At 44.4% G+C, this 141336-nt stretch overlaps 6 protein-coding genes and 2 long non-coding RNA genes across 27 annotated transcripts; 6 read left to right on the top strand and 2 right to left on the bottom strand.

Moving 5' to 3' along the window:
- Positions 1-33892: 33892 nt before the first annotated feature.
- Positions 33893-35400, top strand: LOC125151573 (uncharacterized). Its single transcript, XR_007146868.1, has 3 exons — positions 33893-34184; positions 34634-34663; positions 35225-35400. It is a non-coding gene; the product is annotated as an uncharacterized LOC125151573 (long non-coding RNA).
- A 501-nt stretch (positions 35401-35901) lies between these two features.
- Positions 35902-44288, top strand: LOC125151572 (zinc finger HIT domain-containing protein 3-like). Its single transcript, XM_047832805.1, has 4 exons — positions 35902-36002; positions 36128-36159; positions 39147-39225; positions 41609-44288. Exons 1-4 carry the CDS (start codon positions 35917-35919, stop codon positions 41649-41651), a joined length of 240 nt encoding a protein of 79 aa, XP_047688761.1. The 5' UTR covers positions 35902-35916; the 3' UTR covers positions 41652-44288.
- MYO19 (myosin XIX) lies at positions 41317-73090 on the bottom strand. 8 transcript variants are annotated; one of them, XM_047832782.1, is made up of 26 exons: positions 72952-73090; positions 72170-72308; positions 70801-70953; positions 66854-66992; positions 66248-66396; positions 64338-64451; positions 60119-60251; positions 59373-59442; positions 58716-58818; positions 57975-58071; positions 57757-57833; positions 55923-56070; positions 55390-55561; positions 53579-53652; positions 52773-52894; positions 52491-52604; positions 52055-52231; positions 51587-51739; positions 50433-50540; positions 49536-49606; positions 47672-47775; positions 45937-46103; positions 45677-45806; positions 43792-43877; positions 43031-43333; positions 41317-42101 (listed from the first exon to the last, which is right to left on the bottom strand). In XM_047832782.1, the coding sequence occupies exons 3-26, from the start codon at positions 70810-70812 to the stop codon at positions 41973-41975; spliced, it is 2952 nt and encodes a 983-aa protein (XP_047688738.1). In that variant the 5' UTR covers positions 70813-70953; positions 72170-72308; positions 72952-73090; the 3' UTR covers positions 41317-41972. The 8 variants fall into 8 exon arrangements, with proteins under 8 accessions (XP_047688738.1, XP_047688743.1, XP_047688741.1 ...); XM_047832787.1 differs by having other exon boundaries at positions 43031-43234; XM_047832785.1 differs by having other exon boundaries at positions 55980-56070.
- PIGW (phosphatidylinositol glycan anchor biosynthesis class W) lies at positions 47778-76911 on the top strand. Of its 5 annotated transcripts, XM_047832804.1 has the most exons (3): positions 47778-48169; positions 49277-49763; positions 75002-76911. In XM_047832804.1, the coding sequence occupies exon 3, from the start codon at positions 75016-75018 to the stop codon at positions 76519-76521; it is 1506 nt and encodes a 501-aa protein (XP_047688760.1). In that variant the 5' UTR covers positions 47778-48169; positions 49277-49763; positions 75002-75015; the 3' UTR covers positions 76522-76911. The 5 variants fall into 5 exon arrangements, with proteins under 5 accessions (XP_047688760.1, XP_047688759.1, XP_047688758.1 ...); XM_047832803.1 differs by lacking the exons at positions 47778-48169; positions 49277-49763 and adding an exon at positions 73113-73220; XM_047832802.1 differs by lacking the exons at positions 47778-48169; positions 49277-49763 and adding an exon at positions 73267-73502.
- Positions 76912-83180: 6269 nt separating this feature from the next.
- On the top strand, positions 83181-118535 carry GGNBP2 (gametogenetin binding protein 2). 8 transcript variants are annotated; one of them, XM_047832793.1, is made up of 15 exons: positions 83181-83297; positions 83900-84095; positions 93690-93770; positions 95020-95273; positions 98367-98465; positions 102251-102376; positions 102470-102583; positions 109858-110067; positions 111140-111314; positions 112999-113193; positions 114993-115140; positions 115434-115559; positions 115641-115789; positions 116320-116568; positions 117891-118535. In XM_047832793.1, exons 2-15 carry the CDS (start codon positions 84003-84005, stop codon positions 118092-118094), a joined length of 2223 nt encoding a protein of 740 aa, XP_047688749.1. In that variant the 5' UTR covers positions 83181-83297; positions 83900-84002; the 3' UTR covers positions 118095-118535. The 8 variants fall into 8 exon arrangements, with proteins under 8 accessions (XP_047688749.1, XP_047688752.1, XP_047688751.1 ...); XM_047832796.1 differs by having other exon boundaries at positions 83204-83379; positions 112999-113178; XM_047832795.1 differs by having other exon boundaries at positions 83205-83379; positions 109858-110061.
- A 1993-nt stretch (positions 118536-120528) lies between these two features.
- Positions 120529-129174, top strand: DHRS11 (dehydrogenase/reductase 11). The gene is given in 7 exon segments (XM_047833303.1): positions 120529-120803; positions 120806-120894; positions 123557-123766; positions 126783-126877; positions 127277-127406; positions 128027-128119; positions 128321-129174. Coding segments are annotated over 7 exon segments (1113 nt in total). The 5' UTR covers position 120529; the 3' UTR covers positions 128543-129174.
- LOC125151828 (uncharacterized) lies at positions 126257-129957 on the bottom strand. Of its 2 annotated transcripts, XR_007146957.1 has the most exons (4): positions 129525-129957; positions 129176-129303; positions 127813-128843; positions 126257-126571 (listed from the first exon to the last, which is right to left on the bottom strand). It is a non-coding gene; the product is annotated as an uncharacterized LOC125151828 (long non-coding RNA). The 2 variants fall into 2 exon arrangements; XR_007146956.1 differs by having other exon boundaries at positions 126257-128843.
- Positions 129934-134741, top strand: MRM1 (mitochondrial rRNA methyltransferase 1). The gene is made up of 5 exons (XM_047833302.1): positions 129934-130772; positions 130990-131083; positions 133286-133418; positions 133520-133639; positions 134072-134741. Exons 1-5 carry the CDS (start codon positions 130210-130212, stop codon positions 134140-134142), a joined length of 981 nt encoding a protein of 326 aa, XP_047689258.1. The 5' UTR covers positions 129934-130209; the 3' UTR covers positions 134143-134741.
- Positions 134742-141336: the final 6595 nt, after the last annotated feature.

The raw sequence follows: 141336 nt of genomic DNA, 5'->3' as shown, positions 1-141336 counted from the left end.
TCTCTCTCTTTCTCTCTCAAAACTAAACATTAAAAAAAACTTTTTTTAAAGAACAAAAACCTCCTGAAGGGCCAGGCCTTGGACAGTGTATGACCCTTTTTTAATATAGTAGTGCTCACAGTGAAGGGCACATAACAAGCTTTTAAAAACACATAAGGGACAGAAAACTAGCCAAAATGATGGAACGAGAGAATTCTCTTCAAAAGAAATTCCAGGAAGAAATGACAGTTAAAAATTGATCAAAACAGATATGAACAATATAACTGAACAAGAATTTAGAATAGTCATGAGATTAATCCCTGGTCTTGAAAAAAGCATAGAATACAGCAGTGAATCTATTGCTGCAGAGATCAAGGAACTAAAAAAATAGTCATGATGAATTAAAAACTGCTGCAAATGAGGTGCAAAATAAAGTAGAGGTGGTGACAGCGAGGAGTGAAGAGTCAGAGGGAAGATTAAGTGAAACAGAAGATAAAATATGGAAAAAAGATGAAGCTGAGAAAAAGAGAGATACAGAAAATTCTGGACCATGAGGGGAGAATTAGAGAACTAAGGGATTCAATGAAATGAAACAATATCCATATCATAGGAGTTTCAGAAGAATAAGAGAGAGAGAGAGAAAGGAGCTGAAGGTGTACTTGAACAAATCAAAGCTGAGAACTTCCCTAATCTTGGGAAGGAAACACACATTGAAATCCAGGAGGCACAGAGAACTCCCTTCAGACGTAACTTGAATCAATCTTCTGCACAACATATCATAGAGAACCTGGCAAAATACAAAGGGAATTCTGAAAGAAACTAGGGATCAACAGGCTTTAATATACAAGGGTAGATATATAAGTGTAGTAGCAAACTTATCTACTGAAACTTGGCAAGCCAGAAAGGAATGGCAAGAAATCTTCAATGTGATGAACAGAAAAAATATGCAGCCAAGAATCCTTTATCCAGCAACTCTGTCATCCAGAATAGGAGAGATAAAGGTTTCCCACACAAAAGCTGAAGGAATTAATCATTACTAAAAGCCCTACAAGAGATCCTAAGGGGGACTCAGAGTGGAATGTTGCAAAGACAATAAAGGACTAGAGACATCACTACAAGCATGAAACCTACAGATAATACAATTCTAAACCCATATTTTTCAATAACATTGAAGGGAAATTGACTAAATGCTCTAATAAAAAAACATAGGGTATCAGAATGGACACAGAAACCCCAAGACCCATCTATGTGATGTCTCTATATATTGCAATCCAGGCCTATAAGAGACTCATTTTAGACCTGAGGACACCATATTGAAAGTGAGAGGATGAAGAACCATCTATCATGCTGCTGGAAGACAAAAGAAAGCTGGAGTAGCCATACTTATAGCAGACAAGACTTTAAATTAAAGGCTGCAACAAGGATGAATATGGGCATTATATCATAATTATGGGGTCTATCCATCAAGAAGAGCTACCAATTATAAATGTTTGTGCACCAAATTTGGAACAACCCAAATATATAAAACAATCACAAACATAACCAATTTTTTTTTAATTTTTTGTAACGTTTATTTATTTTTGAGACAGAGAGAGGCAGAGCATGAACGGGGGAGGGTCAGAGAGAGGGAGACACAGAATCTGAAACAGGGTCCAGGCTCTGAGCTGTCAGCACAGAGCCCGAGGCAGGGCTTGAACTCACGAACTGGGAGACCATGACCTGAGCCGAAGCCGGACGCTTAACCGACTGAGCCACCCAGGCGCCCCAAACATAACCAATTTTATTGGTAAAAATGTGGTCATTGCAGGGAACTTCAATGCTCCACTTACAACAATGGACAAATCATCTAGACAGAGAATCAGTAAAGAAAAAATGGCCTTGAGCAATACACTGGACCAGATGGACTTGACTTTTCATCCTAGAGCAGCAGAATACACATTCTTCTTGAGTGCACATGAAACATACTCCAAGGTAGATGATATACTGGGTCACAAAACAGCTTTCAATAAACAAAAGAATCAAGATCATACCATGCACACTTTCAGATCACAATGCTATGAAACTTCAAATCAACCACAGGAAAAAGTTTGGAAAACCTCCAAATGCATGGAGGTTAAAGAACATCTTACTGAAGAACAAATCGGTCAACCAGGCAATTACAGAAGAAATTTTAAAATATATGGAAACAAGTGAAAATGAAAGCAAAACAATCCAAACCCTTTGGGATGCAGCAAAGACAGTCCTAAGAGGAAAAAACATATTGCAATCCAGGCCTATCTCCAGAAACAAGAAAAATCCCAAATACAAAATCTAACCACACACCTAAAGGAACTAGAAGCAGAAGAGCAAAAACACCCCAAACACAGCAGAAGAAGATAAATAGTAAAGATCAGAACAGAAATAAACAATATAGAATCTGGAAAAACCAGTGGAACATATCAATGAACCAAGGGGTTAGTTTTTTGAAAAAAATAAACAAAATTGATAACCCCCTAGCCAGACTCCTCAAAAAGAGAGGACCCAAATAGATAAAATCATGAATGAAAATTGATTTATCAGGGGCGCCTGGGTAGCACAGTCGGTTAAGCGTCCGACTTCAGCCAGGTCACGATCTCATGGTCCGTGAGTTTGAGCCCCGCGTCAGGCTCTGGGCTGATGGCTCAGAGCCTGGAGCCTGTTTCCGATTCTGTGTCTCCCTCTCTCTCTGCCCCTCCCCCGTTCATGCTCTGTCTCTGTCCCAAAAATAAATAAACGTTGAAAAAAATTATAAAAAGAAAATGGATTTATCACAGCCAATCTCTAGAAATGCAAGCAATTATCAGGGAATACTATGAAAAATTATATGCCAAAAACTGGAAACCTGGAAAAAATGGACAAATTCCTAGACACCCACACACTACCAAAACTCAAATGGGAAGAAATAGAAAATTTGAACAAACCCATAACTAGTGAAGATATTGAATCAGTTATCAAAAATCTCCCAACAAATAAGAATCTTGGACAAGATGGCTTCCCCGGGGAATTCTACCAGACATTTAAAGCAGAGTTCATTCTTATCCTTCTCAAGCTGTTCCAAAAAATAGAAATCAAGGAAAACTTCCAGACTCATTCTATGAAGCCAACATTACTTTGATCCCAAACAGAGACCCCACAAAAAAGGAGAGTTACAGGCCAATATCCCTGATGAACAAGGATGCAAAAATTCCCAACAAGATACTAGCAAATCAAATTCAACAGCATATAAAAAGAATTATTCACCATAGGATTCATTCCTGTGCTGAAGGGCTGGTTCAACATTCACAAATCAATCAATGTGATAAATCACATTAATAAAAGAAAGGATAAGAACCATATTATCCTCTCAATAGATGCAGAAAAAGCATTTGACAAAATACAGCATCCTTTCTTAAAAAAACCCTCAAGAAAGTTGGGATAGAAGGAATATCATAGAAAAGCTGTATATGAAAAGTCCACAGCTAATATCATTTTCAATGAGGAAAAACTGAAAGCTTTCCCCCTGAGACCAGGAACACTACAGGGATGTCCACTCTCACCACTGTTGTTTAACATAGTGTTGGAAGTCCTAGCATCAGCAATCAGACAAGATTAAATAAAATGCATCAAAACTAACGAAGTCAAAGTTTCACTTTCACAGATGACATGATACTCTACATGGAAAACCTAAAATACTCCACCAAAAGTCTGCTAGAACTGATACATGAATTCAGCAATGTCACAGGTACAAAATCAATGTACAGAAATCAGCTTCATTTTTATACACCAATAATAAAGCAACAGAAAGAGAAATAAAGAAACTGATCCCATTTACAATTTCACCAAGAATCATAAAATACCTAGGAATAAACTTAACCAAAGATGTAAAAGATCTGTATGCTGAAAACTATAGAAAGCTTATGAAGGAAATTGAAGACACAAAGAAATGGAAAAACATTCCATGCTCGTGGAGTGGAAGAATTAATACTGGTAAAATGTCAATTCTACCCAAAGAAATCTACACATTCAATGCAATACCAATCAAAATTGCACCAGCATTCTTCTCAAAGATAGAACAAAAACAATCCTAAAATTTGTATGGAAGCACAAAAGACCCTGAATAGCCAAAGTAATATTGAAGAAGAAAACAAAGTGGGAGGCATCACAATCCCAGACTTTAGCCTCTACTACAAAGTTGTAATCATCAATACAGTATGGTATTAGCACAAAAACAGACGCATAGACCAATGGAATAGAATAGAGAACTCAGAATTGGACCCACAAATGTATGGCCAACTAATCTTTGACAAAGTGGGAAAGAACATACAATGGAAAAAAGACAGTCTCTTTAGCAAATGGTGCTGGGAGAACTGGACAGCAACATGCAGAAGAATGAAACTAGACCACTTTCTTACACCATGCACAAAAATAAACTCAAAATGAATGAAAGACCTAAATGTGAAACAGGAAACCATCAAAACCTTAGAGGAGAAAGCAGGAAACAACCTCTTTGACCAGAGTGGTAGTTCATCACAAATCCTGAATGTTGGGTGCATGGCTGATAGATCAATTCCTCCTTGTGGGGACCCACGACCTAGTTATGGAAACAGAAAATTGAAAGGAAGGGCTATAAGGAAGGCCAAGGTTCTACATTGCAGAGATTAGGATAAAGCTGGGAATTAAGTGTCTCACCGTTTCTTCTTCAACCAGAAGTAAGGCCAGCTCCTTCTCAAACCCTGGCATACCTACACATGGACATTCTCCTGGGCAACTTCAAGTGCCCTATGCCTCTTATTGTCAACATAGTTCTGTAAGGTAAATAATGAGGCATCTTTGTCCTAACTGATGCCAGAAACTTGAGGATTTAGACAGATTCCCCAACTTAAAGGAAAGGATATTTCTCTGAGACTTTGGCTCTGACACCGAGGGAGAAACTACTTTGAAAAAAAGAAAAAGGTATTGAAATGGAAATGCAGAAGGCTAAAGTCCTTCATTATAGTTGAGAATGAAACAAAGATTAGAACGAAGTGTCTAGCACAATTTCCTGGCAAGTTCTTGTCTAAGATGTAAGAAATACTTGTGGTCAGAGACAAAATAAACCTTAAAAGGGAAACATCTTTAAAGCCTAGACTGCAGGAGGTCTGTATATTTCCTTCTGAAAGAGAGGGAAAGCTTCTGGCCTTAGCTGTTTTTCCTGCCCTTCCCATCAGGGGATAGAGGCAGCAGGGATTCAGGGGTTGGGGCCATGCTCCAGGCTGTTCCTCAAGTGTTTGGAAACTTTCCTGTGGCGCATTAGCTTTTGAATGGCCACTTTCTGCTGCTAGGTCCTAGAACATACCTCATATGCATTGATTGTGCACTCTTCATAATGAAGTCATCTAAATCAGCCAGGTGAGGAAGGAAACCTGTCTAACCATCACTACTCATACCAGCCAGCCAAGCATTAAGTGCTCTCTGACAGCAGGACAAATTTTCCTTTAAGTTGTCATAAACTAATGACCCTTGGTTAGCAGAGAACCAGAGTGAGAACTCACCATCAATCCCAGGGAGCTCACTTTGTGATTCACAGCCTCATTGCCCCAGCCTGGAACCCAAGTCCTAGTAAGCAAATAGGTATGACTCTATGGAGAGCCAAAGTTTTTATTTTATAGAGAATGGAATAAAGCTGAGAGCTAAATATCTCATCCAATTTGCCCTTGCCCTAGAAGTGAGGACAGCTTCCTCCCAACACCTTTGGCCCTACTGACACACAAATTTTCTGTGCTGGGAACTTTCCACTGATCTAATGTTGTCAATAAAGATCTGGAAGACAAGTTCCCAGGTCTCCTGTGGCCCACAGGTCTCCTGTGACTGCTGCCAACAGAACTCATCCAGAAACCACAATTGAAATCAGAGGGAACTGCTCTGAACCATTGGCCCTGGTTGTCCCATGGGAGATTCTAGTTTTACAGAGTAAAAGGATGGGGTGCCTGGGTGGCTCAGTCAGTAAATTATCTGATTTTGGCTCAGGTCATGATCTTGTGGTTCGCAAGTTCAAGCCCTGTATCGGCTTCTCTGAATTCAGCACAAAGTCTGCTTTGGATCCTCTGTTCCTCTCTCGGGGCTCCTCCCCTGTTTGTGCTCACTCGTGCCCTCTCTTTCTCTCTCTCTCTCTCATAATAAAATAAACTTTTTTTAAATGAGTAAAAGAATAGGAATAGATACAGAGTGTCAATGTCCCTTATGAGAGATGATAATGGGATAAATCTGAGGATGGAGTGACTAATACAATCTCTTGGCAACATGACTGTCTCAAGAATAAGAAATACTTATGGGCTATGGCAAAAGGACACCTCCATCATCTATAGTGGGAGCCCTCATGGCAAGATGCCTTTATTGTTACTTCAGAAAGAGAGGGAAAGCTTCTGGAGTTCACTGATTTCCCTCCCCCTATCAGTGGATAGAGGCAGCAGTGATTCAAGGGTAGTGATTCAAGTTTGTTCTCCAGGCTAATGCTCAAATGGTTGGAACTGGGCTGTGGTGCAGCACTTCTTGAATGGTCTCTTTTTGTGCCAAGCAGGGATTCTAGAATACTGCACATGGGGCAACCAATTGGTCTTCAGATTGAAAGCATCTTTAATGGCCAACTACAGAGACAAATTGGCTATCTGTTCTTGTATCAGCCAGCCAAACACCAAGTATTCACTGGAAGGCAATCTTTCCTTTGGGATATCAGAAGCTGATTGGTCTTGATTAGCACAGACCAAAGTCAGAGCTCATTAGGAATGGCTGGGCACTCACTATGTGAGTGACAGCATCGTTGCCTTTGCCTGGGACCCAAGACTTATCAATACAGCCAGGGAATTGGAATGGCTATACACAGGGCCAAAGCTTTTCATTTCATCAGAGAATGGGATAAAGTTGAGAATGAAATGCCTAGCTCCATGTTCCTCTTATCCCATAAGTGAGGATAGCTCCCTCCCAATATCTCTGACCCTAACTATACACAAGTATTCTTGCTGGGCACCTTGAATTGCCCTGTGCTTACCTTTGTGAGCATAGTACTGAAAGTCAATTTTTGAGGGAAATTGTGGACCTACATATCCCATAGTGATAACTTGGCCAGACTCCTGAGTTAAAATTAGATAAAATGGCTCTGAGACACTGTCCCTGAATGGGCAAAAGGGAGAATGTAGCTTGAAAAAAAGCAACAGGATGGAGAAGGATACACAGAAGGCCAAAGTTCTTTATTACAGAAGAGGATGTGATATATCAAAAACTGAAGCTACTAACACAATCTCCTGACAACATGGTTGTATTAGGAGTAAGAACAATGTGTGGACTAGGACAGATGAAAACCTCCTGCATTGCTCTTCAGAAAGAGATGGAAAGTTTCTGGTATTACCCCTCCCCCCATCCTTTGAGGCAGTGATGATTCACAGTTAGCAGGTTCTGGCTTGTGGCTGATCCTCAAGTATTTGGAAAGTGGCTCTGGTGTACTAGTCCTTGAACAGGCTTTCTGTACATAGCAGGTCCTGAAGAATACTGCAAATGGGTGAACTGCCTGTTCTTCGGAATGAAGGCATCTGTAGCAGCCAGTGGTTGGAGTTATGCTATTATCATGCCATGTCCAGCTTTTCAAGTACCAAGTCGTCAGTGATAGGTCAGTCTATCCTTTTGTATGTCAGAAAATGATTGCTCTCAGTTAGCATGGGAGCAGAGTGGGAGCTCTACACCAATCCCTGGTTTTTCACTGAGTTATTGAGAGGCCCACAGTGCCTGGTGGGAACCAAGATATAATTAGAAAAACATCAAGAGATGTGACGCCTGGGTGGCTTAGTTGGTAAAGAAACTCACTGTTGTAAGTTCAAGCCCCACATCGAATTTTGTACTCACAGCATTGTACTCACAGACAGATGGTCTTCCTTTTTATGCCTCACTCTCTCTCAAAAATAGATAAATGTTAAATATTAAAAAAGAAGAACAGCTAGAGAATGGGAAGGGACACATGGATGGCCAAAGTTCTTCATTTCCTATGAAAGTGGAATCAAACTGAGAATAAAGTAACTAGTATAATCTATATGAAGCTGACTGTCTTCAGCATAAGAAGCATCTCTGTACTAAGAAAGGGAAAAACACCACTTGTTCTAGCTGGGAGCCCAGTCCAGAGGAAGCCTTCATCTGAAATTCAAATGAGAAAAGGTAAAACTAAGAATGTATATAGATGTATACAGCTCAGTGTTTCCTTGTTCCAGAAGCAGGACTGGGTTTCTCCCAACTCTTCTGGGCCTGCCTGCATGGAAACATTCTCTCTTGGACACCTTCAAATGCCCTAGGTTTCTGATGTACATAGTTCTAACAGCAATGGTGAGAGGCCCCATATTCCAGAGTCCAATGACTAGCATAAACTCAAGAGTAAGAAACACTAATTGTTTTGGTTAACAGAAACATCCACCGACTATACCTGATGCACCTATTGCAAGAAATGTTCATCCAGAACTTTAGTAGGACAGGAATTCTTCTGACCATTGTTCTTTTTCCTGACCCTTCCATCAATTTTAGATGCAACATTCATTCAGTGTTTCAGGGTCAGTCTCTTTGCTGACCTTCAACTATTTAGAAACAGGCTCTGATGCAAGAGTCCTTGAATTAGCTATTTCTGCTCTGGTCCATCTCTTGGAGCAAAGTTCCTACGTGGGAGACTTCTGGTTTTCAGAATGAAGGCAGATCCATTAGCCAATTGAGGGACACAATCAAGGCAAACATCACCATGCCACCTGCAGCCTGCCAAGCACCACATTTCCAGTAAAAGGAGAGCAATTTTCCTTTGGTATATCAGAAATGAATTGCTTTTGGTTAGCACAGGTGGTGAAGGGGAGTTCTCCATTTATCCCTGAGTGCTTTTTTATGTGACAACCCCATTTCTCCTGAGTGTGAAGAAATTGTTAGAAAATCTGCAAGTGGATGGAAACATATGTTGGGCCAGGGTTCTTAATTTTAGGAGAGAATGTTATATAACTTAGAATGCGGTGCCTAGCTTCATTTCCTCTTGCTGCAGAACTGAGGCTGGCTCCATCCAACTCTTCTGTCTCTGCCTACATGCAAACATATGGTGCTGGGATCCTTCAAATGCCCTAAGTTTTTTGTAACCAACATAAGACTTAAAGGCAAGCCCTGTGGGCTGGCCCATCTTGCCCAACTTTTCTCTTAGTTGGGAGAACTTGGCCTGTCTCCCCAGTTGATATGAGAAGAAATTGCTCTTACATCCTGGCCCTGAATCCCCACAGTGAGTGCCTAGGTAGAAAAGGACAAGGGGATGGGAAGGAATACATCAATGGCCCAAGTTCTTCACTGCATATGAGGATATCATAAGACTGAGAAGTAAATGAGTAGCTAAGGTTATTCTTGCCATAGAAGTGAGACCAGCTCCCTTCAGGTCCTCTGGTCTTGGCCTATATGCAGAAATTCTGTGCTGGGCACCTTCCGTAACATATTTATGAAAAGCAAGTCTCATTGCTCAACCTATTCCTGGGTATGGTGAACTCAACAAGACTGTCCAGTAAAAAGATGAGGAAATCTCTCTGGGATGCTGGTCATGAATGTTTCACAAGGAATGTTTCACAAGGAAGACCTAGTTTGAAAAAGAGCAAATTAATGATGGAAATGGATACACGGAGCACCAAAGTTCTCCATATCAAATGAGAATGGGATAAATCTGAGAATAAAGTAACTAGGACACTCGTTTGGAAAGCTGGCTATCTTGAGAATAAGGAACACCTCTTGGCTGGGGCAAAGAAAACCTCTATTGGCTACCATGAGAACCAGATTTGCAAGAATTCTTTATTGGGACTTCAAAAAGGGATGAGAATCCTCTGGGACTGAGTGGATTTCTTACCCTGACCTACAGCAGATACCATCGCTAGTGGTTTTAGTGTAATGGGTTTTGACACTTATGTGTTTGGAATCAGGCTCTTTAGAAGTATTCTTTGGGCAACACACTGACCAGATCTGGGAACTAAATACCCATCTGGAAACCATTTGCTTTTCAGTAGGAAGTCATTTCAAGCAGCCAAGGGAGGGAAACAAACTGGGTATCCATCACTGTGCCTACCCAAACATGCCAAGCCCCACAAGCTCAGTAACAGCTCTTTATCTGGGAATAACAGAAACCTATTGCTCTAGGTTAGCATAGGAATGGAGTGGGAACTGTCCACCAGTCCCTAGGCACTTGCTGTGTGAGTGAAAACCTTATCACATTTCAATGTGCCTCACGACCTCATTAGAAAATCAATTAGGGGATAAGAATGGATACATGATGGGCAGCAGAGAATGTGATAAAACTGAGAAGAAAGTGACAAGCTCTGTTTCTTTTCTTTCCAGAAGTGAAGATGCTTCCTCCCAATTCCTCTGGCTTTGCCTACACACCAATATTTTGTCTGGCAAACTTCAAATGCCCTGTCTTTCATTGTCAAATATTTCTAAAAGGCAAGTCAGCATGGGACTTTTTGCCCAACCGATGCCAGAGTCAGGGTAACTTGGCCAGGCACCCCAATTTAAATGAAGGGACATTGTTTTTAGGTTTCACCTTGAATTCTCCACAGTGGGGACTTACTTAAAAAAGTGAGCAAAGGGGGGCGCCTGGGTGGCTCAGTCGGTTAAGCATCCAACTTCAGCTCAGGTCACGATCTCGCGGTTTGTGAGTTCGAGCCCCACGTCGGGCTCTGTGCTGACTGCTCAGAGCCTGGAGCCTGTTTCAGATTCTGTGTCTCCCTCTCTCTCTGCCCCTCCCCCGTTCATGCTCTGTCTCTGTCTCAAAAATAAATAAACTTTAAAAAAAACTTTTTAAAAAGTGAGCAAAGGGATGGGGATGGATACACAGAAAGTCAAAATCTTTATTTCTGATGAGAATGGGATAATTCTAGCAATAAGCAAATAGCACAACCTCCTGGCAAGTTCACTGTTTTCTGAATGAACAAAACGTATGTGTTGGGTAAATGGGAATCATCCGTCTGCTAAACCTGAGAGCCCTGTCTGCAAGATCTGTGCATTCTTACCTCAGATAGGGCAAGGAGTCTTTTTGCCCTCACCTTTTTGTCCAGCCCTTTCCTTCAATGGATAATGGGAGTGGTAATTCGGTGATGGTGGTGTTGGCTCTCAGCTAACACTTAAGTGTGTTGAACTGGACGCTGGTCTTGTAAACTCCAATCCATCATTTTCTTTGTTGAATAAGCTCAGGGATTGCAATGAGCTTGGGCAAAACTTCAGCTTCTAGGAATGCAGGCATTTCAGGTAGGTAAGGTCTTAGCAGGGTGACCATTCTCATGCCACCACAGCTTGCCAAGCACCATATGCTCAGTAAGAAGGTGACAGTGTATCCTCAGTGATATAAGAAACTGATTTGTCCAGGTTGGCACAAGAAGGGTGTAGGATCTTGCTGCCAATTGCTGGGAGATTGCTCGCTAGGTGACAGCTGCATTGCCCCTGACTCCTTACCGCTGATATATTTACTTTGCGCTAGAAATAAGGCATGCTGTTTTCAACACTGCCCTTTTGTCCACAGGAAAACCTCTTGTGCTGAACACTTTCCAATGCCCTATGGCTCCTGTTTCCAGTGGGCAAAAGTAGTGGTGATCGGAGGGAAAAGTCTCAATACAGGCTAATGCCCCAGTCTGTGGGACTGGGCTCTTATTTTTTCAGTTTTTGAGTTTTCTACCTTCACCTGCTGGGGAAATGGACTGGGCATGCAGAAACAGAGTCTCAGAAAGCAGGATGCTTAGGCAGTCAATGTTGGGGGCAGAGAGCACAGTAATAGTAACTGTACAAACATAAGACTTCAATGCCCCAAGTTTTTAGAAGGGCAACATTTTTCCCTTGATATCAGAAATTATTTGTTGTGGGGGTAGAAAATAACCTTCATGTATACAATACTCAATGGGAATTAATCAGACCTACCTGTGTGACTTTTTTTTCACTTCTGACTGTAGCCCTGAAGTCCACATCTCCATCAGCTTTTGCCACAGAAGTGAGACCAACTGTCTCCAGTATCACCTGCCCCAACCCACAAGCAACCAATCCTCTTGTGTGTAACACAATCAAGTCCCCAAAACCTCCTGTTCCCAAGTTAGATCTGGCAGACACTCCAGGGGCACCTGTTCCTCAAGCTATTCCAAATTTATGGGAGCTTGGCATGACTCCACAATTAAAATTGGAGAAAAGGCTGCCAGACTCTGGTATTGAATGTCTCACAGTGCACACACAGTTAGGGCAAGTGTAAGAGAATGAAAAAGATACACCCAGGGCTAAAGTTCTTCATTTCAGATGATAATATAATGAAGCTGTAGATAATGTTACGAGAGCAATTGCCTGGGCAAATTTGGTGTCCAAGGAGTAAGAAAGACATGTCGCCTAAAGGGAAGTGGAACATCCACTAGCTGTACCAGGGAGATGTATAGGCAAAAGTTATGCATCCCAACTTCAAGAAGGTCTGGAATGTGCCAAGCCATCACCAGTGCCCAAGTGCTGCCTCTCTGTGGAAAGACACAGTTGTGACTTACAAGGTAGGATCTTGACCCTAGCAAGTCTGCAGAATCGGGCTCTGGTATTTTAGTCTTTGAGTATTTTTGTGCCCTCAACTGCTCAGTGAATGGACTTTACATGCACGAACCCTGAGTGTCTCAGGATTTCCTGAAAGGTATGGACAGAGAGCAGGGCAATGGTCCCATGCCAAGAGAAATACAGTTTTTACTGGCAGGAGGGAAACCTTTACTTTTTGATATCAGAAATTAATTGTTATGTGATGACACACAGTGTGAGTGAAGGCTCCCCAGGAATTACTGGGTGCTGTCTGAGTGACAGCCCTGTAGCTCCTGAATTTGGCCTAGGCCCTTGCTCCAGAAACGAGATTAAATCCTTCCCAACATCATCTGCCCTTGTGAGCATGCAAACCTCCAGTACTGAACAGTTTCAAATGCCTTATGACTCCTTTTGCTAAGGTGGGTCTTGCAGAAGAGTTCCTTGGACTCCTGTTACCCAGCCTATCCCACATTACTGAGAACTAGTCACAATTCCTTGATTAAAATCATAAAATGCTCCCAGATTATGTCTGTGAATGCCCCATAATTAAATCCTCATTCATGAAAGAGCAAGGGAATCTGAAGGGATGCACTGAGGGCCAAATTTCTTCATCTGAAATGAAAATAGTATAAAGATTCAAATGAAGTCACTAGCACTTTTCCCTAGGCAAGGTTGGTGTCATCACTAACATCAGTGGGCCAGATCTAAGGGGAACATCCACTATCTACCCTTAGGAGCCCTGAGTGCAAAAGGCCTATCACTATTTTCCATTCTCTTCCCTCAGTGATAGAGTAGTGGTGATTTGGGAGTTCTTGTCTGGTTCCTGGTTGACACCCAAGGCTGTGGAAATGGGCTCTGGTCTTTTGGTTATTGAGTTTATTTTTTCTATCCTCACCTCTTCAAAGTATGGACTTTGCATGGACAAACTGTTAGTATCTCAGAATGTAGGAAGCTCAGGAATTCCAGGAGGTTTGTAGAGAGTAGGTAGCAACCATCTGGGCCAACACACTCCTGGCAAGCACTGAATTCTCAGTAACATGACAACCTTACTTCCCCAACATCCAAAAACTAATTGCTGTGTGATAGCATACCACCAGAATGGAGCACACCTAGAGTTTCTTGTCACTGTCTGAGGACAGACCAGTCACTCCTGATTCTGGCCCCTGATCTCAATCTCTTCTTGCTCCTTAAGTAATGCAGGCTCTTTCCAGAACCACCTGCAATGAAGTGCTTTTGGTTTCTATATTCCCTACTTTATTTAAAATCTAACCTGATTACAGCATGATACATTTCTTTGGATTGTATTAACATAGGGACACATCACTCTTTGTTTTTATGTCTTTGGCTATATGGACATTATAACACTTTTGACTAAAGCGGGAAGCCTTCCAGCTGTTGAGCTTTGAGTAATTCTGTGTGATCTCCAAACAGGTAACTGATATCTTTCACAAACACAGAAATATCTAAATTCAGTCTGTCATTCGTGGTTCGTGGATTTTGTCAAATTCTACTAAATAGCACCTTGGAATGATGAGATTGAATATTTTGAAACACTTCTGATTAGAATATGTCATAAAGAAACATTGAAACTTCATGATAACACATTCTGCTCTCATATTTTTTCTTTATTTATTCTAAATATTTTAGTAGAAAACATTTGATTTTATTCCACTACTGCTAAAATATAAGCATAAAGACAAAATAAAAACAAGCATTCTTGGGGGCGCCTGGGTGGCTCAGTCAGTTAAGCGTCCGACTTCAGCTCAGGTCATGATCTCGCGGTCCGTGAGTTCGAGCCCCACATTGGGCTCCGTGCTGACTGCTCGGAGCCTGGAGCCTGTTTCGGATTCTGTGTCTCCCTCTCTCTCTGACCCTCCCCTGTTCATGCTCTGTCTCTCTGTCTCAAAAATAAATAAAATAAAATAAAATAAAATAAAATAAAATAACAAGCATTCTTGGAATAAGTGAGTTGCTCAGAATAAATCATTAGGCATTTTTTTAAAGTGCTCTTTGGAATATGTTCAACGATGATGCCTCCACCTTTGCTTTTCTTTTTCAGGATTACCTTGGCTATTTGGGGTCTTTTGTGATTCTATAGAAATTTTAGGATTGTTTATTCTACCTCTGTGAAAGATGTTGGTGGTATTTTTGATAGGGATTGCATTAAACGGGTAGGTTGCTTTGGGTAGTACAGACATTTTAACAATGTTTGTACTGCCAATCCATGAGCATGGAATGTTTTCCCGTTTCTTTGGTCACTTACATTTCCTTCATAAGTTTTCAGAGTACAGATCTTAGACCTCTTTGGTTAGGTTGATTTCTAGGTATCTTATGGTTTTTGGTGCAATTATAAATGGGATCAAATCATTGACTTATTTTTCTGGGCTAGATGGGTGATGGGTATTGAGGAGGGCACTTGTTATAAGCACTGGGTGTTGTATGTAAGTGATAAATCGCTGATTTCTTATCCTGAAACCAATATTACTCTGAATGCTAACTAATGAGAATTTAAATAAAAATTTGGGAAAACAAATAGAAAAAAAATGAGCAGATAATTTGGTCTTGTTATTTTTACACCTCCATTTTGACCCTGCTATCCTGACTCAGACATTTTATCTTAGAGAACATTGATCATACACACGAAAAATTTTGTTCTGGTTCTGTGCTTAATAAACATTGAAATAAATATACTAATATAGAATGTTTGTGGATAAAGTGTTTTTCAGGGAAAAAACAATAAAACATTTTAATTACTTGATCAATTTTTTAAAACTATAGCTCAATGTATCAGTTCTAGTTTATCTGCATTTATTTTATACTTAATGAAATTTTTTCAGGACCAATTAATTTGTATGTAAATGACTTGTTCTATCCACACCATAGTGCATTAAGTATAGACTCGGCTTTTTTAAGTTTTTGAAAGGGAAAACATATACTAAGATATTAGAGCAGGGACACCAATGATGTTATCTCCTATGGTGGGCAATCCATAATCAGTTATAGACTAGCCATGTCCAGGTTTTATTTATATGTAAAAAAAAAAACATCTGTATCCTGTTTGTGCCACTATTCCTTTGACATGGTGCCAAATATAACACTAACCAAAGCAAGAACTTTACCATTGGATCACTGTGTGACTTTGGAGAAGATCTACGTCCTTCTGAAGGCCAGATCTCTGTATGCTTAGCAGCAAGGGCAGGTGTGGAAGCAGACTGTATGATTCTGAGATATAGTGCTTCTGCCTGATTGATATCCAAGCCCTCTTTACTGGGAACAGTAGGTGGTAGTGGGGTGGGGTTATTGCTTCAGACCTCCTTCTTGAGCAGAGTTTTTGCTACATTATCATGCCTCATAAGGCAGGGAGCACATTCATTCACTGTTGGGTTAGTGATGTCTTGCATATCCTGGTGGTGGACACAGATCTGATTTTTCTTCATTGCCTCCAAACATTTTCCTGTTTTATGAGGTTTTTATGCTTGTCTAAAGTAAACTGGTATCCTTTATACCTGCATAAAGTATATGGGTGCGGCTGAGCACTCCCCACTTGACACCCCATCCAGTGTTAGTGGAACCTAACATCACATCCTCTTGAGAACTTGCTTGTATAGTTATGTATCCAAACTCTCATTGTACAATGGGGTGACTAATCTGATCAAGAGAATAGGACTAGCCCAGGTCACAGGAGGTGGGAAGAGTCCAGTGGATAAGTCTCAGCTCTGCCTTTTTAGGCCATGGTTCAAACCCCTCCCATCATATTTGCTTTAGAAATGAGAGACTCTAATATTCTAGGAAGAATCATGCCTACTTGCTCTCCATTTGGGGTCATTTTACTATCCAAATTCCCACATATGCACTGGCACACACATACTGAAATCATGTGCAAGAAAGAGCGGACACTGAGAAGTGACAAGAAAGAAAAAAGAAAGAGGTTAGAGAGAGCTCTTCCATGGGGCAGCAGCACCCATTTTCATAGTTGCATGCTTAAAGGTCCGAAGATGGCCAAGAGATTCCTGAAGTTCATAGGTTTCTGCTAGACCCAGGCCATCCTTTGCCCAGTCTTCAGAGGAAAAGACTAGGGTATTGCAGTCCCAACTCTGTTGGCACCAAGATATGATGAGCTAACTCCCTTATTTTATACAATAGCTACAGAAGAAAAGGCTTCAGTGTTGTATAAGGTTGTGTTACCAGTGGGTCTCTCCAGAGTTCCATATAACCATAAAGTGTCAATTGGCCTTGACTCTTTATCAATGACTCACTATGTTCTGAGATATTAGAGCAATGCTTTATACTTGCTGGAAGCTTTTTAGAGCCTAGAGAGGCTTAGTGACTTGGGATGGTGAGGACTTGGGAAAGGGAAGGACATGTCAGAGCACTGTACACTAAGTCTGGAGTTTAAGTACAATACCAGTCCTTGTTGGACCCTGAGGGTCTTCATTTGGAAACGGGGGGTCAGGAAAAAACTGAGAGATTTCCCCCCCAAGGTCAGGAACACGACAGGGATGTCCACTCTCACCACTGTTATTCAACATGGTATTGGAAGGCCTAGGCTCAGCAATCACACAACACAAAGAAATAAAAGGCATCCAAATTGGCAAGAAGGAAGTCAAACTTTCACTCTTCACAGATGACATGACACTCTATGGAAAACTCAAAAGATTTCACAAAAAAACTGCTAGAGCTGATCCATGAATTCAGCAAAGTCTCAGGATATGAAATCAATGCACAGAAATCAGTGGAATTTCTATGCATCAATAATGAAGCAGCAGAAAGATAAATCAAGGAACTGATCCCATTTACAATTGCACATAAAACCATAAAATACCTAGGAATAAACCTAACCAAAGAGATGAAAAACATATACACTGAAAACTATAGAAAGCTCATGAAAAAAATTGAAGAAGACACAAAAAAATGGAAAAATATTCCACGCTCATGGATTGGAAGAACAAATTTTGTTAAAATGTTGATAGTACCCAAAACAATCTACATATTCAATGCAATCTGTATCAAAATAACACCAGCATTCTTCATGGAGCTAGAACAAACAATCCTAAAATTTATATGGAACCACAAAAGACCCCAAATAGCCAAAGCAATCCTGAAAAAGAAAACTAAAGCTGAGGCATCACAACTCTGGACTTCAAGATTTATTACAAAGCTAGATCATCAAGACAGTATGGTACTGTCACAAAAACAGACACACAGATCAATGGAACAGAATAGAGAACCCAGGAATAAACCCACAAACATATGGCCAACTAATCTTTGACAAAGCAGGAAAGACTATCCAATAGAATAGAGACAGCCTTTTCAGCTATTGGTGTTGGGAAAACTGGACAACAACATGCAGAAAAATGAACCTGGACCACTTTCTTACACCATACACAAAAAAAAAACCTCAAAATGGTTGAAAGACCTAAACAGAAGACAGGAATCCATCAAAATAATAGAGGAGAAAGCAAGAAAAAAACCTCTTTGACCTTGGCCGCAGCAACTTCTTACTCAACATGTCTACATAGGCAAGGGAAACAAAAGCAAAAATGAACTATTGGGACCGGGTCAAAATAAAAAGTTTCTGCACAGTGAAGGAAACAATCAGCAAAACTAAAAGTCAACCAATGGAATGGGAGAAGATATTTGCAAATTACATATCAGATAAAGGGTTAGAATCCAAAATCCACAAAGAACTTATCAAACTCAACACCCAAAAAACAAAAAATCCAGTGAATAAATAGGCAAAAGACATGAACAGACACTTCTCCAAAGAAGACATCCAGATGGCCAGCCAACACATGAAAAAATGCTCAACATCACTTATCATCAGGGAAATACAAATCAAAACTACAATGAGATATCACCTCACACCTGTCAGAATGGCTGAAATTAACTACTCGGGCAATGACAGATGTTGATGAGGATGTGGAGAAAAAGGAACCCTTTTGCACTGCTGTTGGGAATGCAAACTGGTGCAGTCACTCTGGAAAACACTGTGGATGTTCCTTAAAAAATTAAAAAATAGAACTACCTTACAACCCAGCAATTACACTATTGCACTATTAGGTATTTATCCAAAGGATAAAGGTATGCTGTTTTAAAGGGGCATATGCACCCCAAAGTTTATAGCAGTGCTATCAACAATAGCCTAAGTATGGAAAGAGCCCAAATGTCCATCAACTGATGAATGGATAAAGAAGATGTGGTATATATCTACAATGGCGTATTACTCAGCAATCAAAAAGAATGAAATCTTGCCATCTGAAACAACATGGATGGAACTAGAATGCATTATGCTAAGGGAAATTAGTCAGTCAGGAAATACAATTATCATATGACCTCACATATATAGAATTTAAGATACAAAACAGATAAGGGAAGGGAAGCAAAAACAATATAAAAACAGGAGGGGGACAAAACACAAGAGACTCTTAAATATAGAGAACAAACAGGGTTGCTGGAAGGGTTGTGGGTGGGGGGATAAGCTAAATGGGCAAGGAGCACTAAGGAGGACACTTGTTGATGGGGCGCCTGGGTGGGTCAGTCGGTTAAGTGTCTGACTTCAGCTCAGGTTATGATCTTGCAGTCCGTGGGTTCAAACCTCATATCAGGCTTTGTGCTGGTAGCTCAGAGCTTGGAGCCTGCTGTAGATTCTGTGTCTCCCTCTCTTTCTGCCCCTCCCCCACTCATTCTCTGTCTCTCTCCATCTCTCAAAAATGACTAAACGTTAAAAAATATTTTAAAAAGGACACTCATTGTGATGAGCACTAGGTCTATAAGTAGGGGATAAATCACTAGATTTTACCCCTGAAATCATTATTGCACTATATGCTAACTAACTGGGATGTAAATTAAAAAGCAAATTAAAAAAAAAGTCCTATTTAACAACCAAAAAACAAAAAAACAAAAAAAACAAAAGGAAATGAGTGTGCTGTGAGGATAGGCTGGGGAGTCACTGGAGGATATAAGAGGCCTCACTGAGGTGACATTTACTGGGGCCAGAATGACAAAAGAGAACCATCTGTACATGTCTGCAGTGTGTCAGGGAGAAGATATTTCTGGTTCAGAGAATAGTAGACAGAATTGAGTTTGCCCAGAAAACATTAGAAAGGTGAAAAAATGTAGTGGTGGGATCCTGGAAGGGGAGAGGCAGAGAGGAAGCAGAGGATAGACCAGATGTTGGGACTAGTAGACTGTTAGTTATCCATTCCTCTCTAACAGCATTATCCAAATACCTTGAATTGTAAAACTACAAATATTTAATAGCTCACAATTTTTGTGGGAGAGGAATCCAGGCACAGCATAGCTGGTGACACTGCTTCAAAGTCTCTATGAAGCCAGGGCTGTGATCTCAATTGAGACTTAATGGGGTGATACTTTACTCCCAAGTTCACTCACATGGGCAATGTCAGTTCAGTTTGAACTGAGAGCCTATTTCAATCTTTTGACCTGGTAACTTGTTTGTCTTTGTCCTATATAAAGTGTTCATATGGTATCCCCTAACTTAAGTGCTTGATTCCCAGGGGTAGAGGAGAGACAGAGGGAGGACATGAGGACAGAGAGTGAGGAGAGAGAGAGAGAGAGAGAGAGAGAGAGAGAGAAGAGAGAGAGAGAGAGAGAAGGGACAGAATGGGGGGGGGTAAAAGAGGAGTGGAGAGATGTAGAGAGAGATGGAGAAAGTGAAGAATTTGTGTCATGAAACCTTGAAACTGACCTCCCATCACTCTGTGTTCTGTTAGTTAGAAGCCAGTCACCAACAGCTTAGTGGCTCACTTAGTGGAGTGAAGTTTACTGACTGGACATGGATCACAGTCTGCATCCCCTGGGGAAGTCCAGGAGAGTGTGTTCAGCAGGATCACCCCAGAACTGAGAACGATGGCTACATTTTGGAAATGGCTGTAAGTGAGGAGCATCCAGCCTCACTCATCATTAGAAAAGTGAAAATAGGACAATGGATTTGGTGTAATTTCTCATCCACCAAACCAGTAAAAATATTTCACCAAACTCCCGAAACTAGAGGCCATGTTGTGCATTAGAGATAAAGGCAGTCATTTTTCAGTAGTGAGAGGGATCTCAGCTCTTTTACTGGAGCATGATTATTACTGTGATTTCAGCTGCCATCACCTTTGATTCCAGGGGGGAGGAGTCTGCTTCTAGAAACCAAAGACAGTGATTAGAGATCTGAACAAAGAATTCACGTAGACACGTGTCATCTCTGCTTTGACTCTAAGAGCCCTGAATGGGATACCTCCTTCTCAGATGGAGAGGATCTGTTTCCTCTGGTAGCAGGACATAATACAGCCATTTAAAATGATGGTGTCAGAGAGAGCGTCTCATACTGTTGTCAAAACCCTTTAATGGACCATGACCAAGTAAGTGGGCTGTTAAGATTTTTTTTCTTTGTTTAATTTAAATTTTAATTAGTTAACATATAGGTTTCAGAAGCAGAATTCAGTGATTCATCACTTCCATATAACACCTAGTGCTCATCACAAGTGCCCTCCTTAATCCCCATCACCCATCTAGCCCATCTCTCACACACCTCCTTCCATCAACCCTCAGTTTGTTCTCTATCATTAAAAGTCTCTCTTTCTTCTCTTCGCCACCTTCCCATATGTTAAATTCCACATATGAGTGAAATTGTATATTTGTCTTTCTCAGATGGACTCATTTCGCTTGGCATAATACATTCTAGTTCCATCCACATAGTTGCAAAATGGCAAAACGCCATTATTTTTGATGGCTGAGTAATATTCTCATCAAGATAAAAAGTATCTGCACAGTGAAGTAAACATCAACAAAATTAAAAGCATCCTACGGAATGGGAGAAGATACTTGCAAGTGACATATTTGATAAAGGGTTAGGATCCAAAATCTAGAAACGACTAATCAAAATCAACACCCCAAATTCAAACATCCCACTTATGAAATGGGTAGAAGGCATGAATAGACACTTTTCCAAAAAAAACAGACACATGAAAAGATGCTCAACATCACTCATCATTAGGGAATGCAAAGCAAAACCATGATGAGATACCACCTCACACCTGTTAGAATGACTAAAATTAACACAAGAAACAACAGTTGTTGCTGAAGATATGGAAAAAAAGGAACACTCTTGCACTGCTGGTCAGAATGCAAACTAGTGCAGGCACTCTGTTATGATTTTTTTAAAGGAAAATGTTGGAGAGCACTCCTCCTTCTATGGTTACTTGTTCTCATTTCTGTATACTATTTAGGGCACTGTCAGCAGGTGAAGTTTATTCCCTATTATGAGTATAGTAAAGAAATCTAACTGGACTTCACACCATCAGCCAAGCCCCTGCACTCTGACACTATGGCTGACCCTCAGCCTAACCCTGACCCTCAAATGACCTCCCCAGAGAGGGCATTGTGTCCTGCTGGTGGATCGGGCCCTTACTGTCTCGTGGGCCTTAACCCTAACCCTTCCCATGGATGTGGTCCTCCCAGGCCTACATTTCAAGCCTCAGAAAACAATGGATTTGGGATGCAAGACTGATTGAAGTTGATGTAACCAGGCACACAGTGGGAAACTGTGCCATTTGTCATAAGGATGGAGCCAGGAAGTACGATTTTGTGCAAAAACCTGACCCTAAGCCACACACCCTGCCTAGTTCCTGAGGCCAAAAACTAAGCTTCACCCTAACCCTTAGTGTTGCCCTCAGCTGAGCTCTCTGGGGAGGACTGGACACTGCTGGTGGATAGGCCCTCCTATCTCCCAGGCCCCAACCCTAACCCTAGCCAAGCTCTGTCCCTATCCAAGACACAGGAAGAAGGAAACAATGGATTTGGGACAAATGACTGATTCAAGATGGTTCAGCCAGATACATAAGAAGAAATGGTGCCAGTTGCAAAGATCAGGATGGAACCAGGGAGTATGATATTGAGTGAAAACCTAAACCTAACCCACGCCATTAGACTTCCCCTGAAGCAGACCCCAAGGCTGACCCTCACACTGAAAGTAACCATCAGCTGAGCCCTCTGTGTACATCTTTGCACTGTCAGCAGATAATCCTTTACCATTTTCCTCATCCTAACCATAATCCTAGCCATGGCCCTGGCCCTACATGGGCCTGAATGCTTGGTCTGAGGAAAAAACAGATGTGGAACACATGACTGACCCAAGATTGCTCAGCCAGGTTCATAAGAGGAAATGGTATCATTTTCAAAGACCACGATGGAACCAAAGAGTATGATTCTGGGTGAAAACCTTACCTTAAACCACAGCCTGGCCCTTCACCCAAACCAAACCCTTATGGACATCTGGACACTCCATCTCAACTGAGCCCTCTGTGTAGGTTTTTGCACTGCCAGAAGACAGGCCTTTACCATTTTCCACATCCTAACCCTAATCCTAGCCATTGCTCTGGCCCTGCTTGACCTGAGTGCTAGTTCTGAGGACACAACCAATTTGCAACACATGACTGATACAAGATGACTTGGCCAGGAACAAAGAAGAATACAATGCCATTTGCAAGGACCAGGATGCAGCCAAAGAGTAGGATTCTGAGAAAAATCCTAACTGTAGACCATATAATCAGCCTAGCCCTTGAACTGAAACCAAAGCCTGTTGTAAATCTTGACTTTTGCCTTCAACTCAGTCCTCCAGGGAGAGTTCTGCACTGCTGGTGGATTGACCCCCACAAACTGCTGGGCCCTAACCTGAATCATAGTCATTACTCTGTCCCTACCTGGGCCCAAATCCCAGGTATGACCAAACAATGAATTTGGGACACAAGACTGGTGCACAACTACTCAGCCATGAATAGAAAAGGCAGTTGTGTGTTTGCAATGACTAGGATGGAGCTTGAGCATAGATTGTGGGCAAACACTCCACCCTAACCCACACCATCACCCTTAGAGGCCTAGGAAATACAATCCATAAGCCTCACCCTCACCTAACACTTGCCCTCAACTCAACCCTTTGGGGAGTGCTCCACATTACTGGCAAAGAGGTCACTACCATCTTCTGTTCCCTAATGCTAACCCTAGCCATGGCTCTGTTCCTACCCAAGCCAGAATACCAGGACTAAGGAAACAATGGATATGGGACACATGACTGATTCAACATTGCTCAGCCAGGCCTATAATACAAAATGGTGACATTTGGAAGATGGTGGTGTAGGAGAACGCTGGGATCACTGCGTCCTGCTGATCACTTAGATTCCACCCACGCCAGCCTAAATAACCCAGAAAACCACCAGAAGACTAGCAGAATGGATTCTCCGGAGACAAGCATAGACAAGAAGCCCACGGAAGAGGGTAGGAAGGGCAGAGAGGCGGTATGTGCTACACAGACTGGCAGGAGGGAGCCAGGGCGTTGGAGGGGCAGCCCGCCCAGCAAGGCAGAGCCCCAGAGTCTGGTTTGCAAAAGCGGAGGGGCTGGACATAGTGTGTTCTGACTGCCAGCGGGACTTAACATCTGGAATGTTAAGTCAACAGCTCTGCTCAGAGAGTGGGAGGGCTAGAGGACAACAGGAGGGAGAGGTGTTGAGCCCCGGAGGACAGAGTTCGGCTTGGTGGGGAACAAAGGCACTGGGAAACCCCATCTACCTTGCCCATCCCCCAGCCAAAATCCCAAAGGGAACCAGTTTCTGTCACGGAACTTGCTTGCACTGCGCAAACACCCAATGCTGTGCTTCTGTGGATCCATCCCTCTGAAGGGTCTGCCTCCCTCCCAGTGCTGCAGGGCCCCTCCTGAAGCGGATCAACAAGGGCAAAGCGAGCTGAGGCTGCCCCTCGTGCCCCTGTGCACCTTGCGGATCCACCCCAGCTAATATGTCAGATCCCATCGACATATTGCAGTACCACAAGACTGGCAGTGTGCAAGTAGCCCAGACAGAGGCCACACCACTCCACAGCGAGTCCTGACCCTGGGAGAGGGGAAGATAAGGTACACACCAGTCTGACTGTGGCCCCAGCGGTGGACTAAGGGCAGACATCAGGTCTGACTGTGGCCCCTCCCACCAACATAAGTTACTCCAGAAAGCACAGAGGAAGAGCCCTGCAGTTCTGCACCACTCCAGGGACTATCCAAAATGACTAAACGGAAGAATTCTCAAAAGAAACTCCAAGAGTTTTGAACTGATCAAAAATGATTTAAACAATATAACAGAAAATGATTTTAAAATAATAGTCATAAAATTAATCGCTGGGATTGAAAAAAGTATAGAGGACAGCAGAGAACCTATTGCTACAGAGATCAAGGGACTAAGAAACAGTCAGAAGGAGCTTAAAAAAAAAATGCTATAAATGAGCTGCAAAATAAAATGGAGGCAACCACAGCTCGGATTGAAGAGGCAGAGGAGAGAATAGGTGAATTAGAAGATAAAATTATGGAAAAAGAGGAAGCTGAGAAGAGAGATAAAAAAAAATCCAGGAGTATGAGGGGAGAATTAGAGAACTAAGTGATGCGATAAAACGTAATAACATGCACATAATTGGGATTCCAGAGGAGGAAGAGAGAGAGAAAGGGGCTGAAGGTGTACTTGAAGAAATCATAGCTGAGAACTTCCCTGATCTGGGGAAGGAAAAAGGCATTGAAATCCAAGAGGCACAGAGAACTCCCTTCAGGTGTAACTTGAATCGATCGTCTGCATGACATATCATAGTGAAACTGGCAAAATACAAGGATAAAGAGAAAATTCGGAAAGCAGCTAGGGATAAACACGCTCTAACATATAAAGCGAGACCCCTAAGACTAGTGGCAGACCTATCTACTGAAACTTGGCAGGCCAGAAAGGAATGGCAGGAAATCTTCAATGTGATGAACAGAAAAAATATGCAGCCGAGAATCCTTTATCCAGCAAGTCTGTCATTTAGATAGGAGAGATAAAGGTTTTCCCAAACAAACAAACAAAAAACTGAAGGAATTCATCACCACTAAACCAGCCCTACAAGAGATCCTAAGGGGGATCCTGTGAGACAAATTACCAGAGACATCACTACAAGCATGAAACCTACAGACATCACAATGACTCTAAACCCATATCTTTCTTTTTTTATTTTAAAAAAAATTTTTTTTTCAACGTTTATTTATTTTTGGGACAGAGAGAGACAGAGCATGAACGGGGGGGGGGGGCAGAGAGAGAGGGAGACACAGAATCGGAAACAGGCTCCAGGCTCTGAGCCATCAGCCCAGAGCCTGACGCGGGGCTCGAACTCATGGACCGCGAGATCGTGACCTGGCTGAAGTCAGACGCTTAAACGACTGCACCACCCAGGCGCCCCTAAACCCATATCTTTCTAAAATAATACTGAATGTAAATGGACTAAATGCTCCAACCAAAAGACATAGGTTATCAGAATGGATAAAAAACCAAGACCCATCTATTTGCTGTCTACAAGAGACTCATTTTAGACCTCAGGACACCTTCAGGTTGAAAGTGAGGGGATGGAGAACTATCTATCATGCTACTGGAAGTCAAAAGAAAGCTGGAGTAGCCATGCTTATATCAGACAAACTAGACTTTAAATTAAAGGCTGTAACAAGAGATGAAGGAGGACATTATATAATAATTACAGGGTCTATCCATCAGGAAGAGCTAACAATTATAAATGTCTATGCACCAAATACGGAAATCCCCAAATATATAAAACAATTATTCACAAACATAAGCCACCTTATTGATAAGAATGTGGTAATTGCAGGGCACTTTAATACTCCACTTACAGTAATGGATAGATCATCTAGACACAGGATCAATAAAGAAACAAGGGCCCTGAATGATACATTGGAACAGATGGACTTGAAAGATATATTTAGAACTCTGCATCCCAAAGAAACAGAATATACTTTCTTCTCGAGTGCACATGGAATCTTCTCCAAGATAGATCACATACTGGGTCACAAAACAGCCCTTCATAAGTATACAAGAATTGATATCATACCATGCATACTTTCAGACCACAATGCTATGAAGCTTGAAATCAACCACAGGAAAAAGTCTGGAAAACCTCCAAGAGCATGGAGGTTAAAGAACACCTTACTAAATAATTAATGGGTCAACCAGGCAATTAGAGAAGAAATTAAAAAATATATGGAAATAAATGAAAATGAAAATACAACAATCCAAATGCTTTGGGATGCAGTGAAGGCAGTCCTGAGAGGAAAATACATTGCAATCCAGGCCCATCTCAAGACACAAGAAAAATCCCAAATACAAAATCTAACCACACACCTAAAGGAAATAGAAGCAGAACAGCAAAGACATCCCAAACCCAGCAGAAGAAGAGAAATAATAAAGATCAGAGCAGAAATAAACAATACAGAATCTAAAAAAACTGTAGAGCAGACCAACGAAACCAAGAATTGGTTTTTTGAAAAAATAAACAAAATTGATAAACCTCCAGCCAGGCTTCTCAAAAAGAAAATGGAGATGATCCAAACAGATAAAATCATGAATGAAAATGGAACTATTACAACCAATCCCTCAGAAATACAAGCAATTATCAGGGAATACTATGAAGAATTATATGCCAACAAACTGGACAACCTGGAAGAGTTCCTAAACACCCACCCACTTCCAAACCTCAAACAGGAAGAAATAGAAAACTTGAACAGACCCATAACCAGTGAAGAAATTGAATCAGTTATCAAAAATCTCCCAACAGGGGCGCCTGGGTGGCGCAGTCGGTTAAGCGTCCGACTTCAGCCAGGTCACGATCTCGCGGTCCGGGAGTTCGAGCCCCGCGTCAGGCTCTGGGCTGATGGCTCGGAGCCTGGAGCCTGTTTCCGGTTCTGTGTCTCCCTCTCTCTCTGCCCCTCCCCCGTTCATGCTCTGTCTCTCTCTGTCCCAAAAATAAATAAACGTTGAAAAAAAATTTAAAAAAAAAAAAAAAAAAAAAAATCTCCCAACAAATAAGAGTCCAGGACCACATGGCTTCCGAGGGGAATTCTACCAGACATTTAAAGCAGAGATAATACCTATCCTTCTCAAGCTATTCAAAAATAGAAAGAGAAGGAAAACTTCCAGACTCATTCTATGAAGCCAGTATTACTTTGATTCCTAAACCAGACAGAGACCCAGTAAAAAAAGAGAACTAGAGGCCAATATCCCTGATGAATATGGATGCAAAAATTCTCAGTAAGATACTAGCAAATCGAATTCAACAGCATATAAAAAGAATTATTCACCATGATCAAGTGGGATTCATTCCTGGGCTGCAGGGCTGGTTCAACATTCTCAAATCAATCAATGTGATACATCACATTAATAAAATAAAAGATAAGAACCATATGATCCTGTCAATCGATGCAGAAAGAGCATTTGACAAAATTCAGCATCCTTTCTTAATAAAAACCCTCGAGAAAGTCAGGATAGAAGGAACATACTTAAACATTATAAAAGCCATTTATGAAAAGCCCACAGCTAATAACATCCTCAAATGCGGAAAAACTAAGAGCTTTCTCCCTGAGATCAGGAACATGACAGAGATGTCCACTCTCACCGCTGTTGTTTAACATAGTGTTGGAAGTTCTAGCATCAGCAATCAGACAACAAAAGGAAATCAAAGGCATCCAAATTGGCAAAGATGAAGTTAAGCTTTCACTTTTGCAGATGACATGATATTATATATGGAAAATCCGATAGACTCCACCAAAAGTCTGCTAGAACTGATACATGAACTCAGCAAAGTCACAGGATACAAAATCAGTGTACAGATATCAGTTGCATTCTTATACACTAACAATGAAGCAACAGAAAGACAAATAAAGAAATTGATCCCATTCACAATTGCACCAAGAAGCATAAAATACCTAGGAATAAACCTAACCAAAGATGTAAAAGATCTGTATGCTGAAAACCATAGAAAGCTTATGAAGCAAACTGAAGAAGATATAAAGAAATGGAAAAACATTCCATGCTCATGGATTGGAAGAATAAATATTGTTAAAATGTCAATACTACCAAAGCTATCTGCACATTCAATGCAATCCCAATCAAAATTTCACCAGCAGTCTTCTCGAAGCTAGAACAAAGAATTTGTATGGAACCACAAAGGCCCCGAATAGCCAAAGTAATTTTGAAGAAGACCAAAGCAGGAGGCATCACAATCCCAGACTTAAGCCTCTACTACAAAGCTGTAATCATCAAGACAGCATGGTATTGGCACAAAAACAGACACATAGACCAATGGAATAGAATAGAAACCCCATAGCTAGACCCACAAAAGTATGGTCAGCTAATCTTTGACAAAGCAGGAAAGAATATCCAATGGAACAAAGACAGTCTCTTTAACACATGGTGCTGGGAGAAATGGACAGCAACATGCAGAAGGATGAAACTATACCACTTTCTCACACTATTCACAAAAACAAACTCAAAATGGATAAAGCACCTGAATGTGAGACAGGAAACCATCAAAACCCTAGAGGAGAAAGCAGGAACAAACCTCTCTGACCTCAGCCACAGCAATTTCTTACTTGACACATCCCCAAAGGCAAGGGAATTAAAAGCAAAAATGAACTATTGGGACCTCATGAAGATAAAAACTTCTGCACTGCAAAGGAAACAGTCACCAAAACTAAAAGGCAACCAATGGAATGGGAAAAGATATTTGCAAATGACATCTCAGACAAAGGGCTAATATCCAAAATCTATAAAGAGCTCACCAAACTCCACACCTGAAAAACAAATAATCCAGTGAAGAAATGGGCAGAAAACATGAATAGACACTTCTCTAAAGAAGACATCCAGATGGCCAACAGGCACATGAAAAGATGCTCAACGTCGCTCCTCATCAGGGAAATACAAATCAAAAACACACTCAAATACCACCTCACGCCAGTCAGAGTGGCTAAAATGAACAAATCAGGAGACTATAGATGCTGGTGAGGATGTGGAGAAACAGGAACCCTCTTGCACTGTTGGTGGGAATGCAAACTGGTGCAGCCGCTCTGGAAAACAGTGTGGAGGTTCCTCAAAAAATTAAAAATAGACCTACCCTATGACTCAGCAGTAGCACTGCTAGGAATTTACCCAAGGGATACAGGAGTGCTGATGCATAGGGGCACTTGTACCCCAATGTTTATAGCAGCACTCTCAACAATAGCCAAATTATGGGAAGAGCCTAAATGTCCATCAACTGACGAATGGATAAAGAAATTGTGGTTTATATACAGAATGGGGTACTACGTGGCAATGAGAAAGAATGAAATATGGCCTTTTGTAGCAACGTGGATGGAACTGGAGAGTGTTATGCTAAGTGAAATAAGTCATACAGAGAAAGACAGATACCATATGTTTTCACTCTTACGTGGATCCTGAGAAACTTAACGGAAGACCATGGGGGAGGAGAAGGGGGAAAAAAAAAGTCAAAGAGGGAGGGAGCCAAACCATAAGAGACTCTTAAAAACTGAGAACAAACTGAGGGTTGATGGGGGGTGGGAGGGAGGGGAGGGTGGGTGATGGGTATTGAGGAGGGCACCTTTTGGGATGATCACTGGGTGTTGCATGGAAACCAATTTGACAATAAATTTCATATTTAAAAAAACAAAATGTTGACATTTGCTAAGACTGTTATGGAATCAGAGAGTATGATTCTGAGTGAAAACCTAATGCTAAGCCACATCATCAGCCTACCTCTAAAGTCTACCCTAATTCTGATTGACACTCACTTTAAATGAGCCTTCCCTGTAGATTTTTCAACTGCCATCAGATAGGCCTCTAATGTTTTCCTCACCCTAACCATAACCCTAGCCATGGCCCTGACCCTACTTGGGCATAAATGCTAGTTCTGAGGACACAATGTATTTGGGACACATGACTGATGCAAGATTACTCAGCCAGAAACAGAAAAAGAAGTTGTGACATTTGCAATGACTGGGATAGAATTCAAGTGTAGGATTGTGGGCAAACACCTAATCATAACCCATTCTATCAGCCTAGTCCTGAACACAATCCATATGCCTATCCTAACACTTGCTCTCAACTCAACCCTTTGGTAGTGCTTCAAAGTACTGATGGACAGGCCACTACCATCCCCTGGTCCCACTGCAAATGGCACAATTTCTGGGGATTTGGGCCTAGGTAGGGTCAGAGTCATGACTAGAATTAGGGCTAGCACCTAGTCAGATGGTAGTTGTCAATCCACAGGCAGTGCGGAACCCTCCACAGAAGGTTGAGTTGAGGGCAATGGTCAGGGTGAAGGTCAGGCTTAAGTCTAACTGAATAGCATTTGGGCCGTTCTTCCATTGTCCCAGTGTTTTTTGAAGAATAGAGCCTGGCTTCCACTGAGATGACTGATCCACACCAACCTCCTGGTCAAATGGTGACTTGGTCTCACCACTAGTGTCTCTTTTTTTGCAGTATGTGTAGGCTGAGAATCTTTAAGTTCTGCTCTTGTCTGCTCAGCAATTCCACCTTTAAGTCATTTTTTTCCCCCACATTTCACCATTAGCTGTTAGGAGGAGCTGAGCCACACCTTCCACACTTTATTTAGAAATCTCTTCAGCTAGGGGAGCCTGGGTGGCTCAGTCAGTTGAGCCTCCAACTTCGGCTCAGGTCATGATCTCACAGTTTGTGGGTTCAAGCCCTGTGTTGGGCTCTGTGCTAACAGCTCAGAGCCTGGAGCCTGCTTCAGATTCTGTGTCTTCCTCTCTTCCTGACCCTCCCCTGCTTACGCTCTGTCTCTCCCTCTCTCTCTCTCTCTCTCTCTCTCAAAAAATGAATAAACATTTAAAAATTTAAAGAAAAAGAAATTCCTTTAGCTAAACATCCAGTTTCATCACCTGCAAGGTCCACATTTCATGAAATATCAGTACACAAACACAATTCAGCCAAGTTCTTTGCCACTTTACAGCAAGGATCACTTTCCTTCAGCGTTCAACAACAAGCTCTTCATTTCTGTGTGCCATCACCAGAATGGCCTTCACTATCCATATATCTACCATTTATGACCACTAGGGGTTCTCTAAGAAGATGGAGGCTTTCTCTATAGCTCTCTTGTTTTCTTTCTGAACTCTTACCAGAATTATTTTTTAAAGGTTCATTTGTGGAAATGTAGGCATCTCATTTTCTAGCATGCATCTCAAAACTCTTCTAGCCTCAACCCATTGCCCGTTTCCAAAGCCACTTCCACATTTTTAGGTATTTATTACAGCAGTGTCCCATTTCTTGGTACCAATTCTGACTTAGTCTATTTGGGCTGCCATAGACTGGGTGGATTAAACAACAAATATTTCTTTCTTACAGTTCTGGAGACTGGGAAGTCCAAGAACAAGGCACAGGCAGATTTTGTGTTTGCTGAGAACCCTTTTTCTGTTTCACAGACCGTCATCTTCTCACTGTGTCCTCACATGCAGAAAGACAGCAAGAGAACTCTCTGGGGTCTCTTTTACAAAGGCACAATCCCGTTCATGAAGGCTGTATCCTATGACCTTAACACTCCCCAAAGCCCTACCTCCCCATACCACCACGGGGTTAGGAATTCAACATATGAATTTGGAGGAACACAAACATTCAGACCATACCAGCCTCCTTGCCATCACTTGGTATTACCAGTCTTCTAAATTTTAGTCATTCTTCACAGTGTGTGGTGGTATCATATTATGATTTTAATTTCTATTTATATTATTTTAGTTTGCCCTGAATAACTTTCTTATTGTGCAGATCTGCTCGTGAAGAATTCTCATGGTTTTTGTTTGTCTGAAGTCTTCGTCTTTAGTTTTAAGAGAGGGGAAAGGTAATTTGGGGCCTCAGTTCCTCTTACCTACTTCTCACTAAGCAGAGCTCCTATGCATCTCTGCCACATGGTTAAGAAGTTTGTGCAAAGCCCCAGATGCACTCCCTGTCCTTAGAGGCTTCTTGGAGAATCTGGCTGGGAAGTCCTGATTCCTTTGATCTCTGTTTGTGTTAGTGAATATAAGGTGGGATCTATGTGGGTTTGCAAGTGGGAGAGGGTATGAAAAAAAGAAAAGTGTGGAGTTTGGGTGGTAGGATGAGTGTGTTCATAAAACAACAGTGACTTCTTTTGTCTGTGCTCTCCTAATGGTTCTGGGACTGGGAATGATACAATTATTCTTTATCCCTTTTGTTTTGGGGTTTTCCTTGAAGTCTAATTATAGGTCAGACTGTTATTGTCTAGAATTGGGGAATGAATATCATTTCACTGTTATAAAATAACATGCAAAGAGCTGGAAACTGATTACTCCACCTGAACCTTAGGCCTCTTTTATTTGACTCCCACCGACAACCCTAATCACTTTAACAACTGAACTACTTCAATACCAGAGGAGAAATAAAGAGGAGCAGATGAGAACAAGGCAGTAGGTCACCTAAAAACATCAATATCAGACACTTCTGGTGCTGGCCCTGGGACCCCATGCCCTGGGGAGGGAAAGAGGTGTTAGGGCTGCAGCAAGAAGCTGAGATTTGGCAAAGCAGCAGAGAGCCCAACCTTTATGAATCTCCCGCCTCTCACAATTGCAACACGTAGCTCATGTTGGGCGATTAGATCCCTCTGCCTGCCCCATCATGGCACTGGAGAAGGTGCAGGGCAGTGGCTCAGGCCCTAGTTAGTAACCCCACGCTCCCGAAGTACAGTTAAGCTTTCATCAGCTAATGTGGGTGGTCAGTTTGTAGCTGGAACTCCATCCACTAGGAATGCCAGGAAGCGCGGGGCAATAGGTATCCTGGAGTTGTTCCCGGAGAGCTAGTTGCCTTTGGGGCCCTCTGCTGATATGCACCTTGCTTTTGTGCAGGAGACACTCCCACCTCGCTCTACACGCTCTTTCCTGCCTCTTGGCGGTGTTCGATGTGCGGGCCAGCTTCTTGGGTTTACTTTTCCTGGCACTGCGAGACAGCCTTGTCTCCAACCAAGAATGGGGTGGAGTTTACTCCAATTCCGTTGAAGCACACCAACTCCAGGACCAGTCTGGGCCTGGAGCGCCCTCTGGCGGTGCTGGGTGCCGGGCCTGGACCTCCGCGCACAGCGCCAGCCTTTGGGTTTGGTCTTCTGAATGCGCTGGACAGCGCCTGCCCGATGGTGGAGCTCTGAAAACCTTTCTGCCTTGATTATTACCTCACCCCTCTCCAGGTCATACACGGGGAGGCGCGACGCAGCCTTAGACAGCTGCTAGGATGGGCGTGGTGGGCGTCCAGGGAGAACCAGTGTGCTGCTAAGCATAGCTTCGTCAGTGTGGACATGTAGTTGCTGGGCCTGGAGTCATACCTGTCATTTTTCTCTCAACTGACCACTGCCAAGAGGGCTTGCTTGACCTCTTGGTGTTCCCCAGCCTCATCACCATCATAGCTGAGTCACTTCTTTTCCTGGACATTGGAGCAGGAGGGGTGTGGCTGTCTGGGGGAGCTGGGGGGGGGGGTCTCCCAGAGTAGAAGGCTATCTTTACTGCGAGGAGTGTGCATGGGAGAAATTCCACAAACTTTCACTTTTTGCTGATGTCATAATCTCTGGACCCAAAGGTAGAGGAATCAGCATGGTTTGGATATGGGTGAGATGGGGTTGAGCCCTGAAAATTGTGGAGACTTTCCATGGTCTCAGCCTCTAAACACAACTCACAGGAAAAGTCTGGATTGGGCAGTGGTGATGTCCATACTCAGAGAATTTCTACTGGGTGCCATACAGGGCACAGGATTCAAGTGTGGCCGGGACAAATCACTGACCTTCTCTGGCCTTCCCAGGTATGCGTGGACCTTCTGGAATGGCTCTGGTATGTATGCCAGAGAATGCTTCTGAGTGTTGGGTCAGGGTAGACATGTCTTAGATTTCAGGCCAGTACTGGTCTACACAGGGGCAACTGCATGCCAAGGCAGGTAGGGACCCATGCTACTTCAACACTAAAGACTGGACAGCATCCTAGGGACAGTTTGGCAAAGCCAAGGGAGGGATGGATAACTGTTCTGCCCACCTGATTGTGGCCCATAGAGGCTGATGGCAGAACCCTTTTGGAGGGGACTGAGTTTTGGGACCCTGGCCTTGAGGGACTTGGGGCCTGACACCTGCACTTATAGGGTTCGGACCCAAGTTCCAGGAATTACAGACTCTGGATATCACATAAATAACCCTCTGTAGTGCTTCAAATTACAAACATTTTTACACATGGTGTTCTCTCTGCTTCTCAACAACTCAGGAAGATAGACCTGAAAATCCACACTAACAGGTAAGGATCCTCAGAGAGGGTAAAAGTCACATAGCCAGGGAGAGGTTTGAACCAAGACTTAAACAGCTACCTTAGCCATAGCAGATTTATCCACAAAGACAATGACAGTCATGTAGGGCCCTTAGAGTAGTGGGATCCTGTGGGCTGATGGGCCAACACAAAGGAGGAGGCACTTAGGAGTGAGAATGACTTATGGCCCTAGGTGGGCACAATGTGGGGTGGGAGCCCTGGTTAGGCTGGGCAGTACTGAGGGCTTCAAGGAGACATAGGCTGTCAATAAAACACGACCGTCTATTCCTAAAGCCTGAGGTGCCACTCAAGGCCTATCACAATTCACCTATCCAGACTTATTAGGCCAGGTCCCCATCTTTGGGCCAGAGCTCACTCATCTGTTCCCTGACCAAGATATCCCACGCAGGGCTGTGACTTGGGTGAGTCAAGTGAAGAGTGTATGTTGTGAAATTTGAAGAGGCACTCTCTCAGGGCTGTGCAAGTGCAGGCTAACACCGGCAGGACCCTAAGACAGAGTCTCTTCTCTTTCATCTCTCTCTCCTGCCTTAGGTCTAAGCTTTGAACTCCCAGAGGGAAGAGGCTGTGGCTGCTACTGCCTGGGTGTCCCCAACCCAGCCTCTGGGCAGTGCAGTGCTGTCACTTGGAGCTCAATAAACATTTGGCAGTTGTCAAGTCTCATCTTTCTTCCCTGAGAGAAAAAGGGCCTATGCTGGGAAAAGCACATGTACACCACTCGATCTAACCGATGGATCTAATTGGCCAGGGTCTGGACTTCTCATTTGCTAGACATAAGCAAATGAGATGTGGGGGGCCAGGGTAGGGGTGAGAACCCAGTGCCCTTGCAAGATTCAGAAAGTCCAAGCCAGAAGGTAAAGGACATTTAGTCCCACGTATTCTTTTTACATGTGGGGCAACAGAGCTGGAGAGTGACAGTGACTTGCTCCAAGCCACAGAGTACCTTAGAGACAGGGACAAGGCTACATAACAAGTTCTCCGACGACAACTGTGACCTAATCCTGGAAGCCAAAGCAGCTATTGGATGCACATCGAGTGTAGCGACTGTCTACTTATCAGGACTGGAGCAATGAGCAGGATCGATCCATTGCTTTTGACTGCCAGTAAGTGCTGCTCGCCGATTGGTCCGGTTTAAGGAAACGGGGGGGGGGGGGGGAGGGGCGTGCACGTGGTACCCTCCGTCAGAGACTGGCGCTTTCGGGTGAGAGTGAGGCCAGGGAGCGACCATGGCGTCGCTGAATAGTAGCGCTGTCGTCTGCGTGATTTGCTTGGAGAAACCCAAATACCGCTGCCCCGCCTGCCGCGTGCCCTAGTGAGGGTGGGGGTCGTGGGGGAGGAGGCCGGGTGGGGCCTGCGGGGCGGCTCGGACACCCGGCGGGGGCTGCGGGAGGGTCCGCGCGGCTTTCCGGGCCGACGAGGTCGTGGCCTCTGTTGCAGCTGCTCCGTGGGATGTTTCCGGAAGCACAAAGGTCAGGCCCTGCCCCCCTCCCCCCCCCCCCCCCCCAAACTCCCGAGTGCTGGCAACCCCCGCCTCGCCCCAAGGGGAACTTCTACCTGTGAATGCTTCCTCGGGTTTCGAACAGTGAAAACTTCTGCTCTGCCTTTTCTTTTATAGACTTTTTTTTTTTTTTTTTAAAACAGTGGACTGCTTTGGCTGTCAGAGTCGACCCTGGTAGTTTCTTCATCTTAGTATTCTGACGCAGAAGCTGCTCTTGCTGAGGTTAACAAGAACGTTTTCTTTACTTTAAAATGTTTTGTTAGTGGGACGCCTGGGTGGCTCGGTCGGTTAAGCGTCCGACTTCGGCTCAGGTCATGATCTCACGGTCCGTGAGTTCGAGCCCCGCGTCGGGCTCTGTGCTGACGGCTCAGAGCCTGGAGCCTGTTTCAGATTCTGTGTCTCCCTCTCTCTCTCTGCCCCTCCCCTCTTCATGCTCTGTCTCTGTCTCAAAAGTAAAAATAAAACGTTAAAAAAAATTTTTTAAAAAATAAAATCTCCTTTAAAAAAAAATAAAAAAATAAAATGTTTTGTTAGAAACGAGGTAGATCTGTTCACTGTAAAGAGTGATTAGTCTACATTTTAACTCCAATTCGGGGTCTCTTAGCCCTCAGGGACCCTTTCCAACGACTTTATGCTGGGTTGACTCTTTTGTTAAAGTTCCTCATTGGTTTCTTGCCTCTAGTGTCCTCCCTTCCAGACTCGGACTCAGTGGTCCTTTTCAAGCTGCTTCCCTCCCCGTTTTTGTTTTTTACCCCTAATGTCCCTGGAGCATTTTCAAAGGAAACTTTTTGGATCAAGATAGACAGGAAAGAAGTAGAACTGCTTTGCTGGAAATAGGGTTGTGGAGCCGGGATGGGTAGGCTTTGCTCTGGCAGTGCAGCCCAGGGTGGCCCAAGAACCCCTAAGGCAATCTGAGGTAATCTGGAGCTTTTAACTGTGTGGCCCTGCTGCCAAGGTTTTTCCTGAAGTGCACATTTGAGTAATTCATTCCCTTGAAAACTCCAGCCACTCTAGCAAAGGAAATTAGTTGGTGGTTCTTAACTTGGGTATTGCTCTCCCTAGGGAGATGCACTGTTACAATGTTTCTGTTTCACAGTAGCTGATGAGGGTTGGGGGCACTTCTGGCAATTGATATTGACTCAGATAAACACCCTGTGGTGTGTGAGACTCACACCATTTCGGCCCTGAATACCACAGTGCCCTTGATGAGGGAGAGACACTGGTCTTGGGAAGAAAGGCCAATCTTCTGTATGGCATTCTTTTGTTCTTCCTCCACTTGTGTGGGCCCCAGCCTCCTGCCAGGCCTGCCCTCTCAATCAGCTGGTAGTTGCTTATCACCATGTCCTTGCACCTGACCCTATTCTTTCAGGGGTCTGGTCCAGCCATAGACCTTTCCCTCTGCCAGGAATGCTCTTTCCACCTGGCAGTGCCTCCTCTTTGTCTCCCAGCCCTCTCAGGTGATGTAGATCAGACTCTTCTCCATCTCTCTAGCCACCATCCCTAAGACTCAGCCCATTGAGGTGGGCCTGATGACTTCCATCTGTGTAATCCCAGTGGCACGTGGCACATGCAAATTTGGTATCTGAAACTGCTGAGAAAATAGTTTGGTAATTGAAGTCAGTGTGCTACTTGATCTTGGTGAAAGCCCTGTTAAGTTCAGCAGGGTAAGGAGAATGGGGATGGACCCTCGGGTGCATGAGGCCTATTTCCTCCACCCTCTGCCAAGCTCAGGGTTGCTTGTTTTCTGGATACTGCCCTTTGATTTGAACCCTCACTTCCTTTGCATCCATCCGTCTTCATCCCCACCCACATCCCTTACCTGGAACATACCTAGGTGCTGCTGGCTTGGTGGAGAGATGTGGCCTTGTCGTTAAAGTACAAGTGACGTGCATCTGATTTGTGTCTCTTTCAGAGCAGTACAACTCTAAAACTCTTATTGAGAAAAAAAGATCAGCTGTTACTGCAAAAACTATAAAGCCTGCAGAAGACAAAGGTGGATTGGTTGATTTCAAACCAGCCAACCTAGGAAAAGGTTTCAGGTAAAAGAAGCCGAAAGGAAAGAGATGTGGGTTGGGGCAGGGAGTCAGGAATGATGGCACCTTCCTTAGCCTGGAGCACCAGGAGTGGGGCACCTGTTATGTATTATAGAGCAGCCTGAAGGTATTGTTAAGGACAAGAAACAAGGGGGGAGAGGGGATAAATGCTGTAGCTGTGGTTTGGGAATGAGGGGTGGACCCTGCTGGCAGGATCCTTCTCCAGTCATGGCTTCAGTTCTCCCTCCACGGTCCTGGCTGGAGCTGTCAGTTCACCTGAGCTAGGCTCAGATGGGCGGCTGCCTTTGGCATAGGTCACCTTCCTGCTGCTGGGGGCTCCTTGGGATTTATTGCGAGAGTGGGCTGTCATCTCATCCATCTATCCAGACTTCAGTATCTCCTGGATGTCATGCCAGTTTTTGAAAGCAGTCCCTCCTGGTGCCTGAATATTCACAGCATGGGAATAGCCTGTTTCTGCCCTTTGAGAAACTTCTTTGTTGGGTTCAGGCAGTGCCAGAAATTTCTGGCCATGCTGAAAGCACAGGGCATTCATGTTAGCAGGTTTTTATAGAACACCTAGTTTTTTGGCCCCTGACAAGGCTGGAGCCATAGTGAGGGGAACTGGGGTGATAAGAATTAGAAAATCAGGCTCCTGGCCTAAAGAACACAGAAACATGTAGAACAATATGTGAACACTAGGATGTATTTATTAAAGTCACCAATTCTTTGCTTTCATTTTCATTCCCTTTCTAAAAAGAGGAATGTTGGTACAGTTATAAATTCCAGAAAAAATTACTTTTGTTTTGTCTATACCTACTTACTCCTGTCACTTGTGTGCACATTTTTAATCTACTGCAGTAGTTGTTAAAATATGGCATCTAGGTTTTGCTTCTAGTCCTAATTAGTTGTGTTCTGTATTCCTTAGATGATGATGACTCTATAGATGATTTTCTCAATAGTGATGAGGAAAAGGACAGTTTCTTTGCAGAATTTCAAGAATTTAGGTAAGTCTGTGCTGTGTTTACTTCTTTGTCAACCACTGATATATTTAATCCAATGTGTAGAATGTGATTTTGTTATTAATAATTAGTTGATCCTTGAACTGTGCAGGGGTTGCATGCCCCCCTCCCCCCCAACTATCATGCAGTTGAAAATCTATATAACTTTTGACTCTCCCAGAATTTAACTACTAATAGCCTAGTGTTGACTGGAAGCCTTACCAATAACATAGTTGATTAACACATTTTGTATATGTATTATATGCTGTCTTCTTACAATAAATAGGAAAAGGAAATGTTAAGAAAATCATAAGGAAGAGAATACACTTACAGCACTGTATTTATGGGAAAAAAATCTGTATAAGTGGGCCTGTGCAGTTCAAGCCTGTTGTTCAGGGTCAGCTGCACTTGAGTATGACATGCAGAGCCCTTCAGTTGCATGATTCTGTGAATATTTACTCAGGGCTTCAACACCTCCCAGCCTGCCTACAACTCTCTTGCCCTGGAATCCTACTGGGTTTGTGGGTTAGCAAAATTCTCCTCCTTCAAGCCTTGGTTCAGGTTACCCTTCCTTATCTAAACTTCACTTTTTGTCTTTCTCAGAAGTAAGCATTTTTTCACCTTTCCATGGGGCCTTGTAATGTACCACTTATTTTATAGTAATTTCTCTCTCCCACACTAATTTGTAGGGCAAGGGCCTGCATTTATTCCCATGTCCCCAGTGCTCCGTATATAGTCTAGCCATTAATGTGGACAGAGCAATCCCAGGATCTGGTTTTTCAGAGGGATGTGGGTGTTAACAGTGCCCAGCATTTGTGTAGGACTGTGCGGTCAGCCCTTATAGCAGTTCTGTGTGTGACTAGTGGGCCAGTGTAATTCCTAAAGATAGATGGGAGTTTCATTGTTCTCATCGTAGGCCTACTCTGCTTGGCACCCACTCCCATGGTAGTGATTAGTTATACTGAGGGTGAAGCGGAGATATGAGGGTAGATACGAAAAGTTGTATAAACTGCAAACGCAGATATGAATGTCCGTTCATTGCTACTGATCCTGCTTTGTGAGGATCAAGCACTTGCTTAAACAACATTCAGGGTATGTAGTGTAACTGTCCTTACCCAGTGAGAACCTTCAGGCCTATGAAGAACAAAAACATGCCAACAGCTTAATGCTATTGTTTTCTGTATTTATCCCAGTAAGCTATTTTTTCCTAGTTGAAATGGCCTAAAGTTAAACTATTTACAGAGATGTCATGAACAAGAATCTGTGATGGCGTTTAACTTGGAAATCGTCTGATAGGCTGATCTCACCTTATTTATGTGAAGCATTGGTTCAGTTCTTGGTTTTAAAGGTTAAAGGGATACAGTTCTTGATATTTATTACATTAGATACATTTAGCTTTTAACTATCTCCATCTGTTCCACTGAACTCACATTGGCTTTCTTGTTCATTTTTAAGGGGAGTCTGCAGCATTAAGAAGCCTACTGTTCAGGGGTGCCTGGGTGGTTCAGTCGGTTAAGCGTAAGTGTCCGACTTCGACTCAGGTCATGATCTCGCAGTTTGTGAGTTCAAGCCCCACATCGGGCTCTGTGCTGACACCTCAGAGCCTGGAGCCTGCTTCAGATTCTGTGTCTCCTTCTCTCTCTGCCCCTCCCCCACTTGTGCTCTGTCTCTATCAAAAATAAATGTAAAAAAGAAGCCTACTGTTCAGTCCACACCTTAGACAGTTGATGGTCAGCCTCAATCAGGGGGACAAGGCAAAGCTCATGAGGGTCTACATGCAGGAGCCCTTGTTTGTGGAGTTTGCTGACTGCTGTTTATGGATTGTGGAACCATCCCAGGATAAGGATTCTTAAGATAGATTATTGTGTTGCTTGCTCAATCATGTGCATAGCTCTCAGAACCTGCCCACTCCTCCTCCCAGGAGAACAGCTAGTGTGGGGCCCTGAGCAGGAGTGTGACTTCCAGGGTATAGGCCAACTGACCTAAGGTAGGCTGCACAAGTCTTTATCTCAAGTCCCATGGGCGTGGATTTCAGATAAGATGTGGATACTCAACATGGCAAACCCTTTATGGAGAGAGAACTTGACATTTAGGTGGTTGTCTTTAAATGTTTTAATTTGGGTACAGGTTAGACATCACATACAATACTGTTTGTCAAGTTTTATACCCATTTGAGTTAAAACTTGCTCATTGTTGCTAAATAAAATCAAGATATGGTTATTCTCTGGTAAATTGCATTGTTCATCCTTAGGTCATAAATGCTTGAAATTACATTAAATAAACCAACATACTAAATAAGGTTTTGTTCTTTTTAAAGGAACTAAATGCAAATAACCCAGTCGAAATTTTGGGGTTAACTTCAAGCTGACATGGCCTGTTCTGTTTGCAGGGAATCGCAAGTGCCCCGGTGCAGTGATGAACCACACCAGTGAGTCGGATCTATGAAGGTAGTAAAATGTGGGAAGTTCTCCGTGGCCCTGAGGTTTCTTAGTCCTGGTTTGGTAACCAACCCATGACACCTGTCAGGGCTTGAGATGTAGATGGGAGCCCCATGCCACTGGTGGCTGTGTCAGCTCTAGGTTGCGGGCGGGAGCTGTCACTTGTTCACGTGTACTTAATGTTGCTGTGGGAGTAGTTTGGCAGCTTAGTGTTGATAGAATGTCTTTGGCAAGGCAGCTGGCAGGAAAAGGCCTTTTGGACACAAAGGCACTGAAGGATTGCTCAGCCTAGTGAGGCTAGGATGTCAGAATAACTCACATGTGGCCCAGGCTGTGTCTTTCCAGCAGAATCTGATTAAAGCCAGTAACACTGTGGAGTGAAGGTTCAGGGCAGATGTCAGCATAAGGCAGTGGAGACTTCCTGCAGTGGAACTTGATCGAGCCCTAGGGAGAGAGATACAGCTTACCTCTGGTTCCTAGGAGTGCCAGCTGTACGGGTGCCTAGAGCAAATGCTAGAAATGCAGGTATGGACAAGTACTGGTATCATTCAGTTAACGTTCTTTTCTCATTCTAAACCAGTGGCAAAGTCCAGAGTCCAAATATTTAATTTTATATTAAAATACAGAATTTCACATCCATTCTGTGTGATGCACAAGGGAGCTCTCCCCTACAAGTAGTATTTATTAACTGTCATACTCGTAAAACTGTTTACAACTGGAAGAGCAAACAGTTACACTTCTGTTTATACTCTGGCTAGCCTGCATGCTGTCATGGGAGATTTCATCCAGATTATGCCCTAGAGTAATTCCTCTGGTATGGAAATTCACTGTTTCCTTCTGTTTGCCTTGTCAGTGTCACTTAATCCTTGCTGTGACCCCATGTAATAGGTGAGTATTAGCCTATGTTCTACGCTGGCTGACTTTTACTCTGGCTGCCCATACTATAGAAACAGCTCTTGGACCACTGACTTACCTGCTTGTCATTTGCTCTGCTGGAACAGGAGATAAACCAAATGATAATTTGACAAAAGTATTAAACCCAGTGCTATTTGAGGGAATAAGCTATCATCATAACCCAGATTTTTAAAAAGTGGGACTAATTAAGTGGAGATTCAGAGGAGATGCTAGAACACTCAGACGCAGTTTTTAAAAAGTTGAAAGGGCTCTGGAAAATTCCTAGTTGTAATGATGGTAACAACCTGCCTGCAGCCAGCTGGGAAGTGCAGGCTTCTGGTTTCCTGAGCAGCATCAGGATGGCTCTGGTCCTAACATTAGTCCTGTTCCCACTGGGGACTCATGGGCTTTGCCTCCTGCTTTCTACAAGGGACCCAGAGCCATGGTGGGCAGGACCACCATCCTGTCACACAGCTTACCTGAGGCAGTGCTCGGATGGATGTGACACCAGCTTGTTCTTGTGCCGTCTGGACTGCGTAGCTACTGGGGTTGCCCATGGGGAGCTGGAGGCAGGCCCAAACCACCAGCTTCCTCTGAAAGCCACGTACACCCACAGCTGCATTGGCCAAGACCAGGCCCAGGGGCCAGAGGCGGATTATTGCTTCCAGGGGGCTGGTCTGTGCCTGGGGCAGCAGGAGGGAGCCCAAGGGAAGGGGAACTTGAGACACGTGTTTTTCTTGCACACCATCCAGTTCTTTAGAAGCAAGGAAGGCCATTCTGATCTTAAAAAAAGAATGCCACTTTATAGCTTTCAATTGATTAGCTCTCTTAAGGGAAACCAAAACTATCTTTAATAAAACAGCTTAACAAGGTAAACTGAAGGGCACCTAGCTAGTGAACAGCTAGATACCTTCAACTAGACTGGCACCATGTGGCAGAACTTTACATCCAAGGCAGATGTACTTAGGTCTTACATGTGCTACTTTAAAAATAATAACCTTAAGATCTAATTGATATGCCACAAAATTCACCCCTTTAAAGTGTATATATAATTCCGTGGTTTTTAGTATATTTCCAGAGTTGCTTATGCCACTCTGTGTCCAAACCACCCTGCAGTGTCGGTGGTATTTTATACAAGAGAGTATACCAGTGTGCAGTGGCAGGGTCAGCATTCCACCCTGGGGCCACCTGATACCAGACTACCCACTGCCCGTCCTGACTGCTGGAGTCAGATACTCACCCTCCATTTCTGCCATGTGCGTTTGATGGCCGTGGCAGCTGCGTGCATTCTCTGGATGTGTTTCCGAGCTAACCAGGAACGAATGGCTGAGGTGTTTTGCCCAGAAACAAAGAAGTAAATGAAATGTTTAGAACTGTTAGTAGCCTGGCTCTGCAGCAACACCCAATCTGCTGAAGAAGTTTGGAATAGATACTTTTTCAATGAATGGCTACCTTGTGCCACTATGTAGGGTAAGGAGCTAATAAAGAGAATACCTCAAGACAACCTGGCTCTGAAGAACACCCCTCACACTGTTTAGACTGGGAGAGACCCTACCTGGAAAGGCAGCTGGGAGACTTACCTGCCTCAGGCTTTGGCTGGGGCAATGCCCAGGGGAGAAGAAGTGTCTCTTATCTGGGGAGTCTTCAGTTGAATTTGTTTGCTGGCTTTATGAATTCACAAATGGTGACCCCACCATGCACCCACATGTTGGTAAAGGTAATGACTACTGGATGGCAGACTGGTTGGCAATTTTTGTTTCCTTCTCTTGCAATTTCAGCATTTTCTGGTTCTTTATGGTACCATCATATTCAGAAAAAGGACTATTCCATTAAATATTAATATTTGGGTTCTAGAAAACTAAAAAGTTTAAAGACAAATCTAAATCTTGTTATTTCACCAACCCTGACGGTTCTATAATGTTTCCTTATGCAATTGTTTTATGCCTATACACACAGAAACACGCCTGAGGAAGGTGGCATCGCCCTTGACGTGTGGTTTGGCATCCTGGTTTGAACGGAATACTAGAAGTAGTTTTGGTTAAATTTAAGGTATTATTCAAGGGGCGCCTGGGTGGCTCAGTCAGTTGGGTGTCCGACTTCGGCTCAGGTCATGATCTCGCGGTCTGTGAGTTCGAGCCCCGTGTCAGGCTCTGTGCTGACAGCTCAGAGCCTGGAGCCTGTTTCCGATTCTGTGTCTCCCTCTCTCTCTGACCCTCCCCCGTTCATGCTCTGTCTCTCTCTGTCTCAAAAATAAACAAACATTAAAAAAAACAAAAAACAACAAAAAAAATCTTAAAAAATAAAATAAAATAAAATAAAATAAAATAAAATAAAATAAAATATTATTCAAAAAGACTTCTTAGCTGGGGCTCCTGGGTGGCTCAGTCTGTTAAGCATCTGACTTCAGTTCAGGTTATGATCTCGTGGTTCATGAGTTCGAGCTCCGCGTTAGGCTCTGGGCTGACAGCTCAGAGCCTGGAGCCTACTTCAGATTCTGTGTTTCCCTCTCTCTCTCTGCCCCTCCCCCACTCATGCTCTGTCTCTCTCTCAAAAATAAAAAACATTAAAAAAAAAAAAAGATTTCTTAGCTGCATCATAAGAGCGGTCCATAATAACAGCTGTCAGATATTTGGGTTGTTATTCTAGTATTTTTATTTTCAAAATAAGACTGCTGTGAACATGGTTCCTATATCTCTTTCTTTAATGAATCAAAACTGAAGGTCAGTTTTACCTTCTTACACTCAGCAGGTAATGATTTATCATATAGGCAAAGGAAGACGGCATAAACCGCTCTCTAGGTCTGGGAAAGGGGAATTAAAGGCAAATTTATAGCCTCTGCTGCCTACAGAGCACCCCACCCTTATTTGTGGTGTGACCTGGCTTCCATTAAACTGGAGAGACACTCTGGGTGAGGTGAATCAGGATTCAAGTCCCAGGGTACCATAGGCTTGTGCTGTCGAGGTCTTGACGCTGGGACACAGCTTTAGTATATGGGGGTTCAAGCAGCAGCATTTCAAAGGAAACCTGTAGTGTGCAAGGTCTGCAGCAGCTGACAGGGACTGCATCCAGGTCCGTCTGCTGGCCTGGAACCGTGGCTGTGTGCCCAAGAGCCCCACCCCTCCTACCTGCCTGGATGAGCGTGGCGGCCTGCCTCTGCCTCTCCTGCTTGCGGTGCCGGTGTCGCCTCCAGCTTCCCTGGATGCAGCAGGCACACTGTTCTAGCACCTGGGTACGCCCACATTCCAGAAGCTCCAACTGAGAGGAGGGGTATCCACTGAAGTCTGCAGCCTCTCCTCCCACCGCCCTGAGGTGAACCCACACTTAGCGTCCTGCTAAGCAGAGCACGCAGCTAGTGAACTACCCTCCTCATCACAAACCAGCTTACCATGGAGTCAGTCATAAACACTTTGGTCCTGCCACAATGCACTGGGACTGGTGTGGCCTCGGCTGGGTCACCAGGTGTGGCTGCTGCCTGAGTTAGAGCTGGAAGAGTATGGAGGATGTCCTGGAGAAGAGGTTGCAGTGTGGCTCCCTTGGTATGTGGAGACCATTCTATGGGATGGGAGACAGAGGTCTCATCAGCTCTTGGTCATCTACACGCTTCTGTGGACTTAAGAAACTGGTTCTGGTCTCCCCCATACTCCATAGGCTTCTTTGCTGCTGTTCTTGCCTCTAACCACTTCCACCTTTTTTGGGGGCAGAGGTGACCCCTCTGTTGTTCTTCAGGCCCCTGGCTATTCTGAGGAATACCGGAAACCCCACTTGTGGCTGGCCCACAGCCTCCATTTCTGTGGGTCCCCCAGGCAAGCTGGCAAAGGGCAGCTGGTGCCTGGATTCCAACCTTCAACCAGCCAGCATCTGTTCCAAGGCCCCAAATATGCCGAGGGCCAAGCAGGGCAGGTGGACCACCCCCTAAGCCCCTCACCCCTTAACTCCCTGCCATGTATGGGAAAAGGGAGAACACCTCCCAGTCCCAGGGAGGCCCAGCAGGTCCCCATGTCACATTGTACATAGCTGGCTCTTGCAGAGGGAGGATTTACCTGAGGGCTCTGACCACCTTTTGCTGCCCAGTGCCTCTCTGGAGACAGAGGCTGCCAAAGAAGACGCCGCAGACGAGAAATCCCAAAATCAACCAGGGGCGAATGGGACTTTGGGCACAAGACACAGAGCAGTAGAGCAAATCATGAGAGGAGAGGGAAAGAGGTGGAGAAAAAGAATGAAAGGAAAGTGATAAAACTAAGCCCAAGAGAGGAAGGAAATCAGGACTGTCCCAGGCCTGACAAGCCCCAAGGTAAGGCTGTGTGGGTGCAAGCAGATGCTGCTGGGCTAGGGTCCTACTGGGCATTGGTCTCATACTCTGTCCTTGGCCTCTTCCTCCTCCACCTATGCCAGGGTCTTACCCTACATGCTGACAACCCCCAAACTGGGGCCAAGGTCCAGAGCTTTCCTTTGATATTAGGGCTTGCTGAGTGCCTGGCAGACATTTCCACTGGATGACTGTAGGGACCTGGAGCTCAAGTCAGTCCTGCAGAGCTCAGCAGCTACCCCCAAGCCTCTCTACCTTCTCTCAACTCTAGTCAACCTAACAACCTCACTCCCAAGGCCTGCCATGGGCCCCCTAACAGTGGTCTCCAGAAAGCATATGGCTGACATCACTCCCTTCCTCCTCTGAGACGTCCTCATCTGCCCAGAGAATAGAGCTCTGCTCCTGTGACATGGCCTGCCTATTACCCCAGTCTCACCTCCAACTGTTCTCTGCCTTTACAAGTTCTACACACACAGTGTTGTCTCCTGCCTGCAGGCCTCTGTTCAACTACCTGTCCCGTGGAATGCCCTTCACTTGGCTAATACCACTGGTCTTCAAACACCACTTCCTCCAGGAAGCCTTCCCTGATTCATACCTCCCCAGCACTACCCACAGCATTCTGTTCCTAGCTCTGCCTATCATCTTTCTCCACTGTCTTCTTTTAGTCTGTTTCCCCCAGTGAACCAAGAACCTCGAGGACAGGGCTGTGTTTTACTCCTCTCTGAATGTCCAACCCCCTAGCCCTGAGATGGCCCAGGACAGGTGCTCAGTAAACTGTGCTTGAACAAATGACTAGCAAATGGGCCCCACTCACCTGAATGTCTTTCATCAGGAGATGGGCTATGGGATCCAGGGGATGTGCGAGTACAGAGCCTTCTCAGTAATTCATATCGTTCCACGAAGTTCTGGTGAGGGATTCTAGAAGCCAGAGCAGGCAGAAGCAAACAATGAAGTGACAGCTGTGAGCCTGGGACAGCACTTGGGGCTAATCTACTCAACAACCGAGCGAGGTGCTACCATGACTGCCCACTGAATGGATGAGGTTGTGGTTGTGGAGAGACTACACAGCGGAGACCATTTTAAACTGGTCCTGCTCTTCTACAGCCTTGGTCTACCTAAACAAAGCTTCTCACTCTTTTAGTAGGGGATTTTTGGCCTGCCTCCTTCCAAACGGGCTTGCTGGCTCCTCCCCAACTGGATCACTCATACAGTCAGCCACATCTGTTGCTTCTCTGACTCCACAGCATCCCCTGCTTCCTCCTGATTTTTCTGCTCCCCTTCACCTCAACACTTAAACAGCTGATGACACCCTGTACGTATTTATACCTCCTCCTCCTGAGTCTGGCTTCTGTCCCCAACACTGTTCCAGTGTGGCTCTTGTTGCAGCCATCAGCAAACACCATGCCACCAAATCCAGCAACTGGCCTCTGGCAGGTGCCCGGCTGACCCCTGTCCCCATACAGCTCTCTCAGCCCCCAGGACCCCTGTGAGCTTGGCTTCCTCCTTCACCCACAACTCCCAAGTTGCTGGTGCTGGTTTCTCATCATCTACCTACCCACTCTCTAAATGTGAATGTTGCTCAGTGAATGGCTTCAGACCCCTCTTCTCTCCCCACTGTGATTTCCTCCTTGCTCATGGTGTTACAACCCACCAAGGACAGATCCTCATGTACCCTCCAGTTCCTAAAGTTCTGGGCCCCAAGCCTGTCTTATAACCACTGCAAACCTGACAAGGCCACATTCCTGACTCCCCTCCTATCCCACCTCCAGCCTGTGCCTTCCCCAGACATCCTATCTCAGGGACAGGATTTCCTGATTCATCCACTTGCCTCAGATAGAAGCCTGGGAGTTATGTGTGCAACCTGGAAGCTGACTGCTCCCCTGCCCACATCCCATGATCAATCACCCTACAGTCTTGATTCTATCACAAACCACAGTCCAATTTAACCCATGTCTCTCCATTTTTCATGGTTGCCACCCTCTTGTGGCCACCATCTTGCCTATACACCTGCGCAATAGCCTCCTCACGCATCTTCTCCCTTCTCTTCTGACCCTGTGTCCAACGTCCACACGGTAGCCACAGAACATGAATGAGAGCACAGCACTCTCTCCTCACAATGTCCAGCAGCTTCCCAGCCCTCTGGAAAAACTGCCAAGTCCTCATGGGACTTCTGAGGCCCCTCTCCCCCCATTTCTCTATGTGCAGGCACTTTAGCATCTCGGTTCCTAAGCTGGAGCTTTGTGCTTGCTGTTTCCTCCCCCAAATCTTCTCAGGTTGGCCCCTTCCCTCCCCAGAGGCCTGAGCTGCTTAGAGGGGTCCATCCCCAACCAGCCCAAAGATCCTCTTCCCCATTAGTCTACCTAGCAGCACTTTGTCTCTTTCCTAGCACTGATTAACTTAATACTTCTTGACTCCACAGGAATGTAAGCCCCAAGAGGCAGAGGCTCACCTTCCTTATTCACTGATGCTAGCAACAGTGCCTGGTGCAAAACAGTACACAGAAAGGGAATGGATAAATGAACAAGTGAAATCTCTTGAGTTCCAGGTTGACTTCTGCAGACCTGCCTCTTTCTCTTCACCTCCACATCCTGCTCTGGGCTGGGCAGGTCTTGTCACGCCAGAGTCCCAAGCTCCACCCCAACACTGGCCCTGCCCACTGTGGGGCCTGGCCCACTTACCGGATGGGGAAGCCAGCGGCACTGATGTGAATGGTCTCCACAAGGCCACAGGCCTCCAGCTGACTGAGGACCTGGATTGGTGAGGAGACAGGGTGGGCACCTGTGGTGTGGGACCAGCAGACCAGAAATACCACTCCTGCCCTCTGAGGCTCTGGTCCGTGTGAACCTGCAGGCTGTCCTCATGCTTGACTGATGAGGGTATACTCTCCTGCTTCTGATACCGTGGAGGTAAGTGCTGGTCCTACTTCTGTCTCATCACTCCCAGCTGTGCAGAGACTCTGCCTTATAATGCAGCCTAACCCAATTTGTTTATTTATTTTTATATTTTGTGGGCAGTGGGGTAAATCATAGCTGAGGAGCAGGAGAGGTTAAATTGTAAAGATTCATTGGGACCTTAGTGGAGAAATCCTGGCCGTAAACCCTAAGGCCAGTTGACTGTGGGACACTCTCCAGCATCCAGCACTCATGCCTCATCCCCATCAGAGCCCAGTACCCTGAACAAAGGGCAGCTGCTGGCCATCAACTTTTGTGCAAATTAGAAAAAAACTACCTCTGGTCAGAAGTGGCCACACTGTGCACAGACTGCAAGATGATTCAGACCCTTCAGCTAATCACCCAATCCTCCGGGCAGCTTCAGTCTCATCAGGGCACATGGACTGGTGAGCAGAATGTAAGATGCAGTGGAGGCTTCCTGGCTAGCTCACTGTGCCATGCACAGACCACAAGAACATACATGACTGTCCTGCCAAAGCAGGGGCGCAAGATGCCCTAGTGTCAAACTCAACCCAAGAGACTCGCTCTGGTCACTCCACTTGGAGCCAAAGTTCTGCCTTTCGTCCCTTCAGGGCCTTGGCCAGATAGGGCTCCCTACAAAGCAGCTCTGGCCCAGTGAATTACCTCCTCCTGGAGAAAGGTGTGCGCCTGGCCCTGGCTGTTGGGCTTGATGCAGCGAATGTAGTGGGGTGTGGTGCTATGCAGAACCTGCAGAAGCTGCTCCAGGGAGGCCTGCAGCGGGGAGAATGAGGAGCCAGACAGATTGAGGCTGCCTGTGGGCATCAGTGGGGCCCTGGTTAGTGACTGCATCAAACATCCCTTGGCAGTCTTCACAGCCCTGAGACGGATATCCTCCCAGGCCCTGGGATGATTATGGGAGGTGCTCACTGAGTCCATGCGCCCTCCTTGCCTGAGCTCCCAATGCCCCTCACCTCCACTTCTAGGGACCTTCCTGACCTGTGATCTGTACCTGGTTGGTCTCCACTCCCCACACCTCCTCCCCCCCCCCCCCCCCCCCCCCCCACTCACCAGAACAATCTTCCTGGAAGAGAACAATCTCAGAAGCCATTCATTCAGGCAACAATTGTTGTTCTCATTAAGCCCAGACAGTCAGTCTGCTGCTCAGAGCCCAGGGTCTGATGGGGTCACATGAATGTGTGTTGTGCACCCCCTCAGTAGCGTGTCTGAGGCTAGGCAGGAAAGAGCTAACCAAACCTGGGCTCCACCAAGTGGTTCCACTAGGAGGTAATGATTAGGCTGAAATTTGAAGGACTAGAAGGAATCAACTAAGGAGGTGTGGAGGGTGGGAGTCTGGGATGGGGCTGGGGATGGGGAGTGGTACAGGCAAGGGAGGGGCATCCCAGGAAGGTGGAGCAGAATGTCAAGGGTTGAGGGCAGAAAGCATAAGGTGCTGGAGGAGGTTGACAAATCTGCAAGCCAAGGACAGGGCTTGAGCAGGAACCTGGAGAGCTAGGAATGGACTGGGACACAGAGGTTCATGTAACTATTGTTCCTCCATGACCACCCTATCGGCCGTGGGTGAGAGGCCCACTGTGCCACCCATTAAGCCCCTAGGCTTCCTGTCATGTCAGTTATGTCTATTTATTGGTTTTCTGTTTTGGTCTTCCTCATGAGGCTACCAACTCCGTGCAGACTGGGACCATGTCTACTCACTTGTCAACGTTCCCCAGCAAACCACCAATCCTGGGAGGTGCTTGGTAAATATTTGAGATTGATGAGTGAATCAAGCACATTCTATCAGCACCCCCAGGACCCACCTTGAACTTGGACACCACAGTCAAAACAGGGGCTCTGCTCTGGCCAGAGGGCTCTTCCTGGGACTTCTCTTCAGGGTCCAAAGGAAATAGCACCTTGAGTAGGGGGTCCTGGGATTGCTGTAGGAGGCTGGTCAGCTCAGGGGGGACAGGGTCCTATTAGGAAAGGACAAGGACAGCAGATAAGGGCAGGTGGAGTGCTACCAGGGTTGTCCCCAGGCTTGCCAGCCCTGCTCACCCAAGCCCCAGAAGAAGGGATTCTACGGGAGACCCACTGTGACATGGGTCATTTCTGGGCAGCTTATGCCTGATTAGCAGAGATGTCAGGCAGGTAGGCCAAAGAGGTGACTTGGATTCTGGGAGGATATTCAGGAGAGAGAGAATGCAAGACAAGAATCTTCCATGTATATGCAGCAATGACTCAACACCTCATTTCACGCAGGCCCCCACAGGCCGTGGCCCAGCCCCCACCTTGTTCTTCTCCACCAGACCTGCCGTGTGGTACTGCACAGGCCCTGCATAATGCACCACGATGAAGCTGGGCTCCCGGCTGAGCTTGTTGTGGCCCAGGCAGGGACTGCCTGCCAGGGCACTCTCGATGCGTGTCTGGAGCTGGGCTGCACTGCTTGGCCGATTAAGGCGGCATTCCTGCATGGGATGCAATGGACACTCAGCCACAAATATGAGACAGGCTCGCCACAACCATCATGGATCCCCCCCGCCCCCCACCAGCAGCATAGCTGTCACATAGGCATCATAGTGACCCTGAGAGGGAAGGAACATAGGGATTAGCAAACCCATTTGGCAGATGAGAAGAGAGAGACACAGAGAGGGCCTAGTATGGTCTCTGAGGCCCCAGAAAAGCCCAGAGACGAACTCTGGTGCTTAGCATACTAGTTGACCCTACCTCATTTATGAGGGAGCAGATACTGATGGGGCTTCCCTCAATGAGATCCAAACAGGCCTGGTTGTCCTGGTAGCTGACAAAGGACCAGTCCAGGCCCTCAACTGCATATTCCTCCTAGGGGACCAAAGGTGGCAGTTGGGTGGCAGGAGAAAGCATCTGTGATCTGAGGCCCAGATAGGTCATCCATGGCTGGCCTCAGTACCACAGGATATTCCAGAGCAGCATCAAATAAGGAACTAAAGGCTCTGGGTCAGACCCTGGAAGGAGCACTCCACTTCTCACCTGCTGAGCCCTCAGGTAGTGAGCCACAAAGTGCTGTTGTAGCTTCTCGTTGGCATAGTTGATGCACAACTGTTCCAGACTGTTATTGGGAAATGATTCAAATCCATATACATCCAGCAGGCCTGAGAGGATGGGGCAGAACCCATGGGGCCACTGCAGGGAGCAGGGGCAGGGGTACTACAGGAGTCCAGGGTGAAACCTCATACTTGGTACCCTGGAGAGGTTGAATGAGCAGGACACCCAGCAGTGGGCACAGTAAACACAATGCCCTGGGGTGGGTCGCATCTCCACTTCATGGCCCCTCAGAATTCAAAGCAGGAAGAAAGGCTGAATAAGGTGTGAGGGGCAGCCTAGGGAACATTTTGTGTCCAATCCAATTTAGAGGGCTTTGATCTCACCAGCCCTGTTGGTATCTAGAATTCCACTGTCTCTTGAGCAAACCTCACATCTTTGAGCTTTACTTCCTCCTCCACCTGACTACCCCACCCCAGTTCCAACCATGTTACCATGTCCCCCAAATCCCTTCTAATCTAGCCATTGTGCCTATCCCCTCACAGTTCTCCTGAGGCTGGGGCTGTTTCAGGGGAGAGGAGGGGCCCTCACAGACAGAACACCATCTGAATCTGCCTGGAGAGCTACAGATGGCTCAGATGTGGGCACCGAGAACACAGAGACACCCTTGCCCAGACACTGGTGGACAATGAGGAGATGGGGGTGCAGAGAAGGGAAAAGAGCTGCCTGGAGTTGCACACTGGACTGGACTGTTTTTTCGAAGGAGTGCTCCTGAAAGGGTGAGCCCCTGCTACCTATGAAAGTGGTCCAGGAGTCAGGGTCTGCACAGATGCTGCTATTGATCACGGATACCAGCCAGTCAAACAGCCTGTTGGGGTGGGGGTGGAGGGAGAGAGGACTCTGGTGAGAGGTCAGATAAGCCTGAGATAGCAAAACTGCTCCTCCAGCCAGGGTGCCACACTCTGAAGGGCCTGTATTCCCAGCCAGACACGCCAAAGGATCAAACCCTTTCCTCCCATTTGCTGCCCATCCCATTTTGCCCCACTACAAATGCAGGCTTGTGGTCATGCATGTTCCTAGGATGCACAAACCCGGCCTGTCCTCCCAACAAGACTGAACACACGACCGGTAGACTCTGGGGCTAGACAGGGAATGGGACTCCATCAGTCACTTGGCCAGACACCCAGCTAGTGTCTTAACTGGAAGGGAAGGGGTGAACAGGAAGGCCTAGGTGGAGTTTGCAAAGAACTGAGTTCACTGGACACCCCTGAAAACTGGACCTGTGGCACCTAGAGCTCAAGACCCTGCCACATCCCTTAGTCCTGCATAAGCAGGCCCCGAGTCACCTGAGGGCAAGGGGTACTCTGCACTCTGGAGCACCCCACCCTGAGACGGTGAGGCAGTTACTATGCTGGTGACATGTACAATACTATTAAGGAATTTCTTTCTTACGATTTTTCTTAAAGTGACTGCTCTGCAGTTTATTGCAATTCAGTCAGTTAAGGGTTTCTGCTTTTGTACCAGGGGCTCCAAGTACCTGTCTGAGGCACTGAAAACAAGTGACCTAGTGTTACAATGATCTGATGTTTATTAAGTATGAAGTGCTCTATGGTTAGAGGTTCACACGATCTATGATCATCATATTTTATTTTACCGATTTTACAGTGACTTGACACAGGCTTTAAAAGTCTTTGGCATGAAATTAGCTTCAAGGCAATGGGAAAAGAGTCTCTTCCTGAATTGGGATCCGTCTGAGCCAAGCTGCCCTAGGCAATGTTCAACTCAGCAGATCTTCCCTCAGTAATGCTTCTCAAGCTCTTGACTCTTCAAGAAGTTCATGAACATGGGGGGGACCCTCTCCCCAGGTGCCCAGGTTCCCATGAGCACACACGCATGCACACGCGCGCGCGCACACACACACACACACACACACATACACACGTGTTCTGACCCATGGTTCTGGAGGATTCTGGGTCCCCTGACTCCTTACTTGGTACCCAAGGCTCCCTTACTTAGAACCCAGGGTGAGAAACCACCCTTAACCACATGGCCAGAATGTGGAGCTGCTCAAATAACCCACAAGGAAAAGGCCAGGACCCCCACCTTCACCCTGTTGTGGACTCCCATTTGCTGCACACTGTGTTGTCTGAGACTGTGGGCCACACTACTGGCCCTACCATCTATCAATTTCCCCAGGTAACATGAAGAGATGAAGTATAAGGTCACGTGGAGATTGAGGACCCTATTCACCCATAGGTCTAAACCTGGAACTCTGAGAACCCCAGATCAGCTTGGAGGCCTGATGTGCCCGTGAAGACCTAAGCAGGCTTTCCTCACCCATGGCCAAGGGCAGGGCAGGCTCCTATACTTTATTAATGAGCTGAATCTAGCCCAGAATGTGGCAACTTCCCCATGCAGAGTACTCCGGAATTAAGGTCAAAGGCCATGCCCGGGGAAAACCCAGAAGCCATTCATTCCCTGCTGTCCATTCATATGCTTTATCTGGAAGCCCTCACCGTGGGCCTGGGCCTATTGCATGATGGTGTCTGATCCAACTCCAGAGAGGGGGAGAACTTGGAAGGAGGGCAGGGCCCAGAGTGCTTACCGTGCATAGACTAGTTTGGCCAGACAGTCTCTGCGAGTGTCACACTCGGCTCGGGAGCAGGGCTTCTGGAATACCTGCTGCTGCCTGCCTGCCTTGATGGTTCTAATCTGCAGTGTCTCCAGCAATGGGTCTTCTGGAAGCTGCAGCAGTGAGGCTGATGTCCTGATAGAGCCTGAGAGGGACAAATCACCCTCCATCCAAAAAGGCCTCTTTACAAGACACTGTGAAGTCACCCAACTGGACAGAATAAACCTAGGTTCTGGTGCATGAGGAGACTTGCCCAAAGAAGAGACTGGACTTGAACCCAGGACTTATATGTCCCGGTCCACACTGCCATATGTGGGGCAAATCACTTTATAAACCCTCTCTTGTTTTCTCACCTGTAAAACAGAGATGATGCTGTTTGCCTCACCAGAGATAGGGTAAGAAGTAACATCCATGGTTTCATCAAGGGCATCCTCACATTCCAAATTTCACCCTCTGGCCTCCCACCAGGTCCCACCAGTGTTGGCCCTTTTCCAGACAGGGCATACCCTGCTCCCTGGGTGTGTGACCAAAGCTGATACACAGACCCCCATCCTTGTTCTCACACTTGGCATCGTCCATCAGCTGGCAGGACTGGGCTTCATCCTTAGAGTCAGCAAACCAGATGTTTCCGAGGTGCAGCAGTCCAGCCAGGACCTGAGCAGACAGGAGACGACATGACAGGAGCACCTTCTCAAGGGCTGAAGCCTAGCCTGGGAGAGGCCCCTCTCCTGATGAATATAATCATGAGAACAAAATAGTAACAGAAACTCCCAATTGATACCCATGACAGAAATGACACAGGGAAATGTTAAATTACAAACCTATAGGGATTTCTGGCTGGCTCAGTGAAGCATGTGCCTCTTAATCTTGGGGTTGTAAATTCAAGCCCTATGGTGAGTGTAGAGATTACTTAAAAAAATAAAATCTTTAAATCACAAGCCTATAGGCAACAGACGTAGTAAAAGAGAAAGGCAGGATGAGAATCCATGTAGTCTGACTTCAGATGTCTCCCAGGGCAGCCAGTGGGCTCCTATGTCACCCACTGTCTGTCCTTGTGCCTCCCCTCCTCCAGGAGCAAACTGTGAGAACACCACTCCTGTTACTTGTGGACCAGGCTCTTTCTGTGTGGCTGGTGGGGGTTTGGCCCTGGTTCCCTTTGGTCCTTTCTCAGCACTGCTAGGCAGCTGACAGCACAGTCCAGGATAGGATCTGTGATCTTGGTCTCCTAATAGTGGGTGCTCCCTTACCTGTACACTCACTGATCCATAAGGATGAGTCTCCAGGGGCTATAGAGAGGAGACTCATATGTCCAGCAGCTGGGGAACCCTTAGACCCTTATGGGGAGAGCAGAGCCTCTCCTACCATCCCTGTTTGGTCCCAGGCAGGGTATCTCCACATGATACCAGCTTTCAGGCCACAATCTACCTTGGAAGAAGACTGCTGTGCCCAATGGGTAGAGGCTCATGATACTGTCAAGCCAACACTCCTGTCCAGACCCCTGGTGTTGTCCACTTGTCCTGGGCTTGTTCCCATGTGCTGTCCCTGTGGCCAAACCTGATGGTGCCCATACTGGCCATGATCCCCTCCCTGCCTGAGCAGCCCCAATCCAGAGGTAGAGGTCAGTTTCCACTGTACTGCCATCTCCCTGCAGGGGTTTCTCCGTATCTGCTACCAGCCTATCCTATGTATCCCCCTCCTGTTGCTCTGGTGGGTGAGGAGGTGATGGCAGAGGGAGGTAGTGAGCCCAGTTAGCAAAGACAGAAGGGAGAAGAGAGGCCACTAGTGGGATGAGCGGCGCCCAGGTCACATGGGTCAGCACTCCATCCAAGAGGAGGGAAAGAAAGCAGAAGTCAGAATTACTACACCTGGTACAAACTGCCCTATGGTGATGTCTGACCTTGGGGAGGTTACTTTACCTCTCTAGTTTTCTCAAGCACAAAATGGGAAAAATCTCCATATACACAGGACTGTTCAAAAAAACAAATAACTAAGAGGTATGAGCATGATTTTAAAATATGAATACACTGGATGAACATGTGGTGGCATCACTTCTCTATTTTGATCACTGCAGTGATAACTGACCCAGGCACCTCGTCCTGTCCCCCGGGCCACTGTGCTAGATTTTATAATAGAGTACTGTGCACTTGATCACTGTCCTCTATGCTCTGTCCACCCTGACTCCCTGTCCAGGCTCAGGTGCACAGAGGATAGTTGACTCCTTAGAAATTACACAGTGGGGCCTAAAGTCCTAGATCCTCAGAGTTCAGAGAAGGGGCCTATGAAAGGGGTTGCCCATCCATCACATCTACCAAACGTAAGAGGTATGCCTTTTCTTCTCACCTGAAAGATGTTGTTCTGAGTGGGGATGTCAATGCCCAAATGAAGCATGGCCTCTCTGGTCACCTGGAAACAATCCTCTGAAAAAGAATCCAAATCACAGCCCAGTGTCAGCACCCGAGGTCAACAGGGGCTTCAAGGAGTGAAGAAGGCAGGCCCTATGCAGAATGTGAGTGGGTACTGATGGGCTAGCCCAGGGTGCTAGGCAAGACTCCCCCTACCTTCCAAGGTCCTCTCTGGGTTAGGTAGCCAAGAGAAGGATGCTCCCTCGGGGAGGTGCCACTGGAGCCTCTCATCCACGCTGGCTCCTTTACAGATCTGTGGGGAGGGGTGGGAGGGTGGCTGAGGTGGGGGTGTGAGGAAGACCAGGCCTGCATAAGCCTGGGGTTGTGATGAAGAGAAATGCTTCGACATTACAAGGCTGAGACGTCAGGGCACAGAGCCCAGGGCAGGTCCAGGGGCAAAAGCCCACAGTAAATATTCTAAATATCTCTGATGCAAAAAAGCCTGCTGAGGCCTGTGGTCTGATGAGAAAAGCACTCCTGTCTAGAGAGCCCCCAGTCCCCACCTGAGAGCAGGGAGATGTACTATCCATGTTCTAGGGAACCCCCAGTCTGATGGAAGACACATCAGACACAGTTCTAGGGAAGCCCTCATTCTGTTGGAAACAGTTGCCATTCTAGGAGTCTTCAGTTTGGTGAGGGTGACACAGTCCCAGTCTCAAGGACCTTTTGGTCTGACAGAGAAAGCAAATGCATCTCCATGTCAAAACCATCCTGGGAGTGGAGGTCCAACGTGAGGCAGAAGTGTTGCATAAAACTTCTAGGAATAAGGGGCGGCATCACTGAAAGCCAGGTAATGAGGCAGGCCTGGAACATAGTGGGGGTGGAGGGGAGGGTTTGGACACTCAGACCCATCTCCACTCTACATCTGGGCAGCTGTGGGCCCAGCCTGACACAAACCTGGTAGAAGATGTGGAAGTTCCTCTCACTGGAGGCCTGGCAGGTCACTCGAGTTTTCTCTAGGAGGTACGTCTGGACTGCAGCTCCAGTCATCTGCTGGGTACTGGGCACAAGCACGCCAGAGCCCATTAGTGGTCTGTTCATTCCATAGCCATTTATTAGGTACTATCTTGTCCCAGAATGCAATCTAGCCACTCCCCCCAAAGCTCTTTCACTTAAAGTGGGTGTTGAGGACAAGGACCACTCAGCAGGTCCTTAGCTGTTCTGGAACTTTCCCCTGCGACCAGCTCAGTGGACAGGACCAAGCCCTCTATATGTCATTTTGTCCCATCCCAAACCAAGAACAGAAGCCCCAGTTTCAAGTGTAGGGGTATAGTCCAGAAAGGTGGTAGTTTAACTCAAAGCCCCCAAGCAAGGGTGAAGCCGGGAGGAACTCACAGGCCATGACAAGAATACTGCCTCTGGGTCCCTGAGGCTGGAGTAGCTAGAAGTCTCTAGGTTCAAAGATCACCCTCAGGCTCATTTAGCCCACAAACATTACATGCCAAGAGGAGCAGGGTTCTGCCCATAAGGGTAGCCCAGGCTGGAGACTGCCCCAGTCACTTGCAAACTCCCCACCCCAGTCCTCCCATCAGCCAGAGTGGCAGCAGCCATTACCTGTTCAGCTGTAGCTGGATGAACTTCCCAAAGCGACTGCTGTTGTCATTCCTCAGTGTGCACGCATTCCCTACAGATCACACCTATGTTTATAACACTCCCCAACGTTTATAGGGTCCTCATGGGCCAAGGTGGGGGCTATCTCTACCTGCAAGTCACCTGAAGGCCCCTTTGTGGGTTTCCAGGTCACAGGGGACTGGACTAGAGAATGGGCACTCGGGCTTCAGCAAGTGTGTTTCAGGAGAGTTAGAACTTCCTAGCAATGAACTAGAATGAGCAAGTCTCAGTGGTCGGGGACTGTCTTCTTTGAAGGGAAAGGACCAAAATCAACAAGCTGTCACTACTGAGTTAGGTAACATCTAGGTACAACAAACCTATCTTCACCCTACATCTGGGCAGCTGTAGGCCCAGCCTGACACATCTAGGCTCGAGTCCCAACATGGACAATAACTGATGAGCATTCTTAGACAAGTCCCCTTCTTCCCTGAAGCATCAGGAAACTGTATGTAAGAACAGGATTTGAACTAGGAGAGCCACAAAGTCCTCTCCAGCATACTGTTACATCTACCTAGGCTAGAGGAGGGGATGACTCTAGTGGAAGGAGGCCAAGGGTACCTGGAAGGAGGTTAAGGGTCCAAGGCAGTGAGTGATACACTCTCCTCTCAAAGCACTACCCCTTTCCCTGGGAGATGGCAAATCCCAGAAGAAATGGAACCGAGGTACTATGCACAGGACACCAAGCTCACCAAAAGCTTCCATGACAGGGTTGGAGTTTAAGATGCGCTGTTCAATTCTCTCTGCAATTTTGTGACTCTCCAAAGATGTGGGTGAGGCAGCCACCACAGCGTAGAACTTCATCAGGCAGCGGGATGTCCATGTCTGCAGCAGAAACAACCCTGTGGGAGACGAGTCCATGTTCCCTCCCACCAGACCTCAGGATATGCTGCCCACTAGAGCCCTCTTCTCCACCAGACATGTTGCTGACCAAATGGGGGAATAGTGAATTTAACTATGTCCTTGGACAAGGCACTTCACCCATCTGTGAAATGGGAGGGTTGCTCACTTCTGCTGCTTCTAGTTCCAGAGGACACCTTTAAGAAATAAAGGAAGAGGCACCTGGGTAGCTCAGTCAGTTAAACGTCTGACTTCGGCTCAGGTCATATCTCATAGCTCATGAGTTCGAGTCCTGCATTCAGCTCTGTACTGACAGCTCAGAGCCTGGAGCTTGCTTCAGATTCTGTCGCCCTCTCTCACTGCCCCTCCCCCACTTGTGCTAGCATGAGCTCTCTCTCTCAAAAATAAAGAAACAAAAAAGGTATTTAAAAAAAAAAGAACTGTTAGAATTAACCTTTTTTCAACACAATTGCAAAATTCAAATGAATTATAAGGTAGAGAATAGCTCCCAGAAGGTAGAACAAAATATTAAGAGATGGAAGAGTAAGTGAGAAAAATAAGACTATTAAACAATTACTCAAACTTCCTACTAACAGAGAAGTTAAAGAAAGAAAAAACGGAGGAAATTATTAAATTATTAGAATACAAATTTCCCCAAAGAAAAGAACATGAGTTTTCAGGTTAAAAAGACCCACACAAAATATCCAGCACAATAAATGAAAAACAAAAAACAAAAAACAAAAACCATACCAAGATAAAGACTGAGTTTTTAACACCTATGGATAAAAATGAAGATTCTAAAGGCTTTTAGAAAGAAAAAACAAATCACCATTATGGACTGGGACTCTCTATCACAACACTCAAAAAATATAGAAGAAAAAACCTTATAAATTTGGAAAGAAAATGATTTCCAACCTGGAATTATATAATCCAGCCAACATATCAAGTTTGAGGCAAAATAAACATTTTCAGATGTGCAACTCAAAAATTTGCCCTCCACACACTTTTTTCAGGAAGCTACTAAAGAATGTGCTCCATAAAAACAAGGCTGTTAAAGAAGTTGAAGCCATGGGTTCCAGCAAGGGGGTTTGTCATAGGACAGAGGGCAACTGGGGAATCCCCAGAGCGAGGCAGAGAAGCTCCCAGGTAGTAATTGCATGGCAACAGCCCTTGGCAGTCCAGGCCTCCCACCAGTCCAGGTCGGAGCAGGAGATCTGGGAGCTCCAAAAGAATACCCCCATGACAAAAAAAAACAAAAAACAAACAAACAAAAAAACCTGATATACTTGCCATCAGGTGAGTCCAGCTTTGGTGACAAGTTTAGTAATAATAATAGGTATACAGAAACTAAACAAATGAAAAAAAAAGGGCAATTATTAAGTAGAGGGAAAGTAAAAATTATATAAGAAAGGATAGTATATTATACGGTTCTGCTGTGAATAATACATACATGGCTGTAATACTGCATATTAATTAAAAATCATGAGAGACGCCTGGGTGGCTCAGTCGGTTGAGCATCCAACTTTGGCTCAGGTGGTGATCTCATGGTTCCTGGGTTGAGCCCCGCATCAGGCTCTGTGCTGACAGCTCAGAGCTTGGAGCCTGCTTCAGATTCTGTCTCCGTCTCTCTCTGCCCCTCCCCTGCTCACACACAGTCTCTGTCTCTGTCTCTGTCTCTCTCAAACATAAATAAACATTAAAAATAAAATCATGAATTTTATACATAATTACTTATGTATTTGGGGGCAGAGAAATAGGGCTAAGTTTTTTAAATTCTTTTCATGTTTATTTATTTTTGAGAGAGAGAGAGAGTGTATAAACAGGGGAGGGGCAGAGAGAGAGGGAGACACAGAATCCGAAGCGGGCTCCAGGCTGACAGCACAGAGCCCAATGTGGGGCTCGATCCCACAAACCATGAGATCATGACCCAAGCCAAAGTTGGATACTTAACCGACTGAACCACCCAGGCACCTTAATCATAGTAGGAAGTGAACAGATAAGGTCAAAAACTGAAAAATTAACAATATAAGCATATTGTTTAGAAATACAGATGCAAACACCCAAATAAACTGCTAGAAGATGTGAAAGTAGTTGCCTCTGGAGAGAGGGAATAGTCTTGAGAGATATGGGGTGGGGTTGCTATTTTTCTTTGTAAGCCTTGCAGTACACTTGATTTTTGAACTATGTAACTATGCTACTACTTATTAAAAATAAATGAAAAAAAACATACAGACCCAGCACATGAACATAGTGGCTGCTCAATAAAGGGCTACAGCACTTTGGTTGCATGGGTTTCAGGCCAGGTATAGCCTCAGCGCCCCACAATTGCTCTGGAGGACAATGAACTTTCTCTAGGAGCTGGGTATGAGCTATTGTACTGGCTACCTTGATGGAGCTCTTAAAAATCCTCTCTACATCCAAGTCCAAGCTGCCTTCCCTGCAGCTTACTGTCTTCACCTGTTTCCTTGCCTATCTTTCCCAGTGGACTGAGCCCTCTAAAAGCTATATTTTGCATTTTCCATCTCTTTCCTCCCCCTGCCACTCTTCAGTGGCTAGCCGAGGCTTAGAAGCTGCCAGGTACTCAGTACTCAGCAATTCTCTCATATGTGAGTATAGGCAGAAGCAGTTTATGTTCTAAAGAATTCTTTGTGGGGATGCTTGGGTGGCTCAGTTGGTTAAGCATCCAACTTGATTTCAGCTCAGGTCATGATCTCACAGTTCATGGGATCAAGCCCTGTGATGGGCTCTGTACTGACAGCATGAATTCTCTTTCCCTCTCTGCCCCACCCCCGTTCATGCTTTCTCTCTCAAAAATAAACTTAAAAAAAAAAAAAAAAAAAAAAAAAAAAAGAATCTCTTGTGAGGGTAAAAGCATTGTGGAAAGGGTGGGGTGGCTAGGTGAGGCTTGGCAAGAAGGTGGTGAGGCCTGGCCCATTGGCCTCCTCTGACCAGCTGTGCAACTCCTTAACCATCCCTGTGCAACATTCTGTCTCATTTGTGGTTCTGCCACCTAGGGGGCCAGTTGATCATATCAAATGCTTCTTTCCTTCGCCACAACCGGCCTGATGCACTGCCCTTGCCATCATGGGGGACCCGAGGATTCAAGTGGGCTCCTCCAATAAACCCTTTCCCACAAGTCACCCCAGCTACTTTAGAGGAGTTCTGCCATGTGCCAAGCATGCCACCAAGTGCCTATGTGCACTTGTTCATTTAACGGTCATTGGAGTCCCAGGAGTTAGGTGTTGGTCCTCCTGTCCTTATCATTTTACAAGTGAAAGAACTGAGGTTTGCAGAAGCTAAATTCCTTTCTAATGTGCTCTTAACCACTATTCTGGAATCCCAATAGCTGACCTCTGTTTCCAATGGTGTCAGAGAGGAGACCTTTTTTTTGTTTTTAACATTTTTGAAGTTTTATTTATTTATTTTTGAGAGAGAGAGAGGGGTACAGAGAATCCAAAGCAGGCACTATGTGGACAGCAGAGAGCCCAATGTGGGGCTCGAACTCACAAACCATGAGATCATGACCTGAGCCAAAGGCAGACGCTTAACCAACTGAGCCACCCAGGTGCCCCAGAGCTGAGACTTTTTTTTGTTTTGTAATTTTTTTTAACATTTATTTTTGAGAGAGAGACAGAGTGCCAGCAGGTGAGGGGCAGAGAGAGAGAGAGAGAGAGAGAGAGGGAGACACAGAATCTGAAGCAGGCTCCAGGCTCTGAGCTATTAGCACAGAGCCCAACATGGGGCTTGGACCCACGAATCATGAGATCATAACCTGAGCCGAAATCAGATGCGTAACCAACTGAAACACCCAGGAACCCCAAGGGCTGAGACATTTGATAAGAAAAGGAAGACTGAGAAAGAAAGAATCTTACCCAGGGTTACATGGAAGAGCCTGGACTAGAACCTGTCTCCTGACTTCCTGCCCAGTGCTTGCCCACCGTTGCACAGTGACTTTCTGTTTGAGCCAGACTATCTGCCTATCTGGACTAGGCAGCAAACAACTCCACTCCTTCCTTTCTACCACCCCCACCAGTCACGAAATTGAGAGGGTGGGAAAGACGCCCTCCTTACCTTTCCAGCACCACTCTCTCCGCTGACAATGATAGACTGGTTGACTGGTTCGATCAGGCTCTGGACATTCCTATAGGTCTGTTCACCCACAGCAAAGATGTGAGGCCTCAGTTTCTAGAACATCAAGGGGTAAAAGGTCACATGAGGGAATGACTGTCTCCAAATAGTGGCTGATCCAATGATGGCTGAAATGGGGAGGCTGCCAACAGCAGTACAAGGAGGCTTCCTCTAGAAAAACTTCCTGGCTGTAACAGTGTTAGACCAAACTATGAGACCCCTATGCTGGCTATAATTACCCATCTTCTCTCAGACTGGAAGCAGTGCTGGCCTTGACCAGTCTATGACCTTAACACTGTCCTCCCATCTTATCTTAATAGTCTTTTTCTGCTATTTATTATTTTATGTTATTGTACTTTGTAGCATGCAAAGAATTTTCCTACAAGTTACTGCCTAAAAAAATCTATGCATTAGGGGCACCTGGATGGCTCAGTCGGTTAAGCATCCAACCCCAGCTCAGGTCATGAGCCTGCAATTCATGGGCTCCAGCCTCACGTCATGCCCTGTGCTGTCAGCTCAGTCTGAAGCCTGCTTCGGATTCTGGGTATCCCTCTTTCTCTGCCCCTCCCCTGCTCGCACTCATCTCTCTCTCTCTCTCTCTCTCTCTCTCTCTCTGTCTCTCTGTCTCTCTCTCTCTCAAAAAGAAAAAAGCATTAAATTTTTTTTTTAAAAATCTGTGCATTAGTTACATAGCTAATCCTATTGTATAAATGAGAAATCTGAGGTTTGGAGGGGCTAAATAACCTTTCCAAGGTCTCTCAGCAAGTAAATACAACCATGTGATTTAAATTCCAAGGCCACTGTTCTTTCCATCAACAGGTATTTAATTATCCTCAATGTGCTGGGCATTAAACCAGGCACTGGGGAAATAGGTAACCATGACATGGCTTTTGCCTTTGAAGAAGGAGTCAGTGAGTGAGATATGGGCTCTCAGAGCAGACTTCCCAAGGAGTCCACTTAACCACACTTGGACACTTAACCACACACGAGCTTCAGGAGGGCGATGCCATCTGCATGATGCCTAGCCAGCCCAGCACTGCCCGCCTAGCAATTACCACCTACCTGAAGGGAAAAGGCACCATTCTGGATGGTGTCAGTGCCACCTGAAGGGAAAAGGCACCATTCTGGATGGTGTCAGTGCCATCCCTCTGCACCTGCCCCTGCCACCTCTTGCCTGAACTGTTAAAAGCTTCCAACTGTTCTCCCTATATCCTGTTTTACTTTCCTGAACCTAACTCCTCCAGCTCTAGTCAGTCCCTGGGGACAAAGCACTGTAGATTCACTCTGCCTGCTTCAGACCCTTCTTATCTCATCTCCCATCTCATCTACTACTTCTCTCCTTGACAGCAGCCCTCCTGCCAGCACATTTGCTCTTGCCTCTCCCTGAACACATCATGCACTTAAACACCAACTAGCCAATTCCCTGCCTGTACCATCTCCATCCCATCAGCATTTACTCCTCTCATTTTTCTCAGCAAAGAGGAACACATGCAGAGTTTTCTAGGGCAGTCCTAATCACATGTAATTTTCTTCTTTTCAAAAATGTGGTTTATTAAATACACAAATATACCTTTGTAAATTCTTTCCTATTAATAAAGTCACACATAAGACAAAAATCTATTATCCCATACCCTTATTTTAGGTTCCAAACTCAGTTAAACAAGTATTTATCTCCCACTTTGCACCTACTGTCATGTGTCCAAAATTCAATCTCCTGGTGGGCAGGGCCATGGCACCAGCAGACTCTGAACTACTGCATGGCTGGTGAATAGGTGGATAACGATGAAGATGCTATAAGGAGGCCCAGGGGGACATGGCAGAGCCCTGAGGCCCAGGAAGTGGCTGAGGCTTACCTGGGGCTGAGGAGCAGCGTGGTACTCTCTCATCAGTGCTGGTGAGTAGAGCTGAGGGACAGGCTTGAAGGGGTTCAGAGCCACCAAGGTGCAGCCAGCACTGGTGTAGAACATGTCCGCTGCGTACCGAGCCTGCAAACACCTCAGGACTGAAGCAGAGGCACCTTTAGCAAACTGTGGCTCAAATACAAACATAGACAAACACTAGCCTAACAGCGCTACCTTTGCAATTAGCCAAGTGCCTTTAGATACCAGCAGCTCCCTCATGAATAGGTCCAAGATCTAATTAAGATGAGACCCAAATCCGGAGCAAAGTCTGCCCTGGGGAGCCTGGGTGCAACTGCCAGACAGAGGTCTGGAGCAGCCCATTTGGCTCCAGGTCAGGAGTCCTGTCTGCCTTGTTCTGACCAGGGGAAGCTGGCTGAATCCCCACATCACATCTCCACCCTCTTGGAGAGGGCACTTTTTTTTTTTTTTTTAAGATTTTATTTTTAAGTAATCTCTACGCCCAACATAGGGCTTGACATCAAGAATCATATGCTCCACTGACTGAGTCAGCCAGGCACCCCTTAGAGATGGCACTCTTAAGGACAGGGAGGCCCATACCTGTCTCCAGCGTCACAGGATTCACCTTGGTGAGGTCATCCAGCTCGTGCAACAGGGCCTCCCTGCCCAGGAACTCCTGTAGGTCTTCTCTGAGGGATTTTCCTCCTTGGGCATCAGAGCCTGACCTGTGGCCATTAACCTGAGAGGCCATGAGAAGAGGGCCATGAAAGCTGGGACTGAGACCAGCTGGCAGCAATGTAGGGGTAGGGGCCTATATAGCAGCAAGAGAACAGGCTTCTAGTTCTACTACCTCAGACACTAATAACATAGGCTGGCTGGGGTTCATATTTCAGGTCTGCCACTTACTAAGCCTATGAACCTGGGTAAGCTACTTAACTTCACTGAGCCACAGCTTCTTCATTTGTAAATAAAAGAAAATAAAACCACTTCACTCACAGGGCTACTGGACAGAAAAATAGGAAGAGTTAGGGGCACCTGGGTGGCTCACTCAGTTGAGCGTCCAACTCTTAATTTTGCCTCAGGTCATGATCCCAGGACTGTGCGTTGGGATCTGCGCTGACAGCGTGGAGCCTGCTTGGGATTCTCTCTCCCTCTGCCCCTTTCTCCAGCTTGCACACTCTCTCTAAAAATAATAATTTAAAGGGGCGCCTGGGTGGCGCAGTCGGTTAAGCGTCCGACTTCAGCCAGGTCACGATCTTGCGGTCCGTGAGTTCGAGCCCCGCGTCGGGCTCTGGGCTGATGGCTCAGAGCCTGGAGCCTGTTTCCGATTCTGTGTGTCCCTCTCTCTCTGCCCCTCCCCCGTTCATGCTCTGTCTCTCTCTGTCCCAAAAATAAATAAACGTTGAAAAAAAAATTAAAAAAAAAAAAAAATAATAATAATTTAAAAAAAGAAGAGATACACAAAGCATTTAGTGCCTGGCACATAGTGTGTACTCAATAAATGAATAAATTCTATCCCCTCTCCTCTGGATGAGCTCCAGTTTTCAGGCTGGCCAGCTACCAGCCTTACTAGGCCTGGCAGGGGTGGGGCCCAAGGTTGGGGGCTGCTGTAGGGGGACACACAAAAAAAGAATCATGGTTTGGGCTTTTGAAAGAGACCATTTAGCTTGTGATAAAAAATCAGCTGTGAGGTAGCCCCACACCTTCATCACCTGGCTCTTGGGGCTTAAATTTAGCCTATTTAATTAGTTTCCTCTGCCCTGGGTCTTTTTGAGAGGGAGACTGGCTTGGAAGTTGGATGAGGTTAAGAATAGGTACCAAGAGGAAAAGGCCCTTTCTCCTTCACCCTTGCTCATCCTTTATGCCTACACTTTCCACATGTTTTCTCTTTCCATTTTCCTCTCATGGTCCCATTTCTCCTCCTATCTCTCTGAAGACTGCAGGAAAGATGGGGTGGAGAATATAAGGTAGTAGCACCTGGCTGAAATCTGCTTTTGGAGAAAGGAGTAATGATATGACCTGTGTAGGTTTCCAATGAGATTAGTGAACATTAAAAGTTCAACCCCCTCTAGCCAAGGTGGCAAGTGTCATCTGAGAGGCCCAGCAACAAGTTTCCTTCCAAAGATATTGCCTGTTTTCTGAATTTGGGCCCACCATAGTCCACAAAGTAGGCTCTTGGCCTCCAGGATAAATGCTGAGGTCAGAGCATGGCTGGATCCATGCAAATCCCTCTGTTCTAGACGGGTAAAAATCACAATCTGAGCCATCATTTATGATCAGCTCTGATCCAACCAAGGAAGTAGCTAAGTATAACGGTCAAGAGCCTGGACCTGAAAGCTAGATTGCCTGGATTTGAATCCAGATTCTACCACTGCCTAGTTGTACAATGTTATGTAAGTTCCTTAATCTCTCTGTCCCTCAATTTTCCTCATCTGTAAAATGGGAATGGTGGTAGCACCTACCTCAGACACTAATAAGCACATCAAGATTTAGAGAAGGCACCTGGCATATTCCCCAAAAGTTAGCTATTATTATTCTTTTAAAAGCAGCTCTTCTTTAATTAGGCAATAATATGTCAAGGCCTAAAAACTACACATGCCTCTTAAGCCTGCAATTCTGCTTTTAGAAAACGGTCCTATGTAAAGGCCATAAGAAGATTCAGTATATATTCAGCTATGTGTAATTGTAAAGCAAACTGAAAACAACCCAAATGACCAAATGGTAGACAATTTATAGTAAATCCTTACAATGAAGTAAAATAGGTTACAAAAAAGTATGATAGCTTCAGATGTTTTAAATATATATATTTAGGAAAAAAATACAGGATATTTTCTAAAATGTTATCTCTGGGTAGTAAAATTATGGGTAATCTTAAGGTTTATTTAGAGAGCGAGAGAGCAAGAGCACATGCATGCATGAGTGGGGAAGGGGCACAGAGAGACTCCCAAGCAGGCTCTGCACTGTCAGTGCGAAATGAAGCCCAATGCGGGGCTTGAACCCATGAACTATGAGATTACGACCTGAGCCGAAATCAGAAGTTGGACACTTAACCAACTGAGCCACCCAGCCACCCCAATTAAAATTTAATGTTCTTTTTGCTTATATTTTCTACACTGCTTATAGTGAATGTGACCTTGAATAAGTCACTTAACCTCTCTGAGCCTTATCTCCAAAATGGGGATACAGTAGCACTGTACATATAACATTGTAACTTGTTTGAGGACTAAACAAAATTATACATGTAAGATGCTTAGCATACTATCCACTACATAGCAAGGGCTCAACACAGAGCAGCTTGCTAGTATGGTTGTGATGAACATTACTGCTTTAAAAAAAAAACAAAAATGTTTATATATTTTGAAAGAGAGAGTATGCTCGAGAGCTGGGGAGGGGCAGAGAGAGAGGGATAGAGAATCCCAATGCTGTCAACACAGAGCCCAACCTGGGACTTAATCCCACAAACTGTGAGATCATGAGCTGAGCCAAAATCAAGAGCTGGACGCTTAACCAACTGAGCTACCCAGGCACCCCATTACTACTTTCTTAATAAGAAAAAAAAAAAAAAAAAAAGTTAAAAACAAACAGAAAAAGCCCAGAGCAGACAACTGTCTCACCGACTTCTCTGCAGTCTCAAGCCCATTTCATGACACAAAAGTCTGGAAGATGATCAAGTAGTAGTGTCTATTAGGGCTCCCTTGAGGCTGCCTGGCTTCACACTTGGTTATCCTGATTAAGTCTCAGGCATTCACCTGCCTAGGAGTCCACTAGACTGTGAGCTCCTAGAGAGCAGGTATCACCTTAAACATCTGCCTCGGCCCAGTGCCTGGCAACATTTTGTAAAAACTCAGCGAACATCTACTGGCATTCTCTGGACAGAGAGGTGCATAGGAAGGATGATATGGATAGGAGATGGGTGATTTGGAATCCTGCAAGGCTGAGGCCATAGTAGCCTTTTTAAAGAGGCAGAGGCCTGGAGTAAGGTCAGGTTTCATGTCACAATAGCAACCCCTCACTCATGATCCATTCATCAGAATTCTTCTATATTTCCACATAGACATCTTCACCCACATTTTTGCACAAGCTGACCTCTTTGCCTGGACTACTTATTTCCCTTCTCCCCCATCTACTTCCTACATATTCTTTAAGGTTCAGCTTCAAAGAACACCTCCTCTTGGAAGCCCCAGGCTTTCATTGTACCTCAACAGTTCAGGCTGGCAGGGACATTTCTCAGGACTCCCTCACTGGTTCAGGCTTATGAAATCATCAAAGTGCCCTCAGGATTCCCCTACCAATCCCATCTTACCATTCCCAGGAAAAAGAGCTAAAGACCATAATAAGAGAGATTCAAATTAGGTATCAGGAAAAGATTCTCAACGACAAATGAAAAGTGACTGGAGTGACTACATGAAAAGAGAAAAGAAGAAAAAACCTCTAAGGGATCTTTCCCTTCCAGGTCAGGGCAAGTGGAAATTTCACTCAGCCAAGTGACAGATGGGAAGGTGCCTTAGGTGCTTCAGGGCCTAGGTTACCTAAAGGTGAGGTTTTACCTGCTGGAGCATCCTGCTTCAATGTGGTCAGCCAGGGTTCTGGGTCATAGACACAAGGAGTTCTATCCACCTGGTCATGGGGGCACAGGCTGGAGCATGGGTCCAGCAAAGGGCTTAGTTCCAGAGGAATCTGAGAAGAGTCACCCCCAGAGCCTATGACATGAGAGAGAAAACAAGGGCCACACACAGGTAAGGGCTTCTCCAGAGTGACTCACTCTTGCTCCTCCCACCAAGCATGAGGAACTGCAATGAGAACCAGGGCAAGCCTGGGCAAAGAGGAAAAGTCTGTCCTATCCCCTGCCTATTAGGGAACAGGGAAAACTTTTATGAGAACCTCGAGAGGCTCCCGGGGCTCCTTCAGGGCCAGTTTTACTACAGGGGTTTGAGGTAGGGCTACATAGGTTCTGAGTCAGTGTGCCATGGAGAATGAAGACACTAGGAGACAGAGAAGTCTCATGTCCTATCCTCTCCGCATCCTATTTTAGTATAGTCAGTAACTGATAGAGCAGGGAGGCTGGAGTCAATTCCTGATCCTCTAGGAAAGTTGTTGTAAGGGAGCAAAATCACAGCTCAGTCATTCATAGGAGAGCCACATCATCTTCCTGGCCCACCTTGATCCCTCATCTTGAAAATGGGGATAGTAAAATCTACCTTACAAGGTAACCTTCAGGTGGGTTGTGAAAGTCATTGATGTCATGGGAGTACAAATCTGAATATTCACTCAGAGGGGGAATATTGTTAGTACTACTCAAGACAGATAATCCATTTGGGGACACTAATCAGGTAGAACAGTCCAGTGTCAACATTAAGAAGGCAAGGATTTCAGAGGAAAATCTGTCTCAGGGACGGAGCGTTGTGAGGCTGTACCCAGGCCAATTTCTGAAAAATTGTAAATGACCCTCAGACTCAGAATTTCCCAGATCTCACACCTCCCTAGCAAGAAGGGATGAGGATGAGGGGTGTCTGTAATGAATTAACCCTGCCAGAGCCTTTTTTGAGGCTCTGAATACATCCGGCATTTGAAAGAACTCAGGGATAAGGACTTCACGGAAACTGGAAAAAGGAGAGAGGGCATCAGAAATGTGTTGGGCACATTCACCTTGGACACTAACCATATGCTGTCCAAGAGAGAGCCATGAGGAGGCCAACCAAGACTCAAGGAGAACAAAGCTCCCTCAACTCGAAGCTCATTTTAAGAGAGGATCAAAGGGGGAGCATAATAGGTTGTGGAGTTAGAAACGAAAGACCACAACTCCTGCAAGGCAGATCACACTAGCTCTCTAAACCTTATTCCGTTTACTCGTTGGCAAAAAGGAATACTAATATCTACACCTCAAAATGCTGAGTTAAGGATCAAATGGGCTAGTACCTCAGAAGAAGCTTTGCAAAAGTTGTTTATTACGATGCAGCGTTCGTTCATAGCCAGAGTCAAGTCAGATGAGAGCGGTTTTCTCCAGTTCTCCCAGCTCTTGCTCTCTCCAGTTTTCGCGGTTACCAGCCTAGAATTTCTGGAAAGGGTGTGACCACCGTGGGTAGAACAGCGATGGTAATGAACAGATGAAACACCAAGGCAAGAAGCAACCTGATCACTAGGCTCCTCCTCCCCAGCCTCAGGTTCCTCCTGGGCTTAGAGGGCAGTGGGAGGGCAGACGAGAAAATCTGGGTGAGGGTCCTGGGAACCCAAGGGGGGCCATCCCCAGGTTCACGGCGGGAACCAGGACTTCCTCTCTGGACCAGGTGCCGCTCCGGAAGCACCTGGCACGGGGAGAGTACGTCCTTCCCAGGAAGGTGGATGTGACCCTAGCCAAGGGCGCGGCTACCTTGACGCTTCCCGGTACCAGCCGCCCCTTCCCTGTCCCTAGGAGGACGAGGAGAGGGGCAGGAGCCGGGACTCAGCCTACCAGCTGAGACCTTTCCCCTACTTCGGGCCGCCTCCTGCCAACAAGGTGGAGAGGTGGAGGGTGACCATGGAAGGTTCTTGTTCTTGGCAGGGGCCAGGAGCTGGGCTGCCCTCTCCTGAGATAAGAGACGGTCAAAAAGGAAATGGGAAAAGGGAGAGGAAGACGCCCCCTGTTCCTCAGCGCTCCATGGACAAACCTGCCCCTTCGGGGTCGCAAAGCGCTTCGGATCTGGGCTGGGGGTGACACTCACCGGTCCCACGGCTTGAGCCGCCAAGCCGACTGCGAAGGCGGGCGGGCCGGGAGAGGCGGCGGGAAGAGCCTGGGAATGAAAGGGAAGAGGAAAGGGCGGGAGCGAGCCGGGGTGGAGAGGAAGCCTGGGCGGCCGGAGCGCACGAGCTGGCTGCTGCTCTGACACAGTGGCCGGAGCGGGCCGGCTCCTCCCCCGAGGCGGGGCGCGCACCGGCGGCGCGGGGCGCACGTGGCCCGCTGGGAATGCCGGGGTCTGAGTTAGGGCTTCAGGTGGGACAAACTATTTTGAGAAGCTGGGGTAAGATGGGGATGAGCCGCAGGCCTCCCGTGTTCTGGCGGGAGAAGCAGGGCTTCCGGGGCCTCACAGGGCCGTGGGGTCCTTCAGTAGAGGACGCCGTGGTTGAACACTGAGCCGGGGCCTCAGACCCCACCACTCCGACAGAGCCCCGTCAAAGGGTTCGAGAGGGTGCGGTGAGACGCGTGACGCGCCTGCTCCGCTCGGGGCTCCTCTGACGGACCGGGATGCAGCAAGCCCACCACCGGAAAGAACAGGCATGGGGAGACATCGGGGCCGGGAATCTGGCTCCAGTCCTGGGGGGGGAGGGGGGGGGGAGGGGGCGCGCGCGCAGAATCCACCCGCCAGGAAGCGCAGGCGCCCCACGTCGGCCGGAAGCCGGGCTCGGGAGGCGGAAGCGGGTTGCTCCCAGGGGGCTGTGCGGCTGCGGTGGGAGCCTGGCAGCGGGGCTCATAGAGGGCTAAACTGCCAGGGCGCCGAGACATCGAAGGCACGTGAAGTGTAAGGGCCGCCACAGCCGTGTCAGACGGGGAAAGGACTCCTTTATTTTTAAAGGCCAGTTTTTAAAAATTTTTTAATTTGAGAAAGCAATAGAAAGTGCACGTGAGAGGGTGGGCGGACAAAGGCAGAGAGACTCTCAAGCTGGTAGAGTGGAGCCAGCCACAGGGCTCGATCCCACCACCCTGGGATCATGACCAGCCTGGAAATCGAGTCCGAGCTCAACTGACTGAGCCACCCAGGTGCGCGCCCCCACTAGTATCGGTTTGTTACAGTGAGATATTGTTGTTGGCTCAGACCATCCGGCATGTATGCATTCATTTGTTCAACATGGTTCTGGTTTAGTCAACAAACTTCTTCCTGTGTGCCACTTTTCAGACACTGATACATGACAGAAAGGTGTTTTACATCCCTTTGGACCACTAACACTAGTGTGTGCCATACACCCATGCCTCCCTGCCCTCGCCCCTTTCCCCAGTATTAGCATCCATTCTACCTATCTACACCTTAACCTGAAAACTGGTTAAAACTGGCTGTAGGGGCGCCCAGGTGGCTTTATCGTTGGGCAGTCAACTTCGACTCAGGTCGTGAGCTCGCAGCTTGGGAGTTCCAGCCCCACATTGGGCTTTCTGCTGTCAGAGTGGAGACTGCTTCAGATCCTGTCTCCTTCTCTCTCTTCCCCTCCCTTGCTCGTGCTCTAAAAAAAAAAAGGGAGACGACTCCTGGAGCTCTGGATGTCACTGGAGAACTAGTATTTTGTACTGGAGGCAATGGGTTCAGAGAGGCTGTTCACACAAACCGAAGTACTCCAAGGTGTACTTAAATGCCTTCTCTCCCTGTCCCTCTTGGCTTTGACTTGAAGTCATTAGTTAGGTGTATTCAATTTGTATTACAAGATCTTAATGACTTATCCTATACTTTGTAATAGGAATTCCTAGCTGACTGATAACATTTTCAGGGGTTATATCCGAAATTGCTTTTGAGTCTGCCTTATACTGAGAATAGCTAAAGGTTTTTAACCAATAATTTCATACTAGTAGTATGACATTCTTTTCCTGATGTGTTAGTGTTAGGTTTCTTCCCACAATCTTTGGAAGGAAAATCACAAATTCTAGTTTCTGCTCTGATTTGAAATCATTACAGCCTAAAGTTCTGCTCTGAAACCTAAGAATAAGGGTAAAATCCAGTAAGGTTCATATATATGTCAATTCCACAAGAACTTTGCTTTTCCAATGCATCCCTTTGCTCATTTTCACAGGAAGAAGGAAAAAAATGTCTCAGAAGCAGATGAAGGAAGCTTTTGTCAGTAACCACAATGGAACCAGCGTGCTGGAAGTCACCCAGGGCTTGTGTTTGCCTGCACTCTGTATCGTGTGCAGAGGGCTCCTCATCATTCTCTCACAGCACTTGTGTTCTTCACATACCTGGAGAACTAGATTCTTCATTGACTTTGTTTCCCTAATAATTCCCCTGGTGGCCACTTTGACCATTTTGTCTTCATTTGTCCTCCTTGAGCACCTTGCTGTAATTATCTGTGGGGCAGGGCTGTTCTATCAAATATACTGCAGGAGAACTTGTGCCAGAATGCCTGTCCAGAAAATGCTTGAAAAATTCTTGAAAATCAGTCTAGAATCTGAATACATTCCAGCCATCTCTTGTTTCCGTGTAATTAACAGTGCATTTACTGCTATTGCCATTTTGGCTGTGGACTTTCCACTTTTTCCCAGAAGATTTGCCAAAACTGAGCTCTATGGGACAGGAGCGATGGATTTTGGAGTAGGAGGTTTTATTTTTGGGACTGCAATGGTTTGTCCAGAAGTTAGGAAAAAATACACAGAAGAGTCCAGATTTTATTATCTTACAAAGTCATTGTACTCTGTTTGGCCATTAGTCTTCCTAGGAATAGGACGATTAGTCATTATAAAAGCCATAGGCTATCAGGAACATTTGACTGAGTATGGAGTTCATTGGAACTTTTTCTTTACCTTAATAGTTGTGAAACTGATAACATCATTGCTTTTGATTATTTTCCCTCTCAATAAATCCTGGATTGTGGCAATCAGCATTATTGTGTTATACCAGCTGGCCCTTGACTTTACCCCACTGAAAAGGTTAATTTTGTATGGCACTGATGGTAGTGGCACAAGGGTTGGTTTATTAAATGCAAACCGAGAAGGAATAATTTCTACCTTGGGGTATGTGGCAATTCATATGGCTGGCGTGCAAACAGGGTCATATATGCTCAAAAAAAGATCACATGTCAAAGACTGGATAAAAGGAGCCCACTGTATTTTGCTGACAGCTATTAGTCTCTTCATATCTCTCTACATAGTTCAGGTAAATGTAGAAGTAGTATCTCGGAGAATGGCCAATTTAGCCTTTTGTATTTGGATAGTTGCTTCTAGCCTGATCCTTCTTAGTAGTTTATTACTGGGTGATATAATTTTGAGTTTTGCCAAATTTCTAATTAAAGAGGCTGTGGTACCATGTTCTTGGAAACTGATCCATTCGTCTGTCACAAATAAAAAACATTTAGAATCTCTGGTCTCTGAAGCTGAAAGAAAGGAACCCAGTCTTTGTTTAATCACAGCTATGAACAGAAACCAGTTAATTTTTTTCTTGCTGTCAAATATAACTACTGGTCTGATCAACCTGTTGATAGATACATTACACAGCAGTACTTTGTGGGCCTTATTTGTGCTCAATCTCTATATGTTTACCAACTGTTTAATTATATATGTGCTACACTTGCAAGATAAGACAATAAAATTTTGGTGATCAGTATGGGTAGGAAGTACCTGTGTTAGAGCAATATTTTAATGAGGAAGAATATTAAATGTGAAGAAAATGGGCTTTTGGCAACCCAGTGTTAACCGTATTTTTTTCAACCCTCTATAAATGATGCTTAATGTTTTGATGTGTCTCAACACTATATAAAACAAACCAATAGAGAAACAAGTCTTGTGACTCGTTAGAATATTTATTAAATTTCAGTATTTTAAAGAAACTGCAGTTGTGACACTGAAAGATTGGAGGGTGAGGGAGATTTTTACTTTCTATCTTCTTACATACCATTCTGTATTTTTTTATTGTATGACATAACATTTACATGAAAACATCTCAATGTGAATTTATTGTATGACTTATAATAAAATTTACGTGAAAACATCTCAGTGTGAATTGTGGAATTGTCAACACTTCTTGCTCAATTTTAACCTTTTAAAAAAGCCTAAGTATGTGAAAGCAAGTGTTTATAATCAAATACTTAAATACTACAAAGTCAGAAAACAGTTAAATGCTCCAAATGGAATGAATTGTATGATGCAGTTTACATGCCTAGTAATTATGAGACAATAGTTTTACTTTGGGACTGATTATTTTTTTAGCCAACTCTATGCTAGGAATGATAAGCAGGTTTCCTGATATCTTGGAGCTTGCAATCTAGTGGGGAAACAGACACTGAACAATTATAAACTGTTAAGTCATGAAGTATGGGTTGCCAAGAGTGTCAAACCAAGAACTGACCTAGTAGAGTCAAAGTTTTTCCCACAGATGGTATTTCTTTAAAGATTTCATTTTTAAGTAGTCTCTACACCCAATATGGGGCTCTAACAACCCTGAGATCAAGGGTTGTGTGCTCTACAGACTAAGCCAGTTAGGTGCTCCTAGATGGTATTTTTTTGAACTAGAGCTGATGGATGGTCTGAGGACCATGTTTGTGGTTAAGGGAAGGGGTAAACAGCATTCTAGGTAGAATGTATCCTTCAGCAAAGGTCCTGAGTTGGGAGGATAACTAGTACATCTTGAAACTCAAGGCTGGAGTTCAGAAAACAGGAGAAAGTAACAAGCTAGAGAGGCAGGCAGGGGCCTTATCTCATCTACTATGTTAAAGGGAAAGAGAACCAGTGAGAAAATCATGTACTAGGCTGATTTAATACAACTAAGCTATATTAAAGTTTAATATCCTACTGAGAATTTGAGTCATTTAAAAACTCTAAGTAGATATTTGAACCAGCTGTTCAAAATGTTAAGATTTTAAAAATATAAAATTCTTAGTTTCTGATTATAATGTTCCCTGTATATTGTTTAAAGTGGGGGGGGGGGGGGGAAGGGGCGCCTGGATGGCTTGTTTGGTTGAACGTCTGACTTTGGCTTAGGTCATGATCTCAGTTCATGGGTTCGAGCCCTGTGTCGGGCTCTGTGCTGACAGCTCAGAGTCTGGAGTCTGCTTCACATTCTGTGTCTTCCTCTCTCTCTCTGCTCCTCCCCTGCTTGCACTCTCTCGACAATAAATAAATGCTAAAAAAAAAAAAAAAATTTTTTTTAAGTGGAAAAAAACTAAAATCTGCCTATTTTCTATTTTCAAGTAGAAATCTAATCATTATAGAAATAGGCAAGGGTCAGAATGCTCAAGTTAATTTTATATTTGGTAAGCAACCTGGATTATTTTTGTAGTATGGGTGGAGCCTCCTCTAACATTAAATTTTCAATTTTCTGTTTTGATCAGCTGCCTCTAAATTAGTTAAAAATTTATTCCTTAAGTCGTTAAATATGACTATTACACTAATTGGTTTACTTAAATTTATTATGTGAATGGCTAATTTAGTATTTATGTGGCATTTTTGCTAACTATAATCAATGATATTTGGAATTAATCTATTATTTTTTTTAACTTTTTAATGTTTATTTATTTTTGAGAGAAAGAGAGAGACAGAAAACACAAGCAGGGGAGGGGCAGAGAGAGAGGGAGACCCAGAATCTGAAATAGGCTCCAGTCTCCAAGCTGGAGAGCTGAGGAGACTCTAACAATATTGTTCTCTCATTAAAAAAAAAAAGTAATTTAAATTATTTGATGACTAAATGATCACGTTGTCTAACTGGTCTGCTGCTTCTTGTAACTGCTCCTTCATTCTTTTCCGGGTCTTAAATATCTCTCAAGTTTATGTCTCACAATTACAGATAATGAATCATAACTTAAAAGAACAAAGTGTACTCTATGTTTTTTCCACCTCTAATTATGAAAGTCATGTAAGAGAAAGCTAATGAAATAGCTTAATAAAAACAAAACAATTAGTAAGAAAAGACCATGCTGACTTGGTTCTAGTTTATAGAAGAGAAAGAGATAGTTCATTTATTGAGCTCCAATGTACCAGGTATAGATACTGGGGAAATGAAAAGTAAGACAAAGTCCCTGCCTTCGAGGGGCTTATATGTAGACATTATTTTCCCTTTAAAAAAATTTAAGTGGAGGAAATGTGTCTTTTTTTTTTAATTTTATTTATTTTTGAGAGAGAGAGAATGTGTGCGAGCAGGGGAGGGGCAGAAAGAGAGGGTAACAGAGGATCCAAAGGAGTCTCCACCCTGACAGAGAGCCTGGTAGGGAGCTGGAACTCATGAACCCCAAGATCATTACCTGCATAGAAGCCAGACAATTAACTGACTGAGCCACCCAGGCTCCTTGTGTGTCTCTATTTTCAACAGACACAACAAAACTTCCCACTGTCAGCTCATGAAAAAGAAAACCAAATTCACAGATCCTCAGATTTGGACAACCACGGCAATTTAAATAAATTTACATTCTGCTATTGATTTTACTACCACATAAAACAATGTGGTTATTATCATGAAAACAACGATAAGTTATTCTAATTAGCTAATTTCCAACAGTCAATTTTTTTGAATATTTTTAAGTAATCTCTATACCCAACATGTGGCTTGAACTCACAAACCCAAGATCAAGAGTCCCATGCTCCACCAACTGAGCCAGCTAGGTGACCCTCAGCTATCAATTTGTGGAGACAGAGAAGGAAGGGGGAAAAAGAAGAGTATAATGTGGTCTAGGACCTTATTCTATCGATGATCTTAAGGAATTGACTCATTCCCATGACTTTAAATTACCCAACTTAAACTGGAGATACCTACCAATATGTATCAATAGCTAGCTTGTGTTTGGAAGATAGCAACCAGTTTTATTTTTATTGAGCATTGATGTCCAATATGATGCATAAATCATACAAAGTTTTATTTTGCTCCTCAGGAATTTATGTGTGGTCTATGAAGATAAGAAATAATATAAGGAAAAATTAGGTCCTCTTCTTTCTCTTAAACCTAAGTAGCTTGGCAAATAGTCATATCTCATTCATGCTTGAGTTTTGGGGCTGGCTCTCACACATTAGGAACCAAATAAGAAAAAGAATGGTATTTTGTTGATGATTTATCACCTCTCCATCACTCCAACTGTTACTAGGTACCAGCAAAATGTCCTCTGCTGTTGACTGCCTTCTTTCCTGGCCTTTCCAATCCTTCAACCTTGTATTTCACAATGCCTATATTGAAATTTTAAAGTAGGCAACAAATGGCTTTTTTATGTAATAACTTATTTTGTCAATTAGAGTTAAGTTCTCTAAAGGTTCTTAGGTTCTAAAGGCTCTCTAAATTCTCTAAAGGCTCTCTTCATGACTTAAGTCATGAAATATTTGCTGCAGCAGTATTGGTTTTTTTTTTTTTTTTAATTTTTTTTTCAACGTTTATTTATTTTTGGGACAGAGAGAGACAGAGCATGAACGGGGGAGGGGCAGAGAGAGAGGGAGACACAGAATCGGAAACAGGCTCCAGGCTCCGAGCCATTAGCCCAGAGCCCGACGCGGGGCTCAAACTCACGGACCGCGAGATCGTGACCTGGCTGAAGTCGGACGCTCAACCGACTGCGCCACCCAGGCGCCCCAGCAGTATTGGTTTTAGCTAAAGCTAGACCAATAGTGAAAATGAGTGCCTGCTCTAAAATTAAGAAGATACATAGTTAAAACTTTTTTATTAAAATTTTTTAATGTTAATCATTTTAGAGAGACAGAGCATGAGTGGGAGAGGGGCAGAGAGAGAGGGAGACAGAATCCCAAGCAGGTTCAAGGCTCTGAGCTGTCAGCACAGAGCCGGAAGCAGGGCTTGAACTCACAGACTGTGAGATCATGACCTGAGCTGAAGTTGGACGCTTAACCGACTGAGCCACCCAGGCGCCCCCCCAATAGATAAGACTTCTAAAAATTGTTTTCCAGTGAAATAATTTTTAATTTTGTAAATGTTATTTTATTATTTTTGAGAGACAGCGCACATGCACGCATGAGTGGAGGAGGAGCAAAGAGAGAGAGGGAGACAGAGATTCCGAAGCAGGCTCCAGGCTCCGAGCTGTCAGCACAGAGCCCAACACAGGGCCCAAACCCACGAACCATAAATCATGACCTGAGCTGAAGTCAGATGCCCTACCAACTGAACCACCCAGGTGCTCCCAGTGAAATAATTTTCTAAGCATTTCCCCTCAAATATTGATTTTATCATATTTGGAGCACCCAGGCTAAATCAACTTACTTGCTTGAGAAAGAACAACTTATCTAGCAAATTATCTACCTTTTTAACCTTACAGTAAGTATTCACTGAATACCTAAAAGTATGTGAAACACTGTCCAAAGATACTAAGCAGTGTGTTTAGTGGATTTAAAAGACAAACCCAGGAGCACCTGGATGGCTCAGTCAGTAGAGCATGGGACTTTTGATCTCAGGGTTGTGAGTTTGATCCATGTTGGATGCAGAGATTAGTTAATAAAAGACAAATCCAAATCAGGGAAAGCAATCGCAGATGGAAAGAGACTGTTGTGGTCTCATCATGTTTTATATTTGGGTTTTAATGCCTTTTTAAGATTTAAATCCCCAGGGTGAATACTCAGTTCTTTGCTAGTACCCAGTGTGTGGTCATTAATGAAAGTAATTAAAATCAGCACCTATATATTGAGCTTGTCATCTTCAATGTCCTTTACTAACTACAATCCAAAGGAAGCTTAAAAGGTATAAAGCTGGTGGGGGGGCGGGCACCTGGGTGGCTCAGTAGGTTAAGCATCCGACTCTTGGTTTCGGCTCTAGTCATGATCTCTCGCTTTGTGAGATCAAGCCTGAAATCAGGCTCTGCGCTGACAGCACACAACTTGCTAGGGATTCTCTCTCTCCCTCTCTCTTTGCCCCTCCCCCACTTGTGCTTTTTCTCTCTCAAAATAAATAAATAAATAAATAAAACGAGGTATAAAGTAGGTACATTAATTTAGTCTTTATAAGAGCACCTTTAGATCTTAAAACCCACAGTATTTTTTCCTAACAGGAATGTTTTTACATGAAACATCCAAAAGTCCAGATTTTGGCTATGTAATCTAACCTGTCAAAAGCTGCACGCACTTCCTATTTGTCTATCGGATCCAAGCTATCATATTGTTCTGCTCTCCTAACATGGCCAAAAGACATAAATAATACTCACTGAATAATCACTCTTTTGGGACTGAACAATGATTCTTTCCGTTTATTATGTCACCTACCCTAACAGTGACAACACAATGTCATTAGTCAACATGGCTAAAGATGCACTGTGGGGTTTTTTGTTGTGAGTCTCTAAGATTTCAGGTGATGACCAAAATACTTTTTAAAGATCAGTATCACTGCTCTAGCATACTCTACCAGGAAATATAGATCTGTCATCAGTATTAGTTTTAAGAGCAGCAAATGGATTTATCCTTAAAATCGTCAAGACTTTAATAGGCAAAATACTTCCCAACAACTATTTTGGTTTTACAACAGGCCTCCAAAGCCTTCAAGGTAGAAAATGAGTACGTGGTGGCACGCAGAGTGTAGATGAATCGTCTTTACAGCGTATCTGCTTCTCAGAAGAGGGTCGGGGGAAGGGCCTTTGGCCAGTACCAGTACTTTGCCCAAAGGAATCCGTGTCCTGAGTCCCTGTTAATATTAACCGGGCCCAAGAAGTTTCTCTGGCCAGGCTGCACACAGGCCACTTTCCAGATAGTCTCCTAGTTGCCTCTAGTGTAGCAACTAGAGCACTAACCTATCAGCACTCTAATAGTTTCCCTCAGTGGGATCTTGACGCAGTCTCAATCAGGGAAGCAGTGATGCGGCAGGCCCCTGGTCAATCAGGGTGTCAGGGAAAGCGGCGTCAAGTGCCTGGAAACCAAGCTCAGTGTTTGTCTCTTACTGTCCAGACGCTCATCTCCCCTTCCCTCACTCTCTCTTTCTGCTACCGCTCACTGCGAAAGCCTCAGCTCCTCCCCACTTACCGAAGTCCTCCCAGGGCCTCGACCCTTGGGTCGGCCCTGAGTCAGCTCGGCTCGGCTCCTTTCGGCCCTCGGGAGAGCCGTTCCCAGGCCCCTGCGGCCAGGGACAGAGGTTTGGGCCTACTCACTCCTGGCAACCCTACTTCGGATTTATTCGGGTAGCTAGACTCGGGGGAAAGGGTCGGTAACACGTTCCAGGTAGCCTGGGGAGCACCCCACCCCCTCCACCAGAATTTCGAAAGAGGCGACCCGGGAGCGTCGGTCTACAGTATCGCGAGAGGAGGCGGGGCTCCGCCCAGCGTTCTCGGCCCCTCCCTGCCCCACCCTCCCCACGTCCCCCGCCCTCCCTCCCCCACTCCCCGTGGCGCGAGCGGCTGACTGAGCCTGGAGAGGAAACGGCATTCGGAGCCGCGCTCCCGCCAAGGCCGGCCCTGACGCGGGCCTCGTCAGCCGGTAACGGGGAGCAGAGGTGGGGGTCAGGGAGGCGACCAGGAAAACGGTGAAGGTCAGAACCGAGAGGTCTCTTCCGAGGAGGGTGAGGAAGGGGTCTGCGCCTCCCTCTACAGACTCCGCAGAGCTGAGGCGGGGTCGACCCCTCCCAGGGGCGGGGTCGTGCCGGGCAACTGCAGCCCTGGGGACCGATTGGGCGGGGCGCTCCAAGAAAGGGGAGGAAGGGGTCCCCGGCGGCGGAAAGCAGGAGGTGGGCTGTGGTGCTGAGGCCGTGGGTGGGGTCCTAGAGCTGGGACTCCGGTGACGGGCTGGGGAAGCCCCGGGGCCGATGGGTCCCTTCCGCCTCTCCTTTGGACCCTGACTGGAGGCCGGCGGGGGTGGGGGCTGGGGAAGGCGAGAGGCACGAGGGGGCGGGTCCCGGCACTGCTCGGCGCTGATTGGCTGAGCGCGTGTGGAATCGGGTGATGGGAAACGCAGTCCCGCTTTCCCGTGCCCTCCTGCTCTTCTCTCCCTCCCCCCCCCCCCCCCCCCCCCCCCCCCCCGCGCCGTGGCGAAAGTGCTGCGCGGCGGCGGGTGCTTACGCTCGCGGGGTTTGGCTGTTGCAGGCAGGAGCTGGGAGGAGGCGGCAGCGGCAGCAGCAGGAGCAGCAGCAGCAGCGGCGGCAGCTGGGAGGAGGTGGTGACGGTGGCAACGGCAGCGTCGGGAACGATGGCGCGACTGGTGGCAGTGTGCAGGGACGGGGAGGAGGAGTTCCCCTTCGAGAGGAGACAGATTCCTCTCTACATAGACGACACTCTCACGGTGAGCGGGCCGGGCCGGGCTCGCAGCTCCCCTGGCAGCTGTTTCCCTTCCTCCCCCTCCCCCAGGCCGAGCGCTGCGCACTGGAGAAAGAGTGTGTTGCAACTCCTAGGCGAGGCCTTCTCTCCGGCAGGCCCCACAAACTCGCCTTTGCAGTGTGTCGCACGGTAACCTCTGCGGGCTCCTAGCCCAGCGCTCCGTAAGCATTTCGAGCCTCTCTCGCCAGGTTTTCCTTCCTTTTTGAACCCTCTTCCTTTCCCCTGCCCCTTTATGAGACGCTGCTTTTGCCAAAGCATGCGTCTCGGAGAGGGGTTGAAGGATCCTGGGCGTTTAGGGCCTATCCTTTACAGAATCCACCTACCCTCGGGGAGTCTTAATTATCTGGAAATGTCGCAGCTGCACTGCTACCTGTATATTTTCTGTCTCAATACTGTATGTAGCTCACTACAGAAGCAGAATTACTGAGGGCAGAGTGACATGCTCTTGTACAGGAAAGATTCCACTAAAATGATTTGGTTTCATTGCAAATAGTCTCATATCGCCCAGTATATTAAAACTCTTCGAAATTATTGTATTGCTAAGCCGTGACTCTTCAAAATGGGTTTTCTTGGCAATAGTTATTTTTTAGTTTACAGGTAACCTTTTCTCCTTTTGTTAATGAAGCAAAATTATTGAATGTGTAAGAGCATTATAAAAAGCTGATTGCTCATCTTGAGTGTCAAAACCCACTCAGGGTAGTTTTGTTTTTTAGAGTTGATGATAGTAGAGCATTACTGACCCTCTGCCCTGTGTTGCTGTACTATTTCCTCTGAAAGGAAATGGCAGAAATTTGAATTGAATCAGAACAGGAAATGAGTGCAGTTGCCACTATTTCTTAAGAAATGAAATGAACCTTTTCTAAATATTTTTGAAATCTGCATTTTGATGCTGCTGAAGCTTTGTATTATACATTTGCCTGTTTTGATAGGTGTAACTCAGTCTTTTCATATTATTACATTTGCCTTATTAACTGTACCTTTCTGTTTTTCAGAGGCAGTTCTGTTTTGTTGTTGAATTTTTTGGGCAAATATCGAAGTTTTTTCAAATTTTATATAAAATGCAAGTCATTGTAGAGCTGCCACTCTATGCCTTTCTGTTTGCCAGTCTCAATTAAAATTTGATTGAGCTGCAGTACTTTTAAAAGGATTAGAAGAGCTATTCAATGACTTGATTTGTTAGAACTTTTTAAGTGAAAGCATCTATACTTACCCACGTATATATTTTTTTTTCATAGAAAAAGGTAGAATGATTTGGCCTGACATAAGGTAAATAGAATTTGTGTTGGTGCATTTGAAAGTGCTTGTGTATCTTGGTTATGATTTCTGCATTTTTTGCATTAACAGTGTAACGGAATTGTATTTTAAGTTAGGAAAAAAAACAAGCACTCTGATCAAATGAAATGATGGCATTTCTCAATTTGAAAAATAATAGATGTTCATTTGTTACTTTTTTCTCTTCCAACTCTAACACAAACACTTTTTCTAGAGCACCATAGTTTGGTATCAACCTTCTATGATTATTGTCCCAGAATGTCTTTGATGTTTAAAAAAAATCTTACGGGTTTAGACATAAGATTACTTTTGAGTGTATGATATCAAAACATAGGGGAAACCAACATAAATTTGAGTTTTTATAGACACTGATTCTCTCATGTCACATAACCACTTTTTGTGTGAATGCAGCTTTGATACATCTGTCATATAGAACTTTAAAGCAGTGGGTGTTTTTATATTCTCTGTACAGTGGTATTAATTTCTAAAATTTTCCATAGAAAAAGATGGAACCTTGCACTGTGGTATATTATTGTACTTATTTCTCCAGAGAAGTTGGGATTGGATTGAACCTGGTAGTTGAGTTTTGCTTTTATTGTATTGTGGACTTGTGGCCAAAGCAAATAAAATTTAGGATTATTTAATTTAAATATCTTACAATAGCATTAATTTAGCAAAAGGTACGGTTTTTCTTGGCTTTAGATTGGTTTTTGTCACTAGGAATGAGTGGGACTATTAATTGTTTTGTCTCAGAACTTGTGCATAGTCCCTGAATGGTGGTTAGTGAAAATTCTTGTCAAGAATGCATTATATTTAAGAAAATAAGTTTCTTTCAGAACTGTTCTACCAAATACTACTTAAAAGAAGAATGCAGAGCAAACACCTGTTGGGGAAGAAGGAGGGAAGATGCCTGTAGCAGAAGTTTATGCTCTCACTGGTCCACTGATAGTTTGATGGCAGTGTATCCCTGAAGTTAACGTTTGGTCTGGTCTTTGTTCTTAGGGTCCGTAGGTATTGAAAAAACATTGTGTGATCTTTAAAGTGGTTTTAGAATTTTGTTAGGACCTAGGTGTTAAGCCTGGTTACAACTTTCACAATTCAGTTACAGATGTCGTATTGTTTTGGTAACAGAAGCTGAAACTTCTGTCCTTAGTTCAACCTGTGATTTTACCTTAGGATTTGTAAAATAAAATCGAGAAGCTTGTATATGAGGATGTAGCCTCCTCTTATGTGGCATGTTGAATCCACATTTAAGACTCGTTTTGTAATTTTGTGGTTTGAATACTAGAGTACGGTGCTGATATAAGTGTATTTAAGAAAATACCAAATAAGTAAGCTAGTGGAATATTTATAAAAGTGGTATGCTATATGGCCAAAATTCTTTTTGTGTTACTAGAATTATAAAATAGCAGATGGACAGATTACAGATTTTATTTTAGAGACATTTTTGAAGAATTATAGTTTTCAATTGAATAGTTTTTAAAAGAATAGTCAAAATTTATATCCTTACAAAATAGTCTTTAAAAATTACCATATAACAAAAAAATTCTCCTTAATTCTGCTTCCCAGAGATAACTAAGGATATAGCAGCATTTGCTGTAATTCTAGTCAAAGATACATAGATACAGAGTTGAGATGTATTGTCTACTAGAACATTTTATATATCGCTTTTTTTGCTGAATGTAATACTGAGGACATTTGCTCTTATTCTTAAGCACCTTTTTTTTTTCTCCAATGTTTGCTTATTTTGAGGGAGAGCAGGCATGAGCAGGGGAGGTATGGAGAGAAAGGGAGAGAGAGAAAATCCCAAGCAGGCCCCACACTGTTAGCAAGGACCCCAGTGCAGGGCTCCATCTCACTGCCTGAGGTCATGACCTGAGCTGAAATCAAGAGTGAGATGCTCAACCAACTGAGCCACCCAGGCACCCCCAAGTAGCTTTACTGACCATGTAGTAGTTTGTTGTGTAACATTCCATAATTTAATCATTTTTCCTTTGTGGATATAGGGATGATTCTATTTTTTACTATGAATAATGCTATAGGGATATAAATAAGGCATAAATTTCTCCATTAAAGTTTTTTTTTTCCTCAGGCTTTGGAACTACAGTTACTGGATCAAAGGATAAGAACCTTTTATAAAGTTCTTGACACATGATGTCAAATTGCTACAATATTGCTGGGATGCAGTTTACTCTCCTAATTCAAATAATCTAAGTGGACTAAAGACTTAGATAATATTTTTTTAAGCTTATTTATTTTTAGAGAGAGAGCATGGGGGGGGGGGGGAGAGAATGAATGAATCCCAAGAAGGCTCCACACTGTCAATGCAGAGCCCTACGTGGGGCTCGAACCATGAGATCATGACCTGAGCCGAAATCAAGAGATGGACGCTTAATGGACTGAGCCACCCAGACACCCCTGATAATTTTTTTAAGTATATTTATTTATTTTGAGAGAAAGGGAGAGCAAGGAGGGGAGGTGCAGAGAGAGGTGGAGAATCCCAAGCAGGATCTGTTCTGTCAGTGCAGAGTCCTGCATGGGGCTCGTTCTCAAGAATTGTGAGATAGTGACCTGAGCCAAGATGAAGAGTGGGATGCTTAACCAACTGAGCCATCAGGTGTGACCTTGATAATGGTTTTTAACAAAGACATTAAAACATAATAAATGGTGGCATATCCACTTGGGGATTAGGTGTTTAGCATTTGTTAAATTTAGTACTTAGTGTTTTCTTACAACTCTTAGGTATTTAATTGATTTTACCAGAGGCAATAGATGTTATAAATACCTGTGAGGATGAAGTAAAAAAGTAAAGCTAAATAATAAATAAAAATTTAATAATGTTGGTTAGAGCTTGTGAAAATGTGCTAAAAACAGATTATTTATGGTCAGGACAGGTAATTCAAGAGTGAAAGTGGGTAATGGATTCAATAAACTTTATAAGATAGTAATTGCAGGACAGTGACTGGTTCTGTTTTTGGCTAGCTAGGGATAGGCAACCTCATCATGAAGCAGAACACTAATGATGCCTCTGTGAAACCACACCTGAAATATTTTACATGACTGTCTTCCTCTAGGTAACCTAGAAACTGAATATTAAGTCAAGGAAGTGGTTTTAAAGAATGGGGAAAAATAGTGCTACTATCCTCTTTGCCTTCTCTTTTTCCTTTTTTCTTACTGTCTTCTCTCAACATTAAAGAGCATGTAGTGATTGGCCAGAAAACAGCAAGGTAAAAAGCCATTACTGTAAGTTTGAAAGGCAAGGACACTTAAAATATTAAGTGCAGAGTTTGTAACCAGTGTGGTATAGATTAAGTACAAGAGAAAATTTAGTATTATCCAAGCCAGTGAAACACAGGAAAAACACGGTAATAGACCCAATCTTGACATTTATCTTTACTAGTTTGATGAAAATGAAATGATCTGAAATGAGCATTAAGAAATTTTTTTTCACCCTGTCCATTCAAACTACCTTTTAGAAAGGATTCCCAATGCAGATATTATCCCATTAAATAATACATATTTTTATTTAAAGTTTATTTGGAGAGGGGGTGGGCAGAGAGGGAGAGAGAGAATCCCAAGCAGGCTCTGCACCATTACCACAGAGCCCGATGTAGGGCTCCATATCATGAACCGGGAGATCATGATCTGAGCTGGAGTTAAGAGTTGGATGCTTAACTGACTGAGCCACCCAGACACCCCTACACTATATGTATTTTAAAGGTCAGCTGGTAGGTCTCAATATGTTAGATTTGCTCTTTGATCTCTGCCTTAATTATTAAAACAATAAAACATAGTTGATAAGAATAAAAATAATTCATTTATACGGAGAATTTAGGATTTCATCTATGAACCAAGCAGGAGAGACCTTGATTTGGTTAAATAAGAGGCATTCTTTGTTCCTTAAATTGGCCGCTTTGATCTTAATTTTCTTTTTTATGGTGGCAATAGATATGTAATTGTTTGATACATTTGTACCAAACCGGTGAGAATGCAAATCAAGGTGTTAGTTGCTTACATGGTAGATTTTGAGTGTCCTGCAGTGTTCTGTTAAGTTACATGACTTTGAAAGTTTATCCTACACCTTTATTCTGACTTGACAGTTCAGTTTGTTTGTGTTTTAAACCGTGTAGTGATTCCAGATAACATAATGTGAGTTAACTGTTCAGTACTATTAACTATTTTTTATCTTCTACCAGTTTTCATAGATCTAATAATTGGGATTATTAATTTTTTAATTTAACTTTTTAAATTTACATTCAAATTATCATATAGTGGAACAGTGATTTCAGGATTCCTTAATGCCCCTTACCCATTTAGCCCATCCCCGCCTCCTACAACCCCTCCGGTAACCCTCGTTTGTTCTCCAAATTTAAGAGTCTCTTATATTTTGTTCCCCTCCCTGTTTTTATATTATTTTTGCTTCCCTTCCTTTATGTTCATCTGCATTGTATCTCTAATTTCGCTTAGCATAATACCCTCTAGTTCCTTCCATGTAGTTGCAAATGGCAAGATTTCATTCTTTTTGATTGCTGAGTAATACTCCATTGTATGTATATACCACATCTGTATCCATTCATCCATCAATGGACATTTGGGCTCTTTCCATACTTTGGCTGTTGTCGTAGTGCTGCTCTAAACATTGGGGTGCATGTGTCCCTTCAAAACAGCATACCTATATCCCTTGGATAAATACCTAGGAGTGCAATTGCTGGGTCATAGGGTAGTTCTATTTTTAACTTTTTGAGAAACCTCCATACTGTTTTCCAGAGTGGCTGCACCAGTTTGCATTCCCACCAACAGTGCAAAAGAGATCATCTTTCTCCGCATCCTCACCAACATCTGTTGTTGCCTGAGTTGTTGATGTTAGGCATTCTTACAGGTGTGAGGTGGTATCTCACTGGTTTTCATTTGTATTTCCCTGATGGTGAATGATGTTGAGCATTTTTCATATGTCGGTTGGCCATCTGGATGTCTTCTTTGGAGAAGTGTCTATTCATGTTTGCCCATTTCTTCACTGGATTGTTTTTTGGGTATTGAGTTTGATAAGTTCTTTATAGATTTTGGATACTAACCATTTATCTGATAGGTCATTTGCAAATATTTTCTCCCATTCTGTCGGTTGCCTTTTAGTTTCACTGATTGTTTCCCTCACTGTGCAGAAGCTTTTTATCTTGATGAGGTCCCAATAGTTCATTTTTGCTTTGGTTTTCCCTTGCCTCCAGAGACGTATTGAGTAAGAAGTTGCTGCGGTCAGGATCACAGAGGCTTTTGCCTGCTTTCTCCTTGAGGATTTTGATGGCTTCCTGTCTTACATTTAGGTCTTTCATCCATTTTGAGTTTATTTTTGTGTATGGTGTTAAGAAAGTGGTCCAGGTTCATTTTTCTGGATGTTGCTGTTCAGTTTTCCCAGCTCCGCTTGCTGAAGAGACTGTCTTTATTCCATTGGATAGTCTTTCCTGCTTTGTCAGAGATTAGCTGGTCATACATTTGTGGGTCCATTTCTGGGTTCTCTATTCTGTCCCATTGATCTTAGTGTCTGTTTTTTGTGCCAATACCATACTGTCTTGATGATTACAGCTTTGTAATTCAGCTGGAAGTCTGGGGATTATTAATTTTTTTTTAATTTGAGTAAACACTGCTAAATATAATAGTATGGATCATTAGACTTTTTTGCCCATTTATTTCTGTCATTCTCACCAATTCATTTAGGGCCACCTAAAGCAGACCAGTGACCAGTTTTACTTAGTACTGTTGGTAAGGTTAACATATGAAAGTGCTTAGAACAATACCCAGTGTAAATGAAGCTATGCTAAATGGCTTCCTCTCTTACTACTACTCTTTGGAGATATTAATAGTAATTAATTAACACTCTTGGAGACATTAATAAGACTATGAGAGGGAAAACTAGAGAGAAGTCGATAAACCTGAAATTCGATAATTGATCCTTGAACCTATGAGATTTGGATATATAATCTATATGAGGGAAGAAACTTCCAGAACAGTAAAAGCTGTTGAGATGGAAGCATGTCTCTTGAGTACAGTATAATGAATATAGAATTGGAAGCAAGGAACACTAATTTTTCTCCTCGATAATAAACAGTATATGTGCATTGTAATAAATTTGAGAAAGGTAGGAACACATAAAGGAAAAAGTCCTCTATCTTTTCGCTGCCTAGAGATAGGCCACATCTAATATATCATGTATTTTCTTTTTCTGTAAGAAAATGCACACATACAGTCATTTGAATCATATTGTACCTGGAGTTTTTCGTTTTGTGAAATATAGTGGAGTGCTGGAGTGTTGAGTTGTTGCTTGCATCATTGTCCATCCTTCGTATCCGGTTGTCTCTACTTCACATATCCTGTACTCCCCCCCCCCCCCCCCTTTATCAAGTCAAGAAAAGATCAATCTATTGCTTACACTTGTCTTTGTTGTTTAGTCTTTAGTTTATTGTTAGAACAATCATGTTTTAGGGCTCTCATGTCTAATGTGGAGGAAAAAGAATGGTTACCACTATTAAAAAAGCAGGTCTTGGGGCGCCTGGGTGGCTCAGTTGGTTAAGCGTCCGACTTCGGCTCAGGTCACAATCTCGCGGTCCGTGAGTTCGAGCCCCGCGTCGGGCTCTGGGCTGATGGCTCAGAGCCTGGAGCCTGTTTCCGATTCTGTGTCTCCCTCTCTCTGACCCTCCCCCATTCATGCTCTGTCTCTGTCTCAAAAATAAATAAAACGTTAAAAAAATTAAAAAAAAAAAAAAAGCAGGTCTTTGTGGTGCTGGTTGGTGCAGGAGGAATTAGTTTTAAGATCATGTTCAACTGGTTGGGGTATTTGTAGTGTTTTGTTTTTGTCTCAAATGGGTCTTTTATCATGACTTCACTCTGTGAGTATGTGGTCCTTGTCATCTAGAAATAGAAGTTTGTCCTAGCACAGTATGTTTGATACCTTTAACAATGTTTTAGTTAAGATATAAATGTGTTACTTTATTTCATTGTTTTGAAAGGCATACTTTATTTGCCCCCACATTTTAATATCTCTGAAATTGGATGTTTCTTTCATTTGCTGACAGCTAACAGTTATAATGGCTCTTTCTCAGTGGTATGTAACTATGGTACTTCTCATAATCAGTGGTATCACAGATCAAGTGACATGTGCTAATTAGTAATTCCCCATGATCTTCCTCTGGTAGGGAATTTTGACATTTGAATAAATACCTTATATCCTTTTTGTTCATAATCAGAGCAGACATTTAGTATGTGCCCAGTACTGTTCTGAGTATTTCATATATTGTGTGTATGGTCATTTACATTATAAAAAAAACAATTTTTTTTTTTAATGTTTTTTTTTTTTTTCAACGTTTATTTATTTTTGGGACAGAGAGAGACAGAGCATGAACGGGGGAGGGGCAGAGAGAGAGGGAGACACAGAATCGGAAACAGGCTCCAGGCTCTGAGCCATCAGCCCAGAGCCCGACGCGGGGCTCGAACTCACGGGCCGCGAGATCGTGACCTGGCTGAAGTCGGACGCTTAACCGACTGCGCCACCCAGGCGCCCCAATTTTTTTTTTTTTAGTGTTTATTTATTTTTGAGACAGAGAGCCTGAGCGGGGGAGGGGCAGAGAGAGAGGCAGACATAGAATCTGAAGCAGGCTTCAGGCTCTGAGCTGTCAGCACAGAGCCCGACGCTGGGCTTGAACTCATGAACCCATGAGATCATGACCTGAGCTGAAGTCAGACGCTTAACCGATTGAGCCACCCAGGTGCCCCATGATCATTTACATTATAAAATTTACCCTATTTTGTAGTTAAAAGAAATAGCTAAAAATATGCTTGTCTAATGTAAGATATCAGGTTATTTTACTTATTAAATGTTATTATTGGGCACTGCAAGAAACACTTTTAAATGTAATTTAATCCTCACAACCTACTCTATGAGATCTTAAACATTATTCCTTAAACTCATTTTACAAATGAGGAAGCTTAGAATCAAACAGGTTAAGTAACTTGCCAGAGTTACAACCTAGATTGTAAGTGGTAGAGCTGGGAGTTGAACTCTTGTTTGCCTAACTTTGGTGTCCTTGCTTCTAATTACTATACCATTTCTGGCTTTAGAAATGTGGATAACTTGAGTTTTTGTTTTGTTTTGTTTCTAACTTTTTTTTGACAGGGGGCAGGACCGGGATAGGCAAATCCTGCTGTAGGGGTATATTTCTGTCCTAAGAGTTTATAAAATAGTTTGTAGCATGTGTTCAAAGAAGATAAAATAATTGGTTTCATTCTTTTGCATATTAAGATGGTGATGGAATTTCCTGACAACGTACTAAATCTCGATGGGCATCAAAATAATGGTGCACAACTAAAGCAGTTTATTCAGGTAATATTTTTAAAAATCAATGTTTTAAATGGTGTATGTGTGTGTTTTGAAGAGTCATTTAAAATTTTAGCTTTAAGTATTAATACCTAGGACTCTCTAGGCCTTAAGATTGCACTGAAATTGCTTTCTTTCACTAGTGCAACAATGAATATATTTATGTTGCTGTTATGTGAAAGAGATTTGGTGATGTTATCATTTTCTGTGTCCCTAAGGCTTTAGTTTCACCAAGCCATCTTTGCTTGTTTTTGAAAGGTAAAGTATATAACTTTTCATTGAGAACTTGTTGTTTTTCTTCTGTAGTGATTGTTTGTTTGTTCAAGTAAAAAAAAGAAAAAAAATCCTGTGCTGCAAATTTTATGATTTTTATTTAATTTTTTTGATTTCTATTTAATTTTTAAACTGTGATATTTTATAAAACCCTGTATGTAATCAAGATAATGGAAGGTAAATTGTTACTTCAAAATTCTTTTTCTACTTTGGAAAATGAGAGGTTGATGGTAACTGTGAGAAAATTCTTAGGAGTATCTTACTTTCCCATCCTTTTTTGGTAAAGCTGGAAGCATTATTTGTAGCATAACTAACTCCATCCAGGTAAAAGTTATTTACTAGAGTTTTGCCCGTTTCTCTACAGCTGTGGTGAGATTCTCAGTCATTTTTCTACCTTGTCATAACCAACAGATAACATTCATATGCTGCACCAGCATTTTAGTTACTCACTGTAGGCTCCTACATGGGTAAAATAGGCCTTGTTCTTTCCTACTAATCCATAAAACACCTGCCCATACCTCCAGGTTGAGAATTGCTGCTGTACATGATCATCCTAACCTGATTCCTGTAGCTAAGCATAGTGTGTTGTTAAAAGTTGAGAGGAAGACATGGCAAAGCTGTGTTGTTCCTTTATTTTCTGCCTTTTAAAATTTTTTTTCAAGTGAGTGTACTAAGCTTAATACTCAGTGAACAAACACTAAATTTCCAGATCCAGGGCTGCTTTTCACCATGCTGGGGCACATACTGTTTAGTCCTGACAGGCTAAGCAGAGTTTTTTATACCTTAATTGCCAAAACAGGAGCTTTGTGGAGCAAATTCAGTACACCATGGGGAAAGCCGACTTATTTTTCTGACTCCATTGCAGATATCACAAGCCCTTTCCAGGTTGTACTTACTACACAAAAATAGGAACCAGAAGTAGTCAAGAGAAATTTTATGTCTCAAGGACTGTTCTTCAATTTTCTTTCTTTCTCTCTTTCAGCGACATAGTATGCTTAAGCAGCAAGATCTAAGTATTGCCATGGTGGTGACATCACGGGAAGTATTGAGTGCACTTTCTCAGCTTGTCCCATGTGTTGGTTGTCGTCGCAGTGTGGAGCGCCTCTTTTCCCAGCTTGTAGAGTCTGGAAATCCTGCCCTTGAACCCCTGACAGTAGGTCCCAAGGGAGTCCTGTCTGTAACTCGAAGCTGCATGACTGATGCAAAGAAGCTTTATACCTTATTTTATGTACATGGGTAAGTATAACCAATGAGGGGAAGATGACTTTGTTGGTAACACTGGTAGCTTTTTTACTAAATTTGGTAGGGGCAAAGCTTTGAGTTCAACTTGAACAATTTATTGAGTATCTTTTGTGTGCCAATGACTATATGGTTTTTGTTCTCTTATGAAGAAAGGCAGGCAGTAAGCAAATATGTGATCTGTCAGGTAAGTTACAAGTAGAGGAGATGAGTGGTTGGATGGATTTAATACAGAGGATGATCAGGGAAGGCCTCTCTAATAAAATGACATTGAATGTAGACTTGAATGAAATGAGTAAGTAAACCATGTAGATATCCAGGGGAAGGAAGAGAAGGAGCCAGCAATTGTAAGGGTTCAGAGGTTGAAGTTTTCCTGGCCTGTTTGAAGAACAGTAAGGAAGCCATTGTGGCTGGAGCCAGATGAATGAAGGGAACAGTAATAAAAGACGAGACCGTGGTCACCTGGGTGGCTCAGTTGGTTAAGCGTCCAACTTTGGCTCAGGCCGTGATCTCACCATTTGTGAGTTCGAGCTCTGCATTGGCTGCCTGCTGTCAGCACAGAGCCGGCTTCAGATTCTCTGTCTCCCTCTCTCTGTGCCCCTCCTCCGCTCGCACATGTGCACACGTGTTCTCTCTCAAAAATAAACATAAAAGGGTGAGATCAGAGGAGTAATAAAAAGCCTACTTATGTAGTGCCATCCTGAGTTTTTGTTGTTGTTGCTTTTTTAATGTTTGAGAGGGAGAGGTGGGGTGGGGGAGGGGAAGAGAGAGAGGAGAGAGAATCCCAAGCAGGTGTTGTGTTGCCAGCACAGAGCCTATCTTGGGGCTTGATCCCATGGACCATGAGTTCATGATCTGAGCCAAAACCAAGAGTGGGACAGTTGGGGCGCCTGGGTGGCGCAGTCGGTTGAGCGTCTGACTTCAGCCAGGTCACGATCTCGCGGTCCGTGAGTTCGAGCCCCGCGTCGGGCTCTGGGCTGATGGCTCGGAGCCTGGAGCCTGTTTCTGATTCTGTGTCTCCCTCTCTCTGACCCTCCCCCGTTCATGCTCTGTCTCTCTCTGTCTCAAAAATAAATAAACGTTTAAAAAAAAAAATTTAAAAAAAGAGTGGGACAGTTAACCAACTGAGCCACCCAGGTGCCCCTTTTATTGTTTTTTACTCTAAGTAAGACTGGAAGATTTGGGAGTGTTTTGAGTAGAGGAGTAACATGGTCTGACTTGAATTTTGGTTTACTTTGATCTCTGTGTCAAGAATAAGTGGAAGGGTGGTTGAAGGGCAGAGAAATAAAAGCTGTTTAATAGTCCATGCAAGAGATAATGATGACCAGTATGGTGGTCACAGAGGTAATAAGAAATGGTTGGATCCTGGATATATTTTGAGGAATGAGCCAGTAGGATTTTTTGGATAGAATGGATATGGAGGAAGGCATCAAGGATGATTCTCAGATTTGGGATCTAAAGAATAGGACTGGGGTGCATCAGTGGCTTCGTGGGTTAAGCATCCAACCCTTGATCTCAGGATCAAGAATAAAGAACAGGACAAATGGTTTCCATTACTGAGAAGGGTAAGACTAGGAGGAGCAATTTTGCAGAGCTCAATTTTGGACATGTTAAGTTTGAGATACCAATTGGACATCCAGGTAGAGTTTAGAGAGGTCTGCTCTAGAGATAAAAACGGTGTCATCAGCGTATGTATATCATATTTAAGCTATACATACAGTATTTGAGCTATATGTATGCATACGTACATAATTTAAACCCATAAGATCAAATGGTCACCAAAGTGTGAGTATAAATAGGAAAAGAGAAGAGGTCTGAAGACCAAACTCTGTTTAGAGGTGGTGGTAGAGACTTTGGAATTTTACTCTGCCTCAGAAAAGCGTTGGAACGTTTTTGAACAGAGAAGTAACATACTGTGATTTTTGTTTTGAAAACATCACTCCAGCTACTAAGCCTAGAATGTAAAGGCAAAAGGTGGAAGCAAGGAGACCATTTGGGAGGCCAGCTGTTGCAGTTGGCTGGGTGAGAGAGATGAGTTGGACCAGAGTGGTAATGGTGGAGGTGATAAGTGATTTGATTCTGGATATATTCAAAAGTTAGAGTTGACAGGCTTTGCTGATTGGTTGCATGCAGGGTGTGGATATTAGCTGTACGCATTTCTATATTTGCACAAAATTTTTGTTGATGGCTTTTCCTTTTTTTTTTTTTTTTAGAATTTTTTAAATTTTTTATTCATTTTTGAGAGAGGGAGAGAGAGAGAGAGACACACACACACACGAGTATGAGCAGGAGAGGAGCAGAGGAAGAGGAGGACACAGATTCCGAAGTAGGCTCCAGGTTCTGAGCTGTCTGCACAGAGCCCGATTTGGGGCTCCAACTCTTGAACTGTGAGGTCATGACCTGAGCTGAAGTCGGATGCCCAACGGACTGAGCCACCCACGCGCCCCCTATTGATGGTTTTTTTCTTATCAAGGATAGTGCTTATTTAGATAATGTTTGCACAGGGGAAGATGGTTGAGAGATCGCAGTCAGTCATAAAATATTTGAGTGTTAGGCACACTGCTGGATACAGTGCAGATGCAGGGGTGAATGAGACAGATACAGTCTAGGGGAGTGAGTACATTGAATAGGACAGGTCTCTTCCAACATACTGACAGCCTGGGAATGGAATGGAGAGGACAAGTATACAGACTCTTCTGGGTTAGCATTTGTTTGATGAGAAATTTTCAAGGTAAGGGATATGTCTACAATACTTCATATATACTTCTCACTAAAAGGTAGTAAGTAGAAGGGGTGCCTGGGTGGCTCAGTCGGTTAAGCATCCGACTTCAGCTCAGGTCATGATCTCGCAGTCCATGAGTTCGAGCCCCACATCAGGCTCTGTGCTGACAGCTCAGAGCCTGGAGCCTGCTTAAGATTCTATGTCTCACTCTCTTTCTGCTTCTCCCCTGCTCATGCCCTGTCTCTCTGCGTCTCTCAAAAATAAGTAAACGTTAAAAAAAATTTTTTTAAAGGTAGTAAGTAGAGATTTTGAAAATTCTAAGGACAAATGAATGTTAATCAGACTTTTAATGATTTATTTTTGATTAGGTCCAAACTAAACGACATGATAGATGCTATTCCAAAAAGTAAAAAGAACAAGAGATGTCAGTTGCACTCCTTAGATACACACAAACCAAAACCTTTGGGGTAAGTAGAATCAACTATTAAGATGCTTTGTGATTGTTAAGATTGTAAATGTTGATCGCATTTAGTAGAAAGAAAAAATATTCAACTAGTTTATTAGTTACACTATAACATAGGTTAAAATAAATCTGTCTTCTAATTCTATACAGCCTTTTTGCATTGAGACTGTGTAGGGTAGGGTCTCTATAGGTCTGATTTTTTTCTTTTGAAGTTTTTTTTTTTCCTTCTGTTAAATATATTACAGAGGAAGGAGGTTGGAGATCTTTATGGAAATTTATTTAGTTAATACTTTTTTCAAAGTAGTGATACATCATTTTTTGATCTATATGATAGTCATAATGTGTAAATTATTTTTCTTGTCTTTCTTATCTCTAGGTATCCCTAATAATTTATCAAGGATTTAAAAAACGCCTTGGATTAGTTGTAATCATATGTATTTATGCAATTTGCAGTTTTCTTCTTTTCTACAATGCCCAGGGCTGCTTTTGCCCCCGTCTCCCAGCACGTTGTCACATTTACTGCTTACAAAATTGCTTGAGGTTGAGAGTAGTGAAAGCCATGAAATTTGAAGGAGGTTTCTAAGAAGTAACTTTTGTTTTGAAGTGAATGGGATGGTATGAAAACTATATTTCTGAATTACTTAAAAAAAATTAGTTTTTTAATATCTTGTTGGTATTGTTGATATCATTGTTGTGTAGATATTTTTCTTCCTGATAAAAAGACCTGAAAGACCAGGTAGTGGTATGTTAATAATCTGTTAAGAATTTTTTCCCCTATACTCAGAAACAAATTTTTTAAAAATTTTATTATGAAAACTGCCAAACATATATAGGAAAGTAGAGAGACTATTTAAGAACCGCTGCCCCCACTTCCCAGATATCTTCACCCAGATTCAGTAGTGTTATCAAGATTTGTCACATTTGTTTTATTTATCCATCTTTTTCTTTGCAGAAGTATTTTAAAATAAGTCCCAGGCATCATGCTATTTTACTCCTACATATTTCTACATCCATCTCTAAACACGTGGACATTTTTTTGGTAATGACAGTGCCATTATAACACTTAACAAAATTAACTATAATAATCTAATACCCAGTTTAGATTTTCCCGCTGTCTCTAAAAATGTTTTCTTACGTGGATTTGTTAGAATCAGGATCCTGACAAGAATCACCAACTGCATGATATCTCTGTGAGAGTTCTCTGAACTCAGGAAAGCTCTGTACAACCTAAAGTGGTTATCTAAAGAAAATTATTATTTTATGTACCTTGTTTACCAATATCTTTATAGAGATTTCCTGACTTTTTGAAAGTAAAATTCAGTCTAATTTTCTCATGAGACAGTAACCTTTACCTGAATGTCTTGTTAGCCAAAGCCACAGAGTTGTATTGTATTATAAAAAGACTGTCTTCTGGGTTTTTTTGTTATGAATATTCTTCATTGAGGAACCAAAGATCAATAGACATCTCAATATCTTACATATCTGCTCATTGCCACCTTCCTTCAAAGATCAGTTCTTCTACTTTTGCTCTGGATTCCATCTCCTCTTGTTCTCAATGACTTTGCTTTATCATTAAGTTTATTATTAAGTTACCTACTTTTGTTAAATTGGCATACAACTATGTTTTCCTGTCATTTGGTTTAAAACAAAAACCAAACCTCCACAAACTTCCTCACATTCTCCTTCAGCTATCACCCTGCTACATCAGAAGCCAAATGTTTTAGAAGGTGGTTTGCTGAGTTATGGAATCAGTATGAGTTGATCTTGAGCACTGTCTCCTAAGGTAGCTTCAGTTATTCCCAGAAGTATGGATAGCAGGCCAGGGAGTACAGTGTACTTAGCCAAGACTCCGTCTCCTCCACTTTGGATGGTTCTGCCATTGTATGCTACCGTGACTCCATTTTACATGTTTGCATTGTTACCCACCCCCCCTCTTTCTGTTAGACTTTCTCCAGGGAAGTGTTAACAGTTGATTAGGTTATAACCTAATCAGTGGCAACAATCCAGCTCAGCCTTCCGGAGAATGTTCTTGTATCCATGCAAGTAACCCCAAGTTATTGTCTGGCTGGGAGTAAGTTTGAGATCCAAAGGAAAAGTTTAGGCTACACTTGTAGGCCTGTAGCTGATGACTGAAGGTTATCTTAGCAGTATTTATAAAATCTACCTATAGAGAGAGTAGAGTAAGAGAGAAAAATGCTGAGGAATTTAGTTTATTGGTAGAAAAGAAGCCAGTAAAGAAACTTGAGCCCCAGAGAGGTAGGAGGAAGCCAGAGGAAAAGAGTGTTTCAGGGGGACTCTGGTCAGTTGTATTGAGTGCTGCTGAGTCATCAAGGACCCAGAAGTGTCCATTGGATATAGCAACACTGTAATAATTGGTGATCTTGATGAGCAGATCTGCAGTTGAATGAAAACAATCCAGATCAGAATGGGAGAACAGTGAATGCAGTCTAAGGTGTAATGGATTAATCTGTGAGTGGAAAGTGTAGGAGTGCAAAGATTTCTTTCTCAGAAAGCTTGATCTTGAAAGGAAGGAGTGATATAAAGACATTAAGCTGAGAGAGACTGTGGATAAAATTTTGATTTGAGCTGTGGCATTTTTTAAAAGTATTTTTTAGATTAATGCTTTCATGTTCTAATATAATAGTCATTCCCCAGCCTCTGATTTCATGAGCCTTTTTCTCAACTGTGAAAACTTGAGTTTGAGGGTTAATCAGTTTTAGGAGATTATGGGTCACTCAAGCACAATTAGAAAAAGAGGAAATATGGAAGTCAAGAGTGGAAGGATGGAACATGGAAGGCAGAGCAGTGGTTGAGGTTTTTGTTTCAAGTTACATTGCTGAACCTTGCCTGAGCCCTTGTGACAGGGAATAGGGAGCTGCATTGTACATACGACCTTAGATGGTGGGCAGGGAGTTGAGAAATACCTATTTAGCTATATAGAGTAGGTTAAGTAAAGATTCAGAGGTTTTTCCATCTCAGGCATCCAAGGTAATGAATTCCTAGGACTGTAGTGAGACCTGCAGAACAGGCAGGAGCCAGTTGTTCAGAATCATGAAATACCAAGAAGACTGTCATTGAATGGAATATAGACACACATTTCTCCTGGAATCCGTGTCTGCAACAAAGCAAAATGCATGACCAGCGCTATACTGAAACCTGTGGGGGAAGGAGAGTCTGGGAAATTTTTAGTAATTTTTAAATTATTTGTATAGTATTTACTGATACAAGTTGTATAAAGTGGTCATCTTCGTGTGCTATCTTTATTTTAGTATATGTAAAAATTTGTTTACTGTAATTAGATTAATCTGTGATTTTTTTTTACCCCCAGCTACTTATAAATGTGAAGGTAGATAAGAGTTTTGTTGCCATGGGTTAGCTATAAAATCACATTAAGTAGATCAAAACTTGTTAGAATTTATAATTTTTGGAAGATTGATCCATTTTATGGGTGAAAATGTAATATTTTTTAGCCCTGTTGACTTTAAAGCATTCCAAGTAGATTTGCTCATAAAATGCTTAGTATCGTAATGAGATGTATCTTGATAAATGTAAATGTTAAGTTGTGTCAGATAAATTTAATAGTTGAGCAAAAATTTATATATAAAGATATGAGCATATGTTTAAATAACATTTTAATTTGGTTAAAATTAATATGTAATTATATACAAATTTGCAAACTTAATCTAATAATATAAGTATTAAAGAGTTCTTGATTTTAATTTAGACTATAGAAATTATTCCTTCAGATTATCTCAGTGTCACTAAGCTTTGTACTATACTGTACTACAGTGAAGGGAGCAGTAGCAGTGTCAGTTCAGAGAAGTTAAGTACAGATAAGAGAAGTAGTGAAGACCACAGGAAGGACAGCAAGTGTAGGATCATTTTCCATTATGGACCTTTCCAGGGAACAGCCAGGTAAAATCAAGCAATCCTTTACTCTGCCTTTTTTTTTAAATATTTTACCCTTATATATTCCTCCTTTTCACTAATACTTGTTTCTTTCTGCAGAGGTTGTTGGATGGACGTCTGGGAACTAATGTCCCAAGAATGCAGGGATGAAGTAGTTTTAATTGACTCTAGTTGTCTCTTAGAAACACTAGAAACATACCTGCGAAAACACAGGTAAGTCTTGACCTTTAGGTCATCACAGTAGGAAGGTGCTTTAATGCCCTCTTGGTCATCCAAATTGACCTGTCGCCTCTTCATATAATATCACTTCAGTCTTCCCATTAATACGTGGTACTAAGCAGAGCTTAATGTTAGGGTAAGCAGTTCCTTTATGGGATGCCTCTTAGTGTTATGTTACCCTTCTTATGTTGAACCAGCATCTCCTCTTTCTGTAATTTTTACTTTTAAATTTTATTGGCCTGTTAGTTCCAAGCCAGTAAAGTGTGCCTAATTGAGTAAAGTGTACTTAATCACTTTGGAAACTCTAGTATTCCTTGTTTTTATGATAGAAGCATTTCATGTTGTCATTTTAAAAATCAAAGTTTAATTTAGCAGCTTTCATTTAGTAATATTTTGAATTATTTCTTCTATAATTATTTGTCAAGACCTAAAAGTAGAGCTGGAATTTGTGTGCTTCATGTACTAAAAAAGTAACTTCAGATTTTTCTTTTTAGAATACTACTTTACAAAGGAATTTTCTAAGTGTCATTAACATTTGGAAATTCGTAGGGAGGGAGAGTGCAGTAGGAAAGGAAACTGGTAAGGGAACCATCTAGAGATGGTGTTCTTGGGGGGAGTTGTACTCTTTTTAGATAAATTTGTCACATGTATGGTGTATGGTTGTGTGTTTTTTGACCTGATATATATATAATTAAATGTAAATGATAAAAAACTGGCATTTATCAAGACTGGTGTTTATATGGCAAAGAGATAATGACTTAACCTACATACTAAGGTGTTTTTTCACTTACAGTATTTCTTGTGAATTTGCCTTTTTGCTTGATTATACCCAAGAGAGTAGAGAATATGTCAAATATTTGGAGTTTTGTAGGAGAGGGATTATAGAGACACAAAACATACTTAAATATATAGGTCCATATTAGAGTCTTTCTTTCAATATGAATTGATCATTAAATATTAATTGGTCCATCCAAAAGATAGCTTTTTGGGGTAGTATATTACTAGTTATTAGAACTAATCTTTTGGAGTTTCCTGTAATGGTTGTATATATTTCCTGTATCTGGATGGCAGTGTTTTGTCTAGAAGAAGGTGGAGTCTGTTTTATAAATAATCTGAAGGGTGGGGAAAAGTACAATTAAGAGAGATTGCTTTGAATCCTGGGTTACACTGATTATAACTTTGTACAAGTTACTTGACTTTTCTGTACCTCAGTTTTTTTCTTAAGACAAAAATAATGATAGTACTTAATTAATTGTAGGATTAAATTTGTCATGGGGACAGATGATACATAGTCAGGCTTAGTTAGAACAGTATCTGGTACATAGTGTAAGCACATTAGTGAATGTTTGCATGCAAGATTTGCAAGTTCTTATTCCTCTGTATCTAGTTCTTGTTTTAGGTACAGTTTGAGTTTTTGAGATGTGTAGAATCAGTTGAGAATGATTTCTAAATGTCTAAATAATGTACTTTTTTTGGCAGTTCTATTTAGTGGACTTTTCTGAACACTATAACGTGCTCAGAAGATTTGGTAACTCAGAAGATTTGATAAGATTTGATAACACTAGCCATTTAGGTATTAGGGTAGCATGTTATTAGAAATGAGGTGTTAAGAAACTGTGAAACCTCTGCCTTAAAATGTTTTTTACATTTATGTGCAAGGTTACTTTTGAAAACAGGAAAAGTCACTTTCATTCTTACAGCTACCATATAGTATTTTTAAATTGCTCTTTGCTTGTGTTAACTATGGTTATATGCATACATACATTAATCAACTATGAGAATTTAAAGCAGTAAAATATGGGAGAAATATTTCAAGTTTTATTATTGCTGCTGAATAACATTTAATCATTTATTTACCTGAAAAACCATTCATTTACCTGAAAATCTTTTATAACCTGAAAACAATGAAGTGTTTGTTATTTCTGCATTTAAGTCTATTCTCTCCCTCAAGGGGAAGACTTTTTAATTGTGGTTAAAAAAAAAAACACCACAAATTGACTTCTTAAACAGTTTTTAAGTGAACATTAAGTGGCATTTAGGTCGTTGCCCCTGTATCTTAGCTATTTCTAATAATGATACAATGAACATGAGTGTAGAAATATCTCTTTGAGATCCTGTTTTCAGTTCTTTTGGATATATACTCAAAAATGGGATTACCAGGTCATATGATAGTTCTGTTTTTAATTTTTTGAGGAAATGCTATACTGTTTGCTATTATTGACAGCACTATTTTACAATTTCAGCAGCAGTGTAGTGTGCAAGGGTTCCAGTGTCTCCACATCTTTGCTAACACATGTTTCTTTTTTTTTTGGAGTGGCCATACTAATGGGTGTAAGGTAGTATTGTGTGGTTGTGATTTGCATTTCCCTAATGATTAGTGATGTTGAACAACTTTTCATGTGCTTGTTAGCCATTTGTATATCAGGAGAAATGTCTATTCATGTCTTTTGCCCAGTATTTAATTTTTGTGTTGTTATTATTGAGTTGTAGGAGTTCCTTATACATTCTAGATATTCACCCCTTATCCAGTATGTGGTTTGGAAATATTTTCTAAAAAAATTTCTTTTAGTGTTTATTTTTGAGACAGAGAGACAGAGCATGAGCGGGGGAGGGGCAGAGAGAGGGAGACACAGAATCTGAAGCAGGCTCCAGGCTCTGAGCTGTCAGCACAGAGCCTGACATGAGCTCGAACTCACAAATCGTGAGATCATGACCTGAGCGAAGTCAGACATTTAACCGACTGAGCCACCCAGGCACCCTGTTTGCAAATACTTTCTCTATGGTTGTCTTTGACTCTCTTGTTTCCTTTGCTACACAGAAGCTTTTAAGTTGGATATAGTCTCATTTGTCTGTTTGCTGTGCTTTTGGTGTCATATCCAAAAAATCATCACCTATTCAATATGAAATTTGGGGGTGGGGCACCTGTGTGGTTTAGTCCGTTAAGTGCCCGACTCTTGATTTTGGCTCAGTTCATGATCTCACAGTTCGTGAAACAAGCTTCATGTCCAACTCTGCGCTGACAATGTGGACAGAGCCTGCTTGGATTCTCTCCCTCTCTCCTCCTCCCCCACTCGCACATGCTGTCTCTTTCTCTCTCGCTCTCTCTCACACATACTCTCTCTCTCTCTCTCTTTCTCTCTCAAAATAAATGAACATTAAAAAAAATTTTTTTCCAGGGCGCCTGGGTGGCTCAATCGGTTGAGCATCTGGCTTCAGCTCAGGTCATGATCTCACAGTCCATGAGTTCAAGCCCCACGTCAGGCTCTGTGCTGACAGCTCAAAGCCTGGAGCCTGCTTCGGATTCTGTGTCTCCTCTCTCTGCACCTCCCCTGCTCACACTCTGTCTCTCTCTCAAAAATAAACATTTAAAAAAATTAAAAAAAAAATTTTTTTTCTTCCTGTGTTTTCTTCTAGGAGTTTTGTAATTTCAGATCTTAGTATTTAGGTTATAGTCTATTTTGTGTTAATTTTTGTATATTTCAGTGTTTTTGGAGCATTAATGAAAGTGCGATTTGACTTGTCAACATTATTGCCCGTGTTTACTAAGTGGACTTAGAGGGGCGCCTGGGTGGCGCAGTCGGTTAAGCGTCCGACTTCAGCCAGGTCACGATCTCGCGGTCCGTGAGTTCGAGCCCCGCGTCAGGCTCTGGGCTGATGGCTCAGAGCCTGGAGCCTGTTTCCGATTCTGTGTCTCCCTCTCTCTCTGCCCCTCCCCCGTTCATGCTCTGTCTCTCTCTGTCCCAAAAATAAATAAACGTTGAAAAAAAAAAAATAAGTGGACTTAGAGCTTCTATTTTAACATCTATTCATTTCAAGAAGCATACTTAGAAAGATGTGTGTATCAAACAACTGCATGGCAGTGTGAGGGTAAATACAGTAAGAAGAATAAATCACAAATATGGGAACACAGAGGAAGGCTAATTCTAGTTATGGGAATTACAGAGGGCTTCTTTAAGGATGGACATGATTTAGGCAAATGGAGAAGGGTGTGGAGAGGAGTGGGGAGGAAGCAGAAGAAAAAAAGACTAAAGTAAGGACACATAAGCTATGTTCAAAAGTAGTCCATTGTCTGTACAGTATGTACAGAAAGGCAGGGTAGACTGGGAGAAGCATGAGGGAGATGGGAGTTTTGGGAAATAAGTCTGGAAATAGGTGGGGTAAGAGAGGAATTCACTGAAGGGCTTAATAAGGAGTTGGAACTTTATTTATAGACGGGAGGGGTCTTGAAGCTGAGAGTGAGATAATCAGATTTGTTTTAAAAATTTTGTTACGAGAGATGCATTGGAGCTAGAAAAAATGCAAGCAGGGAAGTCAGGAAGCTTTTAAAAAAATTATCTAGGCAGTTTAAAACAGGGCAGGAGGGATCAGAAAGAAGGGGCTGATGAGAGATGTAAGAAATAATACTGGTGTGCCTGGGTGGCTCAGTTAAGTGCCACTTTTGACTTCCGCTTGGGTCATGATCTCATGGTTTGTGAGTTTGAGCCCCAGGTCAGGGCATGCTCTTGGGATTCCCTTTCTCTCTCTCTCTCTCTGCCCCTCCCCTACCTGCAATCTCTCTCAAAATAAATAAACATTTTTAAAAATACTAAAAATAATAATAATACTTGATGCCATTTTGGCTCCACCCCTAAAAGAGGACCTGAGGAGAAGTTGGTAGTTAACTAAGGTTTTCTTCCTGGGTGACTGAATGGTGGTGTTCTCAACAAGTTTAGAAGGGAACAGTGTCGCCCTTAGTATCGGACAGGGAGTTTAACTTGTTGCCTATTACATATCTGTGACGTCCCCCCTTTTTCAGTATGAGTTTGGCCCTGAGGCAAGGGCAGAGACCTGAACAAGAGCTGTAGAGGTGAGAGGCACACATGTTGGCTGAAGCCATGGGAATAGAAGTCACCTAGGGAGATGAATTTAAATTAAAGAGATCAAAATTTCTTCATTCCAGCTGATCTTCCCAGAGAGAGGCAACTATTTAATATTATGAGCCTGGCTGCTTTTTTTTTTTTTTTTTTTTTAACCAGACCAAGTTCTTTCTTATTCAGGAAATCAAAGATAAAGAAACAAGAAATATGTCATCATCTTCTACATTCACACTCTCTTGTACACCTTTTTTTTTCTCTTCTACACTTTTGCCACATTATAAACACTTAAGTTTAGACCACATTTTATTTTGTTTTATTTTTTATTTTTTTTTAACGTTTTATTTATTTATTTATTTATTTATTTATTTTTTTAACGTTTATTTATTTTTGGGACAGAGAGAGACAGAGCATGAACGGGGGAGGGGCAGAGAGAGAGGGACACACAGAATCGGAAGCAGGCTCCAGGCTCTGAGCCATCAGCCCAGAGCCCGACGCGGGGCTCGAACTCACAGACCGCGAGATCGTGACCTGAGCTGAAGTCGGCCGCTTAACCGACTGAGCCACCCAGGCGCCCCTTAGACCACATTTTAAATAAATGTTTGTTTATTTGTTTATTGGGGTGGGGGAATCCCAAGCAGGCTCCATGTTCAACATAGAGTTCAATCTCAAATGCACAGGATCATGACTTGTGCCAATATCAGGAGTCAGACACTCAACCAACTGAGCCACCTAGGTGCATGCCCCTAAACCACATTTTTATGCATATGTTGTCAATATTATGATTGTGTATTAAGAACATACTTTTTTCTTCAGAAATATGGGTGGCTCAGTCTGTTGAGTGTCTGACTCTTGATTTTGACTCCGGTCAGCTCTGTACTGACAGCATGCAGCTTGCTTTGTATCCTCCCTCTCTCTCTGCCCCTCTCCTTCTCGTGCTCTTTCTGTCTCTATCAGAATAAATAAGTTTTTAAAAGAAGGAAATGGGGTGCCTGGGTGGCTCAGTCAGTTAAGTGTCTGACTTTGGCTAAGGTCTTGATCTTGCAGTTTGTGAGTTTGAGCCCCGCATTGGGCTCTGTACTGACAGCTCAGAGCCTGGACCCTGCTTCAATTCTGTGTCTCCCTCTGTCTCTGCCCCTTCCCTGCTCACACTCTGTCTCTCTCAAAAATAAATAAACATTAAAAAATTTAAAAAAAAAAAGAAGGAATTTGACCTTTTGGAAATTATTAGTAACTAAAACTCCATGTGCCACTTTCCTATTCTTTTTGCCCCCACCCTCTTCCCAATGCTTATTAGCTAGTGAGGTGTTAAAATGTTGTAGCAGAATTTCAAATCAAGTTTTACTGACTGAAGATAGCAATTATTTTCAGAGGCTGAAGGGAGAGTGATTCTTTGAGTCATTGGTTTGTAGCTTCTTGTTTTATTTCTGACCTGTATGAATTGCTCTTGAGGAAGTGATATGCTAGTCCTTGGCAACTATTTTCTGGAAATGTATGTTATGAACAAACAGTGTATATCTGCCTCATTCTTTTAGGTCCGTGTGCCTCTCTTGTTTAAAAATCATTTGCAGGGCACCTGGGTGGCTCAGTCGGTTGAGCACCCGACTTCAGCTCAGGTCATGATCTTACAATCTGTGGGTTTGACAGCTCAGAGCCTGGAGCCTGCTTCCATTCTGTGTCTCCCTCTCTCTCTGTCCCTCCCCTGCTTGCGCTGTATCTCTCTCTAAAATAAATAAACATTAAAAAAAACTTTAAAAAATCATTTGCAAACGGGTGCCTGGGTGGCTCAGTCGGTTAAGCATCAGACTCTTTATTTCAGCTCAGCTCATGATCTAAGGGTTTGTGAGTTAAAGCCCCATGTCGGGCTCTGCACTGACAGTTTGGAGCATGCTCGAGATTCTCTCTCCCTCTCTGCCCCTCCCTCCCTCCCTCTCTCTCTTTCTTTCTCCCTCTCAAAAATAAATAAGTATTTAAAAAAATCATTTGCAAGGGTGCCTTGGTGACTCAGTCAGTTAAGCATCCGACTCTTGATTTTGGCTCAGGTCATGATCTTGAGGTTTGTGATGTGAGATTGAGCCCCACATTGGACTCTGTGCTGACAGTTTGAAGCCTGTTTGGGATTCTTTTTCCCCCCTCTCTCTGCCCCTCCCCCGCTCATGTCTGTCTTTTCCTCCCTCCCCCCCTTCAAAATAGACATTTAAAAAAATAAAAATCATTTGCAAATGGAAGTCTAGCTGTACTCTGTAATCCCTAAAATTGTATATATCTTACACGTGTATGTTTTAAATGTGTGTTTGGAGGATTTTTTTTAATGCGCCATATGGGAGGGGAGTGTTATTATCTAGTACACTGTTACATGCTTTACAGAATAATTATGCAGCCTTTTCTTAATTTTGAAGTATTTCTTTTCAACAGGTTTTGCACTGATTGCAAAAATAAAGTTCTCCGAGCATACAATATCCTTATTGGTGAACTTGATTGCAGCAAAGAGAAGGGCTACTGTGCTGCACTTTATGAAGGTTTGCGGTGCTGTCCACATGAACGGCACATACATGTTTGCTGTGAAACAGACTTCATTGCACATCTTTTGGGTCGTGCTGAGCCAGAGTTCGCAGGAGGGTATGAGTATGTAATTTGCTAGAATGGGCTATCTAGCGCTTTGCTTCATTTTATTACTGAAAGTTTTATTTCTATCACCTTTTGCATCAGTACATATATATGTATAAATTCAGGTGTGCTTGTAAAGAGTTTGCTTTCTTTAAAATATGCATTTCTTAATTGACTGAATAAAAATAGAAAGTGTTCTGTGGTGTTCATTTCAGTCCTCTGCTCCTTGTTGCTTGAAGTAGACAGGCTTTTTTTTTTTTTTTTTTTTTTTTTTTTTTTTTTTTTGGCTTTCATTATTATCATTTTCACTTGAAAATGATTCGAGGGATTTTTTTCCCCCTTCATCCATGCATTTCCATATCTAAATTTTGTTCATTATGATGGTTTTTGCATAGGAAGAGGTCTTTGCAGCAAAGTGTTAAATATTTTACTGAATGTAATTAATGAATTGTGTATATTATCACTGAATTATATAGGAACCTAAAATTTTATCTCTGGCTTTTTTGTGAAAATAAAATCAGAAAAGGTTCATAGAATAAAATGAACCCATTTTGTTTTGTGTTTTGTGTATCAGCTCTCATTTGAGTGCCTATTTTGTGCTAGGCACATAGAACACAAAGACTTACCAGTGAAGTTCTGTGAACCCTACTACTGAAAACTAGCCTAGAGGGCTTTTGTCCATGATTGAATCACTTTCGCACTGCCTTTATCCATTACTCCTCAAAAAAAAAGAAACCTACAGAACCCAAATAGGCATTTGTTATAATTGGAAGGTGAAGGAGCTATCATGCCTCCTATGAGCTGGACACATTATATTAGACTTCTTGTGCCCAAAAACCATCTCTTTAGAGCCCCAGTTCCTGAATTATCTTATTTTAAGCAATATTAGGACTGAGTTCTGCCTGCATGTGTATTTCTCATTGGTTATGTACATGTATGCTTGTGTGTTTTTATGTACATTTAATTTGAATGTATAACTGGCTTCTTACCAGGCATGCAAATTGTGTTTAAACCCTGAACCCTCTTATCTGTCTTTTACTCTTTCAGCAAAGGGTACTAGGAATTATGTGTGATTTATTCTCCTTTACAGACGAAGAGAAAGGCATGCTAAGACAATAGATATAGCTCAAGAAGAAGTTCTGACCTGCTTGGGAATTCATCTTTATGAAAGACTGCATCGAATCTGGCAAAAACTACGAGCAGAAGAGCAAACATGGCAGATGCTTTTCTATCTTGGTGTTGATGCTTTGCGCAAGAGTTTTGAGGTAAGAATAGTGACCTGCTTCATTGTCTGAGATTGCTTGGTTAGGTTATTGGACTGAATGTTAATATAAGCTAGCAGTCTGATTTTGCCTCAGAGGGCTGTGATTCACTGATACTGGCATGGATTTGGGGGTGGATTTAGGGGAAGGGAATTAGAATTTAAGTTTGTGGATTTTGGGGGTGCCTGGGTGGCTCAGTCAGTTAAGATTCCGACTTTGGCTCAGGTCATCATCTCGCGGTCCATGAGTTTGAGCCCTGCGTCGGGCCCTATGCTGACAGCTCAGAGTCTGGAGCCTGCTTCGGATTCTGTGTCTCCCTCCCTCTCTCTCTGCCCCTCCCCTGCTTATGCTGTGCTTCTCTCTCTCAAAAATGAATAAACGTTAAAAAACATTAAAAAAAATGTTTTGTGGATTTTCTTTGATTTTAATCCTGTTACTCTGCCAGCTTTGATATTTAGACTTTCTCAGAGTGGAAAACTGAAGTTGATTATTTAGCAGCATGTTGCTATGAAGTATAGCTAATGAAAAGGTAAAAGCAACCCAGAATAAATTTGAGACTTAATTCATGAGTCTCAGTTTGTCTGCTGATATCCAGTAGCCTCTTTATAGTGCTGGTTTTGGGTTTAGTGCTTGTGATTTGGTAACCTTCTCCCCCCGCCAGTTCTCTGTAGCACATAAAATTTTGGCTAGTGAACATTTTGTTATATTCTGAGGCATGGTTGTAACCCTTTAACTGGGTCACAGATCCCTTTTGTGAATTATATGAAAGCTATAAACCTTTTTTTTCAGAAGCCCATCTGTGAACTTTAAACGTTGTTCTGGGGAGTCTGAGATTTGTACTAGTTCTTGCTGAACGCTTTTTTTTTCTTTTCTTTTTATATGTTTGTGATTTCAGAAACTAGATCATCTAATCAGATTAAATAGTCTTCTGTTGTGTTAAGAAATGAATGTTTGCTGTGTTGGAATTGAAATTTGAAACTAGAATATTGCTGGTTTGGAAGAGGAGTGTGTGTAATAAGTCTGCCTTCCCTGTAGGGATTGGTGGTATATTCACTTCCTGTAGATTTTAAGTTGTCATCATTTAAAGTGTTAAAATTTAGGGACATCTAGGTGGCTCGATCAGTTAAGCGTCAGACTCTTGATTTCTGCTCAGGTCGTGATCTCACAGTTTGTGGGTTCGAGCCCTGCATCGGGCTCCGTGCTGATGGCGCAGAACCTGCTTGGGATTCTCTCTCTCTCCCTCTCTCTGCCCTCCCCCTGTTCATGCTCTCTTTCTTTCTCAAAATAAATAAACTTAAAAAAATAAAGTATTAAAATTTAGGGACACCTGGGTGGTTCATTCGGTTAAGCATCCAACTCTTGAATTTGTCTCAGGTCATGATTTCGTGGGGTCATGGGATCAAGCCCCATGTCGGGCTTTGTGCAAATGGCACAGAGACTGCGTGGGATTTTCTCTGTCTTCTCTCTCTGCCCCTCCCCTGCTTGTGCTCACTTGTGCTCTCTCAAATAAATAAACATTAAATAAATAAAGCATTAAAATTTAAGATTCTTTGTAGGAATGCTCTGGTAAATTGCAACATGAATTATTTGTGTGTGTGGTATCATGTAAAATTAGCAATTGAGAATTTCCAAGGAAAGTAAAGGTAGTTTTGACCAGTATTCATTCTCAACTTTGTTTTTATAATAGATGACTGTGGAAAAAGTACAGGGTATTAGCCGATTGGAACAACTTTGTGAAGAGTTTTCAGAGGAGGAACGAGTAAGAGAACTCAAGCAAGAAAAGAAACGCCAGAAACGGAAGAACAGACGAAAAAATAAATGTGTATGTGATATTCCTACTCCTTTACAAGCAGCAGATGAAAAGGAAGTAAGCCAAGAGAAGGTAGTATTCCTTAATTTTGATTCATAAATACGTAGTATTGCTTTTTGCTAGATTTTTGGCATTTTTACTATGCTTTTCCAGAATATGAGGAGCTGCAGCTTGTATATTGGCTTTTTTCCTACTATAATTGGTACAGCCAAAAATTTTAATGTCTTGTGTTTGTTTTATAATATTCAATGATTATCTTTTTACCTGATCTTAGTATGTTGTTAGATCAAAGTCCAAATATGGAAAGTTAAGTCCATGTATGACCTAGAGCAGTTCTTCTTGGTCTCAGGACCCCTTGGAATTTTTAAAAATTACAGTGCTCGGTGTGCTTTTTGTTCATGTAGATTATACATACAACATTTATTGTATTAGAAATTAAAATGGAGAAATTTTAAATCGTTAATTCTTTTTAAAAAATAATAAGCCCATTATATGTTAATATGAGTAACATTTTTTGAAAACTGTTCCAAAACAAAAAGAAGTGAGAAAGGTGGCATTATTTTATATTTTTGCAGATCTTCTAAATATTTGGTTTAAAAGGAATCAGATGGATTCTCATATCTGCTTCTGCATTCAGTCTATTTCCATATGTTGCTTGGTTGAAACATTTGAAGAAAGTCTGGCCTCACACAAAAAAGGAAGGAGTATTTTAATATAAACTTTTTCAGATAGTTGTGGATATTCTTTGGCATTACAGTTCAACAAGTGGTAGTTTCTTAAAGATTAGTTACAATGTGGAACCTGGCACCTGTGAATGACCTTTTCGTAACTCAGTTAAATTAAAATCCACTAGTCAGTCTTGCACTTTGAATGGATCTTTAACTCATGCATGATTTTGTAACATCATGAATTGGTCATTTGAAAGTTACTGGTTTACTGAGTTATGCAGACCTTGCCAGATACTGACATTTCATTATATATATTATCACATAATCGTGTTAAAACCACTACTGATCTCATCAGAAGGGTCTTTAAGTATTGGGAAGCTTCAGGCACATTCTGCTTGTTTATACAAGTTTTCAAAATTCTGATTGTAGTTTGAAAGTTTGAGTTTTATCACAACAAATACCGTCCATTGTTTTCCTTGAGGTGATGGGCTGACTTCTTTTCTGAGAGAATGGCTTTTAAATATCCCAAGTCTGAATAACCAAAGTTTGTCTCTTCTTTCAAGCAAAATTTATGTTCCAGGATAAAAAACAGCTAGTTCAGCTTGTAACTCAAACAAGCTTCAAGTGCTTTTCCTTGAGACAGCCATTGTATTTTGGTATGCAGCAAAAGTGCTTTAAGCATCCTTCCTATTTGTCAGACATCTACTCATGAGCTGATACTTAAAAAATATTTTTACTGCTTCATCGAAGACTTTCATAAGTGAAGTATCTATTTCCTGAAAGTGCTTGACAAGTAAAAAATACACTGACTGTTAGTACAGTGTGATTGCCACTGCTGTGATTTGTGTGAAAGTACCAGCAACTTTTCCCACCATTGTTTTCGTATCATCAGTGTAAGTGTCAATATATGAAAAAGGCAAGTGACATATTAGTATTCTGATGAAAATAGTTTTGATCTAGGGAATCCCTGGGGTCAGCAAACTACACTTTGGGAACTTCCCTCCTAAATTTTCCTGATACGATTAACTCTTAATTTGCTTTTAGTTGTTTCATAGTCTTAATGTGGGTTAGTGATTTTTCATGAGAATAATTTTTTCAGTTGGTAACCTCCTAACTCCTATTTAATTGGTTGATGTTAAGGAAAGTAAATGTAACCATATGAAGGTAAGACTTTTTACCGTCTCTCAATGTTGACCCTTAAAGGAAACAGACTTCATAGAAAACAGCTGCAAAGCCTGTGGTAGCACTGAAGATGGTAATAGTTGTGTAGAAGTAATTGTTACCAACGAAAACACATCATGTACCTGTCCTAGCAGCGGCAATCTTTTGGGGTCCCCTAAAATAAAGAAAGGTAACTAAATACAGTTTCTTCTTAAAATTAAGTCTTAAGTTTATTCTTTTTTCCTCTTAAATGGAAGAGGTTTTAGAGATCCTGTAACTTTGACACTTAATACTTCTTTTTTCTTTATGGTATTTGTTATTATTTGACAAAAACAAAAAACTATAAACCCCTCATCGTATTTTCATTATTTAGTTTACTTTCTACTTTTAGTAAGCTATCAATTTTGAAATTTTTATGTTGTCTCCAGTTGGTTCATTCTTTGTTGGTATGTTAACTATAAGTCTCAACCGATTTATTTTCAGGCTTATCACCACACTGTAATGGTAGTGATTGTGGATATTCATCTAGTATGGAAGGGAGTGAAACAGGTTCTCGGGAGGGTTCGGATGTTGCTTGCACTGAAGGCATTTGTAATCACGATGAACACGGTAGGTTCAGATTAAGCTTCCAATTATTTCTACTACATGGCTGATTAAAGCACATAAGTAAGAGATTATTGATTTCTTCAGGTGACGACTCCTGTGTTCATCACTGTGAAGACAAAGAAGATGATGGTGATAGTTGTGTTGAATGTTGGGCAAATTCTGAAGAGAACAACACCAAAGGAAAAAATAAAAAGAAGAAAAAGAAAAGTAAGATGTTGAAATGTGATGAACATGTAAGTATCAGAGTTCTTAAGCCTTTGCAGTTGAGGGGAGAACAACCTATTTTCTTTGGAGTGGCAAGTCTGCAGCTTAGTTTCTGGTATTTATTTTAGAATGAGTACCTTTAGAATGCAGTTCTGTTGGCTGCTCATCTTGTGATTTGTGTGTGTGTGTGTGTCTGTCTGTCTGATGTGGTCACTTGTCCAGTAATCTATGTGAGTCATAAATCCAGTTCATTCTTTTCATAATACTTTTAAATGAATTAGCTGTGTAATCTTGAGCAGTTTGCTTGATCTTAGTTTTCCCATCTGGAAGGAAATTAATAGTCCCTATCAGATTAAGTTCTGTGAAGATGAAAGATTATATCGATGGGTTAACATAGCATCTGGTATGTAGTAAGTGCCTACTAAGTGCCAGTTGCTGCTGTTGTTCAGTATTCCTTCTAAAAACTTAACACACTATCAGGGCCTTTTTTTCTTTCTCTAAAGAGTAATTGCTCTTATTCCCTGCCTTTTTACCTGGGTAATCCTTTGCTTGGTTTCAGATCCAAAAGCTTGGAAGCTGTATTACAGATCCAGGTAATCGAGAGACCTCAGGAAATACCGTGCACACAGTGTTTCACCGCGACAAGACCAAAGATGCACATCCTGAAAGCTGTTGCAGTCCTGAAAAGGGTGGGCAGCCACTGCCTTGGTTTGAGCATAGGAAAAATGTACCACAGTTTGCAGAACCTATAGAGCCATCATTTGGTCCTGATTGTGGAAAAGGTGCCAAGAGCTTAGTTGAACTCCTTGTAAGTAAGGATATCTTATTGATTGGTAGATGTGGGAGGGGACAATATTTGAGAATTTAAAGCTAGGAGTTGGGGAAGCTTTTAAGAAATTAAGGTCAGTCTTTCATTATTTTTGGTCTTTTCATTTCTGCTCTTCCACACGTGGTTTATGCAACTGCTCTACAGCACATTTCCTTGTCCTCCTTTGTAAAAGAGAAGAGAATAGTTGGGAAAAAGGGATAGAGTTAGCATTGTGTCCAGGAGTCTGCCTCCTTGAAGAGGGTTATTGTAAGCAAACTGCCTTTCTGAGTGGCAGCTTATGGTGTCCAGCCTTCCATACCAGGAAAAAATGTAGAATCTGAACTAGAGCCCACTTTTTACTTCTTTAGGTTCATGTAGGATAAAAGCATAACTAAACTTGCAAAATCTTTTAAGATTGACTGTAAGTCTTGGTACTTTACACGAATTATGCCTGATTCCAAGCAACCCAGTACATAGTTTGTGTGGGGCTTAGAGAAGGGGGAAGGAAAGAGAAGGGTGGTATATTCTCTTTAATAGTTAGGCTCCCAGTGGAAACAAATCCTTTAGAATAGTTTTTTATTTTTTATTTTTTTTTTTATGTGGTGGTTAAGTTTCTTAAATTTTAAAAAGGTTTTATTTTACTTAATTTGTGGAGATAAAAGTTTCAACACAGGACCATCCAGTTAATAATCACATCAGTCTGGTTAAAGTTTGGTAACTAGTTGTAACCATCTCTAGTTAGTCGTTTGTTTTGCTGTAATCAGAAACATTGTTATTTTTTTAATTTTAAGTTTCTATTATTTTTTTAAAGTTTATTTTTTTGAGAGAGTGCGAGCAGAGGGAGGGTCAGGGAGAGAGGGAAACACAGAATCCGAAGCAGGCTCCAGGCTCTGAGCTGTCAGCATAGAGCCCAACGTGGGGCTCAAACTCACAAACCACAAGATCATCACCTGAGCTGAAATCGGATGCTTAGCCTTAAGACTGAGCCACCCAGGTGCCCCTCAAGTTTTTATTTAAAGTCTAGTTATCTAATTAGTCATTTTCTAAGGCAAAGGTTGGGAGTCTCTTAGGCTCATAGGTCTTCTAAGACAAATTATAGATCCAGAGTTTCAAACTGAGTTAAGTTGGATTTTATTCTTACTTTGTACTTTCTAAGATGGAGTGACATTATGCTTGTTCTGTAAACAGTTCAATGAAAGACTTCATGTGACTGAATTGAAATTAAAAGGCTAGTTTGCCTGAATTTTTAGCTGTCCTCCATCAGCATAGCATTTTGCATTCTTAATTTAAGTCGTAATCTTAACTACTGCTTTAATTTGCAGGATGAGTCTGAATGTACTTCAGATGAGGAAATCTTTATCTCACAAGATGAAATACAGTCATTTATGGCTAATAACCAGTCTTTCTACAGCAATAGAGAACAATACCGACAGCATCTGAAGGAGAAATTTAATAAATACTGCCGCTTAAATGATCACAAGAGGCCCATCTGTAGTGGCTGGTTGACAACGGCTGGAGCAAATTAAATAAATAAAATAGCTCTGTCTTTCAATGAAACACTCAAGATGACTACTGCGCCTTCTCTTTCAAAAAAAAAAAACAACTCTTAATTTAGTGACTTATGGCAAAATTTTAAATCAATGTGATTCTTTCTTGTTTTGGGAGACGGTGGAGGTAACCTCATTAGTTCTTTCTGCAGGCTTGTGTCTTTAGTTGCGTGCTGCGCAGGCCTGCCATATGATTTAAGCCATCTCTTTTCATTAAATGTTTCTCTTCCTGTGAGACTTACTAAAGCAACTTAGTGGCAAAAAGTAATGTTGTACTTATACTTCTGTACAGAAATGACAATGAGCTGAATATATGGTTTTACAAAGTAGACATCCACTTGCAAAATGTTTGGATGTAATGTTAAAGCGCAATGTGCAAAATTTAAAATAAAGAATATTTATTAATATGCATAGTAAAAATTGGTGTACATGTTTCTACTTAATGTGTGGCAGTATTTTCATATTTGCCACTTCTGAACTTGGTATTTGACCAGTGTTGATGTTAGGATGAAGAGCAAATGAGGATAGAGATACAAATTGTTGAGGACAAAACTCTTCCCTTGACTAGAGCTGAGAAAAGCAGTTTTCAATCTTTTGTTTTGAAAGAATAAATTTGCTGCAATACCCTTAAATACTGGCTAGCATCTTTCTCATGAGATTAATTGCTATTATTTAAAATTCCCTGGTATCACTTAACATAAAGTGCCTTAAATTCAGAGATTCATACTGAACTGGAAGAATGAAAACAGAACTTGGCAGAATTTCAACCAAGGGTTGTCTGAAAAGTAATTACTTTAGCATGTAGACCTGGGACCAAAAGACTGCGCCTAGAGCTAACCACATTGCGGTCCATAAGTGCATACTCCTTATCTGGTTTCCAACAATAAAGTCACTGTGGCATTACAGTTTACTGCTTTCATGAACTGTGAGTACTGAAGGAGAGAAGAGATTCCCCCAGGAATAGCAACTTGGCTGCCATTTAAAAGGTTGAGTCAATAGTTCGATAAACACATGTGCTCAGAGCTTTGTGTCTCAATGTTGATAATATTGGTGGGCAGCAGGCAAGTAGTGGGACAGTCAATACCTCTGTGCAGTGGGGATGCAGTGAATTTTATGGGCTGTGTACCACTTAATCAGATTTCAGGTGGGCAACAGCAAAAGCTTAGATTTAATTTTTATAGTTGGTGGCATTTCTTCGATACACCTCTTCAGTTGTCTTTTCAAATCTTAAGTGTTGCATAGGGATGGGGCAGAGGTAAAAATGAGTCATGACTCCTCTCTGGCCTTTGTTTACTTTCATCCTGGAATCCATAAAAAGTGACTAAGGGACCCCCAGAGCCCTTGGCTCTAAGCTCAAACCTTTCTTAACCACTTGTTGTCAAGTTTTCTCCTGAGATCCCTAAAAGCAAGGACTGGTTTTATTTTGTTTTAATCTTTATCCTTGGGCCAAACACATGAGTACTTGGTGAATGAATAAAGCAGCCTCACATACTGCTTATGCCATTGCTTGCAGTGGAGGGATTCCAGTAGTTATGCAGAGATGTGTTTTTCTTTGGAAGATAGCTATATTAAGGATGCAGATGTAAGGCAGTTTTCAGAGTTTTGATGGAACATCCTGAGTGGTCAGAGAGCAAAACCAACAACCCAAGAAGAGACAAAAGGCAGAATGGAATGAAGGCAGTTTAGGAGCACATCCCCTGGACCTAAGACTGCATGGCTTAAAGTCCAAACCATGCTTTACACCTTTCTGTCTCAGTCACTTACAAAATGAAGCCTAATACGTAGTATCTTAAAGAGTTTATGTGCATATGCTAATATATTTAAAGTGCTTAGAAGTGCCAATTACACAGCATTCAGTAAATGTTAGCTTTTACTTTTAATCTTTGGTACACAGTGATATATTTTTTCACTGGGAGTGGGAGGGTCTAGGACAGTTGGAGACAGTAGGCCAGTAGGGATACAATCCCCTAACACACGTGTACTGGAGGGTGTTTCCATTTTTAACCTTGAGTTGTCATTCTAGTAAAGCCAAGGGATCAGGTAGGGTTGAGAGGGTAACTCAGGGATGATAGCTGAGGCACTCAGCCTTTTCTAGGCTGAATCCTTCGCATCAGCCAGAGGGCGGGCGTTGGAGTCACCTTAAGAGCCCGTAATTTCTCCTTCTTGCCATAGGGGTCAGGAACTGGGAGGGGAGACTGAACAAGGGGGCAAGAATACGAACGGCCTCGGGCCTGGAGCAAGCCCCCCCTAAACCTCGGTTTCCCTGCCCCTAAGGGAGCTCATCAAAGCAGGACCACAGGCCACCCGGGAACCCTCTGCAGCCGCCGGCACAGAGGAAAGCACAGTTTCCCACCTCCCGTCAGGCATGGGGCGGGGCCGGAAGAGGCGGGAAGGCCGCGACTGATTCCCGCTAGATGTGGTCGGTCGCGGAGAAGCGGGAGGGTGGAGCCCCAGCCCGGGCCGGGCAGAATGGAGGCAGGTTCAGGCGCGGCTCTGAGGGGGCGGGGGGGTGCAGATCGGCAACGGCGGCCGCGGTGGTGACCAAAATGCGTCCGAGCCCTTGCGACCCGGAGAGGAGTTCCGCGATCCAAATGTCCGTATCGCGGAGCGAGGTGGGCGGGCGGCTGGGGACCATGGCCAGGACCGGCATGGAGCCGTGGCGTGACCGGCTGGCACTGGTGACAGGAGCTTCGGGGGCATCGGCGCGGCTGTGGCCCGCGCCCTCGTCCAGCAGGGACTGAAGGTAGTGGGTTGTGCCAGCCCCGTGAGCAACATCGAGGTAAGTCCCCGCCGGGGAGAGGGACCTTCTGGGAGGCGTTGTTTCCGCTGGTGTACGGTCCGGGAGGCGGAGTGGTCTGACCTAGGCTGCGACGCTGCCCCCACTTGCTGCTCCCCCAAGGCCATTTGCAACCGGATCAGACTATGAGGGATGAGATGCCTAGTAGGGCAGGCCTCTACCTTCCCTTTCATGAAGTCCCTTCTTTTAAGGAGACCCTACTCCTAACAGCCTCTACTCCAGTGTACCAACTCCTTGGCATATTTCTCCGTGCCTATCTGCCTGCCCAGGTCGGCTGAGGAAAAGGGAAGCCAGAGATCAGGGCTAGCTAGGCAGCCAGGGAGAAGGAAAGAAAGCTTTCTGGCCTCAGTGGCTAAATTGGCTACTAGATTGTTTCCTCTAGTCCCCAGACTGAGTCCACAAAGCCAACCAAAGTGGCTGGCCAGCCAGATGAACAGGAACTAGAGGTTTTGATCATGATAATTTTTCACCCAGCACTGAGGGTGGGGTTGGGGTGGGAATAGAGCTTTTCAGAAGAAACTCACCCTCTCCTTCCCCAACCCCCAATTTGAGGGTTAACCCTTACCAAATGGGCCTAACAGACCAATGGGATATTTACAGATCGACCTTTCTCCAGTTGCACTGTCTTGGGTGGGACTGAGGGGTGAAATAGGGCATTGACTATGTAAGCCCTGAGGGGACAAAGCAATACGGAACTGGAACTACTGGTTTTTCTCTTAAACTAGGGTTGGGAGCCCCAAGTTGTGAGCAACAAGAGCTCAAAGAAAAAGGAAGTTGGCCATGTTGTAACAGGAAGGAAGAAGATGGGAAATTTTCATCATAGGTCATCTTTGGATTTGCACCTGACAAGATCACTCTCAGGGTTTGGGCTAGCGATTAGCTGCAGGGCTTTATCTCCACCATTGTTCAAAATCCCTGTACCAGGAGGCTTTGGGTGGGGACAGAGGGAGAAGGTGTACCAGAAGGAGGGCTTTCCCCTCCCCTTCTGCTGACCAAAGGTACACTTTATAGCCACCTAGATAGTCCCAAGGTCACCCAGCTGTACCACTGCCCTACTCTCCTCCTCCCTTTCTCCTATTCTGAGGAGTTCAGGGCCCAACCCTAGCCTTGGAGCCTAGAGGATCAGACCAGGGCTTAGACCACTGGATTCCTTAAGTCTAAAGTCACTCTTGCCTTCTCTTCCTACTACCCCAAACCAGCCAGGAAAGGGGGTCCCTGAGCTTCAAGGGGGATCCTCAGGCTGTTCACTCAGCCCCAAGATGACTCTTTTAATGAGGGGGAAATGCCTGTTCTGTGAGGGGACTGACATGGTTTCAAGTCATTTCTGAAGATAGATGAGGACAGGTGGGACAAAGAGAAGGCAGCGACAGGGAGAAAGATGTCCCCAGGCCCTTCATTCTGGCTTTCTTGCAGGGATTTGAGTCTGGAGGTGGAAGGGACAAGTTGCATGCCAGGGAAGGGGAGAATCCCAGGCTTCCTTGTGCCTAGTTTGCTTTTATCAATTGACACTAAAACAGAGTTTGAGTTCTGGCCTCCGACAGAGAGAAGCCCTATTTCCTGAGGTGGTTGTGAATAGGTGAAATTGGGTAAAGGGGGCCTTCTAAGTCCCAGAGGACCATACCTTTTGAACTCTTGGAAAGTTAAAGCAGAAAAGAGTTTCCTAGGTCACCTGAGCCAGCCCTTTATTCCCATCTTGACTTGGCGGGGAGGGAAGGGTTCCAGGCCAAGGCAACTGGCCCAAGCTGGCCTTTCTCTAGGGCACCCCCTACCACCCAACTCTCTCCCTCCTGTACATGTACAGTCACCTTTATGAGGCTCAGATGCCCACTCACTGGCCTCTAAGGCCACGGAGCTTGGTTTCTTTCTGCTTCTGAATGTCTGTATCCCTCACAACCACCTCCCAGTGGCTCTGTATTCTCAGGTCTTTCCATCTCAGGGCTCCTCCGTGTGCTGAGGTCCCTGTCGATACACTAGGGCTTCCCAGTGTCACCTGCCACCTAACTTGCTTCATCATATCTCAAGAAATTCTGGGGTAGAGTATGGTACACTGTGGGACAGAGAGAAAGAATCTGTCCTGACTTCCTGACCTTTCCTATAGGTAGGGCAAGGGGAGACTGGCAGTTGGGCCCAATCTGAGAGCCAACTGGCTGCATTCTGTGGAGGGAGGATGACACATAAGCCCTCTGGAAGGAGCTAGATGAGGCAAGGGGAGGGGAGAGAATCCTGGCATAATCAGCTCAGTGGTTCCTGGTGCTGGTAGAAGAAGCAGGGGGTGGGGTGAGAGGTGTAGCTTACCTATAAGCAGAGAAGGGGTTCCTGTTGGAGGAGAGGCAGAAGAGATGGAGATCATGCTATGCCTTGGACCACTGGCTCCCTACTCTCTTCTCAGAAATGAAGATTCAAGTTTATTGTGAGAGTCTTCGATTGACGATTTCAACTCCATTCCCAAACTCCCCTCACTCAGGGAGTGCTCTTATCCCCTGGACTTTGATCAAAGAGGACAAGTAGTCCCAACAACTATATGGCTGGAAGGTGACTGTCAAAGGAGAGAGTTCTCTGAGTGGTGACAGCAGAAGAAGACTGTCTCTGGGTGGGAAGGTGTGGGAGCCGCTCACCCCAGTTAGCCCCTTGTTGGGTTTCATAGGAGCTGGCTGCCAAATGTAAGAGTATAGGCTATCCCAGGACTTTGATCCCCCACAGATGTGATCTGTCCAGTGAGGAGGACATCCTCTCCATGTTCTTGGCTGTCTGCTCTCAGCACAGTGGTGTGGACATCTGCATCAACAATGCTGGCTTGGCCTGGCCTGACACTCTGCTCTCAGGCAACACCAGCAGCTGGAAGGACATGTTCAATGTAAGGGCTGCAGACCTGGAGTGGGGGGTTGGGAGGAGAATGGGGAGCCAGGGCTTTGTGAACCAGAGGGCTGCTCAGGATAGGACATGTAACAGGAGGGAACTTTGGCTTCATAACTGGGGCACCTTGGCTCTCCCCTTGCTTCTTTCCCTACCAGAGGCATAGTGAGTGGATGAATGGCCATATCTTTTCCATTCTTCTTTCCTCTGAGTCCCTTAAAGGGGCAGTTCTTAAAGTCCAGGCTGATTTCCTTCTACTGGAAGAAAGACTGGTAGGGAAGAGAACTGCTATTTATTGAATGTTCCCATGTGCTGGCACCGTGCTGAGTGCTTGAGAATATGGTCTTACAAGAAAAGGAACCAAGAGACAGGAGATGAGGTTCTCACCCAGCCCTGCCAGTCATGGTGTGGCTTCAGGCAGGTGGTTATTCTCTATCAGCCTTGTCACATTTAATTGGGGTGAACACACATCAATATCTGGGGCCACAAACCCCAGTATCCCCTGGGGCCAGGTAAATAGCTAAATGAGTGAAGTGAGTCAGGGGAGTCTGCAGTAAGTGGGAGAGCACATGGCCAAGTACAAGGGTGGCTGCTGAAATCCAGCATCCCTGCTGTGGAGCACTGTGGGTCCAGTGTGGCCAGATCTTATCATTTCTTTGAGAGGAGTGGAGAGCCTGGGTTTTTATGTGACATCCTACCCCTCCCATTTACCAAAACCTCAGCTCCACAAGGGCAAGGATTTTTGTCTGGTTTATTCTCTGTTAAGGCCTCAGCCCATAAACACTCAATAGATATTTTTTGAGGGAATGAAAGCTTCCAGTGCACATTGGGAGTGAATTACAAATGTTTTAAAACTTTGTACAGACCAAACACAGCCTTCAGGACATGGGTTTTCAACTTCTAGACTATATTATGGGGCAATATTAGGGTATAAAAGTATCCTGAGAAGTTGAAAACAGTGTGAACATGGGATGGATCTTTTTCCCACAATTGATTTAGCACCTAAAAGTTGCTTGGGCCTAGAAATGAACAATGAACATTGAAACAGTGAACAGTGAAAATGAAGCACTATCCCTGCCCTCAGACAGCCTTCTGGGAGATCTGAGATCTTGCACATCTGTAAAATGAGGGACATATATTGAGTCCCTAAGGCCCTTTCCAGCTTCAACACTATGTAATTCTATTAGGATCGTCTTCTGAGACATCTCCACCCTCCACCCCACCAGCCTTAGGAGAATCACTCCCCTGGTCTCAGGGACCTGTTCCTCTTATTCCATCTGTCCTCAGAGTTGAGTTTTCTGCCTCATAAATACACATTGCTAAGCAGGCCAGAAAAAGGTCCTCGTGTCCTTCTGCTATGAATGCTGAGGCAGGTTCATGGCGAGGGTGTTCTGTCCTGATGCCTGGCTCTGACACCTGATAAAGAGAAACATCTAATATCCTGGCTGGTCTTGTCTCTACTCAGGAGGAGAGACTTGAGGACCTGCTGAAAGCTTTATCTGTGCTTGTCCTCATGGGGCAGGGGTGTGGCTTGGCAGGAGCTTTGGAGCTGAGATACTTCTTCAGGCCTTTGTTCGATGAAGGGTGGGGATTTTGGGTCACCTCTGGCAGAGGCCAAGGAAGGCAGAAAGCCCCATGTGCTTAGGAGGTCCCCTGCCATCTTCTGACCAGCTACCCCACCCCCATAAAGAGTCTCTGTGCCTAATCTTGTAGATGGAACAGAGTCTAGAGGAAGGCATGGAAGGAAGGAAGGTCAGGCCTTCTCTACTTATAGTCTTAAGGGAGGAGATAGGAAAGGAGCAGAGAGTAGCTGGGTAAGGCAGAGAGAGGCTAGGGTCTATACTTGAGGAGAGAGATTTTTTTTTAATTAATTAATTTATTTATTTAGGGGTTTCTTTTTTTTTTTAAGCTTATTTATTAGGGGAGAGAGAGAGAGCGAGAGAGAGCGTGCTCGCATGAGTGAGGGAGGGGCAGAGAGAGAGAGACAGAGAGACAATCCCAAGCAGGCCCCGAGCTGTCAGCACCCACCCCAGTGTGAGGCTGGAACTCATGAACCATGAGACCATGACCTGAGTCAAAACCAAGAATCAGACTCTTAACTGACTGAGCCACTATTTATTTATTTTTTAAAAATGTTTATTTTGAGAGAGAGAGAACACAGGCAAGCAGGGGAGGGAGGAGGGGCAGAGAGAGAGGGAGACAGAGAATCCCAAGCAGGCCCTGCACTGTCAGCGCAGAGCCCCACATGGGGCTTGAACACACAAACTGTGAGATCATGACCTGAGCTGAAATCAAGAGTCAGATGTTTAACCTACTGAGCCACGCAGGCACACCAAGGAGAGAGATTTTTAAAGCCATTTTGGAAGGATTTTAGGCTTTTTATCTTTATTTTAATTTTTTTATTATTTTTGAGAGAGAGAGAGACACAGAGCGTGAGTGGGGGAGGGGCAAAGAGAGAGGGAGACCCAGAATCTGAAGCAGGCTCCAGGCTCTGAGCTGTCAGTGCACTCCCCCATGCAGGGCTCGAACCCACAAACCACTAGATCATGACCTGAGCTGAAGTCAGACGCTTAACTGACTGAGCCACCCAGGCGCCCTGGATTTTAGGCTTTTTAGAGAGCAAGGCCAGGGAAGCTGACCCAGATAAGAGAGGAGAGGGTATTTGAGGAAGAAAAGGAGATAGTTCTCTAAGGCAGAGGTTCTGTTGTTTGTAGAGGAGACATCCAAGACAGGGAGGTTTCCTGGGTCATGGATGAGTTTGGGAGTTTCCCACTGCTGTTTGCAGAATCTTGGAGGTGGGGGTTACCTGGGGAGAGGAATTAGCACTGCTCTCAGCTGGGGCTGGTGGCTTTAGGGGGAGAGGCACCTAAGGCAAGGTACCCTGGAACCATTGTTGGTCTCAGGTAGGACCTGGACACTGTTTTGGAATGCCACTCCCCTGGACGGGCTCTGTGGCTCTATTACCTGCTCAGATGGGCCCAAGCTAGAGATACCCCACTGCCCTCCCTGGGCTGCAGGTGAACATGCTGGCCCTCAGCATCTGCACACGGGAAGCCTACCAGTCCATGAAGGAATGGAAGGTGGATGACGGGCACATCATTAATATCAACAGGTGAGGCAGGTGGACAAGGGCTAAAGCTCAGATCACCACTCACCCTCCAAGCTGAGTGATCTGTTGCAGTTCATTTGACCTCTTTGGACATCAGTTTCATTGGTGGTGAAATAGGGACTTAATACCCAGTTAACAGCCAAATGGCACAATTATGGCGAGAGAAAAATAGTGTATATCAAGTGCCAGCCCCTAGTTGGACTTCTAGGAAGAGCAGGACTTACAGGAGCTGCTTGAATAGCTGGAGCTACATCATTGGGCCACCAGGATGGCCTGTAAAGAGGTCCCCTTGAGAAGACTTTCCTGCAGCATCTAGGTGGTGGGGCTGACTGGTCCAGCAGGGGGCACTGCTGGTCCATCAGCAGCTTCACTCTCTTCTTTCCCCTCCTTTCCTCCACGCAGCATGTCTGGTCACCAAGTGTCACCCCACTCTGTGATCCATTTCTATAGTGCTACCAAGTATGCCATCACCACACTGACAGAGGGACTGAGGCAAGAGCTTCGGGAGGCCCAGACCCACATTTGAGCCACAGTGAGGGTGAGGCCTGGCCCTGGTGGGGACAGGGTAGGCACAGGCCTTCTGCACCCCACACTCATACTGTTCAGGATGCCCTGCTGGGAGTGTGAGGGGCACAGAGCTCCTGGGCTCTGCTGCTGCTGGCATGACCCTGAGTAGCCCTTTGAGCTTCATGTCACTGACTTTGAGATGGGAGGGGGCTGACCAGAAGGGAACACAGTAGGTGAGACTGAAGGAGAGCAGGGGCTGTGGGAAACTGTGGCTGTAAACCCAGACTCTGGGCTCTTCCCTGAAAGGCCACATGACCTTGGGCAACTCACTTAACCCCTCCAAGCCTCAGCCTTACTCATTTGTAAAATGGAGATGGTGATACCAACCCAGTGATGAAGTCTTAAGGGACACCATTTTGTAAAACACTTACCTGAGAAGGGCTCCATAGGTGGTAGGTGTCATTGTGATCATTGCTAGTGGCAGCTTTGGGAGGAGGAGGTGGCTGCTGGACATTGGGCAGCCATCACTGTGAAGCAGGGGGGCCCCCGTGTTTTCCATCCTGTCTCTCCCCTAAGTCTAGCTTCTGACTGGGATGGAGGCAGGGCTCAGCTCAGCTCCTGAGCAGGCCCTCTCTGTTGGTCCAGTGCATCTCTCCAGAAGTGGCGGAGACACAATTCTCCTTCAAACTCCACAACAAGGACCCTGAGAAGGCAGCTTCCATCTATGAACGCATAAAGGTGAGGCCTCACTCTGAGGCCAGTGAGCCACTCACTCCCTAAGTGAATGCAGAGGGAACCCTGGCCTTTAGACCACACTCTTCTAGCCAGCCTGTCACCCCTCCTGGAGGGTTGGGGTGGGGATGAAGATGTTGGAGAGGACATCAGAGGTGGGAGGTTCACTCTGCCCTCACCATCCCTCTTTCCTCCCATACTCTCCAGTGTCTCAAACCTGAAGATGTGGCTGAGGCTGTCATCTATGTCCTCAAGCACCCTTCCACGTGTCCAGGTGAGTCTGGCCTTGACTGTCCACCCCCTGGAAGAGCCCAGCCATCTCAGAGGAGGACAGCAGGGAGGCCTAGCGGGTGGGGAGAGCATCCTGTCTGCCTCAAGCCTTGTGCCTTCCAGCAGATTGGAGACATCCAGATGAGGTCCATGGAGTAGGTGATCTAGTTTCCTGTGGGGAGTTCTGTCTTCCGTCCCCACGCCTCACGGCTTAGCTCCTGCCTCTGGATTTTAGGTGTTGATTTCCAGACTCCTGGATTCTGCTTCCTCTCTCCAACCCACCAGGGGCTACAAATTTTTGGAAGTTTTTATGTCTTATCAAATTACGTCCACCACAAATATGAACAGTGGGCTGGGGAGAGGTTAGGTGTCCCCGATTGTTTTACCTGTTAACTCATTATTGGTCTGCTTCTTAGTCTCCTTGGCCTTTGTGTGCTCTCTTTGGTCTCTTCCTTTTGACCTACGGAAGGAAGTATGGCCAAAAGGGGGGCTTCCCCCTATCTTCTTGTACCCCAACCCCTGTCCCTCAAGGAGGAGGTGGCAGAGAGAAGCCCTCACCTTCTATCTGAATAGCTATCCAAGGCCCTAGGCTTCCTCCTCTCCCTGCCCTACTGCCCCTATTGCCTCTTCTCTTCACCCACCCCTGTTCTCCAGCCCAGGCTTGGCTTCTCTGCTCCCAGTGGGGTCATCACTCCCCCATAGTCACACTGACTATGGCAGCTGAATATCAGGCCCTGCCTCCCAACTGGGTTTCACTGTGATAATTAAAAAAGAAAAATTGCAACAACCTACCTTGGCTTCAGGAGTATCTTTCTGTTCTTTCTCCTTTTCTGTGATCAGGGGTGGTTGTGCCTCAGAATTTCTTCCAGGTGAGTGGGAAGGTGGGCGCTTTGGGGCATCACTCCTGGAGTGTGGATTACCTTAGGTAGCAGATGTGGGTTTGGGTTGAGTCTTGAAAATGGGTAGGAGTTTGCCAGCCAGGAAAGAGGACAACAGTGGATACAAGGCCGGGAGGCCAAAAAAGCAGGCAATGTCATGGGAACAGCACAGAATGTAGTGCAGGAGTGAGATGGGGCCGAAAAGGAAGCTGCTGCCTGGATCACCAGAGGTCTGTGTGCTGAGCAAAGAGTCTGGTGATTACCTATGGGCCAAGGACATCAGTTGGCTTGTCAGCAGGTGCAGGAGAGGCACAGAGCTGTCACTTGGAGAATCAGCCGCCACGGGATAGGAAGTTACTGCTGGCGTCCTGTTGACTGATGCTGAGGGTTTGACAAGGCAGTGGAGGTGCAGAGGAGGGGCTGGATGCAGAAGCTTCTGAGGAAAATCCCCAGCACCTGGTGGTGGACTGGATGTCGGGGGGGCGGGGGGGAATCACCACGACTGACCTGGTTGGAACACATCCCTTTTCAAGTGGCTTTTGCCGGTGTCTGGGTGAATGTGGCCCTCCAGCCTTCTGGGACCTCGAAAGGCACAGAATGATGCCGGTAGTAGGGGGCAGCCCAGCAGGTACAGAGAAGGCTGCGGCTCAGCTAGTCCTGCAGGAGGCCCTGTGGGCACCGCCTGGCGGTCGGGCATGCGCAGTGCGTCAGCGGGCAGGGGGCGGGCCGCCCGAACCCGGAAGCAGAGTAGCCCACGTGGGAGCCGGGGAGGGGCGGCCTTGGTTAGGCTACCTGGTTGTGGGTAGTCTAAGTCGAGAATCCAGGCTATTCGTACTCTGAGGGGGCGAGGTAGAGACGGCCATCGGGTCTCCTTCGCCAATGTTGGGGACCCGGAGCGGGCCGTGGCGGGAGTGACCAATCCTGATGACGTAGCAGGGGGCATCGACCATGGCACTGCTCTGGGCCGTCAGGGGCGCGACCTCGCGGTTTTCGGGTCGCCTGCTCGCGCGTCATTCCTCTCAAGCGGCGAGGCGTGGGGAGCGGCCCGGCGGGGAGGAGCTGAGCCGCCTGCTACTGGATGACCTGGCGCCGACCCCGCGATCTGCGGAGGGACTGGAGCGTCTGTTTGGCCTGTCCCCTTGTCTCCTGGCTCTGCGAGCTGCTCGTCGCCGCGTGGCCAGGCTTCTGCTCCAGGCCGGCAGGTCAGGGTTGCAAGGGGAGCGGGCCGAGCTGCTCCGGGCGGCAGAGGCGCGTGACATACCAGTTCTGCGGCCCAGACGGCAGAAGCTGGACGCCCTGTGCCGCTACCAGGTCCACCAGGGCGTCTGCATGGAGGTGAGCCCGCTTCAGCCTCGGCCTTGGACTGAGGTCGGGGAGGCGAGGCCAGGCGACGACCCCCGGCAGCTGTGGCTTGTCCTCGAAGGGCTCCAGGATCCCCGGAACCTTGGGGGCGTGCTGCGTTCTGCTCATTTTCTCGGAGTGGATAAAGTCATCACCAGCGGGAGAAACAGGCATGGACATCCCTTAATCCCCATGTGCCCCGCTTTGGGGCACAACCGAGTTTCTAAGCACCTTGACCCTTGATCCCTCGCCCCATCGTCAGAATTCTCACCCTTAACCCTTGGGGACCAGGGCCAGGAAGGCGGGGCGGGGAGGTGGGGGTTGGCTAGGGCAAAGCACCGGGTTTGAGATTACCCAGTTTAATGCAGGGCATGGGGAAATTTGCAGCTGCCCACTCACTCCAGTAGTCAGCAAAGCCAGCGCGGGGGCTATGGAGGTGATGGACCTGTTCTCCACTGATGACCTGGCCGGTTTTTTACAGGTAATGACGGGGAGGCGGACGGTGGGTAGAGAAGAAACGAGACAAACTCATTCTCTCCCAGGGCACTCATCCAGCAGTTGATGAAAGAAGGGGAGAGAAAGGGGAATGTTGGCATCGTTTCCTACGTCCTTCTAAATCCCTTTTGGAAGGGAAGGATTCTGGAATTTTCAAAACCATAAGGAGGGCAGAATCTGAAGTTAAAGACTTCCTAGCTTCATTCCCTTTACTGTACTCCTTCTCCAGGCATACCTCTTTGCCTTGGAGGCTAGTATACCTCAGATCCTCGCTGCCTACTAAGTAGGTTTTCAGTAAATGGTGTGATGGACTGTGAGAAGCTGGTTGGCAGGAGTCATGCATTCTGAGTGGCGGCACAGCCTGAAAGGCTCTTTGAACAAAGACAGATTCACTTATGCCTTTCTCCCGCCCACCCCCCCAACCCTACAGAAAACCAAAACCCAAACAAACCACCACCACCACCAACAACAACAACTTTGATATCCAGGAAGGGGTAAACCTAAGTAAAGAAACCCCTTTCCTGGTCCAGGTTTCTGTCTTCAGTTGTGCTTCTACTGATGGACACAAGGGGGCAGTCTTGCCTTGCATTTGACTGCTCCCATGACCATCTGCCCCCCAGGTCTCCCAGGCCCAGTCCTTGGATCTCTGTTCTGTATGTGTTCATTTCTTGGTTTCATCCAGTCTCAGGACATTAAATACCACCTATGCTTGGCTGCCTCCCAAATGTATATGCTAGCCTGGATCTGACTTCTCAACCCCAGATTCATATTATCAAGTTGCTTACTCAACAGCTTCTTTTGTGGTCTGAGGGGCATTTCAAACTTCACATTTTCGAAGCCAAGCACTTCCTTCTGTAGACTTTGCCCAACTCTATCGATGGCAACCGCATCCCTTTATTTAGGCCCAGTGCTGTGGTGGCCTTGATTCTTCCTGCTTGCCATGGCCCACCCTATCCACAAATTCTTTTGGTTTTACCATGAAGGTATTTTTTTTCTTTTTTTTCTTTTCTTTTTTTTTTTTTTTTTAATTTTTTTTCAACGTTTATTTATTTTTGGGACAGCGAGAGACAGAGCATGAATGGGGGAGGGGCAGAGAGAGAGGGAGACACAGAATCGGAAACAGGCTCCAGGCTCTGAGCCATCAGCCCAGAGCCCGACGCGGGGCTCGAACTCACGTACCGCGAGATCGTGACCTGGCTGAAGTCGGACGCTTAACCGACTGCGCCACCCAGGCGCCCCATACCATGAAGGTATTTTTGTATTACCACCAATCCTCCCCATCTCTGCAGCTCCCACTCTGGCTCAGGCCTCCATCATCTCTTGCCTGCGTTATTGTGGGAATGTCCCATCTCTTGCTATTGGCTCTCAACCCAGCAGGCAGAGTGATTCTGTTGAAACATGTTACTTCTCGGGGCGCCTGGGTGGCGCAGTCGGTTAAGCGTCCGACTTCAGCCAGGTCACAATCTCGCGGTCCGTGAGTTCGAGCCCCGCGTCAGGCTCTGGGCTGATGGCTCAGAGCCTGGAGCCTGTTTCCGATTCTGTGTCTCCCTCTCTCTCTGGCCCTCCCCCGTTCATGCTCTGTCTCTCTCTGTCCCAAAAATAAATAAACGTTGAAAAAAAAAATTAAAAAAAAAAAAAAAAAAGAAACATGTTACTTCTCTGCTCAGAACCTTTCAAAGCCTTCACATCTCTCTCAGAGAGCAAAAGCCAAAGTCCTTCTAGTGGCCTTTGAGGTCCTACCTTATGTGGCTCTTTGTTCCCTCTCCTGTCTCCCTCCCTCTTGTCCTCCCTCCCCACCCGCCACCACCTTGCCACTCCACTGTTCCTCCCATGTGTCACATAAGTGCCAGCCTCAGCCTTTGCACTTAACTCATTTCTGCCTAGATTAATCTGCCCCCAGATGTATGCTTGGTACTCCTTCATCTCGTTCAGGTCTCCACTCCAGTATTACCTCAGTGAGGCCTTCCCTGATCACCCTTCCACTGGGTAGCTGGGATTTGGGCCCATTTTGTTCTCTGCCCTGTCCCCATCACTTAGAACAGAGCCTGCCCATTCTAGAGGCTTAATAACCGTTGATGAATTGAATGGATCAGCAAGGGAATGACTATATGCGCAAGACCAGCTCCTCAGCTGGGGCTTGAATGAAGGTTTCGTGACCTAGAACTTGATTTCTTCTTCCTCCTTTCAGGCCAGAGCCCGGGAGGGCTGGCTCGTAGCTGGCACAGTGGGCTGCCTGGGGCCTGAGATTTCCTCGTTCGCTGAGATCCCTGTCACTAGCTGCTTGGAGTTCCTCTGGGACCGGCCTACTGTCCTAGTGCTGGGTAGGTAGATGTCCCCACTTTTCCTTGTTCAGATGTGCATGTCCAGAGTGCCCATGTGTCCAACTGGGGCATCCTTAACCCTCTGCCTCTATGCCCTGCAGGTAATGAGGGATCTGGTCTGTCCAAGGAGGTACAGGCCTCCTGCCAGCTTCTCCTTACAATCCTGCCTGGCCGGCAGCTGCCCTCTGGACTTGACTCCTTGAATGTCTCCGTGGCTGCAGGTGAGTCTATTGTTGCCTGACGTCTTGCCCTCTGACCACACATGTGTAGGTGTTTTACCCTCAACAATTTTCCCTGTCTTTCTGTGCCTCAGTCACTTTATGTGCCAGATGGGGAAAATGCATCTTTTTAAAAAAATTTTTTTTATGTTTGTCTTTGAGACAGAGACAGAATGTCAGCAGGGGAGGGGCAGAGAGAGAGGGAGACACAGAATCTGAAGCAGGCTCCAGGCTGTCAGCTTAGAGCCTGATGTGGGGCTTGAACTCATGAGACATGAGATCATGACCTGAGTTGAAGTCAGATGCTCAACCGACTAAGCCACCCATGTGCCCCAAATGCATCCTTTGAGGATGAGAAGAGGGAGTGCTGACACGTGGTCCTTCCTCTTCTCCATCCTCTCTCTTCCCCTTTTGTCCTTTTGTCTGTCGGTGCAGGAATTCTTCTTCACTCCATTTGCAGCCAGAGGAAGGGTTTCTCTGCAGAGAAGAGAGAGCAACTTCTCTAAGACCCGCAAGGAACCTCAGCCACATCAGCAGGGCCCAGAGTGGCTCAGCACCCAGGACTGTCCTCAGAACCAGAACAAGAGAGGTGTAATGGGGGCTGACTTGGACTGTCTGAGGTGTGTGTGCTAGAGGGCACACACATCCACATGATCGAATATACTGGAGTCTCTTGCCTGAGAGTGCACCCAGGCCCCTGTTTACTAGGCACTATCTTTTAGGGCAGGAAGCTCTGCGATGGAGACCAAAGGGAAGTTCAGTTTCCTGTTTTGATTTTGGACTTGCGGTTGGAAGTGGCAGCTTGTTAGTCTCCAAGATTGTGCTGGGATAGAGGGTCTCTTTCCTCCTGGGCCCTGCCTGGAAGTCAAGACATACAAAGGGAATTGGGCAGCCTAGTCCAGGTGTCCTATTCCTCTTGAACCAGTGTGAGAATGTAGAGGAAGGCCTCGTTCCTCTTGTGGACTAGACGGGTACAAATCCAGGCTCCAACCCTGCCTGCCCCAGTGGTGGCCTTGAGCACGAGGCTTCATCCTGCTGTCCCTCACAGGGCTCTTTGTGAGGATCCAATAAAATGTCACCTGGGCCATTCTGTCCCATTCTTCCACTAGATGGCAGCCTTGCTCTTTGATCCGTAGTCTCTTCTGGAAGTTTTTGCAGCCACCTCTGGAGATTCCTGGCTGTGGCCCCCAGAGAGGCAAGGGAAAGATTAGCAAACACCTCTCACCTTACTGGCCTTCCAGACCTCCTCACCAGTGACTCATCAGTCAGTGCACCTCTGAGAAGGGAACCAATGAACCAGAGCCCTGGCCTTTGGTTCTGTGGAGTGGTGGGGACAGTGTTGCTGTTTATTGTACAACCCACATGGATTTGGAGCTCCTCCCACAGGGTCCCACAAATGGAGCAGAAGCCCCCGGTATAAGTAGTTTAGAGCAGTCTTGGCTACCCATTGGAACCACCTGGCAATCTTTCAAAAACAACTCACACTGGGGACCCACCCCCAGAGAATCTGATGTAATTGGTCAGGGGGCAACCTGGGTATCAGGAGTTTGAAAGCCCCCCTCCTGCCCCCAAATGAGTCTAATGTGTAGCCCAGGCTGAGAACCACTGGAGTAGGGGCTCCAGTACCTCAGCAGTATTGACATTCTGGGCCAGATAACTCTTTGTTGGATGGCTTGTCCTGTGCCTCATAGTATGTTCAACAACATCCCTGGCTTCTACCCACTGGATGCCAGGAGCACCTCCTGCCCCCCAGTGTGACAACCAAAAATGTCTCTAGACGTTGCCACATGTCCCCTGGAGGACACAATCGCCCTCCTTGAGAACCACTGCTCTGGAGTATGGATCCTGGAGGACAGCAACCTAAGTTAAAGTCCTAATTGCTCTGTCACCTTGAACAAGTTCCCTTCCCACCCGAGCCTCAGTCTCCTCATTGGTGAAGGGGGATCACGAGCTCAGTGCCTTCCACACGGTAGTGCTCAGTAAGAGGTACCACTCTTTTCTCTTTGGAATGAAATTATCTTGGGATTCCCATTTAAAAAGACGTTTGAATTTGTTTTAAAAGGGCCCAAGATTGCACGGGCGCCTTGGTGGCTCGGTTGTTAAGCATCTGACTCTTTACTTCTGCTCAGGTCATGATCGCATCGTTTGTGAGATTGAGCCCCACATCAGGCTCTGTGCTGACAGGGCGGTGCCTGCTTGGGATTCTCTCTCCCTGTCTTTCTGCCTGTCCCCCCACTTGCTTGCTCCCTCTCAAAATAAATAAATAATAAAATAAAAGGGCCTAAGATTGCTTTAAAGTCAAAGTTTTTCCTCTCAAGAAAGAAGAAGAACATTTTCATAAAACTCCATAGAGATCTCTACCACATTGGTACCCTTGAGCTGTCTGTCCCCAACTGCCACACAGATTCTGACCCTGGCATGTGTCAGCCTTGGGCATATCACACTGCCTCCCCTATCTATGCTGCACTCTTAGCCAAGATCCTAATGTGGTTTTGAACCTTGGCTACACCTTAGGTGGGGTTGGGGGTATGTGTGGTGGTGCGGAGGGGGACAGCTTTAATATTCCAGCTGCCCAGAGGCATCAGAATGATTAGATCAGAATCTCTGCGGCAGGAGCCAGGTCCCATGTTTTTTAGAGCTCCCCGGTTGATGCTAGTATGCTGCCAGATCTGAGAATCACTGGTCTTCAAGCCACCTTCTCATGTCCAAGAAACTGCTTCCAAATCATTCATACCTGTACTTTTGAGTGCATGCCTAAAAGTTTGGGCCAGTTGGCCTTTCATCTGTCCCTAGGTTCAGAAGATGGTGGGTCGAGCCCTGACTCTATTGGCTTCTTACCTGGATGCCTTCTCAGCCTCCTCATCTATAAAATGGGGATAGTGCCTTCAGTACCTGCTCCAGCCAACCCCTCCCCAACAAAGATTTGTAAAAACAAAATGAGAGAGTATCAGTAAAAAGCATTCTGTAAACCTAGGCACTGTGCACCCCAGGACTAGCACATGATAGTACAGACATGGATATAATGGCTCAGTTTATGTATCAAGTTGCCTGGGCCACAGAATGCCCAGATAGTTGGTCAAACCTTATACTCAGTGTTTCTGTAAGGGTGTTTTTGTATGAGATTGACATCTAAATTTGTAGACTGAGTAAGCCAAAGTGCCCTTTCCAGTGAGGGTGGACCTCATCCAATCAGTTGAAGACCTGAATAGAGGGAGGAAAAAAAAAAAAAGCTTCTCCCCTAAGAATTCTTCCTGCCTTTTGGAACTGAAACACGGGCTTTTTCTGGTCTCAAGCCTGCTGGCCTTTAGATGGGAACTGCGTCATCAGCTCTCCAAGGTCTCCAGCTTGCTGTTCTCTGCAGAACCTGGACTTGCCAGCCTCATAACCACATGAGCCAAGTTCTCATAATAAATAAGCATTATATGTGTGTATATAGATAAGTATACAGATATATATATATATCACCTGTTGGTTCTGTTTCTCTGGAGAATCCCAACTAATAGACTTGATGGAAATGAACTGAGATGTCCTGGTGTTCCCTCCATGTGGCAGTAGAGAATCGAGCTCTGCTCTCTGGGAACAAACCCATCATGGAACTAGAAGTTGGGGTTTGGGGTACTCGGGGTTCAGAGCCTGCTTTCCTGCCCATGGACTCCTATGTCATGTCTGGAACCTTATCTAACTTGCTTTGGGTATGTTGTTCAGTTTTCTGGGTCCCAGTAGTCCGAGCCATCTAGAGGGCCACTCTCGGTGCTAAAAGCCAGGCACAGGGGCTCCTCTCTGCTTCATCCTGTGGGCAGCAAGCCAGCTGACCTCTGGGAAGGCAGGCTCACTTGAACTAAAAGGTATTGAGGCCATAATTACCTGCCATACACACAGGTATGTAGTTAGGTCATGCAAACCAGGCATTTCCAAAACGAAGCACCTGAGACCCTAAGGCAAAGGATGAGGTCTGAATTTCTTTGTGGTGGCCTGATGCATACAGGCTGCTCAGCAAGTATGGTTAAATACACAGGAGCTGGGGCAGCTGTGGCTGTGGGTATGAAGGCAGAGGCAAGGTGGAGGTCCATCCTCTGCAGGGCAGGGTAAGGATGACCCTGAAGAGCCACATTTAAGAACGTGAGACTGACTGTTAAGTAGCTCTTGCTTTGAGTTCCAATTCTGACTTGCTGGTAGTGTAAATATGGACATATCCCTTAACTTTTCCAACAGCCTCCACTTCAGAGGATCAGAGTGTGGATTAAATGAGCTCACTCATGTAAAGCCCTCAGCCCAATCCTGGAGGAGCATGGCAGCTGTTTTTGCAGCACCTGAGCTGCATGGGCTCCGCTGTCCTGCCACCCTGGCCTCAATTTCCCCATAGACTCTAAGACATATTTCAGCTGCAATACACAAGGAGATGTACTCCTGAGAGCAGCTGGAGGGGGTTGGAGAGGGGAGGGGGTTGGAATGACATTGGCAAGATCCTCCTTTGTCAGGCCTCCCCAGCCAAGAGGGAAAGGGTCTCAGAAGGTTGGTATTCCAGAACAGCTGAATTGTGGCCAGCACCCCAGTCCCTTGCAGGGCTGGAAATTTGTTTGTTTGGTTGGGTTTTGGCAGTAGGGGAAATTGCCAGCTCCTTTCCCGAGGCTGAGGTCCTAAACTAGACCCTCCCCCATCACTCTTGCAGGGCCAGGCGCCAGGGATCCCCACAGTTTGTAAATGTAATCAACCTTGAGGTCTCCGGCTTCCACAGGTGCAATTAGCATGCCCATCTGCTAATCCCTGATTAATGATGTTTACAAACATGGGACTCCACTCACAGAGTTGCTCAGCCCCTCCCTCTAGGACCTGGAGGCAGAGCTCTTCCTAACACACACCCCTCCGTAAACACACATACTCTTTCAGGGCTGTGCTCCTCTCCCTCCCCTTTCCCAGGCAGGGGGCAGAGCTGGAGTCCCTCCTTGGAGTCACCTGGCCCAACTCTCATTGCACCCATGGAAAGAAGACCCAGAGAGAGCACACAGGGAGACTATGAGGTTTGGTGGTAGGGCTAGGCTCCTGTTCTTCCCTCTTTCTTACCCGTTCTGGAACCTCTGGGTACATGGGTGGGCCCGCTGCCTTTATTCACCACACCGGCTCCAGCTCTGGGGCTACACGTACATGTCTCTCTGCATGGAGGGTCCCAAGGGTTGGGATCCTCTACCTGTTCCCAGACAGAGGAACATTCCCACTCCGCCCACCTTCCCGCTGAGGACTCTTGCGGGCCCACGCCAAAAAGCACAGTAGCAAAAATATTAAGAATGCAGACTTCTGAGTCAAGAAGGTCCTGCCTCCAAATGTTGGCTCTACCTCAGGCCAGTCACTTAATCCAATTGAGCCTCAGTTTTGTCACCTATAAAATGGAGATAAGGATAGTAGGTACTACTACTACAAACATTGTTTGTGATGATTCATTACTGGATTTAGGAAATTGACTTGGCATAGTGCACGGGACATAGTTGGTGCTTAATAATACAAGCTTTTTATTGTAGGGAAGATGATGATGATGATGAAAATGAACAGAAGCATCTGAAGCTACAAAGATGCCCAGGGACTTCCTCTTCTCCCCTCACCCTCCTCTCTGGGGAGAAGGGCAGGTCCCAGCTCATTACTGGTGGGGGCTAGGGTGGAAGTGTCAGATTGGAATCACTCCTGGGTCTGTTCACAGCTTCCCTGTTTCATTAACACCTCCCTGGTGGTCTTCAGCTCATCCTCCTGGGGGAGGTGCTCCAGAAAGTTCTCACTACCCCCTACTCAGCCAGAGCTCAATGTGCCCCATTCCTAGGTCTGGAATCAGATGCACATAGAGAAGGTTTTATGTGGTAGAGAGGTGGCCACTGGCCAGGAGGCTGTCACTATCCCCTCCCCTCAGGGTCCTGGAGGCCTGGTCAGGAGACATAGTACCTGGGGCTGCCTCTTTCTTTTTCCTCCCCATCAACCTCTCATCAGTAAATTCTAGTCACCCAGCCCCACTGCATCCCAATCTGGACACTTCTTCCTTTCAAATCTGTGACTTGATGTGAGCAGCACCAGCTTGGGTTCTAATCCTGGTTCACCTTTTCCCAGCTGGATGACCTAAGGAAAATCACTTATTTTCCAGGACATTCAGTTGCTTCTGTAAAAACAGGGACACCATACCTATAGCAGGGTAGCACAGGGCTCAGAAAATTGTAAATTCTCAATAATGCAGCCATTGTTATTTTGCAGGCACAACAACTAATCTCTGAATTATATTTTTAAATCACAGAGCCCTGTTTAGCCAACCGGGGTGGGTGGGGGAGCAGAGCCATGTTTAGAGAAGCTCCAGTTAATTGTCCCAGTTTCTTCCCCAGACTGGGAAAAAGGAGTGGGGCTGGGCAATGAATTAGGACCAGGAGATTACTATCTTGGGCTCTGGGAAGGCTGCTTCTAAACAATGTTCCTCTCCAGACACTCCAAGAAGGATTCTGATGGAAATACTATGCCCTCTCTGTCACAATATTCCATTTCAGAGGAGACCCTTCACCAGCTGTGGGCCAGGAAGGAGGGGCTGGGCCCAGCTGCCCCCTGCCCCAACCCTGCAGCTGGCTGAACTTGGCTGGCCCTGCTTTCTCCTGCCACCTCTGTACTTCCTCTTCCCTTCAGGCTCCCAGCTCTTTTGCTGAGGTTTGTGGGTGTCAGAAGAGAGACTCCATGAGAAGTGTCACCTTTTGTGGTTGATCTGTAGTCTCAAAAAAAATGTCAGTTGGCTGAGCAGTTTCCTCTAGAAAGAAGAAACCAAGGCACAAGTCTGCATATAAGGGAGGCGGCAAGACAGTGGGCTTTGTCCCTTCTTGCACAGGCCTCTGTGGAGCAGACATGAAAGCCCCTCCCACCTCTAGGAATCCCCACTCCTGTCTTTTACATAATCAAGGCAGGAGTTGGCTTTACTCCTTTTATATTCCCAGGTCTCAGCCCAGGGCCAGGCACATACTGGGTATTTAAAAATCACAGATAAGCACATAAATGGGTCCTGAGGTTGGAGACTAACTGCCTCTCCCTCCTTTTCCCTATTGTGGGTTGGAGGCAAATAGCTCAATTCCAGCTGGCCCTCCCCTTCCACTTTTGGAGAAGACAAGACACAAATGATTCCCTAGCCACAGCTGCTCTTGATTCTCTGCAACAAAGGAGCTAATCGAGAGTGAGGGGATGCTCTGTAGAACCCTTCAGCCCTCGACCCTGCTGAGACCCATCTGTACCCAGGCCCTGCACAGATGCCCTTCCCATAGATGGGGGGACTAGCTGGGGGTCAGGCACAGCAAGGGGCAGGATCTTGTTTGAATCAGAGCCCTGATACCAACACACATACTTAGAACAGTCTCACTGCAGTGGGTATGGGACCCTGAAGCCATGTGCACAGCAGGGTGATGGGTGATGATGATGATGGTGATGATACTAACATTTATTATGTACTTACCATGTGCTAACGGTTTTATGTGCCTTGTCTCATTTAGTCCTCATGATGCTTTGGGGTAGGCACTGTTATTACCTTTCGTTTATAGATAAGAAACTGGGGCCCAGAAAGGTTAAGTAACTTACCTAAGGTCATGCTGTGACAATCAGAAGGGTTTGTAGGGGGTGGGGGATGGAAGGTGGGGAGCTGAGCTTAGAAGGAGAGAACTTCCAGCTCAAGCATCAGCTAGGAGGCCTTCAGTTGAGGA

This window comes from Prionailurus viverrinus, chromosome E1 (genome assembly GCF_022837055.1).
Source record: "Prionailurus viverrinus isolate Anna chromosome E1, UM_Priviv_1.0, whole genome shotgun sequence".
Lineage (NCBI taxonomy): Eukaryota > Metazoa > Chordata > Mammalia > Carnivora > Felidae > Prionailurus > Prionailurus viverrinus.
This window is presented reverse-complemented; position numbering and strand designations above follow the sequence as displayed.

Excerpts from the sequence above, each read along its gene's own strand:
- LOC125151572 (XM_047832805.1), top strand. The coding sequence starts at position 35,917 with ATGGCGTCGCTGAATAGTAGCGCTGTCGTCTGCGTGATTTGCTTGGAG. Across the intron at positions 36,003-36,127 it reads CCCGCCTGCCGCGTGCCCTA|CTGCTCCGTGGGATGTTTCC; the intron begins GTGAGGGTGGGG and ends CCTCTGTTGCAG. Across the intron at positions 39,226-41,608 it reads GCAGAATTTCAAGAATTTAG|GGAATCGCAAGTGCCCCGGT; the intron begins GTAAGTCTGTGC and ends TTCTGTTTGCAG.
- GGNBP2 (XM_047832793.1), top strand. The coding sequence starts at position 84,003 with ATGGCGCGACTGGTGGCAGTGTGCAGGGACGGGGAGGAGGAGTTCCCC. Across the intron at positions 110,068-111,139 it reads GAGTTCGCAGGAGGGTATGA|ACGAAGAGAAAGGCATGCTA; the intron begins GTATGTAATTTG and ends TCTCCTTTACAG. Across the intron at positions 115,560-115,640 it reads TTGTAATCACGATGAACACG|GTGACGACTCCTGTGTTCAT; the intron begins GTAGGTTCAGAT and ends TGATTTCTTCAG.
- MRM1 (XM_047833302.1), top strand. The coding sequence starts at position 130,210 with ATGGCACTGCTCTGGGCCGTCAGGGGCGCGACCTCGCGGTTTTCGGGT. Across the intron at positions 133,419-133,519 it reads GCCTACTGTCCTAGTGCTGG|GTAATGAGGGATCTGGTCTG; the intron begins GTAGGTAGATGT and ends TATGCCCTGCAG. Across the intron at positions 133,640-134,071 it reads GAATGTCTCCGTGGCTGCAG|GAATTCTTCTTCACTCCATT; the intron begins GTGAGTCTATTG and ends CTGTCGGTGCAG.
- MYO19 (XM_047832782.1), bottom strand. Across the intron at positions 51,740-52,054 it reads GTCTGGTGGAGAAGAACAAG|GACCCTGTCCCCCCTGAGCT; the intron begins GTGGGGGCTGGG and ends CTTTCCTAATAG. Across the intron at positions 42,102-43,030 it reads CCATCCGAGCACTGCCTCAG|GGCTCGATCAAGTTCCACTG; the intron begins GTAAGCTGTGTG and ends CTCTCTCCCTAG.
- PIGW (XM_047832804.1), top strand. The coding sequence starts at position 75,016 with ATGTCTCAGAAGCAGATGAAGGAAGCTTTTGTCAGTAACCACAATGGA.